Raw genomic sequence first — 142445 nt, forward strand, 5'->3', positions numbered from 1 at the left:
GCTGGCAGACACCTCGCAAATAACCTCAAACTTATTTGCTGGTTACAGTAGCCTAGGTCAATGGATTTGACTGTGTCTATTTCTTGATACTTTTTACAAAATCTAAGCAAGAAAAGGCCAAACAAATAAGATTATTTACACGACAGTCTATGGGATTTGCCATTCTGAGTACCGTTTAGGTCATTCAGACTATTGTTTCGGTGGTGAGCGACAGACACAGGCGGCACCGAGCGTTGGTGGTGAAATACACCGTGATTCAAAGCAACCCGACCCAGAAACATAAAAGGGTCACGACGCCATAGCTACGCCGTGGTTTTGGCGGTGTGAAGACCGCCTAGATGGCTCTCCCATGGCCACATGGTGGATTGAAAGTGAGATTAAGAGGATACCATCTTTCAGACATACACTTGGGCCAGCATCTGATCACACTTTTGATACTCTTGAATAATAAGGAAGATGTGTAGGCTACATGTTAAGGTGTGCATGCAATAAAAAAGTTTGTTGTCACAATTTGATGTCTGATCAATTACTGTGCACTCATATAGTATGTAGTCTAATGTGTTTTTTCTTCATCATGACATCTGAAGGCATCTGAAAAATGGCAACAAATGTAAGTCTAGACGGAAGTCTCACAGAAAACAAATGGAGCCGCTTTGACGTTTTAAAATGGTTGAATAAAAGTCTACAGACTGAATTCAACCAGGTGGAGCAAACATGTTCAGGTATAACCCAAGTTAATGCTCCTTTACATTCTGTCCAAGACAGTGTAAGTATTTCATATAGCCCTTTCAAATTTGATAAAAATTAACTTTTCCATTGTTTTTCCTGCAGGTGCTTGTTATTGCCAGTTGATGCACTGTCTGTTTCCAAAATCCATTGACTTGGAAAAAGTTAAATTTCAAGCAAAAGAAAAAGAGGAGTTTATCCACAACTATCATCTGCTGCAGGATAGCTTTGTAAAGGCTGGTGTCAACAAAGTAAGGGCCTGACTGGCATGTCATTTTTGTACACCGTCACCACTGAATAGACTACCAGTTGTTTTGACATTTTGAATTTCAGAATGAAATTCATGAAACATTAAAGATATCATATCATTGGATAATACTGAATACAATCTGATTTAATGGTGCTTTTTCTGTCCTTCCTCTGTTAAAATAAAGTGTGTTCATACTCCAGATACGCATACACATATGCCACATTAGTCTAGTTACTATGAGAGAAGGAATTATAAAGTAACAATTTCAAAGTTATAATTATGTTTGATTTTGTGTATCTGAGACATGTTAGCATAACTGTCTTATGTTATGGTTACTGGGCAGTAATGTCTAGATTAGTATTGGTGGGACACTATTATAGTTCCATGATGACGTACTTTGAAATTAACAAAGATACATTTGGAAAGTGATTGATAAATGTAATAGTGTTGGTAATTAGACCTGATCACAATCAATTAAGCCCTCTCCCTTAATGAATACAAGGTTGTCTGGTTAGATTCAGTTTTAGTGAAACGTGCCCAGTGTATCTTCCCACTGTGGGAACATAGGATACATGGTATAGGGACCAAAATTATTCCTCAATACTTTCCAGAGTAACAATTATGTTCATCTCGCCCCTAGTAGGGGAAAAGGGTATTGTAATATGTTCCATCCTTTTGTCTGCGTGTGTCCACCTGCTCACATAACTTAGAAATACTGTTTTGATGGATTTCTCATTTTTATACATTTTGATTATCTGGATGGCTCAGAATACAAATGCTAGAATGTGGTTTGACTTCAGTGAATATTGTGTGAGATGGTGAGGGCCTGCAATTGCATGACTGCTCTTTTTATGTCTTTGTAGGCTGTTCCCGTGGAGGATCTCGTTAGAGGAAGATTCAAGGCCACCTTTCATTTCTTAAAATGGTTCAAGAAATTCTTCACTGTCAACAACTCGGGGCAGAAGTACAACCCGATAACAGCACGAAAGGGAGTGGAAATGGTTCTTGCAAGTCCCTATGCCCGTTTTTCACAATCAGATGAACCAGCAGACAGTACTGGTGAGATTCTGGTTTGTCACATTGACTCTATGGAAGTACCTTTTTTCAGAACATGATATAAAATACAAAAATGCAAGGCAAGGTTTTTTATCTTTCAAATGCTTTCTTTGCAGAATCAGTTGTAATTGAATCTGACACAGATGAGGATACGTGTGCTAAGAGAACCTTAAGTGTCTACAATGGTGAGTGGGAGACTACCTTCGATTGGGTGATGCCAAGTAAGCTTGGACAAAATTATGCCCTCTGCAGTATCTGCGACATCAACCTCTGCATCCAGTATTCAGGCGAATTTGACCTTAGACGACACCAGAAATCGAAAACCCATGTTCGAAATCAAAGAAAAATGTCTGGTGGCAACATCACCACTGATGCCACCGTTTCCTCGAGTGTGGCTCTTAAGCAGTTCATCCAGACGCTTGGTGTCTCTGACCTCTTGGGTGATAATGATCAGGTGTCTCACCACAGAACAAAGCTTGTCCTGGGACCACATTATCCAGAGGACATCAAGTCAGTCTGCAGCAAAACCCCTTACTGTGTCTACCTCTATGGACAGTTAGCTGTGGCCGCTGGACAACAGACTTTAGTGGTACTAGTGGGATTTTTTGATGACAAGGCAGCGAAGCACCGTATTCGGTTCTTGGATGCTTTTCAGACTTCGGGCAACAATTCAGAGAAAGCAGTGGTCACTTTCTTGATCGAGACTTTCAAAAAGTTTGAGCTTGCCAGCCAAAACCTGTGTGCTTTTTACATGGATGGGTTGGGGGACCACTCTCAGAAAATAGCCTCTCAGTTGAAGCAACTCAATCCACACATAGTGGCCCTTGGTGGGCTGTACAGTCTACCAGATGCTGCTTGCCAAGCAGGTGTAACTGTGCACTTTCATGAAGCCAAGGAGTTGATTCTCAAAATCCACGCACACTATACCACCTTCTCCTCTGGCGATGACGACCTCAAAGCACTCTTCACTGGAGTTCATGAACTTGATCAGGCTATGTGTCCCCAAACCACACTGTGCCAGGCCTTTACGACTCTTGTTCGAAGGGTTGTTGGAATGTGGCAGAAGCTCGTCTCGTACTTCAGCAGGGATGCCTCTGGAGAGGATAAGAGTATGTTTGAGGAGATTAGCACGCAGCTGAAAAACCCCAAACTCAGGGTCATGTTCATGTTTTTGGACAATGCTTTAGGGCCCCTGCGCTCCTTTCAGGACCGACTAGAGACACGCGGGACTGCCCGCGCCGATCTTGTACAGATCTTGCGTGAAGCCAGCGGCCTTTTGCGTTCTTATGCTTCCAGCTTCCTGAGACCCCATGCTGTGATGCGATTCCTTAAGGAGCGAAATGCCGCCTTCCTCACAGACCCCAAGTTCTACCTCTCCACACCTGAGCATAATCTGGGCGGGACAGCTGTCGAGGACTTCCTGTCAGAACATGAAGAAGACATGGCGGACTTCGTGCAGGCGTTCCAGACAAAGTGTTTGTCCTTCTATGCTACCCTCACAGCAAGCCTTGCGGAGGGCCTTCCCCTGAGTGATGGCGTGCTGAGAAGCATGTCCCAGCTGCTGAGTCCAGAGGGAAGGCTAAAGGTCACCGAGAGCGCGGTCACAGATCTCGCCACGCAGCTCGGACTCACCAGCACTCCGGAAGAATCATTGAAGATTACAGGTGAATTCCTTCAGTACCAGTTTGTGGAAGAACAAAAGGGAAAGACAAAGGCAAGCGGTGGTGAGAATGGCTCTGAGGATGGATGTCTTGGTTCTTCATCAACACTGTCTCTGGAGGAGCACTGGGGCACTTATCTGAAGACCACAGATGCTACATCTACTTTCAGGAAACTGATGTTGAGCCTGCTGGCTCTCCCCTGCCCACCTTTAGAGGCTGAGAAGGTTTTTGCCCAGGTATTGCAATTGAATAGATATGTTTCATGACACATTTTTCATTCTTTTATCTGTAGATTTACACATTTTGCAGTGGTGGTATGTGTTAGTATAATTTTATCAATATCAGTTGGTATTGCTAGCTCCAGATTTAACAATTAAGGTATAAAGTGTCTTTTTGTACTCAAGTTTCCTTGAGTTTAAATAAATCAAACATAACATCCATAGTGTCCCAGTATACCAAGATGTTATGCTTTAATGTCCTGTGTGTTCATTTGCTCCTTTGCATAGGCTGCATCAAGCGTGGATAGTTTCCATTCTGATGACAGTATGGTAAGTGACACTGAGGTCATGAAAGTGGACCTGGTCAGTGATGGCTCTCACTCAGACAGTGTTAGCTCTCCAATCAGGAGTGGAAGGAAAAAGAAATCCCCCAGCAGCAGAAAAGGTAAGCAATCATTAGTCATATACTTGATTAAGTCTGGAAAGACCACTGCATTAGGCAATATAATATAGTTTTCACATTTTTATTTCTCACAAGATTGTTGTTAAGCCATAACACAATTGGTTAAAAAGACGTAGCCTAGGCCTATTCTATTATTGGAAATGTGGGACACTATTTTATCACCTTTCATCACCTTTTCATAACACAATTTCCTTTCATGACTGCACTTTTTCATTTGATTTGGTCTATTTAGTACAGTAGTAGAAGGGAGAATAGAGAGCCAAAGTCACGCCCTTCTACTTCCGGTCCATGGGACCTATCTTTCGAAAAAAATATGAACAGGAGTCAATGGAGAGATAACAATTATGTTTTGGTCCCGTTCGAATTGTGCCATGAATTTCACATATGTGTGTGAATTTAAAAGATATTTTTTTTATGTCAAGAAAGTACTGTTGTTCGATATTAGTTCGATCTTAGTTTTGTGCAAATCCGCTCAGTAAATTTCATCTCTCCTCTCGAACAATGTATCGGAACTCCCCCTATTACCGTCGGTCCCGTATGTCCGCCGTCTTGTGTGTATGTGTCACTTAATATCCATTCTATACAAACCAAGACGGCGGACTCCTAAAGAAACGCAACCACCCACGCCATAGGTGTTTCTAAATTAGCTATGTACCAAAAATGACATACCGTGACTCGGAGAGCTGTAAACAGTGTTATAAAGCTGTGTGTACACAACCGCTTGGAGCTCCAGTGGAATTTTAATTTCCTGACGAGAATTCTCGGTCTAACCGTTCATGTGCCATTGAAACGGCGTAAATAGGCGACCCATCAGGCCAGCACTATAATTCCGAGCGTGGTAAACAAAATCGGATATTTCAGGCAGTAAATGCTCCCGTTAAGAACCAAACCAGATTTTGTTCAAATCTACACACCTATGGCTACTGAAAAATGTAAAGCGGTAGGTAGGATGAATCGTGCAGATCTAATAACTGTGCAAACCAGGTGCCCACACTATGCTCTTTGCTTCGCGCTCGGCACAATAGTGATCACAATAGCTCTGCGCTCGATTGCTCTTCCTTAGCTACCAGCTGTTTTTGTCTTGGTAGACTGAAATTGAATTTCACGTTTTGAAACTGAATTGTGAGAACTGAATGTGAAAATTCCAAGAGCGAAATTTTCAGTCAGGATAATTTATGTATCAGAGCAAATGAGTTCAATTTCAAAATATTATATTCAATTTCAAGTTGACTGGGATTCAGTTCCAATCTAATTAATTTAGTTTCAACATATACTATTCAAATTCGTTTTTCCAATACAATTGCTCAAATTCACATTCAAATTAGGTTTAAGGTGACACAAGTTTTACTCCATACAAGTTTTACTCCATATAACTTCACTAGCGCGACTGATGGGTTTGTAGATCTTTCACAATGTTGTAATTCAATAGTGACGAAACAAACTGCAAATGTCTTTAGATGAAAAAATGCTTTTAAAATGGACAAACATCATAATACAAGGCACAAGTTGATTGGGACCAGAAAATAAATTATCGTTCGCCGTTCATAATTCTTCGAAAGATTCCCAACGGAAGGGGCGTGACTTCGTCTCTGTTTACTGAGCAGCACCGGCAAACCAATCAGAGTTCACGCTGGAGGTAGAACCAAAGATTGTTAAGGCGGACCTCCGCCTTAACAATCTTTGGTAGAACTAGTTTCGGGAAGTGATTGTTTTGGTCTCGTTCCCAGTATTTTTTATGCACACTGCAGGAATGGAGAATGTAATCATATGTGGTAAGAAAATAATAGCGATCTCATTGCAGTAGGCTTATAACCGTAAAATAAATGTATTGGTTTTATAGGATGAAGTCGAGCGGTTAGGAACCACTCGAAGTGATTTCCACTAGAGAGGGTTGATAAAGCTAAAGTATCTTTGTTTCCTCCATTGCAGCTAGCATTTAGCATCGTTAAAGAACACAACTAGCATAACATTAGGATAGACATTAACAAATAGCAATACTCATTAGTGCTAGCCTAACTGCTAAGTCCATGATGTTGTTTTTACTAAGGACGTGTTGTAGCGTTTACGTGAAAGAATCTTCTAATTTACCATGGAATTAAACCTTACTTGTGCATGGTTAGGAGCCAGTTTATATTTGCCAGTACAATGTCCAAGACCATGAGCTGGCTGCTGAAGACTGGAAGAGGTGTCGAATTCCTGTGATCTTACCAAGCGAACAATGACGTTTGCTAAACTGTCACCATGCTAGTTATTTCTCTTTATAATACAGTGTAGGGAAAGAGATTAACCTGTGGGCGAAGTTTCACTGATGCCCGTCTAACCTGTAGCCAAAGTATTGTCAAAGCATTGTCTGGTTAGCTCTCTTACCCAAGTCTTTTATTATAAAACTAAAGGGAATGGCACACTCTTTGGGTTAGGGCAACTTGCCAAAAATGCTTCACACATACATACATTTAATGAATTAACTGAAGTTTGTAAACCCACTCTTATGATGACACTTAAATGCTTTTGTGCACTATGAACCTAGTGTATACTGATAATCGTAAGTCAGTTACGTTGATGTTGTCTTCCAGTGAATGACCTTGCATGCCCATTGAGGCCCTGTGCGGTGCGACTTCAAAGGATAACCAGTAAGAGAAATGAGTGGAAGGGTCCCTTAAATCCAATTTAAGTGGCTTCTGATTACCTCATAACCAGAAATGCTTTACAATCAGAGGCAGCTTTGCAATAAGTGTCAACCTTAAAATTCTTCTTTTCCTTTGAATATTTTATGCAATGTTTAATTATTGGAAATAATTATTGTGTTGTATTCAAGAGTGTATCTGTGTACAGTGTTTTATTTTGGATAACATTCCTATTTATTCTCCTTGCAGACATGGCTGTGACTGAGGGTGATGTGGTGATCGTGGAGGATGATGCCATTTCGCCCAGCACTGAGGTGATTTTTTTTAAAATCCCTACTTACAACATAGAATGATATAAGGGCAATTACTGATATATATAGTAGAATATAGAGAAGGGGGTCGATTTGTCCAGTTATAGCTTTGACAGTTATTATCAGTATTATACTAAATTGTCAAATATCAGTCCTTCTTCATGAACAGTTTTTGGGACATTTGTAATGTGTTCGGAAGCTACTTTTCATTATTGAGTGGACTTATATATATTATAATATATTAGTAGATAAAGTTATGATAATAAACCTGGGACGTGAATAGCAAGAATAATCATAATGTACTTGCTTGCTATTAAAGTCCTTTTAGGTAAGTCCCCCCACTCGGCGGCCATCTTGGTAATGCACTTTGGGCAGTTATCAGACAGCTGTTTTCGTATTCAAGTAAATGGGGAAGCATACGGAAGGGAGGTCATAGGACATAACAAGTACATCGGGTGAATCTGTGTTGTCTCCTCATTAGAAAGTCCCTGTTACTATATATGAAACTCTTTAAATCATATAAAATATCACAATTAAATTATGTTGTCAACCTTAACCAATAGCATGTTTGCCTTATTGTCCAACTCTCAAAGGATAGACATTGTTGAACCTTCAGTCAGTCTTTCTAGAGACTTTTCTAATCATAAAGGGCAAACAGGAAATATAAGGCAGAAACCCTGTGGTTTTTGATTTGGACCTCAGTTGAGGTTGTTGACTGACACACTAAACATAATGGTCATTTCTATTTTCAGTTCAATTTATTCATATATCAAGCTGTATTTTCTAACGTGCAACTGAATTTAGTTGAATATAACACTAAGAACAGTCAGTGTGTGTAGTACCGTAGCAACCACACAAGATGTGGAACTGTGAAAGTAATTTGTTTAATCTTCACCCAAGGCCATTCTGGTTATGGTTAATCCCTCTCATCCTCTTTACTGTCCTTTCTTTGTTTTCCATGGGTTCCAAGGGCTGATTTTGACTGCATAATGACATGCATGTCATCACTGCATTTTTTAAATTAGAATTAAATTAATTAATTTTTGCCTGTTTAAACAGATGTTAAAATTTAAGTTAAATTAGTTGTAGGCGACTAATGATAGGCACCTGCATTGCATCCTCATGCACAATCATAAGACCTTGTTTTCCATGCTGATTTAGCATTACTGCATGCTTGCTTTCAGCTGCGATCAGTGGTGATATATTTGTGGTAACTGTTCATGGTCTTGATGTATTGGTTATGCTGATGCATCATTGAAAGGGGTGCAGCCATCTTGCATGGGAAATGTTGGCCTGTTTTAGTAATTCAATTTGCATGTACAGAACATCTTCCCACCCACTTCAGTCCATTTGCAGACTGGTTTTTCTGCCCAATATTGCATGGAATTAAGCTGGTGACGGAGAACAGTACAACAGTGCATAGATCAGACCCTGTAAGATTGCTACAGGAAAAAATGAAATCATCAAATCTCATAGACCATTCTGCAAATTTTAAGGATATATGTAGGTCAAAGAATAATTTACTCACAGGTAATATGTATCCATAAATCATCAAAATAATATCCTAAAGTGATTTTAGCAGTCAAACCATAATCTCTCCCACAAAGTGTTTTCCGTGGCTGTGACTGTCACTGTCTCATAGCCATCATTTTGATGGAGAGCAAAGGGTGTGTACAAAAACCTTGCCTGGAACAAAGGAAAAACAATGCCTGACCAAATCACAACTTCTGAAAGCTGTCCATTTCTCTGGTGCATGCTCTCTCTTCTCGTCTTCTAACTCTACGTTGTTTTGCTAACCCAAACCTCTTTCAGGCCTGGTTTCCTGCACATGAGTCAAGTCCTAGACTAAAAGTTTCTCAATGGAAAGCTCCAGGACAAAGCTTACTCCATGTACAGAAAACAGGCCCTTAATGTTTAACATTTCTATCATGTTCCCTCCTAATTTCTCGCTTGACTGTTTCTCTCTTTCACTCACCCTTGGGTGGGGTTTGTACTGGGAGATGCCTTGCCTGAGAGCAGGTGTGTGTGTGTGTGTGTGTGTGTGTGTGTGTGTGTGTGTGTGTGTGTGGTCCGTGTGTATGGTCCTCTTTTAGGGCGGTGGTATTAGGGGCTTACACGGGTGGGACAGCAGTTTGCGCCAAAGACCCGCTGTCCGCACAGTCTTTCAGGCAAGCACGGGGACATGGTCTGAGCCAAAGAGTCTAGAGAAGGAGAATAAGGACTCCGGAAAAGCGATGCAGCCCACGCCATCGCCGGTACGTACCCCAGTGGCCTCCCTCATGGGAAAGGAGAAGTCCACTGGGCTGAGGCGGACAATTCTTAACACCTCCTGCTGTGCTGTGCTGTGCTGTGCTGTGCTGTGCTGTGCTGTGCTGTGCTGTGCTGTGTTGTGTTGTGTTGTGTTGTGTTGTGCTGTGCTATGTTGTGTGTTGTCAAGCCTGTCTCTTCTCTTTTCAATGCAATGTTACTTTCAACACCACATTCTAACACCTTTCTTTAACTCATATTCTCTCACTTTTATTGGTACTTTCTTATTCTTTATTGTTTTCAATGGTCTGTTGTTTTGAGATATCAACAACCTTCAGAGGACTTCCCAGAGGAGATTTGCAAAAAAAAAAACATCCTATTTTGTTTTCTAATGTCCTATTTTCCAAAAGTGTGCCTTTATCTTTCCTTATAGTACTTGTCCTGTTATTAGTTGTATATTTCAAAATCAGCTGTGACCAAGACTAATCTATACTAATCTGCTAGAGCTCTGAAGTCAAGCCTGTAAAAGATTAAACAAAAACCTATTAACCAGCAATCAAAGAGAATATGTTGTTTTTATAGTACATTTATAAAATCCAGGAATGGGTAAATTAACAAGAAAAGTAACACACTAAGCAAATTTAATATACTGTATTTCAGGACATAAACATCAATAATTCAAAGTGAACTTAAGACAGTTCACGGCACTGTACGACAGTTACTGTATAAACGTATCATAGAACCTCTTTGCCTTAAATGACAAAAATGTATATCTTGGACTTGAGTAACTGGGGGCGGGGAGTCTTTTCGGCTATTATACACTATCCATGTATTAAAGTGAATTGTGGCTTACATGTGGTTTCATGTTCATGTTAGTTAGTTTGTGTGCAGTTTAGCTGATCCTTGTCTTCGTTATTGCACTTTATGAGTACCTTTTAGTGTTGGACTGTTTTAACACCTTCATCAAATATCTGTGTTGCAGGTAAGAAGTGTGCCACAAGCCACAGCGACAAGCACACCTGTTTCTGCAAGTCCTAGTTCCAGATATGCAAAGAAGGGACAAATGTACCAGGTATGGTATGATGGATGACCGTGCACTGCTGTTGTAGTCATGCAGAGACCTTTCATTTGTCCCCCTGACTGTTCGGTTCACACATCTACATATTTCTCAATGTGTTTATTTTACTCTTCATGTCCCTCTAATTCTCCTGCATCCTGTCCATTCCTACTTCTTTAGTTTAGGTTATCCATCCCTGACCACTCGTCTTTCCGTAGTCTGCACCCTCTCTCTCCATAGCTCTGTCCCTTTCTTGGTTCTCTCTGCCTTTCCCCCTCCACCAACCCACTCTATTTGCCAATATATAACCTGTGTGTGTGTGTGTGTGTGTGTGTGTGTGATGGGGGATGCAGGACGGCCACGGCTTCAGCCTGGGAGAGCTGGTTTGGGGCAAGGGGAAGGACTTCTCCTGGTGGCCCGGCCTAGTGGTGCTCTGGAAAGGCCAGAGGGCACCCGTGGCCATGAGGAGAGTGGAATGGTTCGGAGATGGCATGTTCTCACAGGTGAGGGAAGAGACTAGAAATATTTGCATTTGAAATGAACATGATGGTGTGAAAAGGTGCTGCTCATTTGTGTGCCGTATTGCGGCTGCGTGCGTGCGTTTGTAAGTGCATGTTAGTGTGCACATGGGTCCAGTTGTCTCTCTAAGAAACACACAATGCAGAAGTTTTGAAGGAAGAACAACCTGAATTTCCCGGAATGGAATGTTTCCAAAGAGGCAGTACACTTTAGTAGAATAGACACGGGCATATAGAGTATTGGCAAATCCTCTGGAGAAAAGCATTAGTAGTGCATGTGCTAACCTGCTGTCTGTATGTGATTGCCTCATGGTGCAGAGATGGTACAAAATATTTTGAATATGTGAATTTCAGATCCATACAGGGGAACTACTGCCGTTTGCCGCCTTTGCAAAGTGTTTCTGCACCAACTCCTATGCCAGCTTGCCACTGTATAAACATGCCATTTACCAGGCTCTAGAGGTAAGGTGGAATTATCCTTCATGTGGTAAAGGGAACAACTTACTGAATGAAAAATATTTTTTAATAGTTACACTAAATCATGTAGAATTTCTGCAGAGTTAATTTCTGCAGACTTTATTGTTGGATTAATTAAATTGCTTTGTTTCATTGTTTGATTATTGTGAGCATGCCATAATATTGAATATGTGTGAAATCATGAAGTGGAAAAAAGTGAAAAAAAGTGGTCCTCTTTGGACATGCTACAACTTAGCCCTGGGACACATTGCATATTAACAGGTTGAAGCAGGCTCACTGCCTGTGTGGGATGCAAGTCTCAGATGACACTCATGTCTTTAATGAAATTCAGTGAAAATCAAGACGTTCCGCACACGGAACAATGCACATGAAACACAGGCTGTGTGTCCCAGGGCCTACTGTATGCAGCACCCTGATTTGGATGCTTATGAGGCCTGTGAGTGATACCTGTGCTGCTCTCTGTGGTCCTCAGCTGGCTGGTGAGCGCTGTGGGAAGTCCTTCTCCTCCACCTCAGGGGACAAAGGGGACGAGCTGCAGGTCATGCTGGTGTGGGCCTTCGGGGGCTTTCAGCCCACTGGACCCGATGGGTTCCTCCCGTCCTCTGAAGGTATGAAGTAGGAACCATTCTACAGATAGAACAGGAGTGTGGGATGTACTGTATACTAGTATCCTATTCTGCCGCACTAAGGCAGAAGGTCGTAACTTCGATTTTGGCGAAAATGAGTTTTTGTCATTATTAGGACGATAAATATAAGTTTTATCATGTAGACAAACATCAAGTTCAAAAAGCCTAGGGGAAACTGGCAGAAGGCCATAACCTTAGATACGGCTTTATGCCTTCCTTTCACGCTGCTACTGTACACTAGATTGAAGTTACGGTGCAAAGTTATGGCAAGCTGCCTTCTGACCGACCATCCACGTGAAGGTGTATTGCCGGCTGGCGTGATGTCTAGGCTATGCATTATTCAATTAAATCACCTCAGACACACACTAACTTCAATAAAGTGTATACAGTAGCCTACATGTTTTGCAGTGCTTGCTTTTTGTTTGATTGATGGCTTTGAAACATAGCCTAGCCTAAATGCCAAGATCAAGGAATGATTATGCTGGTGCATTAAAGATAGGCTAATCTTGATAGCCTAGCCTAACTTAAAAGCCTAAACTCAACAACATATTCAGTAACAAGCGGTGCATTAGAGCATGGCTTGTAGCCTAGGATATCTTAATTCACAGCCCGTAATACAAGGCTACATGTCAACTGGAAAAAAATGTTTCTCATATGCTAGCTCTCGCCTGCAAATGATAGTCATTGACTGAAAACTATGCGAGTTTGTTGGAGCCGCAACGACACACCTTGCACACACACACACACCAGCAGCAGGAATGTAGTAATTTAGAGCCTACCTTTTGTTGAACCCTGGTTAAAATCCATACCAAACAACCAACGAGAAAGCAATTACCAAAATGTTTTCCTGATTTCAATATAATAATGCAAATACTGCAAGTAAAATCCCAAGAAATATTAATTCCTATGTTTTCACTGAAACATTTCAGAAGACATTAAGATACTACAATGGGATGATTCTGAAATATTTTTGCTGTTCTAGGCTGGTTATCAAAATAAACAAGCCAATGAATCTAAATTAGTCCCTCATATCCAAACAGAAAAATATGCTTTATATATATTAAAACATCAAAACACTCTCATTCTTAATTCTGACATCTGTCAGAAGTGACTGTCTGTGTGGTAGGCTACTATAAGTATGAAGTACAGAAAGTTTTTTCAAATTTATGATTTTCATATGATGTTGATAAATGTGAAGCCATTTTATCATAGTGAGTCCAATAGGGTTAATATTGCTTACATTTTAAGTGAAAGTTATCATTGTTATCATAACATTGCTATAAAATAGAAGTTAAGGTATTTTGCCTTCGTTTGACCGATTGTCATTTTGTGGGCAATACTAAGGCAGAATACAGTAACTTCCAAAAAAGGGTCAAAGGTCAAATTTGAGTTCAACATTTTTTGTAGATAGATTAATACAGGTAAACACTACAAAATGTGAAAATTACAATAGTATACCTATTACTCAATTGTCAGGACATTAAGATAACGTTAAATTATTTTTTCTCAGATTCACACTCTGGTGTCTTTTGCCTTAGTAGGGCAGAATAGGCCATAGAACAGTGTTTTTCATAGTGTGGTCCGGGGACCACTGGTGGTCTGCAAGCTATCCCAAGTGGTCCATGAGCAAACATGGTAAAATATTAGATGCGTTCTTTGCAATATTGAACCAACTTGTATGTAAATCCAAACAGTTCTGCAACACTGCCTATGTAAGCTACGCCAGTTTAAATCATATGAATCCTCTGACACAATAAGCAAGGCGCAAATACAAAATGCAAGGTGGCTCAGTGAGTAGGCCTACTGTGCAATATTCTGTTAAAATAGGTCTACTGTTTATTTGTATTGGTTGAGTGGTCCTTGGACTGAAAAAGTTTGAGAAACACTGCCATAAAATGACACTGCATTTCTACTCTTTTTCTATTTGTTCATTCTGTGCAATAGGTTTATTTACATCAATGAATCACAATGTGAGGGCAGAATGTGATTTATGTGTTGTAGTTCTTGAAAGGTCTAAACAGGACCCTAATTATACAGCTCACTGAAGAGATATCTGGGAGCCTTTTCAGCTGAGCTACAGGTGAAGTGGAGGTTATGTATTGTTAGCGCATCATTAACATTACTGTGCTCTCTTTCACTGATCATGATCATCCAGATCATGCAGACAACCCAAAGGATTCCGACTCGTCCATGTCTGATTACCAGCCCCCAGCCAAGAGGAAGTACGTCTCCAAGAACAAATCCTATGTTGGGCCAAAGGGGCGAGGTAAGCCTCAGTCTTTTTGAAAACGCACCTGTAGATTTATTTTAACATTTTAACAATTTGAAAAGCACATCTTCTCATAATCTGTCCTACAAAGATTGAATCTTGTGATTTTAACATGTTGTATTTGCTACGGTGGCCCCATGATGTGTTAGTGATCATGCTGAGCGGTTATTATTCCATCTTGTTTCAGAGCATATCCTCCAAGGGGCTAATAAAGGAAAAAAGGTTGAAAGTAAGCAAGCATGTTTGAAAATATCAACATTTATCTTCATGTGTGGATTAAAAAGATGTGTTGGTTAAATTGGGCTTGTCTTTCTGCTTTTAAAGATTGGTGCATATCATGTGGATCAACTGACACGGAGGTTTTGCACCCGCTGTTTGAAGGAAGTCTATGTGAGAAGTGCAAGGTAAACCTTAAACTTCAAATCACAGAACCCCCGTAATTGATTAATGACATAACTCCTCTAATAGATTAGTGTGTGCTTAGGCTAATTGAACTGTGATGGTAATCATTTGTGAAGTCTTTTATTATTCAATCAGTACCCGGTGATGGTGCCAACACCAAGAGCATGGCTTAGTTTGCTGCACTGTATCTTATAAGGTGTAAATAGTAGAATATGTAGCTTTGATATGTTGTGTACTGAGTAGTAGAACATACAGCTCTGTGATATGTTGTGTACTTAGTAGTGCTTGCTGTTGTCCCCTGCAGATAAACTTCATGGAGACGTTGTATAGATACGATGACGATGGTTATCAGTCCTATTGCACAGTGTGCTGCTTTGGCAAAGAGGTGCTACTGTGTAGCAACTCCAAGTGCTGCAGGTGAGAATGCAATCCATGCAAGCCCATCCAATTTTACTCTTCTCAGTCCCTCTTTCTCTATCTTTTGCCGTCTCTTCTTTTCCTTTTTCCTTTGTTCTCCTTCCTTCAGGACTCTCCCATTTTTCTCACCCCTGCCTCCTGACTTGATTCTCTGTTCAACCACTTGCAAATATCAGTAATATAAATAAAAATGGTTCAGTCCATTTTCTTAAAAAATGGTTCAGTCCATTTCCTATTACCCTGTATCACTCTTAAGACGACATCCACACGATTCCGTTTTCATTTTAATGTTTCATTTTAGATACCTTCTCCATCCTCATGCACATTTCTGAAACACTGTTGTAGTGTATAGGTGGAAACGTAACTTGTGTGTGTCGGATTCAATCGAAAAACCGAACAGTGTGGATATTTCCTAAATTTACCTCTCTCCTCAAACCCTTTCCCAATCTCTCTCTGTTTGCAGATGTTTCTGTAGGGAATGCCTGGACTTCTTGGTGGGCCCGGGCACGTTCGAGGAGCTGAAGGAGGTAGAGCCATGGAGCTGCTATATGTGTCGCCCCCCTGAGAAGTTTGGCGCGCTGATGCTGCGGCCCGACTGGAGCGTACGAGTCCAGGAATTCTTCGCTGACAGCGGCTTTTTGCCATTTGTGAGTTAAACCTTCTCTTGGTGTCATTTTTGTGTCACATTTCCTCATCATGGTGGCCCTTCAGCTTGCGTTGTCCGTTGCATGCTTTGTATTGTCTAGCTTTCATGAGCTGTTGCTTTGTGACTCTCTGGGGCTGCATTCAGATTTTTCTTTAATTATGAAGGTTCGTAATGAAGTGAAATGATCTGGAAGCATTTTTGATAAAAGCTCTTCAAATTTTCGAATTGCTTAGGATAGGTGCTTGAATGCTTCCTTTAGAATAGTGTACACTAAAGCATCCTTAAGGAAAGCAGATTGTATCACTCCAGAATTCCTTACACAAGGTAATAATAACCAATCAACGTCAGTTGTCTTTTCTTATGAATTGTTCTTCATATCTTTCTTTGGCCTCATGACATTTTCCATTGAGGTCAAGAAAAGGGGGATGAAGACAAGAGGACAGAAAATGTGAATTCATTCTGTCATTCAGGAATTCAGGAATTATCTTGTGTTCTGGTGTAATTGGTTACCGGTTCTGACGGTTGACTCTTTATGGCATCCTCTAGAAGCCACAGCGTGTTTATCCATCCATCACTGCCCACCTGCGTCGGCCCATCAGAGTCCTGTCTATCTTTGACGGCATTGCCACAGGTCTGTCTGTCCATCATCTGCGTTATTGATAATCCAAGATCAGTGCTAAAGCTTCTCATTTGCCAGTCACTACAATCCCTGGATAAATGTGGGCGTCTAATGGCTAAATTCTTTTAATGCACCATAATAATATTACACCTAGTCAAATAATATTTGATTCCTCCATTTTTGGTCCATCAAGTATCACAGTAGTTGGATTGGATTTCTGCAGACACTTAAGTTGCATCTTAATGACGGTCTGTATTTTTCATAGGCTACCTTGTGCTGAAAGAGCTCGGTTTCAAGATTGACCTTTACTTAGCTGGGGAAATCTGTGATGATGTAATCACTGTGGGTGCCGTCAAACACGACGGAAAGATCGGGTACATCAAGGATGTACGCAGCATCACCCGCAAAAATGTAAGCAATCACACACATACCCACACTAAATCATGTTTACACCCATCAAACACTGCTGAAGTTACAAGTAAAATGTATTTTAAAGCCCATATGATTTTACTTTATAGTTGGCTGAATGGGGCCCCTTCGACCTTCTGATTGGTAGACACCCCTGTAATGATCTGTCTATGGTGAATCCAGCTCGTAAGTAAATAAATCTTTGTAAAACTTGTAAATTGAATCCATTGAAAAGATCAAGGTCAAAGATCAAGAAAAACGATCAAGGTCAAAGGTTTGTGTTTTTTTGATGATTTTTGAATGTCAATTGCGATGATTTTTGAATGTCAATGACTTGATTCAGTTCAATATTCCAAATGTCTCTTGAGTTGTGCTACGTCTGGCTGGGGGGCGAGCCTGATGTGTGGGAGGCATGGCACTCCTGATTGACTGTGAAGCCCACTGGTCAGGGGTTTTATGCTTCTTACGTGCTATGCATGCTCACCGGTCAGAACTAGCACAGTCAGATGGGATGACATGAATATAAAAGTCATAAATGTGACACGATGAACGCAATTATTTGTAGCTTTTGCGATTAGATAATTGCGTTGGTTCATATTGCGATAGATTATTGCGCTAATTGTGCAGCCCTAGTCGTCACATGAAATTGTTATAAGCATTCCTAAGCTTGTTTTACGGAACACTAGATTACTTTAGGAAGTATATAACCTTTGGTTTAGGTCTGGGTTCTATGTAAATTGGGTGTGCTTTACTGCCTCCTACTGGACTAGGGTGTATACTACACAGAGATGAAGCACACCGTGCTTTCTACATTACATAATGTGCTAGTGACTTCCTTGGTGGAGGTCAGGTTTTCGGTGTGATTCCTTTTTGTCGGTGTTGTATAGGCCAAGGAAGAATCCTAAAATGTTATGTTATCTAACTCGCTGGACACCTAAATTTCATGAAACTAAATTCACTTTCTTGTTTTCCTCTTCCGCTTCTCCAGCGGGCATTGGCCAGCTGTTCTTTGAGTACTACCGCATGTTGACCATGATGAGGCCGCGGGACAATGACGACCGCCCATTCTTCTGGCTCTTTGAGAACATGGTGGGCATGAGTGCCAATGACAAGACCGACATCTCCCGCTTCCTGGAGGTATGAAAACTGTTGTGTTTCTGTGGATTTCTTTCTGTAACAGCCTACAATGCCATCAGTTTCCCTTAATTAGTCATCCTACCAATGCAACTGTACTTAATGATGATGATTTATAAAATTATCAGTCCAAACAAACAATGGGCCCTCAACAATGGTTATTGTTATTTTCATGTGAAGTTAGTAGCCTCTAGCTGCTAGAATTATTTAAGGAAGAATATTTCACTGTGCTCAGTGAGTTTCTTTTGTTTTGTTTGTGTGATTCTGCATGCTCCCTCTCTGTGCATGCAGTATGTAAAGCATTTTAGGTGTAGCCTACTGCAATGTCTGTTGTCTAATAATTCACCACATTGTGTTTACAGTCTAACCCCATCATGATAGATGCCGGTAATGCCAGCCCAGCTCACAGAGCTCGATACCATTGGGGAAACCTTCCAGGAATGTCCAGGTGAACACATACAGATGTACACACACCCTCTGTCTAAATTTCTAAATTTCAGAGCCCTCATGCATCTAAAACCTGTCTAAACCTTTCTTCCTCTCAATATGTTTCTCTCTGTCCCTGTCTATGTTGTCTTTTCAGGCCTATGGCTGTTTCTCAAAGTGACAGAGTTAATCTACAGGACTCTCTGGAGATCGGACAGATGGCCAAGGTGAGATGGAACCCTTAATGTTCACCAGAGTGTGGACTGTGGGCTGTAGTACACTTCTGCTCTATAGGAAGATTTTTTTTACACTTTCTCACTTACAGTTGTGCTCATAAGTTTACATACCCTTAGCATATACATGCTAAAGTTGACTAAAAAGAGGAATAAAAAAATAATCTTTTGAAAATTGATCTTAATGTCTTAATAAAAAAAATTAGGAAAATCCAACCTTTAGAGACACCAATTTTCTTTGTGAATGAATTATGTATTGTAAATAAATAAATGTTCTTCCTTAAAATACAAGTGCTCATAAGTATACATAGCCCTATGTTAAATTCCCATAGAGGGAGGCAGATTTTTATTTTTAAAGGCCAGTTGTTTCATGGATACCGGATACTATGCATCCTTATGAAGTTCCCTTGGGCTTTGAAATTAAAATAGCCCCACAGCTTCACATACCCTTCACCATACCTATAGATTGGCTATCATATAGGTGGTTTTCAGGGTTCCCGCGGATCCTTAAAAAGTATTAAATACAACTTTCGGTTTTTAAGGCCTAAAAAAGTCTTAAATTGACTGGAATGTCTTGAATTTTCGAAAAGGAGGTATTCAATTTGTGTATGGGACTGCCAGCGAGTGCGAGAGAGCGAGTGAAATGTCTCCATCTGGTTTCGTGTAATTGTGGCTCTAAGGCTACTGAAGGAAGTGTAGTGGTTGCAGAGTGAAGATGTTTTTCACAGGTGTTGTTAAAGGTGTGAAAATGGTAAGAATATGTAAAAATATGCCTTACGTTTCGTGTTGTAGCCGAGGGCTGAGAGATACGTAGGTAGCCTATGCAAGCGATAGGGTGGCCTACGTTCGGATTTGGGCCGGACAGTTTAAAAGCCCTGTCCAGTGCAGCCTCAAGCCGGACGCTCATTTGTCCTCCTTTTTGGAGTTGCGCTGGGTTTCTAGAATCTTTGCTCGGACGCAGCATCGTTTCACAAATTATGGACGCGAAGACTGCTGGTCAAATTATGCACGGTGCTTCTTTCACTCGTGCTGTGCAATTTATGAAGGAACCACAGACCAACAGAGGAAATACACATTAAGTTGATCTGTTGCATCTCTAACGTGTTTTGCTGGCCTAGCCTATAAGTAAATATCTGTCTAAGTTATAATAGGCCTACCTGTAATATCTGTCTGCATCTTGCTTGCCAGCCTTTCCCAGTAATTCGCAAAAGTTGTGAAATATAACCAGATATTTTTTTAATGTCGGTGACTGGCTACATAAAAAAAACGATCTGTAAATCGTTCATAATATGTGCGTGCTTGAGATGAAACCAGCAGGTTTTACAATGTTTCAGTCAAGCTTTGGTTGGTTTAAATACAACTGGTATGCAAAATGTAAAGAAGTGGATTAACTTTGATTTGCTGTGCTGCATATGGGACAATATATGCCTAGTAAAGTTAGTAGGCTTATTCAAATATTTAAATAGTCTACCTTGAAAAAAAAAATTGAAGGGAGTCCAGTCCAGTACACATGTTTGGCAAGTAGCCTAGGCTACTACAGACACAGGTGAAGAACAGCCTCAGACAGTAGCACAACCAGATATGTACAGCCAGCTTCAAAAGCAAGCAGCCCAGACCCTAAAATTGGGCATTTATAGCTGTGAAGGTAAATACACAATTATTTTTTTTTGCCAAAATATATTTGGTAACGTCTGTAGACATCCAAAATGGGGTGGGTGTTAAAATGAGTAGAAAAAAACTATTGCATAAAACAGTTTTAAGTTGTATCTTTTTTGCCGTGGTATAGTCTTAATTTTTCCATTTAGATGTCTTGAAAAGGTCTTAAAAGTCTTTAAATTTGCACTTGGAAAATGTGCAGATACCCTGGGTTTTATTTCAGTTAGCCTATTAGCTGGTTTGATTTGCATTAAGCTCGATTCAAGTGCACAACAAGTTGCAGATGTAATTTGGAAATATATCTACATTTTATTTGCAGTTCAATAAAGTGAAAACCAACTCCCCCAAGTCCAACTCCTTCAAACAAGGAAAGATGGGACCACTGTCCGCTACAATGAATAGGAAAGAGGACTACCTGTGGTGCAGCGAGTTGGAGAAGTAAGTGACCATCACCTGACCATTTGAATGTACAAAATCGTATGAAAGGTTTACAAATTTAAGGCAAAGCAAGTGTAAAATGTGTGACTGAAAGGTCCAGCCTTTTGAAGCAGTTTCAGTGGCTGATTCCACAATCCGAATCATTGTTAAATGATGGTTAGTGTTCATACTTGGAGTAAATGTTATCGGTCATTAATTCTGTGGTCTGACCCACAGGGTGTTTCCACGTCACTACACGGACGTGGCCAACATGGGCCGGGGACAGCGGCAGAAGCTCCTAGGTCACTCGTGGAGTGTTCCAGTGATACGTAATCTCTTGGCTCCCCTCAAGGACTATTTTGCATGCGAGTAGGAAAAACCTATTGCTGTTGTGCCTTGCTTTTATAGCTCCACAAACAAAACAATACGAAACAAACAAAAACCAGCAAACAGCACCGGAATCAATAATGTAACATTGCCAACATGGCTTTACCAGTGCCAGGGTTCATGAGTTTTAAATGAATTATGAAATGTTGCCATCTCTGGGTGTAGGTGTTAATGTAGTCATCATTCACCTGTCTCTTTTAACTTTTTAACACTTACAATATTCAACATACTGTATATTTCCGTAATTTTAAAGTTGTTTTTAGAGGTGTTTTTAAAGTTTTATATAAGTCTGTGACTTGGTGAAAGTACAGTGAGGGCGGATCAATCAGCAGTGTAAAACCACCATTGGTAGGTTCTGTAAGCTACAATTACATTGATTTGGGGAAAATTAAATATTCTTTGCCTTTGTACATTTCTGTCTTTTTCTGTTGTTGAATCTTGTCTTCAATTATCCATTTTTTTTTTAATTTTGGTGACCAAGTCTTCTTTGGTCCTGTGAATGCACAGCCACTTTTCATTCTTATATTTGAATAACTGAATAAAAAGGCCTAGCCTAAATTAATATTAAAAAAAAAGAGTAAGGCAAAACAAGTAGCCTAATGAAACATATGGATTGATGCAGTAGGCTATCTTTGCAACATTATTAAATTAATCTGTCACCATATGCCTACGTTTGCAAAGAGGAGAACATTTTAATTTTATTCACAATGAAACGTTAACATTTAATTTACATGTTGACAATGAGTAGTTTTGGTTGTTGTTGGTTGCGTTATTGCATCACTTTTATGCCTCCAATGCGAAATTGTTCCCTCACGATTGGAAGCTCCTGTAGCCGCATACGCATTTCAAAACATCGCAACGTTAAATGCCACAAAAAGCCATTTGTGAATAGGTCTTAGTGAGTTAGGAGTCCTCTCGACTTCTTTTAAGCTGTCCCAGACTTAGGTGCTACTTTTAGGTCTAAAATGCTTCGTAAATTACTTTTAGTGAAAAAAATTAGGAGTCCTAAAGTTAGGAGTGACACACCCATTATTTTTAGGAGTTGCTCCTAAATTCGCCACTTAGGAGCTACTTTTAGCCTTAAAATTCTTTGTGAATATGGCCCCAGGTGAAAATCTCATCCACTACCTCAGTATTTTTTGTTTTATTTGACTTGATTTAGGTGAAAAATATTTAGCTATTATTTATGATTGATTTTAATTATTGAAATGTCTATAGTGTTAAGATTTTTAAAAAATAGTCATTTTAAAATTGAATAATTGTATTAATCTTGACAAGGACCATCCTCCAGCTTTCTTTGCTCACAGGGGCTTTGAAAAATCAGGTTGCCCTCCAAGCCACTGCAAATCATTCAAACTTCGACACATTGACACATTGTAGGCCTAATTTACAATGTTAATATCTCCTTGAGCAAGTGCCTAAAAGGATTGTGTCCGTGATCTTTAGTGAGAATATTCAAGGGAAAGTACTATTTCAAAAAGAGAGTGTGAGTCAAAGTAGTGTGTGATCAGAAAGAAAATCAAGCACTATCCCAGTAGTTATAGTTAAGTGAATTGTGCCACATGATTTAATCATGTTCTGTGTACAGGGCTCTGGCCCTGAAACACCAGCAGTTAATGGGTATTGTGTATGATTGTAACTATCTTAAATGACTTGGTGCTATTTCCATAGTTTCTACCGTTTTAAATTAACTTAAATGTCTTGGTGCTACTCGGATATTTTCTACTGTTTTTAGTTATTTACATTTGGTTTGTCTGTGTTTAATTATTTGCAATAGAATGTTAGAACACATAGCTGTGTTTGCCTTTGCCTTGTGTTTGCAAGATGTTGAATAAATATCCTGCACTGTGAATGTTGTCCTGTCTATTAATCATATATGGTATTCTCACTGTATGACACAGTATTACTTTTTCTTTGTTAAATGCCATCATTTCAGACTAATCCAGGTGATGCAACTAGTAGCCTTGCTTACAATATAAAGTTTTATCAAAATGCATCACTCTTGAAAGATATATAGGGTGATATCAGCTAAATTGGGCCACTTTTTGGTAAATCAGTTGGGAAAATAATATAATACTATATATGCCTTTTCCAAGTGTTTTTATGATTACTAATGACTGTTTTTGGTCATTTTGTGTTGAAATTATGTAATAAAATATAATTATTTAGGCCCTACAGTTCTTGAAACGTCAACTGTGCCAACTTTTTTAAGCAGTTTCAGGTAAAATGGGCCAGAATCTAAGGTAAAATTGGCCAGCTGTTTCAGGTAAGCATTCGGCCAGTCAAAATGCAAAGGGAATGGTAATTTATCATCAATTTTAATGTGTTTAAAGAGTGGTTAGTGGTGTTCGTTGATTATTAAAAGCAAATATATCGGCGCAATGTATGATTTCCAGCCGTCTTATTATGACCGCCGCGCAGCGGTCATATAGGTTTAGTCAGATTTTTTTTTTTTTTTTTTTTTTCTTTTTCTTTTTTCTTTTTCGCATGCCCAAATTTCCGTCAATGATTCCCGGGACACTGAAAGACCGGGGTACACGAAACTTGGTGGACATGTAACCCCACATGGATAGCATGGAACCATCGTTTTTCGTTTTGATCTGTAGCCCCCCCGCTGAATTGGACCCCGAAAAGGAGGGTGGGGCAGACACAGTTTTCTGTGAATATCTCGAAAACCGTAGGGTTTAGGAGGACCATTTTTTTTTTTGTATGTTGATCTCAAGGGGCCATGTCAACCCATTCCATAACCACTCATTTCATGTATAGCGCCACCTAGTTAAACACAAAAAAAGTAAAAAAATGAGGTGGTGTAATTGAAGGTATCTGTGACCTAACATAGTCAAAACTGCACGAAATTGGAAGTGTAGGATCATTATGACACCCTCTGTATGCACGCCAAGTTTTGTGGAATTCCGTTCATGGGGGCCACACAATAAATTAATTTATGTTACTATACACCAACTGGCCTGTAGGTGGCCGGAGACAGTTTTCTGTGAATATCTCGAGAACCGTAGGGGCCTAGGAGGTCCACCTTTTTTTTGTATGTTGGTCTTAAGGGGCATGTCAACCCATCCCATTACCACTTATTTTATGTATGGCGCCACCTAGTTAAAAATAAAAAAGCAAAAAATTAGGTGTTTTCATCTCAATATCTCTGGCTGACAAGGTCAAAACTGCACGAAATTAAAAGTGTAGGATCATTATGACACCCTCTGAATGCATGCCAAGTTTTGTGTACTTTCGTTCATGGGGGGCCTTACAATAAAATAATTTATGTGTACATTTAGTGGCGATACACCAACAAGGATTCGGGACACTGAAAGACCGGGGTACACAAAACTTGGTGAGCATGTACCCCACATGGATAGCATGGAACCGTCATTTTTCGTTTTCATCTGCAGCCCCAGTTCTCTGTGCTGGACTGGACCCCATAAAAGGAGGGTATGGCAGACACAGTTCTCTGTGAATCTTTTATGGTATGTTGGTCTCAAGGGCCCACATCAACCTGGCTCATAATCACTCATTTGTGATTTGCCCCCTGCACTCATTTGTGATTTTTTACTGCAGGTACGTTAATCTTGTAATATCAATAAGGACCTAGGTAATGTTACCATTAGCGTTGGTTGAGTGATGGAGGCATTTGATTTATTGCAATTATAGAAAACTATAAATGCGGTTATACCAAGCAAATGTATAGCAGCACTGTTTGTATCTTTCGACTGTCATTTATTGCACGTGCTACAAAATCATTCTGTGCAATGGAAGATTTACCAACGTTACACTGGTCTGATACAGTTTTGCCTATACATGCGTGAGACTGAGACGCCTGTTTATTTTGTTTTAAGTGCGTGCAGGGTGTGAGAGGGGAATCGATGTGCTTTGATTACAGCTTGGTAGTTGTAGTCTGTGAAATTAAAAAGCGATGTGTGTGAAGTATCCAAACAATGACACCTTCATTTCATTATGGCTGCTTTAGCAAAACACCTTAAGCTACTGTGTAGTGGGTCCCATTTAGAAGTGGCTACTTCATTCGCGCTTTCTTTGACTCATGGAGCTGCGTGAATGTTATTACAACTTTTCGCCACGATATGACAGTTTAAGTCCGCTTGATACTGTAAAGGCGTAAGCCATTGGTTTCAAAGGAGATTTTATTTGTGTAGCCAGCATAGCCTATTGACAATTTATGTTGTCAATAGGCCTACCTTATAATCCTACCTGTAGCTTAGGGAAGCTAACAACTTTCTATTAGGATCTAGTTTGTTAGTTACCGTTTTGTCATAACTCCCTGATGCATTTTGCATTTAGAATAGCCAGAGCGTGTATATCTCAATCGGAAAATTAAACAATATCGGTGCCTATGGACTAGGCTGGGTGAACCCAGCCTGATCTGCCCGCTATTTATTTTTGATTTCTTAAAAGATTGAGCTTGGTCTGATGAAAGCCAGACTAGCCATGGACCTCAGTTAAACAATGCAAGGGAACATGAATCAGCCTATATTTGCACTAACAATAACGGACAAAAGCTCTTCAACTTTGGCCCGTTAAAATGTGTATGAACAGTCTAGCGGCGCATTTCATCAAGGCCCATTTGGACATGTCAGTTATTTGCACCACTGGTTAGATGTAAAACAGCATTTTCGTTTCCGACTAGGCTACTGTTACTTAATTTGTGCATTAACAATAACGTTTTCAGACTACTGTTACTTAATTTGTGCATTGACAATAAAGTATTACATGAACTAAAGATGACTAAAATCTTATGTAGAAGAAGAAACATTCACAAAAAAAATCCATCCATCCAAAAATGACCTTTGTTTTTGATAGCTGTTGAAAACGGCATGGAACTGACAGAGATGTTTTTGTTTATAAATACATAAAAAATAAATAAATAAATAACATTATGCTGATACCTTTTGCTTTTCCCAAATACAATGTAGCCGACAGGTGTAAGTGACCTTTCATCAATCCAGTTGCAATGGATGAACTGTGATGAACTGCCCTACTTGTGATTGTTTAGAGATTTTAAAGGTTTTATAACAATTCTACATCTTCTTTGGCTATTCTACAATCTATTCACCTTTTCAGCACCAGTAGGGTACTTTCTGTGCAGCCGCACACACACACTCAGGCATGCCAAACAAGCATACACAAAAGTTTCAAGAGTGGGGGATGGAGTAAAATATGGAGACAAATTGAAGTGTGATTTATTTTCGCGGAACGGATGTACAGGACTGAGCGGCGGTCATATTTTGTACCGCTATGCGGTACATCTAGTTTGCTATTGTGGAACTATTCACAACCGCTCAATATTTGAACATGAAGCCGACTGTGGCGCAGCTATCAACGTGCAATGAGTCTTCCAACAAAAATCAATGGGATTTTACAAAATGCCAAATAAAACACGACAGAAACTGTATTTCGCTACGCTACTTGTTTTTGAACATCAACGAACACCACTAACCACTCGGTGAGTTGCACAGTTTTGAAAACGAACGTTAAGGGTTGTTTTAGGACATGTTTGAGTAGCCTACAGTATGCCCCAGTATACAGTATGAATAGTAGGCCTAGAAATAGTCAGATATGTTTGCACTTGGATACATTGTTCTTAAATATACTGTAAACAAACTCAAAAAACATCTGGAACAGAGCCATGTTGCATAAATTATGAACACGCATCCATGACCTTTTATTGTGTCCTTCAGTTTCCTCTATTATTCTTCGTTATTGAAACAGGGCCACATAGCCTACATGTGGAAGTAATTGTAGATTGATACAGATCTCAAATGCAGAGTTAACTGTCAAGTCAGAAGTCTTTTACTGAACCAGACTAAGATTAAAGGCTTGGGAAAGCTACATTTCTGTATTGTAACATCTTTATTATTTCAGATCTTTGGAAAAACCTTCCCTAGAGGGCACATGGTAAGGAAGACTGTAGGGCACTACATCTCATTTGACTAGGATTTGCTTTCCTTTCCATTGCAAGGGCACTTCATAGTGCTGCTTTTTTCATGTTTTTTTTTTCTTTTTAGAAAGGCACCTGTAGGGAACTTCAAGTATATTCCATTTTAAGGGCATCTACTACATTTTCCACTGCAGGGGCATCCGGAAAATTCCCTAAATTGAAAGTAGGGACACCCTTTAATTCACTGCATCACATTATATTCACTAAAAGAGCACCTGCGTTGGCACTTCTTTCACATGTAGTACGATTTATAGGGCTGCATTCCATTGCATTCTGTACCGGAAATGACACCCTTTGGAACACTGTCATGTAGAGGCAGCATAGACTGTATAGATATACTGTCTATGAGGGGCAGCATAGAGGGCACCACACTCCATAATAGCACCCTCTTCCAATGGAAGGGCACTAGGAAACGGCAATTAGGCCTATATACCATTTAAGGAGCATCTTAGGGTGTTGCATTACGTTTAGCCTACAACACTAGAAGGTTTTATTGTTTGAAGTGCCACTCTAGAGAGCATTGAAATATTTTTTCTCATGTAGCCTAACTGTGCACACCAGTGGCCTAGGCCTAATCTAACTTTTATTTTTTTTTATGTCAAAAGCAGCATCACGCCCATGCCATCTAAACGACTGTTGACAGTTATTCAACAAATGCACAACGCTGGGTTTAAGACAGAAGTGTGAGTCAGCATAGCTATTTGTTTGTTTTTATTCATTTAGCGACATAGAAATGCCTGAATTATCCCTTTCCCATGGTTTTAACCTTCGTGACAATTGTGAGACTGTTGGTGTTTGTTGGCACGGCCTAATATCCAGATTCTCAATGCCTGGGACTTCTTCACCGGCTTGAATCAGGCGGAGAACGTCTGCAAATGACAGACTGTCATTTCCCTCGCTTTGACGGGAACCGAGAAGCGCTTGTTCGTGGTCGGACTGCCCCATGGGTTTAGTGACCTGATTAATGCCCTCCAAATTACAGGATTCAAAGCAAGCTGCGGTGACGGGTTGCGATTTATGACAGCGACTCCATTGTCTGTAACCCTCCAAATCAACAGGCTCGACGAATCTGTATTAAAAAAAAAAAAACAGAAAAGGAAAATAGACATTTCAGCCAGCACACTGTACACACACTGTAAGAGACTGTCCTGCTATCTGAGGACTTTACAAACCTATTATAATAGAACAATTTCAGCTTCAATATATTTTCTGCTCCCTTGTTCTCTTGGATACTTCTTAAACCTTCCTGAAAATTGGTATTGCTCTCGAAGTCATAAGAATTGAATCGGTGGTAGATAGACTCCATTTAATTTGAGTTTTTGCTGCCGAGATGATTGAACGAGTAGCCTAGGCCTACAACACCTAGGTTGAATATTCCAAAGCAAAAACAACTTAAGGTTTGAAAAGCCTACTATGCATGAAACACCAAGGACCTTTATTTTACTCTTCATCCATGGAAACAGTACATGGAAAGGAAAGAACCAAGAACCGAACCAAAACATATCCGCATCCGCATACGTCAGACACAGGCAGCTCAAAACCAAACGGACAGAAAAGATGGTTGTGCCCCCTTGCGAAGAATCGATGCAATGGATCCTATCCCAAATGTACCAAATAGGCCAATATGTTATTTCTGTACATTGTAGACTACGCGTTTAAACTAATAAACAAAGTGGGCAATACTAAATATATATACATCCTCTTTTTTCTATATATAATTCGTTCCACATGCCTTTTTTGAAGCAGTTATAATAACTAATTTAGAAGACTCAGAATTATCCTAGGCTATTGTGCATAATGAGAAAATGGTTAGAATAGAAAACATTGTGAACTCGTAGTCTAGATTGGGTCATTGTGCTGTCAGGGATATTTCATAACAGACTGTATTGCAACAAATATCTCTTAGAACAGGAGCTAATTAACCGTCTCTGACTGCTGTGCTGTGGAGATTTGACTATGTGTTTTTCAATAATTTTAACAGCATTAAACAAACCACCGATATCCAGGAATATTACTAGAATGAATCCAGGAATGCAAACGCACATTGGAAATATCGCGAGACGTCGCAGCTTCTCTCACTACGTAATGTGCCGTGCTGCTTATGGCGGCGCTGGTGACAGTGCTGAAAGCTGTTGGGGTGAGTTTTTGGTGAATTAATCGTTATAAATCGTGTTTTACACGTACTCATGGAAAAGGTCACACTTTGCTTGTCGATTATGTTAGTCTGTTGATATATAATAATGTGAAAATAACTATTTATTTCTCTAAGACGCCGAGGCCTGGGTGGGGGCAGTGTTTCCAGGGTTCCATTTTCCATCATAAATCAAGACGATAGTATTAGTTTTAGCTAAAGGTTGACTATTTGTGTTGGAAGAAATCATCCTCTTTTTTTCTAATATCTGAAGGACGGCGTCGAATATAATTGACTTCATGGTGTCTACACGAGCGACAACGTTAGCTGTCGTGTTGGCTTAGCTTTTCTCTCTACGCTGTGTAGCATGTGAGCACTGTGATTGCTAGCAGGCTAAGTTAACGTTAGCTATCTACTGGATGAACTGATCCCTTTCTTTGAATTCCTTTGTTTGTGGTTCAGGCAGAAATTTGAAGGCTTAAATGTGTTGTTTGTTTCTTTAACAAGCGTGGCAAACAATAGCGTTTTCTTTACCGTCCTATCCCAACTATAAAATCACCTATGACCGTTTGTCACACTTTAATCCCCCTCATTTTAGACAACGTTAGCAGGCTAACGTTAGACTGGGCGCTAGGGGCCCCGCACAACAGTTAGTGAGCTAGCTAGCGTGGTTATACACGTTAGTCGAACATTTAAATGTACCCAACGAAGACTGGAAAGAAACTAGGGTGCGTTTTTAAATCTCATCTACACAGGATGGTTTAGTTTGAAGTGAAATGATTTGATGTCACGATGTTAAGGACTAAACTAACATAGGTCTGTCGTATTTTATAGATGGATCACCCGTTGCTTTGCTCTTGGCCTCAGTGGGGTTCATGAAGCGCAGCACCCTGTAACGTTAGGGTGATGTTGCAACTCTCGCACCTAGTTGTTTGCACACAAGCAAAATATGTACTCGTCTCTACCGAATGTACCAGTAGTTTACAGTGGCTTCCTGCGACAAATCTTGCAATGTTGGCTGCGTCTGCCTTGACATGTGAGTTTATTACTTTTAAGGAATCTTTTAATCCATTGTCAGCACTTAAAACGACCAATCCCGATTCGGTTCCTGTGGGCGGACTCGGTATGCGGCTGTATTTTGACTGCGTCACGGGCAGCTGGAAAACACGCGCTCTGAGGTTCCGACCTGATGCTGTTAGCCAGTATAGCGTATCAACTTTCTCCAATGCTATTGTGTGTTTTTCGTACTGTAGGTTTTGTTATATGTTGTGCATATTGTGTGTGGAAAGTATTGAAATTGAATGTTGTCCAGGGTCTGACGCTGAAGCAAATGTTTACAAATGCCACACAGACCTTTGCCCCACTTCAGTTAACCATTTACCCTTTCCTCATGTTTTCAACGCTGTTGTAAACCTGACTGTTAATTTCTCATTTGTATATTTTCAAATTATATTATTAAATTGGGCCTTGAATATAGGCATCCTTCAAATATTGTAAACATATCTCCGTGTGTTTATCCGAAAGCAACTGTTAGGTGATGTTCGTTGTAGTTTTTTTTAATTATTATTATGTAGACTTTTATGATTAATTAATCCATTTTAATTATGGAAATCATGGCTTGGCTTGATTCTCCTTTAAGACTCCATTCCCTAGCTGTGAGTTTGACCCCATTCCATGGCCTTGTTTTGAATGCGTATGAGCCTTATGCTGTGGTTCTGCTACTAGTTACAAAACTATTCGAGGTGTCATTTGACAGCCTGTTTTCTTTCAAGCTAGTTGAAAGAAAACAGGACTAACTGAAATTGAATAAATGAAGGCTATCAAATAGCAAAGCTCTGTTCAGAACTGTCGTCATACTTTTCAAACACACTTAGCAAGCAAACACACACACACACACACACACACACACACACACACACACGAGGGTGGTGGTGTATCATCAACAGGGTGAAATTAAACAGTGGTCAGCAGTGAGCGGCAGTCCTCCATAAATATCCTCTCACACCGGCTGGTATGCACAGCGACTTGTTGATCTGTGGCCTAGCAGGGAGCATCAAGGCAGCTGGTCCTTCAAAACAGGGGCCTGTGCTCAAGTAGAAGGGGGCAGCTGTACACACTTTATTTTTAGGTGGGGGATTGTGGGTAAAGAACACAAGGGTTCTGTTCACACAATAGATGTGTAATTTTGCTCTGAAGGACCTGTGGGAGTTCTGTTTATATTTGTTCCTCATGTGTCATGTTCTGCCACTCTATATACTTTGTAACCACAGTGGTTATGATCTTTGGTATGTTGTTAATTTGTCACCATCTCCACTAAGTACTAGTTGATGCATCTTCCACTGGCATAATCATGGTGTTATGGTCTTTGAGAAAGTGAAGGTGTGTCTAGACAATTCTGTTTAAGGCTGTCAGCTAATATCTTGGCTTTTGCTTTGTTTTTTTGACAGTATGAAGTGAAACAGAACTGATTTTTGTACCACCTGAAACTGCTACTTCAAGTTCAGATCACACCGAAGTAACAATTCAAGGAAAAAACATCCCAAAAGTTAGTAAATCAACTGGTGCAACGAAACTCCGAAGACTAAGGATAACAACTTCACTTCAATAGAAACGGGGGAAAAACCGACGCAACCAGACTAAGTAACCAAAGATCTGTGAGCCCAACTGAAACAAGAAATTGAAGAAGACAACGAAGACAAAAAAAATAACAACGAACCTAAGCCACAGACGACAACCAACAAAAAGCGACCTGCAAAGACAATACTTGATCTGAGACAAGAAGTTTGTGCCTACTCAACAGCTTTGACAAAGCACACGTCCCAACGCTGCTTCAAGCCCTTCTCATCCTCACCGCACCTCTCTCATCCGGGGTGCGGAGAGGGCTGCTGTCTGCTCGTTTTATCTTTTCGTTACCTCCTCCTGTCCCTTCCTCATCTGTTCTCTCTCTGTACTAGATCTGTTTCTTTTGCTGTGGGAAGCGTAGCGGCTGTCCTCACATTTGGCCTTTTATATATTTTCCTTTTTAATTCCTCAACTTCTTTTTTTGTCTCTTTTTTTTTTTTTGTTGTTGTTGCTTTTGCAACTTTTTTTTGAACACGTGCCAGAAAACTTGACATAAGCGAGTGTGTGTGCGCGTGTGCGTGTTTGTGAACAGAAAGTCTGCAATAGCAGTGCCACGGTTGGTGTCCCAAGACAGAACAACACAACGAGACCTCAAGGTAAGTGTCCCTTTGTTTCAATTTCACTGTCATTAGTCTTGACAGTTGACATGAGTGAGTGAATCATATAAGGTATTACCAACATAGTTGTACTGTATGTTCTCTCTATAACACTCCTAATTTTTGTGTTAAACCAAATGCTGGAGGTCTGTATGGACCTGTGTGCTCTGGTACATGCTTACCAGCCAACCATTTTTTTTTTTTTTTTTTTTTTTAAAATGAATATTTACGGTTTCCCTTCCTCAGCCTAGGAGTATTCCATGCTCCCTTTGGAATATTCCATTTTTGACCCCAGCACAATATTACCAGTGATAGATGATGGGTTATGAAGGCATTCTGCACATAGAACCTTCAAGTGCCATGGTAGATAGACCAGAGCTGGTTGGTTGTGTTATGTGGAAGTGCATCATATACATCCACTGGCCAGCCTTTCTCCAACATTACACTTTAATGTCCCTTGTTCTCAACAGTCACCTTCACACTCATGCTTACTCGGCATGTGATTGTGAGCTTCAAGCAAACCCAAATAAAGTAACCATATAACATACCTATGATAGGAACATAATCATATTCACATGATGTTCCAGGGCATGACCCTGTTGGATTGCCATCCTAGAGTACTTGAGCAGTGCTTGCAGAATAGATGTAACTCAAGATAAAACCGCAAATGTTTTCTGTTAAAGCCATGCATTTTACAAAGATTCAAAGGTTTTTGATTAATTTCAGATCCACTAAATGCATAGAGACCAGGGGTAGGGATCTGGGTTCTAGCACAAAATGAATATCGCTAGTCATATGGTGATGGAGTTTGCTTCAGAATAACTTTGTTCACTATATTGTGAGATGGGCATATATCAGTGGCCAATGGCCAACATATTTTCAAGATGGGTAGTTGTGTCAAGGGACCAGGCATGTATAATACTGTCAGGGGACAACCACAGATGAATTTGGCTTTAATGTGGACGGGAAACAATTAGAGGATGCTTGGAGTTTGGATTGTTAAGTAGATCCAATATGCCTAATATGGAATAATACGGAATGGGACTGCTCTTCCCAGCAGGACTGTTGTAAAGTAACAGTCTATAATGCTTGACTCTCGTTTGACCTCCGTCAAATGCCAACATTTCTGAGAGTTGTCCCCAGACATTGTTAGTTATTTGGACAAATGATGTGCTGTCGAGTATGAATTATGGGTAATTACTGCTTGGATTGATTCAATATATCCTCAGTAGTGTCCCATTGAGGGTTTCATTACACTGTGTTAACTCTAGTGACCTTTTACCTCTGAGTACCCCACAGTCCATTACCATGACTGTTCCGCTTTGCTCAATGGCTGTTCTTGTTGCCTCCCCCCTTCCCCCACCCTTTTATTTGTGCCCCCTCCCCACCCTACCCCTCCCTCTTCACCTTTGCAGAAATCCAGAGGTGTGGCCTTGGCTGGTCAGTTGAAAAAAAAAAAAAAAAAAAAAAAAAAAAACTAACCTATTGAAATTTTTAGAGAAAGAGTGAAAAAAAAAATCACGTCTTGGGGTACCCTTAACGAACAAGCCATCCACTTAAAGCAAAAAAAAAAAAAAAAAAAAAAAAAATCAACTGAAAGGTGGAGAGACCAGAATTTAATGGAACAATATGGGCAGTCCTTGGAAAGGCTTTGTTGAGTTTACCTTGCCTGCGTCTCCACCCACTGCGTTTGTTAGTGCCGACCTGAGCAACTCCCCCGTCGGACTCAGCCTGTCCCCGTATGGCCGATCCGTAAGTTTCACCTCCCACCCGAAACCCCTCCCCTCCAGTCCCCAACCGCCCACTCCCTACCTCTCCACCTGCCTCCTTCTCTTCCTACCTCCCTTCCTCCCTCCTTCCCCATCCTACACTCTGTCACTTTTTCCGCCCTCTTCCCTTCTGCTGCTCTTGTCTGGCCAAACCTCTCCATCCCACTGGGCCCAGAGACTGGCCTCGGCCCTGCCGAAAGCTCAGGATTGGAATGGGTTTAAGGGACGGGAAGGGAAGGATGTGCTAGGACAACCTATAACGGTATCCACACAGCAGTTTATTGTAGTGCCCAGCCAAACATTGAAATATCAACGCCAACACAGCAGTTGGTAAGAATTTGGGGCCTCAAACTTGAGGATGTATTGTTGTACTTTTCATATTTTCAGGTGGGTGCATGTGTGGTCAGCCTTAAATCATTTATTAAAAAAAAAAATGGTTTAAAATAAGTTTGTCCTTAAACCTCAAAATGAAAAACGTTAGATCTCCCAGATTCAGTGGTCAACACCTTATGGACATTCAGTAGTCTTACAGACAGAATCTGTCCTAGGAATTAACAGATATGACTGATATACATTTGCAATTTTGTCAGGGAACTTGGGACAAAATTTTACAGTTAAGTCTCAACTCTATGATTGGAGGTATTCAATTTCAAAAAGCGATTATCTCTGAGGGCACATGGTCGAGGCTGGTCTAGGCCCTTTCACCTAAACACCTCCCCTCTAGTCAGACTTAGTAAACGGCCTCTCCTATCCTCTCTTAACATTGTTGTAGTCCTTAGGCTATAATTTCAGGAATGCCCTTTTTGTGTTCTCTCTATCAGTCATTCTCTCTCAATTTCCCCATGGCCATGTTTGGTTAGCCCTCTTATTCCTCTTGGCCATCCTTGCGAAGGAGAGTGGATCGCTATACTTGTACTTTCGTCTGAGTGGGGTCCAATCAGGCGGTGGGATTTTCTTCTGAGGTTGTACAAGTTGCAGTGAATGCTGTGGTTACTGAAAGATCAGAAGTCTTCTTACTTCAGAAGTTTTCTTACTGTAGTTTGTTACCTTCGGCTGATCAGGAGCTAGGTGTCTCAGTAGAGTAAAGTTGTTGAAATGAAAGATGGGCAAATGGCTTTTTATAAATTAAAGTGTTTGTGGTCTATCCGCAAAACCTTGTACTGTTTGCTTTGCACGTTTTGAATGGGAGCCAACCATTCAGTCAGCTTTTCGCATGTGAAAAAGTATGAGGTCCTGTAAAGTGACCACCTTGACCGTGCCTTCCAGAACTTGCCCCAGTATTGAAGATGGAGCGGGGCTCTTCCGAACCGCCTACATCCCGTTCTTCTGCCCATGCCTCGGCATCCCCCACCACCTCTGCCCCTGCCCCTGCAATGCCCACCACCCCCATGCGCATCCCTCGTTCGGCCTCTATGTCCTGCCATACGCCCCGGGCAGCAGGGGGCAAAAAGCGGCAGCGGACTGCTACGTTCCCAAGATCAGTAAGTGGGCATGAGGTGGAAGGTCTGAAATGCCTCCTAGACACCCTCACGAGTGCCCTTGCTTAACAGTTTGGTTTTCGATTGGTTGCTAACTGCATGAGTTCCACCCAGAGATTTGGATCAATTGGAGCGTAACTGGTCTTTTTGCTGGTCCGTGGTGTGAAGACAAAGCTTTGTGTTTGCAAGTTGTGGTGTTCAATTGAATCTGAAACTTCTGATTGTGACTAGTGTTAATTCTCTTTCTCTTACCAATGCCTTTGAATTGGACTGGTGTTTGGGTTTTGCATGTGTCAACAATTGTTTGCATCATTTTTTGCTAACAGTAATATGCAGCTCTAAAGATAATCCGTGCATGTCAAACAATGGCTGAATTTGTGGTGAACACACTAGAACTGCGTGGTGTGGCATGTTTTGTCGGCTGAAGCCGTATGAGCTGATTCAACATGAAGACGTGTGAAAGGGTAGCCAACTGTGTTTGCATTGTTCATGTGTGGAGCAGGCAGACCACGCTGGAAATCTGTGGCCAAATCTGTTGGCTCTGTGGGTCAGTCAAATAAATGTCCACAAATACAAAACTCCATTTTGTTTGAGCTGATCCTGTGTGCCCTTTTTTGTAATATGGGGGTCCTTGAGAATTGTTGGTGTAGGACCACAGTGTTGTCCAGGGGAACATCCTGAACTTTTTTTTTTTTTTTTTTTTTTTTTCATTAGTTTAAAAATTTTAAAGAGGATCCTCATCTATATTTCCCAGTTTTCATTTGGTCATATCCACTCATACCGTGACCGTATAATACTATTGAATGAAATTGACCAGTGCTTCAACATGCTTCAACACCCATTGTCAAGCATCTCAACCCCTTCCTTTTCCCTCCTTTGAACAGATGAGCTTTGATCCGAGCTTGCTTCACAACAATGGCCACACTGCCTTTGCTAATGGCTCAGGGGTGGGCATGCGGGAGACCGGGGTAGTGGAGAAGCTGTTGACATCCTACGGCTTCATCCAGTGCTCTGAGCGCCAGGCCCGGCTATTCTTCCACTGCTCCCAGTATAACGGCAACCTACAGGAACTTAAGATAGGAGGTGAGGAGTCGGGGGCGGGTGGGGGTTCTTGGTTGAAGTGTGGGTTGTCTTATGTGTTTAAATGTAACTTAACTTTATTTTGTTTTCTCAATATTGATGAAATATGAAGCATCATTTTATTGCTCATAGTTAATAATTAATCATGAGCATATACTGGGTATATTCCAGAATGAATCACATTCCAGGTGTACAGACATTTATGAGTCAAACGAGTATGAGTCGTCTCACCCTCATCTGTTTCTCTCCTTCCTTCTTGCAGATGATGTGGAGTTTGAGGTGTCGCTTGACAAGCGCACCGGCAAGCCCATAGCTGTGAAGTTGGTAAAGATCAAGCCTGAGGTGCTGCCTGAGGAGCGCATCTCTGGGCAGGTGGGGCCTGACTTGCACGCCTCTCCCATTACTAAGCTGCATGGTTATATACATCCAGTTAAGGAACACATTTTACTCTTGGTTCTGTTTTTTGTCCTGTCTGTGTTTTTATGTATGTGGAGTGTGTTTGTGTGGTGGATTGTCTGTTTGGTAGTTTTTTCGGGCTCATTGTAAATCTGATGTCAGACTTACAGTATATGTGAGGCATAATGGCCGCCAATGTGTCCAGATATATGCAATTAATGGACGAGGCGGAGGCAAAGAACATTAATTCCGTATATCCGCACACCTCGAAGGCAGTCATTCTGTTTATCCCCCGGTTGCCTCCATTTCAGGTTAATTAGAAGCCGACTTGTTCAGTTGTAGTACTACTTCCTTTGGATACTGACCGTGATAATGGTGGCTAGTTAGCTTGGTTACAGTTTATTCCATTGTTGAGAAGGTTCCTAGTTCAAATGTTGTTTACTATATTTGTTATTTATTTTGAATTAACCATTCAAAAGAGCACTGCTATGGAATCAGGACTAAACCTACTTCATAGGTGCCCTGATGAATTGAATATAATAGCTCCCTGACAGCCAATCAGAAATAAAGTATTTTTTATCTCCGGGGGATAACTATAGCTTAAAGCTGCATAAGGCTGTTATGCAGACGGGAAGAAAAGCTAATTTATCTACCATGTATTTGCCCCAGCCTAAATTGGGTTTACAATGGGCCTGAGCGTCTTGGACTTTGTGATGTCTTGATGTTCTGTCTCACTTGGGGCTTTGCATGGTTTTGATTTAAGCAAATTCACATGGCATCAAATTGGATATCATTGTGGAGAGTAGACAATCTTATCAAGCTCATCAAGTGGCATTGTTCATGTTGTGTTGCGTTATCAGTTTGTCCTTTTTGTATTTTTCATATTTTTTTTTACATTTATACATCTGTATGTGTGTAGTCTGTGGTGTCTAACCCATGCTTTCCTGTGTGGTGGTTTCTGGTCTGTAGGTAGTCTCAGCCATACCAACTCATCTGGATGGCAAGTCTGCACCAGGTCAGATGCCCACTGGTAGTGTGTGCTATGAGCGAAATGGGGTGAGTAATGGCTTGAGTGGCCAGCGGCCATCTCATGGCCTCCTGTCTGTTTTAAATTGGCACATTGATGTTGATATTGCGCCACATGCTGTCTTACAGGCAGGCTACATCAGGCATTTAACTGAATGCCACAACAAATCTTACACTGTAAACAATGCAAGTGGCTGAACCAGATGTGAAATTTGAAAGTCTTCTAAAATTATTTTTTACGCTTCGCTAACTGAGCGCTTCAGCTGCACACCTGGTGTAGTCCGACTGTAAGATTGCTTGCATAAAGCATTTTTTGTAGATGCATATTTAAGAATTGCCGTCTAAGATCATTTATTTTTATTAGATGGTATTTCACCTGTGAGTGAGCTAATTTTTGGTGCTAATTTGTTTGTGCCTTCACCCTGTAGGAGGTTTTCTACCTGACATACACACCTGACGATGTGGAAGGAAACATACACCTTGACACTGGAGACAAAGTCAGCTTTTACATGGAGACTAATAAACAGTATGTTTGGATTTCATCCATCCACTCTTTCGTCCTTCATTCTTTCACCTCTAGAAATGTCCAGGGAAATATATTAGTTATCTATCAGGCTATCAGTTTGTCAGTCTGTGCGTCAGTTATTCAGTCACCAGTGCTCTCTAATGTCAGTCTGTGGGTCAGTTGTTCAGTCACCAGTGCTCTCTAACCCATCTCCTGTTTTGTGTTGGCAGTACCGGCGCAGTCAGCGCTCGAAACATTGTTCTGGTCAAGAAGAAACAAATGAGGTGCCAGGGAGTGGTCTGTGCTACTAAGGTAAATGCATAGTTTGCGCATTTACATTCATGGAGAAATATGGCACTGCCATATTGTAAACCTGAAAACCTTTTGTTTTGCTATTTTTTTATTTTTTTATTATTGCCATTTTTATGGTTTATTGTATTTTACCATCTTATGCTATGTCCAAATATAGAATAAATGTTCATTTATTTGTTTAAAACACTTTTAAGAGTAAATCATTAGGCCTATGTAGTTCAGAATCTGTCATCATTGATATTGATGTTTCACCCTTCCGTCACTTTTCCAGGAGGCGTTTGGTTTTATCGAGCGTGGAGACGTGGTGAAGGAGATCTTCTTCCACTACAGCGAGTTCAAGGGAGACCTTGAAGCACTGCAAGCTGGGGATGATGTGGAATTTACCATTAAAGAGAGAAATGTATGGGACTACATGTGATCTTTGTGCAGTGAACTTGCCTGCTCCTATACATCTTGCTCCTGCAGCATAGAGTTACACATCAGACATAAAAGCATGAAATTTCTCAAGGAACTTTCAAAAAAGTTCAAACGTATATTCACTTTGCTCTACTAACGCAAATATGAGTAAAGACTAATTATCAATTTATATGGTGTGTCAAAAGTCAAGTAATGTGGCAGGCTGCTTGTAACACTATTTTCGTTAGTATGTTTGTATAGCGGATTTCTTTTTATATTGTCAGCATTTCTCCGCTGAACGCTGAATTCCATTCTGTAATGTTATTACCAGGGCAAGGAGGTGGCCACCGACGTGAGACTGCTCCCTCAGGGAACGGTTATCTTTGAGGACATCAGCATAGAGCACTTTGATGGAACTGTCGCCAAAGTCATACCGAAGGTCCCTACCAAGAATCAGGTGTGGTATTTATTGGCCTGATGAAGCAGAGTGCCATTGGCACATGAGGGGTGTTTGAAACAATTTGTTTATGGCTAGTCAGGCATATTACATTTGCTTTATATTGTAATAGCCATGCATTTATCTTTTTACACATCACTGAAGGTGACTGCTTTAAAGATTTAAGTTAGCAATGCTGTAGGATTTTGATCATTTCGTTTTTTGATTGTATAATTTGTTAATGTGTAGTTATATCCCCATAGTTTGAAAGGCTTTGTCGGTTTCAAAACGGGTAATTTACCAAATGATTGTTATTTGCAATATACACTGTTAAACCCTGCTTGTTAGCCCCAGTAGCCAATAGTCAATATGAGTATATTCAGAATCACCACAACGTCACATTCTGCCTTGTTATGCTCTATTATACCTTTGAAGTATCTAAAATGTCTCAATATATTTCTATTCTGCAGAATGATCCATTGCCTGGACGTATTAGTGCTAGGGTCAACTTCACTGAAAAGGAGCTTCCGTTTGGTGAGAAGGACACCAAGTCCAAGGTGACCCTTCTGGATGGCGATCATGTGCGTTTCAACATCTCTGTGGACCGCAGAGACAAGCTGGAAAGAGCCACCAACATTGAGATCCTCCCCGATACCTTCCATTTTACTAAGGAGTCAAGAGAGATGGTAAGATTCCCCATAATCTTCCATATCTTCTGGATCAAAAATAGTCTCATTTTTTTAGTTTAAAATGGATTGATTCCTGTGTAGATCCGTTTGTTTAAATGGATCGATACCTGTGTAGATCCGTTTTTTTGTCGTTTTCTTACGGAGTTGTAGCTGCTTATTAGTGCCGTGAAAGCTCCTGATGCTAGAGGACTGAGGCTAGTGTGTTTGGTCCCTCACCTTGACCACGCAGGGTGTGATCGCTGCCATGCGGGACGGCTTTGGCTTCATCAAGTGTGTGGACCGGGACGCTCGGATGTTCTTTCACTTCAGCGAGGTGTTGGAAGAGAGCCCGTTGCACATCTCTGACGAAGTGGAGTTCACCGTTGTGCCCGTGAGTCCGCTTGAATGGAACATTGTCCATTGTCCTGCTGGAGATTTACTCTCTTTACTTTAGTGATGTTAGTAGAAATGTCACCTGTTTCAGGTAATGAGTCTCAGGGGCATCTCTTTAAGAGCACGATCCAATACACCTGGCTCTGGGACTAAGGACTTGAGAAGGGACTGATATCTAGAGACAGGGCCAGTGGCAGGGACAGGGTTCTTGTACACACAAAGGGCCTGTGTGGTGCCTGGTTGTCAGGCTGACTACATTCTCACCAGATTGCACCCATTGTAACATAACCCAGTAGTCAGTTAGGCTGGGTGCAGTTACTAAATGACAAATGGGTTTCATCAAGTGTGTTCATGATTGGTTGGAAAAAAAAAAAAAAAAAATGTACAGCCACAGAACGGCACTTGTTTGAACAAGATCCCCTACCTCTGTGTCTGGGATAGACGGTGTTGTGCCCAGAGCTGCTTTTGAAGTGTGTCACCATCACTGTGTGGGGTGCAGACTGATGTGTAGACATGGCAGTGTAGAGGGGCCATTAAGAGCTTAAAGAGCATCCTGGCAGGGGAGATGCTCAAGGTCCTGCCTTCCCAACGACCTGACCAAGAGTGTTTTTCAGATGCCTTTGAACCAGGTGACATGTTTACAGTCTCGTATCTTGACAGGAAGAGGTCAGGCCAGGCAGTGAGGAGCTTGCAGATAAGGTAAGCAGGTCTGTGAGGATATGTGAGATGATGAGAGCTCAAAACCAGGTTTTTCTACTGTAAGACAGGGTGAGTTGGCCAAGCAAGGTAAGAAATAAGGCAGTAAATTACCCAACAGTGTTTTCTCAGTGTCTTCCACCCCATAAAACATCAGCAAAGCAAACTCATGGTAATTCAATGAGTAGTTTGGCATTAGGTTAATGGAAGCATGTAAGGTTAATGTCAGTTTGTGAGGAAAATGAGTTGGCATTAGGTTAATGAAAATAAAGTTTCCATTGCGGGTTCTTGTAGGACATGTTGTCTGCCCAGCGGAACCATGCCGTGCGGATCAAGAAGCTGCCCAAGGGAACCGTGTCCTTTCACGTCCAATCGGAGCAGCGCTTTGTGGGCCAGGTGGAGAAGGAGGCCATGCCGGCCTCATCCGCTGCCAATAAGAACGCCAGCCCCAGCAAGGCTAAGGAGAAGGTGAGGAGGGGGAAGGGTGGGGACATGATGGGGACCCTTCCTCAAGTGTGTCTTTGTTGGTTTTTCATTCTTTTCTTTTTTTTTTTTTGAAGCCCTTGGCTTGTTCACTTTGTATTATCTGTTTGTTGTCTCTCCGTGTCGTGCTGTTGAGGACATCTTTCTGTTAGCTTTTCAGAGGCCTTTCAGCAGAAACTTTTGAAAAAATATATTTTTATGGATTCTTATAATTAAGACAGTGCAGGCGTTTTTCTCTTTTCTATTTCCTTTTTTCTTTTTCTTCACTCCTAATACTTTTTACTTTTTTCCCCTTTCCCTCTTGGGTCTCACTTCTCTCCTCCGTTAGAAAAAAGACAAGGTAGGATGCCTCTCTGTGCATGTTATTACCGCTTCATTGGTCAGGCCTTTCACTGAAATGCCTTTTTTTTTTTTTCTTTCTTTTTTTTTTTTTTTTTTTTTTTTTTACTCTTTCTTTCTTTCCTATAACTAGAAGAGTAGACAGGCTAACCCTCAAACAACAAATTATTTTGTTAAACAGAACCTGCTCACACTGTTTGGTATGAACATAAATTGGTTACCTTCAGTATGTTGTGTGAAAGTTGCCCCTTTGCTACAATATCTATTTCTTCAACCCCATTCACCACTGTAGGGCTATTACAACCAGCCACACTCCAACCCTGTGTGTATACACACACACACACACAGACACACACACGCATGGTCAGTCAGTACAGAGCAGCATTGTTGAAATGCTCAGACCTCTAATTTGCCATCTCTCTGTCTTTGTCTCTGAAGGGTAAAGTAGACAAGGTAATAGACCTGTGAGTGTGTGCACGGCTCATACCTGTGATGCGATCTCTCTCAACAGAGATGGTGGCATGGCATTACATGCACTAATGGGAATGGCCCATGTAGTTGCAAACCACTAGAGAGCGTGTGATTTTGTAAAATGTAACATACTATTAATTACTTTTAAACTAAGACACTGTGCCTTTTTAACACTATTTAACACACAATTGGGATTCGGGCAACTAGAGAATATACAACTCTTAATACTCTACTTGGTGTGTGAATAGATTGTGTGAGTGTGAAAGTGCGACTGCAAACTGCGTTGTGGGGATCCTTCCAAAGCCGCTGGTGTGTTCAGCCTGTCGTGGCTAACCTGTACTTACGGGACACTTTCAGCCGTCAAACACAAGCTGGCTGCTCACCTGCTCTCTCTGGTGTTTACAGACTGTCCAAGACCAAATGTTTGTTTGTGTCCCAACATGCTGACGATTGAAATGAAGTTGTGCTGTTGTTTTGTCAGGATACTGAAGAAGGTATTATCGGTTATGAAGACTGCGGTGTGAAGCTGACCGTAGCATACTTTATCAAAGACCTGGAGGGAGCTGCAATCCCTCAGCAAGGAGACAAGGTAGGAAACTGGGAAGTCCTGGGAAGAATGTGTGTTAGCAGCATGGATGTATTAAACCTGGAGAGAGGGATGTTTCAGCCCTGTTCATTTCAATGACCAGTGCTTGGCTAGATAATTTAGACAAAAATATATGGAGCGGGATGCTGCTATCTTTAAAAATGGTATCCGACGTGGCCAAAATATCCCAAACAAGCTAGTTAGGTGCCACATGACTAAGGGCTTCTACATACCTGACGCACCCGACCGGTAGCGCGACAACGCGACGTCAAAATGACGTAAATCTTGCTGGCGCGCCAGGATTGAAGCCATGTAGCGCGAGGTAGCGCACCACTCATTTTTTTTTTTTCAGACGAGCGCGACAAGGCGGAAACAGGAAGATGGACTAGTTCGAGGGCAAGCGAGAGTTGCAGTGTTTTGTTACAGTCGTGAATTTTTAAAAGTTTGCTGGATAAGTTAACAAAGTTACCAGTGAGAGTTGCAACACATTGAATTAAGAGGAAAGAATAGAAACGATTTATTTTCAAACAAAGGATATATATTAAGGCCTGAACAAAATCTCTTTCCACTTCAGGAAATTACACAAACTCAGCCAGCTGCTAGCTAGCTAGCCAGCTAACTAAACTGTTTAAATTATTCAAATTTCCCTCGGGATGACTAAAGTATATATCCATCTATCTATCTATCTATCTATCTATCTATCTATCTATCTATCTGTCTGTCTGTCTGTCTGTCTGTCTGTCTGTCTGTCTGTCTGTCTGTCTGTCTGTCTGTCTGTCTGTCTGTCTGTCTGTCTGTCTGTCTGTCTGTCTGTCTGTCTGTCTGTCTGTCTGTCTGTCTGTCTGTCTGTGCACACACCTTGGAAACTAGATGATAATGATGATGGTAGTTGTGAATAGTAGCAACCAAAGTCTGAAGTACCATCACAGAGGCTAGCTAGGTAGCTACTAGTGTTTCTTACTGCAGCTTCTTCTGCTGTGTAACGTAGTTAGCGTTAGTCTTTTCACAACAGCGACACCTCTGTTCAGGAGAATATTGCAACTAGTGTCGCGACCACCACGCCCGAGTATAAATGGTTACGGCGCTTCTGTGACGTCACGCTACTGGTCGGGTGCGTCGAGTATGTGGGACGATTAATAGCCGCACATTACTGTATGTCATCTATGTGGTTTGGCTGATCCTGCCAGCAGGAAATATTAAGCGTATCCACCAAATGCATATAAACAACATACATTTGAGTCCACCAGTGATATTGCACCAAATCCTTACCTTCTGGTTAGCAGTGCATTATGTTCTTTCTTTGTTTGATGTCTCTTAAGCGGTGTTTTGGCTGACTGTATCTGATTTGTGGAATTATGTTGCAGGTGGAGTTTAGTATTAGTGAAGTGAAGCGAACTGGTCTGCAAAGCGCCGTCTCCATCAAGATTCTCAACCGCTCGGTCAACTCCAAGAGACTGCTCGGTTACGTCGCCACCCTAAAGGACAACTTCGGCTTCATTGAGACGGCCAATCATGACCAGGAGATTTTCTTTCATTACAGGTACTTAAGCTCATGCACAACTTCACATGGGAAGTTACTAAACATGAACAAGTATTATCTTGGAAAGAAATATAAATCTGTCATATCTAGTATTACTGTTGTAGTGAGGTGAAAGTGGTCATAATGCTAATTTTGTTTGTTTAGTGAGATGTGTGGCGACGTGGATAGCTTGGAACTGGGCGATACGGTGGAATACACACTGTCCAAGGGAAAAGGAAACAAAGTTAGCGCCGAGAAGGTCACCAAAGTGGCTCCTGGTAAGGAGAGCTGAAAGCTCTTTCTGCATTGTCGCTGTCCCAGAATCCCACCTGCCTCACTCACTCAGTCCTTTCTGTTCTTTTCCTCTATAATCTCCCACACAATGTCTAGTGCCTTGTTGACCACTTTATAGCTAGATTGTGATTTTCTTCATAACCTGCAATGTATTTCTGTCTAGTTTTCTTGTTCTGTGTTCATGCCTTTGCTGAGTTCTGGTCTTTCTGCCCTCACAGTTAACAGTATTGGGGAGGACGTGGGGACAACAGTGTTACTGGGTAAAGTGACTCGCCCCTTGCGAAGTGTGGACCCATCTCAGACTGAGTACCAGGGGCTTATTGAGGTCACTGAGGAAGGTAAGGCATCCTACTTCATCTCACTTCAAAACAACTCCTGTAGATTTTGTTTAAGGGCCATTCACACCAAGAACAATAACTGTAGCGATAATGGCAAAAAAATAAATAGCCCTTCAGCCTCAATCAAGTCACAACCCCTGAATTGGTGGTGTTAAATTAGGTTTTCCCATCACTGTGAAGCGCTTTGGCTGTCTTGAAAAAGTGCTATATAAATGCAATGTGTTGCTGTATGACAAAACTTTAGCGGAACTGTGTGTCTCCCAGGCACTAAGGGGCAAAGCTATCCGTTTGGCATCGTTAGCATGACCAGCAAAGCCGACTGCCTGCAGAAAGGGGAGATGGTGAAGTTCCAGCTCTGCACAGTGGCCCAGACCGGGCAGAAGATGGCCTGCCACATCGTTCCTCAGCGCCTAGCTCTAGTGGAGAGTGTTAAAGATCAGGTACCGGAGATCGTTATACTGTCCGAATTCCGCGTGTGTATAAAAGTGTATGAGGCCGCATGTGTGGATCTATGTAATGTGATTACATTGCATCACAATTTTGCATGGTATTATACAGGCTAACAAGTTGCCATATTTATTGTAATAACCCAATTTATTTTGTTCTTTGGTTTGGGGCAGCCGTGGCCTACTGGCTAGCTCTTCGGACTTGTAACCGGAGGGTTGCCGGTTCGAACCCCACCAGTAGGCACGGCTGAAGTGCCCTTGAGCAAGGCACCTAACCCCTCACTGCTCCCTGAGCGCCGCTGTTGTTGCAGGCAGCTCACTGTGCCGGGATTAGTGTGTGCTTCACCTCACTGTGTGCTGAGTGTGTTTCATATTTCATACTAATTCACGGATTGGGATAAATGCAGAGACAAAATTTCCCTCACGGGATCAAAAGAGTATACCGTATTTTCCGGACTATAAGTCGCACTTTTTTCATAGTTTGGCTGGTCCTGCGACTTATAGTCAGGTGCGACTTATATATGAAAAAATATATAATTGAACATGTTTTTAAATGTTAATTTATATTAACTGACATGAACCCTAACGCGAAACATTACGCCTACAGTCAGCGAGAGGGCTCTCAAATGCACAAGTCCTGTGCACTTTCAGTCAGAGATTAGTGCTTGCGCTACGCCTGAAACACACGTGCATACCTAAATCGTCAAATTATGGCAGGGATTCTATTTATAGCCGGGCCTCAGATTTGGACAAATAAAAGCCAGTATAATTTTCAATTTAACTCATAAAAGAGCGCTTCTTAATATTTTGTATTGTTGCCAATGAAAAGTCATTTACACCATGAGTCTCCAACACATTGCCCTCATTGCTCTCAAGCTAGTCACATGCCGCACCCTTCTGAGCTAGAGGCTGAAGCCTACATTTAAACACAATTGTTGCTGCCAGGCATCAGCCTATGAATTTTATAAAAAGTAAGTCATGCATAATTTAAAAATAACTACATTTAGGCTATCTTAGACATCTTTGGCTATAATGGAATAAGGTTTCCCTTGCAGCACAGCACACTAATGAATGAAAGCTGGATACCTTATCTCTTAATAAGTGGATGGCAATAGAAATTCCCGACACTATGAAACTTAATAGTAAGCCATTAAATACCCTACAGATTTCAGTGGTCATCAGTCCCGATATTTAGCAATATAATCAACAGTCCAAACGTAAATTAAATCTCAAATTAAACATCTGCTTTTGATAGCCTACCCATGCCGCTCCAAACTAAAAAAGTAGGCCTATGTCTCACAATAAAACGCAAGAAATAAAGGACTATATTATAGCTGACTCAAATACAAGCCATGGCCAAATAAAGGTGCTGTGCTTTGGCGCAGCCTATTTGAGGATTTACGAAGTCTCCTAAACATTCCTCACCTGTTATCTAGACATGCATGAAAACATTTGAAAACAAAACGCACTGCCATGTAATATTTGATCGCTGTTTTGCTACTAATTATCTTTCACGTAATGAATATGCACAGAAAGTGAAAGTAGGCCTAATGTAGGCCCGCGGTCTGTAGCTGTCTGTTCACGCCTGCAATCGAGCGTCAAATAGAGAAGTCATCCATGTTCTCTACGTTATAGCCTAGGGCGGTCATGCTTCTGTAGCCTATTTGCAAAATTCTGGACGGGTTCCTGATCGCTAAATGTTTGTTTTCCTTTCCTGTCGATAGCGGTTGATGTTGAAGCACCTAGGCTATAATTTGACTTCAGCGGTGACTGATCCTGCTGAGAGAGAGAGAGCAACGAACGAGAGGCACCCCCAAAGTGGTCCTGCGCGCGCGCGCGTGTGTGTCTCTGCATGGGGTTCAATTGAAGTCAGAGTTGGTCCGTCAATACTCCCGCATTCAGGCCTCTCCATTATTATATTAATGTCAGACAGGGTACAGGGTAAAATGTGTGGGAATCTCTCGCATTATGATGGCTAGATTTGCGGGACTTTTATTATTATGCTCAATACTAAGTAATAATTTATTCGCAATACCCGCAATTCCGCGCTGGAATTTAGACCCTTTTAAATGTGCATCTTTTTTTCTCTTGCCCTCTCGGAGGTGTCCAGCCAAGCAATTGTTCTGCTGCATGCCAGCCTGTGCCAATATATCGTACAAAATGATTGATTGCATTTCATTCTCCACATTTTTAGCTAAATTTTCATGTACCACATCAGCATTTGAGTCCAGTGTTTTTTTTTTTTTTGTTTTTTTTTTGTAAATTGCTATACAATTAGTGTCGGGCCTTGTCAGCAGCCTACGGCTTGCCTCTTGCCACTATTCACTCCTTCATTAACATTCCCTGTAGAATTCTCAATATTTTTGGCCTCAATGTGTAGTTTCTGTCTGTCTGTTCTTAGTTTTGGATTTTGTGAAATACATTTCTAAATATCACCTGCTTGCTGCAGCTTCGGTCTGCACGTCAATTTAAACCCACATCTTTTTCTCTCTCGAGCATTTAATCTGCTGCCAGCTTGTATCTCCACATCGTCCAAAATGCTTGATTGCATTGCATTCTCCACAGATTTAGCTACATTTTCATGTACCAGATCAGCATTTTTGTTCAGTGAATCTTTTGTAAATTGCTTTACAATTACCGTCGGGCCTATAGGCCTATCGTTTCGGTCACGTCTTAAACTGCATCTTTTTCTCTCATGAGCATTTAATCTGCTGCCAGCTTGTGACTCCACATCGCCCAAAATGCTTGATTGCATTGTATTCTCCACATTTTAGATACATTTTGGTGCACCTCATGGCATTTTCTTTCAGTGAATTTTTTGCTTTGCAATTACCTTCCTGCCCTCTTCTTGGCTGCCTTCACTCCTTCATCTTCATTAATCTTTTTTGGCCTCAATAATCCAGTTACATAGTCTCTGTTTTTTGGTTTTGATTTTTGTGAAATACATTTCTAAATAAATGCGACTTATAGTCCGGTGCAACTTATGTTTTTTTCCTGCTCATGACGCATTTTTTGACTGATGCGGCTTATACTCAGGAGCGACTTATAGTCCGGAAAATACGGTATATACATATATATATATAATATCCCTATAAGAATTCTTCACATTAGCCATCTTTACATGGACACTGTTGCCTACTTTTCCTTGAAGATACAGCAGGCAATCCAATTGACCGTTTACATGGCTGTTCAATCGAAATAGGAACGGACTACACCACCTCTTTCATTCCGATTGTACAGTTATTCCGCTTCTAATCGAATTAAGTGTCCATGTAAATGTGGCTAGTTCCTGCCGTTTTGCCCAAGGAAGCTAATGTGACTTTTTCTGATGTTATGTTGGCTCTGTTGCAGTTTGGCTTCATCACGTATGAGGTCGGCGAGAGCAAGAAGCTCTTCTTCCACGTGAAGGAGGTGCAAGACGGCCTTGAGCTGCAGGCGGGAGACGAGGTGGAGTTCTCGGTCATCCTCAACCAGCGCACCGGCAAGTGTAGTGCCTGCAACGTGCGCAGAGTCAGGTGAGGGAGGCTGGAAAAAAGGTTCCTCCAGGTCTGTCTGTCTGTCTTTATTTATTTATTTATTTATTTATTTATTTATTCTCCTCGATCATGGTAATTTAATGTTTAATCAAGATTTGTCATGTCTTGTCTTTTTAAGTGTTATGAGGTTTTGGTCCTACAGCTGTAGTATAATCAGTCCTTGAGGCTTTAGCAGTATAGTTTTGCCATCAGTATAAAGGTTAAAATTGGTACAATGCCATGCTTTACTATTAGTTAGTTGTTAAGTGGACTTACAGATGGATTGATTTAATAAATGCATGACTAGATGGTTGTATGGATTTGACTGTTGGTTGGTGCTTGTGTTGATATTTGGTCTGTCTACACCCACACAGTGAGGGCCCCAAACCAGTGGCCACGCCCCGCCCTGAGCGCCTGGTAAACCGCCTGAAGAGCATCACTCTGGACGACACCAGTGCCCCACGTTTAGTCATCGTTAGGCAACCCCGTGGACCTGACAATTCAAAGGTAACATTTACTCGTGCAAAAACGTGTGACAAGGCACAGCCTCTCGGAGTGTATACACGGCATACACCGTTTTTAGTTGATTGTGGATGGTGTAACTAAGCTAATTAAAAAAATACAGGCAAAATGTATGTGATCATTTAATGCCATGAGCAAGATCCTAAGCACAAACACTGGTGGGTCAATTCGATGTTTCCACACGCTACATCATAGCTTTCATTTATGCATGAGACCATTTGCTCGTTGCTTGACTTAGCACTTTGCCTGTCATTTGTATTTGGCACCCTGTGAGAGCAAAGGCTCTTACACGTGTACTTCTGCTTGTTTCCCATCAGGGCTTCAGTGTTGAGAGGAAGCCACGTCAGCCTGGTGTCATCGACTGAGGACTGTTTTCCCCGCCCCTACTTACCTTTTCCAACCAATATCATTGGAGAGGAGCAATCGGGCTAAGGACAGGGTTTGGGTTGGCAGTCATTTATATATAGTGTCTGTGTGCATATACCCTCTCTCTTTCTCACACTCACACATGCACATGCAGACTTCCATACACACATGCACACCAGCCTGACATTTTGCAGACACACACTACAGATGCTTGGCATATTGGCATGCATAACACCTGTCCCTGTCCAGTCATTGGAGCTCAGTCCTCTCCATCCCCCCCCCTCAAAATTCTTTAGCCTTCCCTCTCTTATGTGTGGTCTACTAGCAAACTGCAGAGCTTATTACTGTGCTCTAATGGAGATTCAGTTTCATGTGTGTATGTATATGTGTGTGTGTGTGTGTGTGTGCGTGTGTGTGTGTGTGTGTGTGTGTGTGTGCGCGCGCGCACGTGTGTTTGAGTGTTTTTGGGTGTGAGTGTGTCTGTGTGAGTGAATTGTGGACATGGTGTTTTAGAAATGTTAATGAGAGGGGTGAGAAATGTGAATGGAGACCTGTCTCGTGAGATGAACGAACGAACAAACAAACTAAACGAAAGCAAGACAAACTGCTCTGCCTGGGGTTTTGCTCCCTCTGTGATTTCTGGGTGATGTAGTCTCCTCTGGTGATGTGTTCTTCTCAACCTAAACTCATCTGATTCCATGTGTGGAAATCTGCACCTGCTTAAACCTGTCAGTTTTATGTGCGTGTGTATGTGTTTGATAAAGATAAAGAATCATCCTTTTTCTCTTTCTCTTTTTTTTTTCTATACATTTTTTTTTTCACCTGTAACTAATATCCCATATTTGGGTGTTTTTCATAGATCAATCAAAGCAAAGCGATTGTGCGTGAGATTCTATGCATAGGAAGCCGCGTTCTCCCTGCTCAGTTTTTAGAGCAGTTTTTAACACCCCCTTGACCCTCGTCAACTTTGACCCCTGACCTGGAAGCACTGTGTCATGAGGTCAATGCTCATGTTTGTTGTTTTGTAAACAATGTGAATGATTTTGATTTATTATTATTATTATTATTATTATATTTTTCCGATCGTCTCATTTCAGTTTGGTTTTGAGTTTCTGATTTTGGTTGGATTTCTGGAACATTCTGATGCCTTTAGGTGTTCCCAGGTTCTCCTATCCAGACCTTCCTTTCCCAGGTGCAGAATTCCAAATGGCATCTTTTATTCATCAGTACTTTTATACAATGTACTTTTTTTTTTTTTTCTTTGCACATCTTCTGCTTTCTCTGTTCTATTTAAACTCAAAATGTCTGCTTATAAAATAACTAAAGTAAGAATAAGGTGCCTAAAATGATAAACGAAACAACAACAAAAAAATTAGATATATCCTCAAACTCCAGCCAACCGCAAAAAAATAATAAAACAAAACAAAACAAAAAAACAATCATAGGATGGCTTCTGTTTCCAGTAGAAATAACACAAGTATGCACTCTGGTTGGTGAAAAATATACTGTATGTAATGTGTGCTTTCGCTTAGTGGGAAATGTAAACATCACAACATGACTTTGATAATGAGGAATAACAAAGGAATGGGTGGCTGAAGATCATATAGAAAATACACCAAAATCATAAGGATTTCAATAAGTGTGGTTAAAGAGGCATTGGTGGGGATTTGCTGTGCTTCAGAAGACACATGGAGCTGTCTGTCAGTTGAATTTAAGCTGGAGAATGTTGAGCTCCAGTTTAACTGCATATGGGGTCTCCCCTATATACTTTTGTTAATGGTCTTGAATGAAAAAAAATTGAAATAAACGTTTTATGAAAAGAATGAAGGTGTTGTCGCCAGTGCTTTTGATATCTGGTCTGCCAAATGGTTCCTACAGAGGTTTGTGTTTCAGTTATACTTATTTTATTTCTTATCAGATTTTATTTAAAATGTCACATGGCATTTACACTGGTGATAAACTTGTGCATTTGGAAAAATAACAAATTTTGTCAATTAAGTTTGTAAATGTATGTTTATGACTTGAAAATGATGCGGGACCCATGTATGACAGAACAGATTTGTTTAACATGCAGAGGTGTGGTACACTGATGAGGAAAACCAATTAAGTTTTACAGATTCATATAAGCATTTTTTTCCCAAGAGGTTGACGTGTTCCTTTAAAAGTGCAATAGGCAGCACTGCTTCAAACAAGTACCAAAAGTATTGAGCAGGACACCATGACATGTCTTCAGCAGCGGAGTTTTAAAAATTCTTTCAAAGATTCCATTCCATAACAATTTAAGGTTCTAAAGTTCCATGTTGAATTCAATGAACCCAGATATTTCTCATTACACCAGTGTGACTACCTGCTGAAGGGCTAACCTGCTGCACAATCATGATTCACTGGTATGACTCCGGTTACACTATGGTATGCCACAGGTCACACCAGGGATATCTACTGTGTATTATTGGAATAAATGTAAGTATACTTTCAATGTTTTAAAAGTTGTGCTACCTATTTTTTTTATTTATTTATTTATTTTTTTTTTTTTTATAGTTTTTTTTATTTCTTAAAGGTGTAGTCAGGTTTTAGTTTACAGGCAATAGGCGAATCCATACATACCCTTCTCTAAGCGAGTATTTCATAAGATGTCCCGAGCAAAGCGTGTTCTGTACCTAAACTTGAGCTGTACAACATCTGTGTGTCCATGAACACCTGCCCCTCACACCCGGGTGCTGTTAAGTTGTATGGTGATCTCTGAGCGATGGAAGGCTTTGGGTTTTGTCCCTGCTGTGGATCCCTGACCAGCGGACCATCTTGCCCACCACTCCCTGAGCTGGCTCCTCTCGCTCATCCTAGAGTCTGTAGCTTGAACCGGGGCGACAAAGACACGAGGAGGCTTTGTGGCCACTGGCGGCCCCTCTGACTTTTCCACATTCTGTTTTGGACAAGTGTGCTCACCAATTTCTGTGTTGCGCACAGCATGTTGTACTGTAGAGTGGCTGGTGTGACTGTTTGGTCTTTCTGTTGCACCGTCTTGCTTTGGACAAACCTCACTTTGTGGGAAAAGGTTTGCCAGACTGGAGCTGAGGTCGAGCCCCTCAAGCTTGCGTTGGTATTCCTGGAGCTTGGCCTTGCACTCGGCTGCCGCCTTCTTCAGCTCCAGAAACTGCTGCAGTAGATCCCTCTCGAACACCACCTCGGCCTTCAGCTCATTCTCCCAGAAGTCCAGCTGCTCGGCTTCCTCCTCAAGCAGACATAGCTGGGCCTCTGCGCTCTGCTGGGCAGCATATTCCTCTGCCTGCTGCTCCTCCAGCTCACTGATCTGACCATCTGTTGTGTCTACCTGCGTCTGGAGCTCCAGGAGACTGGACTGCTGGCGAAGGATAAGCTTCCTCAGCTCCTCTTTCTCATCCTCGACCTCCTGGTTGGCCTTGATGTGCAATTCCTCCACTCTCAGGAAAGGCAGGTTGGCCTGCAGTCCTTTCTTCTTGCTCTTCTGTGCCTTGGCCTCTGCTCCTCTCTTCTTGTCAGCCACCTGATCCTCACTGCTTTGAGTCCCAAGGCAACTAATGACTTTTGGCAACTCATACGCCTGGCCTCTCTCCCTCCTATTCCTCCCTTGTGGCAAAGGCAGAGGGGGAATTACCTGGGCTGTCGGGTCAAAGATGCTTTGAGAGAGTCGGTTCCCCCTGTCGCTGCTAGTGCCACCACAGCTATTGTCATCTCTGCCTTTGGCCTTATCTCTGAGCCCTGACTGCTGTTTACCACTGCGGCCCAGGCTCTCCAGCCATCCCCGGGCTTCCTCCATTAGTGTTAGGGACTTCCTCTTCGGCTTCTTGGGCTCTTCAGCTGCCGAATCAGAGTGGAACCTCAGGCGGGACAGGGGTGGGAGGCTCTGGCGGTTCAGGCTTCTCCCCTCACTGGCCCGGTGCCCGTGGCCTATGTGGGCTCGCCTCAGTTGGGCACCACCCCCACTTTGGTAGCGGCCACCCCTCAGTTGGACTGTGTTGACACCAGGGCCTGCTTCACCCAGAGAGGGCCCGTTGTGGTGGAGCGTGAGTTGAACCTCGCGCACCTGCTCGCCATATTTCCTTAATGACTCCAGAAGACGCTCTTCTGGTGTTACATTGCGTTCATACTCCTTGAACTTTTCCTTCAGTGTGTAGCGGCCAGTGCGTCCTAAGAGAAATTGCATGGTTGACCCGGGTTAGAATCTTTAAACCAAAAGGCTGAGGAAAGTGGAACCATCAAATATCAGTGCTTACCTAGAGCTTGAGCCAAAGCTATAACAACTTCCTGACATGTTGTTTGCTCTGTGATCCCGCAGACTACACGCGGAATTCCGTCCACTGACACTTTTATTTCCATTCTGAAAGGGAAAAAATATGATTTTTGGGGGTTTTCCTTGAAGTGGCTTTAGACATCCAAGCTACAAGTGTTCATTAACGGCTAACAAAGTATCATTTAAAGTAGAATAATTTTGTGTGAGAACTCAACTTCTGCTTCTCTCAATTAAAGTTTTTTTTTTTACCAATCATCCTAGAATACTCTTGGTGGTCTAGTTCTTCTTATCTCCTTAAGTTAAGTGACTAAATGTTGTTGCTTAAACTTATTTTCCAGGACATTTAGGTCACTGTGGCCTGAGGGAATACTGTTATCTACACTGAGAGGGAAATGCTTGAGACAAATTTCCCTCATTTAAGTGTAATTAGTTTTATCAGATTGTACATTGGGCCAGGCTTGCTTGATTAAAATAGTATGCAACATTCATTTAGTTATATTGTATAATATTACATTGCAAACAGGCTATGAGTAGACCGCAACTTATTAGGTCTGCTTTAAACTGTGAAGCTGAAATTAATAACTTAACGAATTATAAGGTTATTGCGATAAAATCACAATAGTGATGTATGTCACAATTGTATTGTAATGTCAAATTGTCTTGAATGGGGCTGTGTCTGCATAGGCAAATTGCCTAATGGGCCTGTTATAATAGGAAATTTTACTTTTAAGGCCAATGCAACAACTTAATCACTTAAAAGTTCTTATTTCAGTTAGATTGCTGGTAGTATTATCCTACTATCCACTGTGATTGTATATAATAATATATTATTTAGGCTACTTTAAAATGTCCCCAACATCACAATGACTGCTCTTATTGCTGCACCAAAAAGAAAGACGTAGCCTACCTTGCTGTTGCGAGCGCGCTCTTCTGCAGTAGAGACAGTTTCCTAATGAACGGGTCGACTTTTCAATCCCTCAGAGCATGTCGCCAATATTTATTTAAAGTGTGGGTGTTTTCGCATTTCTTCCTCAGAGGACATGATTGCTATCGGAGCGGAACGTAGTTTACAAATTTGCATCCATAGCGTCACACAGACACTTAGCTTACTTTGGCTGCACTACATAGGCCTACTTAACTTAAAGTCTATGTAAGGCCAGAATGTCTAAACGGGCTCTTGTTAGGCTATTACAACAGCAACAAGTCTAAGCAGTATTGCAGACAATGTCTTTATTACTTTTATTACTTACTGGGGGTTGTTTAGGGAACACAATAAAAGCATGTTATCTTTTCGTGTATAAGTACAAGGGTAAAGTCAACGACGAGACAAACTTATTCATTTATTGTGAGGTGTGACGTGTTGTGTCAGAGCTGACGCTGATGACCTAACCTGGGTGTGTCTGCCTGAACCAGCCAGGAAGTTAAACGAAACAAGTCAAAAGTGACAGACTGTCCTGGTTAGCTAACGAAGCGATGGCTACTGTGCTCGCGGGGAAAATATAAATATTTTAATTAAGGTTACTCGGGGGTTCTCGTGTACTTCATTTGCGTTTCTTTATCGGTTTGCTAATATACATGATTTGTTGTCGTGGAATCACGGCTTGGCTCTGTCTCGCTCACCACTTGTATCCAGCTAATTTGTATCTAGCTAGTTAGCTAGCTTGCTAGTTACGTCGAAGACGGACGACGAGGTGAGTTTCCGTCCCCGCTCCGCACCCGACTGGTGTGTTCTTACAAAAGTAATTTATTTCAGTATTTAAGCACCATTTAATAGGATTGGTGTTGTTTCTATAACCTGCAGTCAGTACTTAAACCACACGTAATCATTACTTAATGTGGTACCGAGGTAACGTTAAGCCCTAAATAATTAACCCTGACCGGGTACTTAGTCCCTTCAGTTTACGTTAGCAGTTGGATTATGCGAACCCAGCTGACTGCATTCGCAAACCAACTTGTCGACTGTACGAAATTGTGTGGTCGAATTATCTGGCACATTATGTCTCTGGGACACGTGTTTTGGGAAAATGGCAGTTGTTAGCTTAGATGACCATGCATCTAACATTATTTGCACTCGATGTAGAGTTCAACTCAAAATGACAAAACGATTAGTCCAGCAAACCTCATAACCAATGCTCTCTTTGAATGGCTTCACTGCATTTACTACACACCAGCAAAGGACGTGCTAGTGTCAATTGTGTTAAGTTGCACAACATGCAAACGTTTACTGGCAAGTCATATTAAAACGTTCACTTTATCTGATGTACGAATGACCATGGCATGACCTGTGCTCAGATTTTTGTTAGCTACCAGAGTTGATACAAAGTTAACGAGCGTAATTTAGAAGCGAATATGTCACGTTTTCACCATCAGTTGGAACCGTATCGGTTTTTAAGGAGGTCCACGAGGGGGTGCAAAAATCATGTACTTTAGGCAGAGATAGGCTCGCTTTTCCATGGACAAAACGGAGAAATTTCGAGGTTGGAAAAAATCCGATGTCCCTTGTTAATTAATATCTTAGTTTATTTCTCACGATAAGTTTGAAAGGTCATTAGACTTCATAACCGAGTACTAACAGATGGCAAAACTACGTGATGAAGTCATTGCCTCATGATTGAAATAATTTCAAATCAATGAAACCAGACCAATTTCAGTGTCCAGGTGTCCGGCCTTATTGATGTTAAGGATAACCTTAATTGGCAGGGTAAAACGTCTTCCTGTTTCTGTCTTTCCTGTGGACTTTTCTTTTGCTGTCAATGGGACAGTGCTCTTCCACAGGAAGTTGATTTACACAGCGGCCCCATCTTGTGAAATGGGCTAATTGTAAGTAATTGGTTAAAATCTCATACCACTTAATAGTGGTAATCCTACATCACAGAAGGGAAGCAATTACATTTTATAGGTTCTATTAGGCTATTCCTTCAATATCAACCCTTTCAGTTGAGAAAAACCAGCTGGTTTTGAGTCACGCCAGTTTATTTAGCACACAGTGTTGTGAGGCAACAGTGAGACAGCTTTTAAAACTGTTACTGTGTGATTTATTACTGAAAGCTAATCCAAGAACCAGAGACTTGGATATGAGGGGTTGGGGAGACCCTTGGCATGTCCCCTCTACTGTGGTGGTGGACATCCCACCCCCCACCTCAAGCACCCAGGGGCCACATGGAACACTTTTGGTGCATATGTACCTGCAGACATCACAGTGTGGATCTGTGGATGTATTCATTAATTTGCATTTTTACTTTCTACCACCACGTATTTGCACAGGCGTTCTCTTCAAGACTATAATAAAATAATAGGCTGTACATCTTTGAATATCACCATGGTACGAAATCCATCTTTGAAGCTGCTCATCTAAAGGACAGAAATATTTTCCCTCAAAAAATGACAATGACAATAAAAAGTGTCATTCAGCATGGTTTATACCACCTGTTTTTAAAGCAGCTACATGATATGTTATTGCAGTGATATGAAAGAGTTGTTGATAGGCACTGTCCTCAGTGCATTCTAATATGTATACACCCTAGAGCTAACAATTTCACAAAATGTCCATATTCTTTCAGCAGTACTGTAAATTGAAACTGCACCGTGTGCTTATTGCCGTGCCAAGCTGCAGCCTCCTTACTCATCTCTTTTACTCCATCTCTCTTACGTGTTGTCCTCTGGGAACACCTTTGACATTTAAGATGGCATTCCACAAATGTGCTTGGCACATAATATCCACTCAAGCATTTGCATAACTGTCAGAAAGCCCAAGAGCAATTCAAGACATTTTGAACACAGACTTGTCTGTTCTTGTAACCAGTCAAATTTTATCAGGACTTTTTTTAAATTACATTGGTCACATAGATAAGTCTTTTAGGCAACATCTACATAGTAAGCAGATCCAAAGTCTGCCATGTTGAGCCACCATTTTTCAACAGTCCAAAATGGGCAAACCAAAAATACTGGCTCTAGAGAGAGGGCCTTTATAGAGTTGTTCTGGGAATTGACGGCCAACATAGATTGTCCTGCAATGTTGGAAAGGGAGGGGTATTCCGCTGGTTGCAATTTGGCAACCTCACACCTAGATGTTACTAAATCCTACACATGTCACCTTTAAAGCCAGAGAATAAATGATCCCATACAAATAATTTTTTCTCTCTCTTGAAGACAAACCAAGAAGTTAAAGATGACTGAGTACAAGTTGGTGGTGGTCGGTGCCGGCGGCGTTGGTAAGAGTGCACTCACCATCCAGCTCATCCAGAACCACTTTGTGGATGAATACGATCCGACCATAGAGGTAAAGCAGCGTCACACAAAACGAAAATGCACTGAAGTCCAACAGACAGCACATTTGCATTTGTTGGTTAACGCGACTGTTTTTTGTTGGTCAGTAGGATTCGTACAGGAAGCAGGTGGTGATTGACGGCGAGACATGTCTGCTGGACATTCTGGACACAGCAGGACAGGAGGAGTACAGTGCCATGAGGGACCAGTACATGAGGACTGGGGAAGGTTTTCTCTGTGTCTTTGCTATCAACAACAGCAAGTCTTTTGCTGATGTGCATCTGTACAGGTAGGGAACCACAATGAGTCAGTGTGTTTGCTATTAATAAGCTCTTCTATGCCTTCTTTAGACTTACACCTCATCAACTGAAAGTATTAGTCAGAGGAAGAGTTTAACTTATTTTACCATCGAGGCCACAGAAGTGTGTAGGTGTGTCTTAATCTGCTCAGTGTCCAGCCTTGTGGATGTGTCTTATCAATGATACCTGACCGTTTGAGTGAATCAAACAAGTGATAAAAACAACTGTGTGGGATTGGGAACAGGTGGATTGACCCTTTTTGTAATTAAATGGTTTGTCTCCATCATTTGCTTGCAGTAGTGGGGTCAGTTCTTGCCCTTTGGCTGCTGGAATTTTCTGCATATGCCAAGTAGTGAGCCAGCATCAACATTTTAATTAACCCTTAAAGGTGTAGGTTTTTGAACATTCTAAGTTCCGCAACAATTGAAGGTTCTAAAATTCTATGTTGAATTCAATGAACCCAGATATTCTTTAGAACGTTCATTTCCCAACATTCCCGTCACACCGGTGTGACGGTACTCCTTTAAGGGTTAATCTTTTCCATTCATTAGGGATGCACGATATATCGGCGGCCGATATATTATTAGCCGATAAGTGAAAAAATGAAAATATTATTATCGGTCCGATAACATAATTCTGGCCGATAATTTGCGCCGATATTTTTTAAAGACCTAATTTAGGCCTACGTAAGGTCCGTCTGGCTACACTGAGCTACTTGAGCTTGGTTAGCTATACTTTTTCCTCAATATAATGTCAGCGGTGTGAATGTATTTCACCACTCTAACAAAATCTGTGGAAATGCGTTCATTTGGGAATCTGTGGATCTCAAAATCCTCTCGTGAATGATCCCCCATTTAACCTTAACAAAGCGGAGCTCTGCCGTCTTGTGCTGGTGTGTTTGCACTTTACCGCGCTGGTCGGGGAAACAAATAAACAAACTCGTTAGTGGGAGTATTTGCATTACTTTAGCTTGGGTTTTGTATTATTACCTAGACATATGCTAACCATTCGTGCTTCAGTTCCAGACAGGTCATCATAATAAGTTATTAAAACCTTCGGGGCTAACTCCTTTCATTTCTGCTGCAGCAGGTTGTAGTAACAGAGTAGATGGACATAAGATACAGTCTGAGGAGTTGCAGCTTTATTCAGTTACCGCAGTTGAAACTAAACCTAAGTTTCCCTCACAAACTCTGATTTGGTCGCTATACTGTAGCTTATTCCAAGCTGAGCCGTTTATGGCGTTTAGTCCTAAATGAAAATGATTCAAACTCTCTAGCCACTCTTTCGCAATTCACTGGACGTCAGGTTCACTTAAAGGAGCCACACATACTGTAGGGCTAGGCTACTGTTATGGTGTTGACTGCCGTACTATTGAGGACTATTATGAGTTCTGTCCATCATTTGGTGGTAGATAAAATTATGCTTATTAAATGCTTTCCCCAAATCACTTTTCACAATTTTTTTTCAAGAGTAATATTATCGGTTATCGTATCGGTATTGGCCACAACAAACCAATAAATATCGGTTATCATTATCGGCCCTAAAATTCCATATCGGTGCATTTCTACGATTCATATTAGAGATGTATGTAATGGAAGTGCACTGCACTGTCTGTGACATAACCAGCACATTCAGTAGCTGCTTTCAGATACATCCTCTGCAGTACATGCGGAGCTTCGTCAAATGGAGTTCTGACCCTTCGGGTGATTCAGACATGACGCTAACCTGCGGACCTTATGCTGACGTGTGAACGACACACACGCACATGAACAGAATCTCCATGTAGTTGACCAGGTTGAACACGCACATGAACAGAATCTCCATGTAGTTGACCAGGTTGAACACGCACATGAACAGAATCTCCATGTAGTTGACCAGGTTGAACACGCACATGAACAGAATCTCCATGTAGTTGACCAGGTTGAACACGCACATGAACAGAATCTCTGCATGTTCTCCGCTTCGTTCAGACACAAACTCATTTACATAATGTCCGTCGGAAATACTAGAAGGGGAGCAGTAGAACAGGCGGCTAAGTTCGGACTTCCAAATGACCGGTGATGTTGTTCAGATATACGGCCCAATCGTTTGACATCCGCAGAACCTCCAGTCTGACACGTAGATCTGAAAGCATCTAGTAATTCAGTGCAAAGTTCATTGGGTTGTTCATGGTTAGCGTTCCTACCTGAATGATATCCTTATTCTGTAATGCTGCATAATTGGCCTATAGTGAATTCTGTGACCCCCCTCTTTTTTGTAGAGAACAAATCAAGAGGGTTAAGGACTCTGATGATGTCCCGATGGTACTTGTGGGTAATAAATGTGATCTGGCTAGAACTGTAGACACAAAGCAAGCACAGGAGCTTGCCAGAAGCTATGGCATCGAGTTTGTTGAAACCTCAGCCAAGACAAGACAGGTAAGTTGATCTCACAACTCAAGCTGTGCCACAGTACTTGAGCTATTAGAACATGTTCCCTGACACTGCAAGGTCAAGGGTTAAAATCGAATGTGTATCAAATATTCTTTAGAACATCATCAACTGTCTCTGAATGGATGTTGACTTTGAATGCAGTTTATTTCAATGGCGACAAAGAACAACATTGAATCTCTCTCTCTCTCCCTCTCCCTCTCTCTCTCTCCCTCCCCTCCCTCCACCTCCAGGGAGTGGAGGACGCCTTCTACACACTGGTTCGAGAAATCCGCCACTACCGCATGAAGAAACTCAACAGCAGAGAGGACCGCAAACAGGGCTGTCTGGGCGTCTCCTGTGCCGTCATGTGATCAGGACCAACCAATCAGACTTTTTTCGTGGCATATCGAGCAGGGCATTTGTCAGGTGGTCTGAGAGACCTGGCACTTTTCTTTTTAGTTTGTGTGTGAGTGGAGGCCTTTCCACACACAACTTGGACTTGGCTGTCTCTTAAGGAGCAAAAGGTTTTTACAGTGAGGCCCCCTGCTGCTCTGCCTTGGGCATTGCAGAGTTTGTGTGATCGTTGCCTTTGCTTCCTTGGAAAGGGGATCGGACGTGCTGACAAAACAGTTTGGTCCTGCGGCTTTTACTGAATGTGTGTGAGGGGATTCAAAATTCTCTTTCACCTATGGGATTTTGTGTTAAAGCTCAGGAATCAACTCGCCGTATGTGTGTGTGCGTGCGTGCTGCTAGAGGCAGTGTGTTCCATCTCAAACCTCACTGTTTCTCAATGTGTCCTTTGCCACCAAAAAGCTCTTGTTTTCTGCTTCACCTCCTGGAGCCAGAAGCATTTTAGACTCGACTGGGAGGGAGGGAATTAGTAGACACAATGATTAAAAAGAAAACACCAGTGTTTTTTTCAGATGGAACAGAGATGAAGAAACAGCATTGGATGCTGGCTGGGCCCTCGTGTGCCTTTTCCTGTGGCCTTGTGCTGATTGGACAGTCTTCGTCTTTTCTTCACCTTATCTGGATTTCGTCCTGTTGTACTGTGTGGTTAATGGAGGCAGTTTGAAGGGGTTATCGGAAGCGGGATCATCTGTCACAACTAATATATCCAGGAAAAATGATAGTCATCAGTACTTTATAATATGCCCACAGGGAAATTGGAAGCTTCAAGTTCACAATAGTGTAAAATACAGCATTTCTCCAGCATTTCAGTGCAGCCTCCAATGGCATAGCACTACATGTGATTAAAAAAAACCTGTTGTACTGTTTCATCAAAATCTTTCAACAAAAACCCAGCGGAATGATCAAAATATCCAACATTTCCTATGCTAGTGCTGTGAGTTCCAGACATGATGCACACGTCAGGTGACTATTTGTTAAAGAGAAGTCTTTTCAATCATGACAGTCGTTTTAGTTTGAGATTTTTTTTTTTAATTGAGCATTATTACTCTTGTGTTATTATTCTATGAGATGAGAGAAGCCAGAATGTTGCCATACGGTCAAGGGGTCAGTATTCCAATTCCACACATGGACACAAAAAGCATGTAGCTATGCTGAGGTGCTGAAACCGATGACTGTATATTTGACTTTTTATACAGTCCATGGCTGAAACTGGTCTGCCTGTGCCTTTGCATTGGGTGGGAAATGATTGCATCCTGTCAACTTGATTTTGTAAAAATGAGTCATGGATATAATGCGCCTTTTGTTTTCAGTAAATTAATTCTAAGAAATGTTTTGTACAGTGTGTTATTTGCAACAATTGGTTATTGGATAAGCCAGCTAACTTGAAGAGGTGAAAACACTGTGAAATGTATGGACAGGAGACGTCCATATATGTAGTGTATTCTCATGCATGGAGGTCTCATATCTCTCTTGATATTATGTAAAACAGATACTTTTTGATCACAATAGAGTATGACTAAATATTTAAAATGTGTTTGTATTTCACATAGTGAGTGTTATGCAATTTTCTCTGGCAGTCCTTTTCCTTGGCAATAGTGCTTGTGAGTGGGGAGCCTGGGCATGGCAGGCCCCAGACTTAAAAATAGCATTGTGGTCACAAGGATCTCCTGGCCATGGGGATCATATCCAGTGAGGTGGTGCGTGTCTCTGGTTACCCCGGGCAGGGCCATGCTTCATATTGCCCCCGAACGATGCCATGCGCCACACTTTCCCGCTGTCTCGACTCCGTGCCTGACCAGCAGTGCACTAACTCCCAGTCCTCAGGCAGAGTGTGCGTGATAGGGAACCGCTGTCATGTCCAAGTTAATGCCAGGTGAGTCCACCGCCTGCGTTTGTGGCTCGTCCACTCCATGGCCAAGCAGACTCCATTGTAAGAGTTGAGTTGATTTAAAGACTGTGCACTGTGCATGTTGGCATGTTCAGTTGCTGAACATGCTGATTATTCATGGAAGGTAGCCTGCTATAACTAAGGAGCTTGCAACGAGAAGTTAGGAACGAAGTCTGGAAATGCAGGATATGGCATTTGTCTAATGACCGTGTTCACATAGGTTATGTCACTCCTAAACAGGGTTTATCCATTTCTTCAGTTTTGCCCCTCTACTTATTTGACAAGACATTGTTCGTTTTTTTAATGCCCAGTGGCAATGTGCTGTTGCAAACTCTTGCAGCTTTACTGACAAGACCAACTGGTATGATGCACTAGGGTCATTAAACCACCATCCAGTCAGCTAGGGACTCAATGGCTTCTCATTACATGAAAATAAACCCGTGGCTTTATCCAGTAGACCTTGCTGTAACACCTGCTGTTATATCCTATTGTAAGTAATATCAACCCAAAGGATTTTACTTGCCTCTTAATGTTACATATGAGGCAATTCAGGTTGAGCCTTGACTGTGAAACTGAAGCATATTTTTTACTTGGCTCAACTTGCAAATCACCTATAACTATTCATAGATTGTCTTAGCCCCACCCTCATGAACAAAGTTTGAACTGTTTGTCTGCCTAGATAGATAGATACTTTATTGATCCCCAGGGGAAATTCAGGAACCTGAAGCTGAGATCACAAATATTAGCTTCTTTTTTGAGTGATTTGGTCTGCCTTGTGACTGAAGAGGCAGCATTTAAAAAAAAGATGTGTGTGTGTGTATTTAAGAGAGAGTATTTGTGAGGGTGTGATCTTCACACAAGACCATGACCAAAACCCTGATAGGTTACTCGTGTGCCATGTTTTACCACAGTGCCCATCACAGCTGATGCCCAGAACAGCTGTGCTGAAATTAAAAGGTTGACCATGACATATGACTGATTCCACCTGTCTGTGTGTGGAGCGAAACCAGAGCAGAGGGGATTAAGTTGGGCCAGCCAGCCCAGTGCCCACCATGAGGCAAGCCCCCACGAGTCTTTGGCCTGGCAGCTCAGATGCTGATGACAGGATATATATACAGATATATAGGGACCTCATAATATTTCTTCTTCTTCTAGAGCGTATGTGATATGTGTTATAACCAAAGATATTTCGGGAGGGGGGTGGTACTTTATTAGAGGTGTGATATTATTCTTTTCATAGTGGACTGTTACATGATCTCAGCTCTGCATTCGTGTTTCCCATTGAAAAATACAAGTCCTTCTTTCCTTAGTCTATGACAGTGAACGAAAAGGTGCAAGGATGAAAAGGCTCTTCATATTTCCAACACAAACATTGATTTGTATCAACTCATCTCCTAGTGCCATAGTCTACGACTGTCGATGAAAGGAAGCCCTCATCATAATTGCTCAGCACTTCTGAGAAGTTATCACATTGGAGACCGTTGGAGACCTTTTCTTCTGCCCCGAGGGGTAAAAATAGAAGCCCTATCTGTTAGAGTGGAAAACCTAGGCACCTACTGAATGTCATGGGGTGAGGGTGAAGGATAGATAGAGAGAGGGTGCAAAGAGACAGGACACTGGTGGTGGCGAAACGGTGTAAAATAATATTTCAGGCAGCTTGTAAACACATGAATGGCTTTTGGAGGCTGTCCATTACAACCATGAAATCTGATACACTTTATTAAGGTTTATTAAGGTCAGAGTTAATTGAATCAGTGTCCCTGTGGCTTTTCTAACAAACCAAAGACTTACAGTCTTGGAAATGTAACTGGCGTCAGTGTTAATGGCTCCTTATAACTTCCTCCTCAACTAAAAAAACAATTACTATGTAGCATGAACGTACATGGCGAGAAAAGACTTTCTACCGAGGTGTTCCAACATATTGTTTTGTTGTCCTCTGTACTCGGAATTCTGCCCCCCACAACACTGTGGGCCTTCCAACCCAACAGGAGAAGAAGGAAAGGTACCAAGTAAGTATTCAGGGGCCTGGCATCATCGTCATCCTCATCGTCGAGGCGTTGGGTTGGAGCTATGCTTGTCATGGGGATGGGAGTCACCGTCCATTATACTCCCATTCCCTGCATTCTATCCAATGGATGGAATAAGTGCTATTTATTTCTCGTGGCACAGTTGACCTGGCACACTGTAGAAATGCTATGACCCCCAGCTCGAGTATTGTAGTAGAGTTACCAACACATCACACTGTGTGTGTTGGTAACTCTACTACAATAAGTAGTATGTCTACTACAAAAGTGTGTGTATGTGCATTTGGAGAATAGAGGTACACATTTATTGTTCACATCAATTTTGCTTTTCATGTTTGAGTGCATGTATTTATAATCATGGTTTCTTTCCTGTCCAAAATGCCATCATCCTATGTTATGGCTCTGATACAGGGTCAAGCCTTGGCTGAGGCTAACAGTAGTGCATTTGGAAGAGTGAACAGATAAATGAATAAATGCCTTTCTGTGCGCGCCATGGACCACGAGAAGCCAGTGATCTACATTTTTTCCACAAACAAGATGCTCTTTGTGTCCACATCTGTCTTGTTTGATCCCTCAAAGAATGTCTGTTTAGTTTGACCATATTGTCAGAGAATCATGTGGGAACTCAGCTCTGCATGACTATCTCTCTTCACCTGCCATCCTGTCTTCCCACCTACCTATCTATCCATCCCCCCCTCCCCCCTTGTGTATCCTAACTTATCTAAGATGACTCATTTCTTCCCCTTCACACCCATATCTTCTTATGAATTCATGACATTTAATTAACAGTTTTTGCTAGCATTTATTGTAAATAGACAAATGTGAAATGTAATGTTAAATGTAAAACATATTTTTATTTTTCCACAATTGATATGGAATCCTACGGAGCCCCTAAGGGGACATGAGCAAAAAAAAAATCGAAAGTTTAGTTTCATGTGCTCACGCGAAACTTTCATGTGCTCACCTGAAACTTTCATGTGTGCACGTGAAACTTTCAGGTGCGGACATGAAAGTTTCACGTGATGAACGTTTTGTGTGCGCACACAAAACCTTTTCACATGAAACTTTCATGTGCGCACAAGAAAGTTTCACGTGAGCACATGAACGTTTGTGCGCACACAAAACCTTTTCACATGAAACTTTCATGTGCGCACATGAAAGTTTTGCGTGCGCACATGAAAGTTTCACGTGAGCACATCCCCTTAGGGGCTCCGTAGAATCCTAAGAATAGATCCTCATTAATTGCTCATTAATGTTCATTAATTGTTAATAATGTCAATTAATAATCCATAAATCCATCACCCACTGTCTTTAACCCATTAATCCAATGCCTAACATCCTTGTCTCTTTATTTGCTCTGTTTCGGGGATCCTCCACTTTTTCTCTTGGGACTTGATATTCAGATAAGAGTAAGTACGACCTTCGGCAACAGACTGCAATGTTTAAGATTCTGTCCAGTTTAGAAAGCACTGCTTCAATCTGAAAACATGGAACATGTTTGGGAAAACAAATACAATGCTTTTATTTGTTGTCCCATGAGTGTGTGAGTTGTTGACGAATAAATAGATAAATCTTTAGATAGAACTGCATGAATTTGTGAATATAAATAGGAGTTGTTGATCTTTAGATGACTAGTTTGGTGTTTTGTTTGGCTTAGTGACATATGTTCATCATGCTCATTTGTGTGTGCATTGCTGCAGGTCAGTGCAAGCCATGTGTCCCTCCTGTTAGTCTTGTACGTCCCTGCATGTTTTCCTTATGGAGAGTGGTGAGATGACATCACTATGCACAGCCATAAAGGACCAATGCACCTTGTCTACAAAGCATGCACTAGATTACTTTGGTACTCTGTGTGCATATTCATACAGTGATGCATACATATTGGACATTATTTATTATTATCACCCGGAGAGAAGAAATACTCTTTTCTGATTGGCTGGTGGGGTGGCTATTAATTCTTAATAACAGGACACCGTTCCATATCAATGCTTATGAATGGTAACTATAACAACCATAATAGGACTACGGTTGCAGGCTTCGCAACAATGGAATCAACTGTAAACAAGCTACCACTAACTGTCCATGCTATCGATGGCCAATGGAAGGTGAACAACAAGCTGAACTTGAGCTTCTTTTTAAACGAAACCGCATGTGGGGTGTACAACGAATCTCGATTAGTGGGTTAGCGAGGTATGTTGCGCTCAAAGCTAGGGTATGCTGTGACACGAAAGTGGATTTGTTTTAGTGTCGCTATATCACCATGGCATCTTATGCTGTCAACCAAACCTGGTCGGGAGGAGGTTATGTGCTAAATTATAGCTCAAATCGTGTAATCTACTAGCCTGGCGAGCCAGACCCACATTAAAATGTAGGGTCTGGGCACTCACCGTTCGCAGTGCTCAGTTCGAGGGGCGGGATAATCAGTTGTCTTTCAAATTCCCTATATAGGACACAATAGGATATTTGTTTTCAAGTAGCTTCTAGCAGGGAATTCAAGCCAAACCGTTGCAACTCTGCCGTCAATCATTATGTTAAGCCCACCAAACGACTCTATACACGATTTCAATGCCCAGATTAAGTTTCGATTTCTGGAGCTCACAAGCCAATGGAGAGTTGCTAGACTAGCCCTGGCAGCTGCCGCTAGGGGCGCGACTAGATTTCTAGGCTAGTAATCTACCGCCCACTGACCAATCAATTGTCTTAAAAACGAAGTTATCCCATGTGTATGATTCTGTCATATATCTTACAGGTGGAGCTCCGCCTCTACTAACATTTTGGATCTCGAATGCGCTTTAATAGTGCTGTGCGTGCAAATATCCCACTGTGGACGTGCATACCATACAACAACTGATGACAATTGATTTATTTGATGTTATAGGTTAGACACAAAAAATTACAGCAGTGTAGATTAAAGGGGTGGTTCAGGATTTTGGACATAGGACCTCACTTGCGCTAGCCTAGCACCTGCAAACTCTGCAATTAGAACGACTGGATGAAACGTGTTGAAAACGGTCTCCACTGATAAATGTCACACTTGCTTACTTGGAAATGAGGTCCTATGTCCAAAATCCTGAACCACTCCTTTAAGCTATCGCTCATGAATCGCTAATTATTTTTAAATAGAGGCGGTCTTGTGCGTCTCAACGTTTCACGATTGGCCAACGTCATCCCAACACCGAGAATGCGCACAGATCTGAGCTGAAAGCCTAGTTTGACAAATATATCACATAACTGCTATCGTAGTATCACTTAACGTATACCCCTGAGTCAAGGCTTTGTCAAGCCTCGATATGTCTACATAGCCTAGATATGTCTAACGTGCTTCGTAGTATACCCCACGCGTGTTTCCTTTGCTTTACAGTGGCAACCGGGTGATAAGCGGGATAACGGCCTTCGAGGTGTGTCCAGTTATACGGAATGAATGGACTCGGGCGGAGGCAACTCCCCTCCGCTGCGCATCTGGGAGTTTTTTGCCACTCGCCCTCGTCCATTAATTCCGGATGAGGACACCTCGGCGGCCGTTATCCCTTAGCCTACGTATTATTATGATTATTATTTGTAATGTATTTTTATTTAAATAATACATTTAAATAAATTATGTATCCTTTCAGTTGTATTAGCAAACTATCTTAAATAATGAATATAGATAGAGTTTGGGACTAGGGATAGGCTTGGGTTTTGGGTTTTTGAAATACAATATGTATTTCATTGTTAATTTAGTTATCCTTATACTGTTATGGAATAATTGTAGAGAACTTTGAAAGGTAAATAACTCCGTCAGCACATTGCTTGTTTAGTGCACTTCCAATATTTGTTTACTGGCAGCTGAACTAAGAATATGTATGTGTAAAATATGAGCTGGAGCCTCCTAAGCTCTTATTTCAAATTCTGTGTCAGCTTTCATCGTCTTGCTATTTTTAAAGGGAAAATGTCTGTCCCCCTGTGTTGTGCCTGCAGCACAGTTTGACCAGTGTTTTGAGTCGGCTTGTCATGACCTAGTTATTGTTCTTTTGTGGTTCCCAGAGACGGATGATAGCATGCGTGCCTTTGCCGAAAAGGTGTTCGCATGTGACTCCAAGGATGAGACCATTCGTGATGAGGTCTCTCTGTTTGACGTGGCGGACGATTGCCCCATCCTCCACCAGGAGCACTCCAAGCATCTGCAACGTGATGACAACATTGAAAAGAGGTGAAGACCAATAAGTTAACAAACAAAACAGATGTGAATATATGTATCAATAAAATGTTACCGCTGAAAATATATAAAGTACATGCAAGCATTTTTGCCTCTATAGGGCTACCAGTCATATATTTCTAGGATCAAGTTTAGCCACCATATATATCACCATGTTATATTACATCCTATCTGTGCATTCTTTTCCATTAAGTTTCCCATGGGTTTCCCTGCCAATGCGTCATAACTCTGTTGTTTTCCCAGGAAGAAGATGATGTCCCGTGCCCGTGATGTTCTCTTGGAGGACAAGCCAACCTACTTGGAGGTGCCTGACTTCCAGAGGGTTGCCATCATAGGAGACTTTGCCACTGGGGTGAGTTGTGACCCCCCCCCCAAAACTATCATCTCCCTCCAACCCTCTCCACACACAGGGTTCCCTATCTTTATATTTCTGTATGTCAATCACTCTACATTCCTCTTTCTATCTAATTATAACTCTCTTACTCTCTCTCAAACCGGCACATACATACAAATCAGATACACACAAACATATACACATACCACAACTCATACATAAACAATCAAACATGCATACCTGTTCAAACACAAATACACACACACACACACACACACAGTAGGCCTGTCTTTCTCAATCATGGGACATTGATCGGAATGGACAGAGTACACGAGAATAGATCAGTCAGAGCCTCAAGTAAGAATCCAGCTGGGGTTGGTCCTGGCTTAAGTTTCAGGGATGAGTCTGTGACATTTAAAAGCGAACATGGTGAAATGACTGCACAGCGGCATGTCACACAAGTAAAATACATTACATTTTCCATAAATCCTCAGAAAATGTTTTCTTAGATTCTAGTGATTTCCATTATTTTGGTTTTATTCCACCCTTGGTTGGATTAAACGTGAGGCCCGTTTGTTCCATTAACGCAATTGTATGCATTCTTATATAATTCTGTAATTCACATCGGCTTTTTCTATGGAGTACAGCTAGACAGGCAGACTTAAGGTTTAATTCATGATTCTGACACCATACACATTTTCTTCAGTGAATAGCTCTTCACTGTATTCTGACTGTATTCACTCTGGAACTCTGGTGTTTGTACACAGCCCTGGCTTTTATTTATTTATTTTTTTAAATGGGAAACAAACATTGGCTGAGCAATGAACAATCCCAGCTTCAGGAGCATGGCAATTAAGGGATGCAATTTGATCATCTACATCACCCTTTCAACCAAAACCAAATCGTGGACTCTTTTTATGCTTTATGCTCCTTTAATGCTTCAGTGAAGTGGGTATACAGTATATATATATATATATATATATATATATTTTTTTTAGCTTCCACAAAAGCTTTATCCACGGCATCTGCTTGTTACAGGTAACCATGGATGATTTTGAGCTGTCTTGCAAAGGCCTGTACCGTGCCCTGTCCATCAGAGAGAAGTACATGAGGCTTGCCTTCCAGCGCTTCCCCTTCACTGTCTCTGATTACCTGTGTCGTATTGAAGGCAAGACTTGGAAGCCTGAGGACCAGGTGCACCCAGGTATAACTCTGCATTAATTTGGTCTTCAGTGTATCAGTGCTCAGAGACTCCTTGAACAAAAACAATAAAGTGCTTAGTCCAAGCAGGATGATAAGAAATACTGCCTCTTTGGAAATGTATGTAATGTACTGTTTCTGTTTGAAACTCTGTCTGTTTCACATTGGGTGTGAAGCGGTAAAGCGCAGAAATCGCTGAAAGCACTCAAATCAATTTAATTTAAATTTACAACTATTGATCTCTGTGATAAAAAAAAAGGACTTTTTCTTAAATATGTTGCTGTCATTGTAACCTATGTAGCAAACTGTCACCATTGTGCTGATCAAAATTTTTGCTGATGCACTATAAGACTGAAATGATCTCTGATGTCTGTTTCAGTGTTCACTGCTCCACCCAAGGCTGGAGAAGATCCATTCGAGACAAAGTCCTTTCCCGAGGACCTGAACTACGTGGCACGCATGCGGGATGGTGTCGTCTGCGTCTACAAAGACGCCCAGGCCTCCGGCAAGAACGAGTCCATTGGCCTGCCGTTTCCTGACCTCGCCACCTTTATTGACGATATGAACTTTCTCATCGCTCTCATCGCTCAAGGTCCAACGTAAGGTTTTCTTGAACTTTCTTGCGCAGTACAAATACAATCTGAGGAAGAAAAGGTTTTCTGATTCTTTCATGAAAGGCAGAAATCCAATACAGAACCTGATGGAACAGTTCCTCAGGATGGAAATGGTTTCATGCTAGATCTGACAGCAAAGAAGTAATCAGAAGGATAAACCACAGGCGAATCATCAAACCCTTTGGCTATAGATTATGCCTGCAATCAGAATTAGTATGTGTTATAATGGTGGTACAGTACACCAAAATACATTTTCCAATATGCAAAGGGCATGGTGTCTTGCATTAATGCCTAATGGATCAATTTGCAATTCTTGGAACTTAAAGGTTATTTTACCACTATAAAGTTACACAATATACCCTTTTTAAATGTTGCCATTGGATATTGTGCAGTAAGACATACACTCACCGTCGTCTGAAGTTCCTGATGTCCAAGTTCAACGTGCATGAGATGCTGAATGAGATGGAGGAGCTGAAGGAGCTGAAGAACAACCCCCACAGAGACTTCTACAACACCAGAAAGGTGCGCAGTTCATGCAGTGTCATCTGTATCATTTCACATTTACATTTATAGTTGGTCTTTTAGCTGATGCTTTTATACAAAGTACACAGTAAAGATGTTAAATTCCTTTTGTTATTTGGGGGCAACAAGCAAGCTAAATTAATACTATATGACACATGACACAGAATACAACAGCATTCATTGTCTGCAGCCAATAAAAGACTTAGATTAATTGCTGGATAGGGTACAGGATACCAGCAAGATACAGATGAAGGTGACACCTTTTTCTTCTGTGTTTCCCATTTGGCTTTGTCCTTTTATCCATTGGGCAGGTTGACACCCACATCCACGCAGCTGCCTGCATGAACCAGAAGCATCTGCTTCGCTTCATAAAGAAGTCTTACCGTGAAGACTGTGACCGTGTGGTGCACAAGCTGAAGGGCAAAGAAGTCACCTTGAAGGAGCTGTTTGATCACCTCAAAATGCATCCTTATGACCTGACTGTGGACTCACTGGATGTGCATGCTGTAAGTCTGCACAGTTGCAACAGTGTCCATGTGTATGTCTATGTGGAAGTGTGTGTGTGTGAGAGAGAGAGAGAGAGAGAGAGTAAATGAGAGCCATTTTACAGGCATACAGTATTTATTCCATTCTATAACTATTATTACATTGATCATGTTTACATGCACATCAGTAATGATGTTTATTACCCTGTTATGAGGCTTATACCGGGATTGATCATATTTGGAATTGCCATTTACATGAAACAGAGAAACCTAGTTATTTATTTACCCACATACGTGACAAATGCTTGTGTCCCAGTGAGTGATTACTGCTCTCATTTACTGCGTTCTTGTCAGGAACTATCAGAATTCGGGATGGGGTGTGCACACACAACACACAACAACGGGATCCTGAGCCGCTGTCTACTCTTTCCTTCTTAGGGCAGACAAACTTTCCAGCGCTTTGACAAGTTCAATGCAAAGTACAACCCCGTGGGAGCCAGTGAGCTGCGTGATCTCTACATGAAGACTGAGAATCATATTAGTGGAGAGTACTTCGCTACCATTATCAAGGTAATGCATACTCGAGCATCCGTCACTTTGCTCGAGCTGAAGCTGAACCACATCATCAACTTTGACCTCTCCAACTTAGGAAGTGGCTAGTGACCTTGAAGATGCCAAGTACCAGTATGCCGAGCCCCGTCTGTCCATCTATGGCTGCAAAGCTGATGAGTGGACCAAGCTCGCCAGTTGGTTCAACAAGCACAGAGTGTTCTCCCCCAACCTCAAGTGGATGATTCAAGTGCCTAGAATCTAGTATGTTGTTTTTGTCCTCTAATGCATCACTGATGACTTGTTGATCATTTCAGTAATTTCTGGTCAAGTACTGAAATGATACTGGTGTAATTTCATTGTTTGTTAATCCATTTCATTTCACAATCTGGATTTACATTTAGTTTTATTGATGATAACTGTGGGTTGTATGGTGTTTTAGTGATGTTTTCAGAGCAAGGGACTTTGTACCTCACTTTGGAAAATGTCTGGAGAATATTTTCCTGCCTGTCATTGAGGCTACCTTAAGACCCCATGCTAACCCAGAACTCAGTGTCTTCCTTAAACACGTGAGTCATTACATCATATTATTTGTCATTTCATGACATTACATCTCTGTCAGTGTACAACACTCTTCATGAGAGAAGAAAGAACACTGTCCACTATCCAGAAAAGCTTTTGAAAGGTTTCTGAACACTGAAGGAAGAGGAAGGAAGTCTTCCTTGCTAGCAAACATTACTGATGAGTATGCAGGACATGACACTGTCCAGTTGTATCCATTCCCTAACTCTCTCTGCAGGTTACAGCCTTTGACAGTGTGGATGATGAGTCCAAGCACAGTGGACACATGTTCTCCACCAAGAGCCCCAAGCCTGATGAGTGGGAAATTGTGAAAAACCCATCCTATACTTACTACATTTACTACATGTATGCCAACATTGCGTACATCAACCAACTGCGCAAGTGAGTATCCCACACCCTGATATTACAGTTTGCAGTTTGATTCACACATGAATTATACATTATACTTAAACACATCAGCTTAGATATTCTTAGCTGAAATTAAATGTATAAGCCTATGTGTTTAATAAAGTTGACATTATGTTACTGTATGTTGTGCATGTTATTTTGTCGCTGGTGTCTAGATTTGTTGGGTAAGATTTAGAGATGCCAGTGTGAATATAACACATGGTGTATGTGTGCTTTGCAGGGAGAGGGGAATGAACACATTCCAGTTCAGGCCCCACTGTGGAGAGGCTGGAGCTGTTACTCACTTGCTCGCCTGCTTCATGACTGCTGACAATATCTCTCACGGCCTCAACCTGAAGAAGGTCAGTAAGCACAGGCACACGCTCACACACAACACACACACACACACACACGTTCCCCCACACACACACACATACACACACACACACACTCTCAAGGGGGCAGTTGTACACACATATGCACACACATTGCATCGCATGCCTAACAGATTTCCAGTGGTGTCAACCAGTCAAATACACACTTATATATCTGTCATGGTCCCAGACAAAGGAATTCCTGTGCCAATGCACTGGACATTCACCCACATGCACAAAGACAACATACAATTCTCAAGTCACGGCCTTGACAGCATGGCTTCACACACCCTTAGGACGTGCCCACATACAGACACATTTGTTTGTGTATAGAGTGCTATAGACACATATATACTTTACATAAACACATGCTTTACAGGCTCACACAGCCGATGACCCTTTATGTTTAATCTTCCTGTTGTCTCTCTTGCAGAGTCCAGTGCTGCAGTACCTGTACTTCCTGGCTCAGATCCCTATTGCCATGTCTCCTTTGAGCAACAACAGCCTGTTCCTCGAGTATGCCAAAAACCCACTGCTGGAGTTCCTCAAGAAGGGCCTGATGATTTCGCTGTCCACTGATGACCCCATGCAGTTCCACTACACTAAGGTTGGGCCTTGCTATTGTCTCATTCAGAATGCATGGATGTGTAAAGTTGTATGGATTTCTTTTTCAATGTAATTTGAGCATACATTGAGTATCGAATATGAGATGTTGAGTGATGTAAAATCACTCAGTGCATGTAAACGTGCATTTTCCTACATAAAATGATCTAAATGACCTATTACAGCGGCATCTCTATAACAGCGACACTTATTATTTTGCAGATTTAGTATATATCAGTAATTATTTGTCAAATAAGGCTTAGTTGAGTTGTATGGGGGAAAACCCTAAATTGTGTTACTTTGTGGCTTTAGGAGCCCCTGATGGAGGAGTATGCCATCGCTGCTCAGGTGTTCAAACTCAGCACCTGCGACATGTGTGAGATCGCCAGGAACAGTGTGATTCAGAGTGGCCTGTCCTTACAGGTGGGGCATCCTCCTGTGAACTCTTATGCAAAAAACACAACATACAGGATTTCACCTGAGAAGCAGTATGACCAGAGCTTATTTAATATTCACGACTAAACTCCAAACATACTAGAATTTCTTTGATGCCAAGACATTTTGAGATACTGATGGAACTATGAAAGATCTCTCAGCTGAGAGACTAGACTAGACCATAGACTATGGCACTAAATGCTTTTCACTTTGTTACTGCACATACACACTACACACTAATGCAATGTTATGACTCAAGTTGTACAGTGCTGCCTGAGAAGAATTTGTAGCATTGACATAGGATGTATAAAGCCTCAGCTGGATTGGTGTCTTAGCACTCATCGCCTTTCATGCATCTTTTTCATCAGGAGAAGAAACACTTCCTTGGTGAAAACTTCTTTAAGGAAGGTCCTGAAGGCAACGACATTCGCAAAACAAACGTGGCCCAGATCAGGATGGCGTACCGCTATGAGACACTGACATACGAGCTCAACCTAATCCAGGAGTGCCTGAAGGGTGACTAAATGGCCCACACAGTGATGACAATTTGGTCTCCTTTCACTGGTCTTCTTTGTTACATACATACAGGTACTAAAGTAATAACAAATTTACTGCTGAACAAAACTCAGAGACATGAAATTAGCTCAAATGAAAATAAAGAAATGTGGTACAAAAGTGATTTCATGTGTGTGCTGAATCTTCCTTTCACAAGAAAGAAAAAAAGAGAAATTCCTGGACCTTCGGTTATGCTTAACCAATTAAAAATGGTCCTTCTTGTCATCTATAAAGCCTCTAGTCTTGTACACCACTCACTCTTACTAGGCTTTAGGCCATTATTAAGAGGGAATGCAGGGGTAGTCTAAGCTTGGTTCTTGCCAATGTAGAATTTTTACAAAGCATTTTAAAAAAGGGTACAAGATGGAATGCACAATTTGTCAGTCATAGTGATCAATCTAGTCAACTTGTTTGATCCAAAATCGCCTATTTCTTTAACGCGCATAACAGGCAAACACAAACATGAAAAGCAATTTGTGTGAAATAGAATTGTTAAATAAATCTTGCTTAGTAACTACAAAACATTCCGTGATACAGGCTTTTTTGCCCAACTTTATCAGACGTAGATGGCGTCACACTTTTATTGCACGTTGTCGCAAACCGCTCCTCCAGACATCGCCAGGGTTTTTTTTTTTTTTTTTTTTTTTTTTGTCAATAACTTTTTTTTTATTATTAGAAGTATGTCCAGGGTACAATCAGATAAAGACACATAAACACAGTGACGAGTAAGACAATACAAAAGAATAGTCAACATAAGTAAAAATAATAAAATGAAAATGAAAATAAATTAAACAAAACTTAATCTAAAAGGTGGAAAGAGCCCAGGAGTGCAGTCTTTATGGCTTTGGGGTTGGTTGAAAAAACTAAGGAGTTGTATATTCTTAACTCATTCAGAAAAACGGATAGAAGAGGCTTAATGAATACCAACTCTTGTGGGGGTATGAATTTTCTTGATTTTATGTCTCTAAACAATACTTTTAAGATAAACTGGCTTCGTCAATTCATGAATAATCCATCTTCTATTTGGAACTTTATTCCACAACATAGGCTATATTCTCTAAAGTGGGTGGCCTCAAATTCCTCTTAATGTGCAACTATAATGTTGAGAAGATTCCCATTAAAATAGCTAATTGCCATAAACAAGTTCTCCTTGCCTGGTCGTTGGCCTACAAACATAATTTTTCCCCTCACAAATACTTAATATGGAATAACAAAGACATACTTTTTAAAAACAAACCTCTCTATCTGGATAATTGGGTAAGCCATGACATTCTTCTGGTGTCTCAACTAATAAACAACAATGGTTTTCTCATCAATTATTCAGAATTTCTTTCTAAGTTTAGCCTTCCTGTCACCCCTAAGGAATTCGCTACAGTCATTGGTGGCATACCTGATGGAGTAGTAATGTTATTAAGAAGTCAGCAAACCTCTGCTGTTTTGCCAAGTCAGGCAGATCTTGACCCTATGACCTCTGCTGTGGGACAGGTTTGCTTTCACGAAAGAAAAAAAATAACAGAGAGATACGAGCATTATTCCAAAATGATATTGTTTCAACACCATATGTCATTTCCTACTGGGCCGGGTAAATTCCTTGGAAAAAAGGTTGGACATTACCTCCAAAATATCTTCTCACAAATAAAGTGCGTGAAATCTCATACAAACTTATTCATCGATATTATCCCTCTAAGAGTTTTATTGTGAGAATGAAAAAGGACTTGGATGATTACATGTACTTTCTGTGAAGGATCCCCAGAAACAAATGCACATTTATTTTGGTTATGTAATTTTTTGCTAAATTCTGGAAAGACCTGTTGTCATTATTACGTGCAAATATCTGTACAAACCTTGAATTTTCTTTTAAACATGTTTTATTTGGTTTCCATGAGTTTAGTAGAGAGGACAGTAGCATGTTTTACATCATAAATCTTATTTTTCTACTTGCTAAATACTTTATACACAAATGTAAATACAGACATCGCCAGGGTGGGAAATTGACAGCAGGAGATGATGACGTCTTCGCTCGCTGGATCAATGCTGAGACAAAAACCCTCTTCACTGGACGAAAACTTAAGCCATCAAGGCTGCACCGGAATGCCGACGGCTGAAAAGGAACTTTATTCAAGTGTAAATAACTTCGAAGCCGAGTGGATTTAATCTGCCGAGACTCAAAGGATCGTTCTGAAACAAGTATGGATTTATCTAACAAAGTTACATTATAGTGTGTGCAAGTTAGCTAGCTAACAGTTAGTTGGCTAGGCGGCTAGCTTTTTGGCCAGATAGCCTAGAACTACCACACGGATTTTTTGCGGAACAGTTTTGACTAAACTGTTATCCATTGGAGAACAAAGTAAGCGGTGGAGAGACACTGGCGTGTTTTAGTCCGTGAAAAGTGGTAACCAGTTAGCTATTAACAACTTCCCGTTTTTTGGAAATATAGTCTACCGGTTGCGCGATATCTAAGTTTTTAACGATAACGTTACTGATGTGCCTAAGACAGAACCAAGTTGCTGGTGCTGGATGACTGGATGAATGAGGTATGTTAATGTACATTTTAGGTGTGGGGAAACTTTTTGATGCTTTTACTATGGAGTACTTTGAAGTCACTCTAATTTGTGCAGGTTGGTTTTCTTTCATCACTGCTATATTAATCTATGTAATCTATAGGCTTCTCCATTTATCGTTGCTAGTGTAATACCAGTAAGCCTTCTACCATTCGTTTCCTAGAGTGTCAGTCACTGTTACATCCATATATTTATATATGATTACATCAGTTCTAGTGTGTCTGCAGCTAATGTGCTTTAAAAAATATATTATTATGATTTTTTTTTTTTAAAAACAGTGACGTCCCGAGTTTCCCAGAAAGTCTCTTAACGTTATCCCCACTCTTTCACCAGTTTCACCACCCCACCCATGGGCATGTTCTGTCATGCTACAATCACCGGAGCGAGTGTCTCATGTAATTTAAAAGGTGCTATTAGGTTTTATTTATGTGATCGTGGGGTGTCATTTAGGGGGTTCTGTAATCCCTACTGTCTGGTTTATGCTGCCAAAATTCTTGGGGGAAAAGTTTATGATCTTCCATGAGGAGGGATAATTACTCTGGGGTGACAAGGCCAATGTTACCATGAGTCACCTGAGGATGGGGGTCCTGGGAAGAGTATGCTGTTTCAGATTGGCAGCTGCAGGGGAAACAGATGGGAGACCAGTGTTTAGAAGTGAATGTGTACAGCCCAGGTTAGTTTGACAGAGGAAGACTCAGTGTAACCAACCTGATGTGCTGGTTAATGATTGGATATGGGCCTGCCTTGTATTTCTTTTGTTTCAAAATGACCATGTGAACGCAATTAGGCTTTATGAGATTCCAGCAATTAAGGATTGGAATGTACCATTTTTACTCTTCAAATACCCCTAACCATCATTGTGGTCATTCTGCTGATCTTGTCTTCCTGAGAATCAGGAAACACAGCCCTGGCTTTCCTGCAACACACACACAGACACACACACAGACACACACACACACACAGACACAGACGCAGACTGACTCAGATACACACACACACACACACACAGTCGCTCAGGCACAGACACAGGCAGACACTCACCTAGATACAGACACTATAAGTTCACACAGGCTCGCAAATATTCAGTGAAATCGAAACACACGCAGAGCATTTATTTAGTTAAATGCAAAGTGTCATACATTGCCTGTGTACAGAGATGCATACTCACTCGTCTGCCCTGTTCACAAATAAAACAAGTGGGTCATTTGGAGTGTGGCTCCGTACGTTATGAGTCCTGGCTCAGATGGAGAGGGATTCTATCGTACGTCTGAGATGTAGGTCAGACAGAACAAAGGCATCATTTGCTAGTCTGACTGACTGAGTGTTTTGGATCAGATTTATTCATTAGCCCCCTACCCTCTTTTGCATCCTCTCTCACCCTCAAACACTAACACCCCCAACCATTCCTCAAATGGGCTGCTTTGGAATGTGGCACACAGAATTATTACCATCACTGCCAGTGTATGCACAGTAGTGAGGAATTTCACCACGTCTCTCTTTTAAACAGTTTCAGCGCTCTCGTCATAACTGTGCGCAACGTGTTCAACATACTTTGGCCCAGGTCCGCAGGCCACTGTAGCCTATAACTTCCAGACGCATGCAACAGCAACCAGCTGGCATGGGAACTACTGGCCAGAAGACCCCATTTTTTGTCTGTATTGTGGCTTTCAAAAACATAACAGTGGTTGGCTGACTTCTTTACTGTATCAGAGCATAGACTGTTCTATATATACAGTCTATGTATCAGAGTAAAAGCCTAATCACAGTATTATAGCCTAGAACCAGATTATTTATTTATTTATTTATTGTTTATGATTATTGTGGGCAGCTGTGGCCCACTGGTTAGCACTCTGGACTTGTAACCGGATGGTTGCCGGTTCGAGCCCCGACCAGTGGGCCACGGCTGAAGTGCCCTTGAGCAAGACACCTAACCCCTCACTGCTCCCCGAGCGCCGCTGTTGTAGCAGGCAGCTCACGGGATTAGTGTGTGCTTCACCTTGCTGTGTGTGTTTCACTAGTTGATTGGGTTAAATGCAGAGGGATCAAAAGAGTATATATACTTATACTTATATATTTGGCAAAAATTTTGGGCACATTATTTTGTGTATGAAATATTAATCTGATGTCTTGGGCAATGAATTAACTAACCTTGTGGCCCTTACCCAGAGCAGTAAAAGTGCAAGAGACAATGGCTGACCTAGTCCCCTAACACTGATCATTAGTTCATGTTTTACCCATTTTTATGTAGAGTGGTTAATCCTACATTGAGGCCATGCCCTCTTGGCAATGCATGATATAGGGTGCCTATTCAACCATCAAGGGTATTTAAATTCTTGGATGTCTTTGCATTGTGTACTTTCATCTGTGTGAGTGCTGCACAGGATTTACGTGTTAAAAAGATTCCCTCCTCTCCTAAATGGGATCCAAATTGAATGCAAAAAGGGAAAAAAAAGAAAGAACTCTAGATTCCCGTTCCTTTCGTGTTTGCGTGAAAGAGCTCTTTGAGTGGAGGGAAATTAGATTACCTTACGGCCGGGGCGGTTTAATGCGTCGTGGCATTTGTGACGGACCAGATGTACTCGGAGACGGATAAATCGTCCTGGAGAGATGTTCTTCGGGTGAGACTGGACACCCCCATAATAAAGGTCCAGCACTTTGTTCTCATCCTGCGTTCCTCTCTTCCTCCGGTTTATTTTTGTGCATTGACCTTGAGAGGGACCATCCTCCCTGGTTTCCTCCCTTTATGTCTGTCCGTCAGGGTCACAACCCCTGTAACGTTCGCTGTCTGTTACGTTGAGAGGGTCGTTTTGAACCTCATTACTTTTTATACGTTTTGTTTTTGCCAGAGAGGCTGTATGTCTGTGAGTAGCTTGATGACTTGTGTTTGCCCCTTACAGTGAGTACGACTTGGAAAACCCCCATAATTTCTGTTTGCCCCTTACAGTGAGTGAGACTTGGAAAAACCCCATGATTTCTGTTTGTCTGTAACTTTACAGGATTCACCGGTGAAAGAAGAAGAGGATAGCGTAACTCGTGGAAGGGGAAGTCGAAACCACCTAAAAGCGGAAAGAGGCTCTTTTCGAAACCTCCCCGCTATCATCACACAACCGGTTGGGAGTCTTCACTCTGGACAGACCTCAGAGGGGACGGACTTCCAGCCCTCCGCTCTGATCCAGGACTTCCACAGACGGGGGCAGTGGTCAGGATGTTTCCCCCAGGGATGGTTGCGCTTTGAGGCACAAAGTGCTTTAGTGGGCCCCTTGCCATGCTGGCCCTGGGGATGGAGCATGGACATGGAGGTAGGAGAGGGCTGGGAGGAGAGAGCAGGGGCACCACTGCTGGTAAGGGGGCTGCCACTGCTGGGTCGCCTTGGCAACCCGCGGCATCGGGGCGGCCTCTTCCACGGGGAGCAGCCCTCAACATCCGGCAGAAGATCTCGCAGTGGGAGGGGCTCAGTCAGTCAGAGGAGAGCCCATCGGTCGGGGTGAAAGGTCAGGGAGCAGGAGCAGGAGGAGCAGTGTTTAGGCGGGGGCTGTCCGGTGAAACTCTGGGAAATGGGTTTAACAGCAACAACCACCAGGTTGGCGAGCCATCCCGTGGCAAAGACAGCCTGGCCAAAGCCAAGAGCCTGGGCTTAGACTTCAGGGAAGACGCCACGCCTGTCTGTGGCTCTGCAGTCGGACGCAAGATTGAGACCCAGCTCATCCGCAGCCCTGACCGCCGCAGCCCTGACCGCTGTAGCCCTGACCGCAGCCATGCGTGTCTGAGCAAAACGACCAGCTGCACTCCTGCACTTACACCCACACCAGCCCTTGCACTCAAGGCTCCCTCAGTCAAGCCTCCTATCGCCGAAGCCTCATCAACCAACGGGGGGAAGAAACCGTGGACGGCCACCCCAGACCGCGACCTCTCACCTCTACCTCCGCTGGCGGACACCCCTGAGGACAGCCTGCCACCTGGAAACTTCTACACCTCGAGGGGCTTCTGGAAGCAACTGGAGGCCAGCGACTCGCTGTGGGATAGACCGAGAGATGGCCCAGCCGCTGGCACGGCTGGCCTCTCAAGGAACTTCCCATTTGCCGACGACAGCCCGGCTCCACCCAAACCGCAGCGCACGTTCCAGTACAGGGGTACTAGCCGCACCCCGGGGAACTGGGGCCCATGGGAGAACCAGGCCATGTCTCCCACAAGAACTAGAACTAGAACCAAACCCTCAGGGCCCCCTTCCTGCCCACCTCCTCCATGTCCTGTTAGCCAAGGCAACGGCTTTTCAAGACACAGGAAAAACAGGTGAGAAATCAATCAATCAACCACTCAATCAATCAATCAGTCAGTCGCTTAGGCCTACTCATTCAATGTTTGTGTCTTTCATTCCGTCTTTCTTCGGCTTTTTCTGTTTGTACCACTCTCACATGGTGGGCTGTTTATTTCCACTACTCTCTTACCCTGGTTCTGTTTAATCATGGTACCAAAGTTTGACTTCGAAATGACTGTGTAAAATATCTGGATTTCAAAGCAAATACTGACTTGGAGCAGGACGTCTCTTTCAGACGGACAAGCTCTCGCAGAGAGTGGAACTATTCATGTGTGGTGCCAAGAAGTCTGGAATAATGAAATCTATTTTAACACAATTAGAGCTGTACACAGTCAAGCTGCTTACTGTCTCTCTGCCCAGTGCTCCTTGTGTGACACACGGCTTCTCCTTAGCCTCAACACCACATGGGCTATTCCGTGTCAACTCAACCAATTTGTGTAAATTTCCACACCGTGTATTTTGAGGAAAATTTGAGGTGGGAACCCCTGGGTTGAGTTGACATGGAATGACCCACACATTGTTTGGTTTTGACTCCTTACTGGCGAGCACATGGTCAGGAAACTAACCAGTCACGCCGGCATGGCTCATGCACGCAGCAGTTAAGGAAAGATTCCACACAGCCAGATCCTCTATCTCTGCAACAACTCTGCTTTATAGCCCTGGCTGTTGCATAGTGTTGTCCTCATATCCCCAATGCTCTATTATCTGTGTGCGGAGCCTACCACTGACACGTTGTGAGCAGAGTCCACACAGTGTGTGGATTTCTTCGTCGGCAGCATGTGTGAAGAGAGAGAGGCAGGGAGGTGTTGGGGAGGGGATAACGGAGTGCAGGGAAGCGCCTCGCTGCTGGCCGGGCTCCAGCTCTGATGTCAGGCCGTCTTTGGCAGCGGCGCGGCCCATTGTCTGGACGTGGCCTACTTATCTCACAGCCAAAGGTCTTCGGGTCACATTTGGCCGTTTTTACACAAACAGAACAACAGAGTGACACACACACACACACACACACAGTCTCACACTCTCACACACACACACACCCTATCTTTGTTTGTTTTTCCGGAATGCAGTAGATGTGAACTTGTTCCTTATTAGCAGTTATGCTCACCACTCCCACTGTGCTGCCAACATAGAGATCAAGATGTATATTTCATATTATATTTTATTTATCAGACTAGCTTTCCCATCTTTGGTTATCTCTGTGTTTTTTCCCTGACTCCCTCACAAAGTCTACGTGCACGTTTAAACAATACCGGCACAAGCAAACACAATCCCCAGTGTGCATGCAAGCCCTCTTTGAGCATCAGATATGAGCCCCGTCTCTCTCTGTGCAGGAAGTCGTTTGAGTTTGAGGATGTGGCGCGACTGGCAGCCCAGCAGGGACTGGTGGGGAATGGCTCCCGGCGCTCAGGCCTGTACCACGCTCGGTCTGAGGACAGCATCTACGAGGACATCATCTGTGAGTTGTTCAAATGCCACCCAGCTGCTCCTTAACACCAAGTGTGTGTGTGTATGTGTTTATGTGTGGTTGTGTATGTTTACCTTAGAAATTTCCTCGGGCTATTATGCATGACCAAGGTCCCACCTTTGAAGGTTTTAAAATATCTTACTAGCATAGATTTTAAAAAGCATATTTAAGTTTCTTACACACAATGCTTTGGCCATTAAATAGCCTTAGTTGCTGAAATGGCCTTAAATTAAACAAACAAACGTTCTGCATGACCTGGGGGGTATTCCAGAAAGGAGGTTTAACAAACACTGAGATAAAACTTAACCTCTGGGTTGTCTGAACTTGTGGCTACTAAACCAGAGCTGTCGGTTCCAAAACACCGATTACCAGTTAGTTCAATCAACCCTGTGTTAGATAACCTAGAGTTGTGCGCGTTCACGGTGAACTTATAAAGGCATCATCTATTGAGAGTCGAAACCACGAGTGAAACCGGCGAAACGAAGAGCACCGTATTTTTCAGAGGCGGAGTAACAAGTTCTCCTCGAGGCTTACGAGGAGGAGAGAACTGTAATGTCAATAAAAGAGCAATACTTGAGCGTCTGCCAAGGAACGAGACCTTGCTTGGCAGAGAATAGCCTAACTGACCGTGTAAATGCGTACGTTTAGGATAGCCTATTTAATGTCAAAAGCACAATTAAATAATTCAGTGGACATTACGTATTGTATTGACTGCTTTGAATGATGCTTTCTTAAACTAGCCTACCTTGTCACAGATTCAGTGGGCCATAGACTCCTTGAGAATTCCAAATGTAATTTTCTATTTTAATGCAGGTTCTACAGCTGTGGGCCAAGTTAAACCTTTGCGCTCCAGCATCGGAAGGGTGATGAATGTCGGAAGGCATGGGTAGCCTATCCTCTATCCCCCAGTAGCATACCCATCAAGTTCTCCTGTAATTGCACATGTAACATTAAGTTACAGCCTACACATTAATTAGTCTGTAGTGGATCTGATAATATTCTAGTAAGGTGTAGCCTGCCCATCTGGTGATTATTAAAATAAAAATGTGTTTTAAACACCAACACCATTGGGAGAGCATCCGAAAATAGAAGTGGCCTATGACCTATCCATTCGACCTTAAGGACATTCTGAAAAAGCCAAAGCCTGTTAATTCAAGCTCACCAGCTAAGACAGCCTATCGTCGGTGCACATTTGGAAAACTTAATAAGTGATGCTGACCTGCCAGTTGGTGAATCTAAACTTTAATGATCCTCTTGGGTTTGTGTCCAGGAAAACGAATGAAGTTGTGCAGGAACTGCTTTAGCATAAAGGCAAACTTTACGCACCGACCGACAGCTTGCCGATATGCTCTCGTCTCCAACACTACAAAACTCCCAGTCGGAAAGCGTGTGTAGCCTATTAAAAAAACATTTTATCCCAAATGCCATCAGCATCGGCTGAGCTGTTATGTAGTCTATATTTAAACTTATTTATTAATTGTCTATATGTTTTCCTTTTTTTGTACTGTACTTGTTTTAATTATAGGCATATCTTCAATGTGTCTGGCTCACCAGACAGTTGGACAAACAACATCTCAAAGACAAATGTCCACTGTTGTGTAGGCTAACTAGCCTACATTAAAGATTTATTTTATTCTATTCTAATTCACCATGCGTAATGTAGCCGGATGGAGAATGCTTTTCAAGTAGCCTATATTTAGGATTCAGCTGAAAAACTACCGCTCTTGAAAAACTCATTTGGAAAAGAATGGATAGGCTATCATGTGATGTCTTGGTCTTATCGCCCTCTCACAGTGAATTGCACGGATGAATATTACATGATTTTGTGCGTCTTTGTCAATCGGACCTTCGTCAAAATGAAAAGCCATTGTGTGACAAGTGTAAAAATAGCGGCCTGGTTGAACAGACACTGACATAACCTGGTAGGGGGTAGGTTTTGTTCAGAGTTCAGAGCCTATGTTACCATAGTTACTTACATAGCCTGATCATATTTGAGCGTTCTGGAACTGAAATCCCAGGTTTACCGCTAACTCTGGGTTAACATACCCAGTTAAGCCAGTAAACCTGCTTTCTGGAATACCCCCCTGGTGTATGTGTGTGTTTGTGTGCATGGAGAGGGTGAGGAGGGCTGCTGTGATTTTCTGTGTATTGTGTGTGTTTTGGGTAAACACTGAGAAGTTAGCCTACTCTACAGATCTATTTTTAGCCTATCATGACAATGGCCTAATAGCTTTCCCCCATTCCATTGTGTGTCCTGCCCTGTGCTTCGCAGCGGATGTGTCCAGGGAGAATCCTTACGAGGACGTCAAGTTGTCTCCCATGTGTCTTCCCATCGGTCGCCCTCGGCCCTGGACCATGGCCCAGAGACAGAGGCTCCCACAAACTCCAAAGGTGGGTCCCTCTTCCAGCCCTATTCAAACAACCAAACGGACAGCACTGTCTATAAACATCGAGTGTTATATTTGGCTTCTTAACAACTTTACGTCCGGGTCTCTTATATGCGATTCCGCTCACAGCCGGAGGCTATTCATTGTCTGTAAACGACTGTAAATCGAGGGAACTTGTGGAAAGCAATGAGAAAAGGGCAAAGAATAGTGAGTGTTTGGCAGACACTCACTATTCAGGCTGATGGAAGCACATACTGTAGGGGTGAAAAGCTGTTTTGGATTGAGTCATGAGTCACAAGGGAGGGGTGTAACTTCATGATGCTGAAACACAGAGTGGTTTTGGAACTGCACTCACGTGCATGTTTCTTTGCATGCAAGAGTCTGCGTGCAAAACAAATAACTACAAAATGTTAAGCAAATAGTTAATGTTGATGTCAACTTAACAGGCTCCACCACATAAGCTAGTTTTTCAGGCCAATGACCACTGATTGATAGGGACATGTTGAGGGGCCCCTATTACATATTTTGTAAAATTTGTTGATTATTATGACTGACCAATAATGTAGGGCAGCCTGTAGTGTCATGTATAAAAGTTTTTTTGGTCGAGTAGATGTTTCTGATTTCGGAAGTCAGTGTTTTTGTTGATGCAATGTAGAGGTAGGCATGGTTGACCTTGTTTCCTCTTTTTGTGGTGGGAAGTCTCTGGCTCTCTGTTCTACTGCTTTTGTGTGTGTGTGTGTGTGTGTGTCTGTGTGTGTGTGCAGGGTGCGATTTGTGGTCTTGATACCCCCCCCTCCTTAATTATTTTTATATACAACATTTATCCCCCTCATTTTGATTAATGTTACTTCATATAAGTAAAGCGCTGCAACGTGAGGACAGTCTAGTAAATAATAATCTGACATCAGAAACGCACTGCCACTGTCAGTGCTCATGCTGCTGACACAGTGGCTACATGATGACTGGTTCATCACTACCTTGATCATGCAGGACATTTCAGAATACCGACTGTAACCAATCATAAATCGCTAGTTTCAATGGAAAAGTTAGCAGGACAAATGAAAGAAAACAAGAAGGATTAAGTGCAACATATAGTCATATTTTAGAACCCTCAAAATCTGATAACTGATGCAACTGAGCTGGTATAGATGGAGGACAACTCCACGTAGAGTAGAACGAAAAAGCGTTACATATTAGAATTTTGCTTGTCATCGCTTATTCAGTGGCTCTCTACCAAACTATGTGTAGTTTGTGGAGGAGTCGGACGAAAGACAAATCACTCGTTTGATAAATCAGCCAGTAGGCCAAGTGGACAAATAACTTTAAGAAATAATCTGTACTGCAAAAATTAATGTTGGTGGCTATTTAAACTATCTAGTGGCTGTTTTAACAGCTGCAAGAAATAGAGGCTTCATGGTCATGGCCCATGTTCTGGTTCGTAAATAATTTTTTTATAAAACTCCCAAGTTGCCCTATCATAACTTCACTCTCCAAACTTTATGCAGAAGTATTACACACTTGGCTATGGAACGCAAATCTCTGCAGGAGAGAGAGTGCACGCACGCAGCGATTACAAAATGTGTAGGCTATTTGGTTACTAACAAACAATGTTAGCCAATTCACTAACTCAAGACTTCAAGGCCATCATATACAATGTTTTTTAAACAACAAAAACAGAAAGGATGGGGGCAGCAAAGATAGAGGAGTCATTTTAGATGGGCAAGAACAAGGTAAATTGATATGCTTGTCAACACGCAAGCATTAGAGGAGCTGATTATCACACTGAATTAAGCACAATGCTTACTGATGTTAACAGAGCACACTCGCTGTTTAAAGTTTTACACAACAACAGTAAACTAAAACTAAACTAAAGGTAAATGTTACAAAGGTGGCAAAATTAATATAGGCTATTGTTAGACATGAAATTACTAGACTATGGGGGGGGGGTTACAAACAAAAGCATCCCCCTTTTCACAAATCACACCCCTCGTGCGTGTGTGCGTGCGCGCATATGCATGCTGTGTGTGGTTTTATGGCTGACTATGTGTCTGCCAATGCATGCCCATGTTTGAACATGTGCTTATGTTTTTGAATATCTATGTGCTTGGGTTCTTGTGTGTGTGTGTGTGTTTGCTGTACTGTGTGTGTGTGTGTGTGTGTGTGTGTGTGTGAGAGAGAGAGAGAAGGACTAACTCATTTGAGTTCATCCACACGTCCATGTTTCTCTGCATGTGCAGCTGCCCCCCAAGCCGCTCACGCTGCGAGTGTTTGCTGAGAAGACTGAGAAGGGGCTGTCCAGAGGCCCCCCCACCACCGCGACCCCCCACCCTGCTGGACCCAAGCGAAGCGCCGGGAGTCGCGTGTGCAGGCTGCCTCAGGTAAACATGCTGAAGGATCTCACTGTAGATGAAAAGAGTTCATTACATTACATTTGGCTGACGCATTTCTCATGAGTTCAGTACGTGTTTACAGAAAAATGAACCTGTTGGGCCTCTTTTTGATTACTCTCCTTAGAGAACCATTGATTGTTGTTCTTAGAATTCTAAGAGCATGATGATAAAAGTCATTTCAGGTTAAAAGAAGGTTCCTTTGAAGTCATATATGTATGTTCGTAGGAGCGTTTATGGTCGCTTTTCCTGTATTTGATTCCACCGCCCACATGTGATTGGTGATGGGCCATAAATAGGTGTGGGTGCTATCTGCGTTTGGTTGCTTTTGGCCCCATTGGTTAATTTAGTGTGGGTGTGCATGGTAAACAGTGAGTTTGTCTCTTACTGTAAGAGTGTCAGAGGGATTTCTACGTAAGAGGGACCAAAATAGAAGGAAAGAGACATGCTCATTGCAGAAGGCTCAAAAAGAGGAAGAGATGAGGGGAGAAGGAGGGAGGAGAGACTGAAGGAGAAAGGCCGGCTGAAGGGAATGGTTGGATGGTAGTGGGTGAGTGAGTGAGTGGGTGGGTTAGAGGAGAGGCTGTTGGGGATAAGTAAGCACGAGTGTGGGATGAGTTCTGCGTCAGGGCTGGCCACGGGTCTTTATCACCACACCACTCCAGGCGCACACACCAGAGCACTGTCATATGGCATAACAGACCAGTACTGACCTCTCAGTAACTGTGCTGCTGTGTGTGTGTCTCTGCCTGTGTGTACTGCCCGACTGGTCTTGTCTCTGCTTAGCTATGAGTCTGGTCAGGCCGGCCACAGTCCCTGGCTCCAGGCTCTTGGGTACCCCTGTGGGCCTTCTCCACAGCCACGCTGAGGTGGGGGCAGGTGTGCGTGTGCGGTGCAGAGGTGTGGGGCAGGTTCTTGTACAAAGCAGAACGATTGAGCTGGGCCACATCTCTTTGGACAGGAGGAAACCACGGGAGGTGAGTGGGACAGAAACAAAATTTCAGATGGACACTGGCAGTCTCATGTCCATAAGTGTTGTGTGTTAGGATATGTAGTCCTGGCGTAATGAAAGCTTGTGTTTGTGTGGGGAGGGGTGTTAGTGTTGTGGTCATGGGGATGCGTTAGAAACAGATGTGTTGGCTATATTGACAGGATTGACGAGAGACAAGGAGATAATTAGAGATTTCTTTTTTCAGGATGAGATATGTCTGCCTAAGAAACATCTAAGGTTGTCAGGGATCAACTGAGTTTTGAATTGAACAGGTTTATGTTTAAGTGTTTATTGACTAATGATTGTAGTATTTAGTCAATCTTCAGTCAATCTTATTTTTTTCCAAATGGAGCTTTTTGTATCACAAGGATTTGAGATTTTGAGTGGGAAGATGGTAATTGTTGTGGTTGACTAATCAGCTAGTCACTTGACACAACAGTGGGTTATACCCTTGTGTCTTGTTTTTTCCATCGTGATTAAGCTTGATCATTTTTCCATAGTTGACATACAACAGTATCATCTCTCTTGTAGCTATCTTTATTTTGTTATTTTTATTCTTGTATCAGAGGTATTAGATATTAGGCTAGATGACCCATTAACACATTAACTGTGTTTATTGTTTTTATAGCAAATAAACTAATGATGCTGCTATATCTATCGTGCTGCCTTTGTGTTTGTTGTGTTTACTGGTTAGTGTAATGGCTGCACATTTTAAAATGTCGATTTAGGAAAGATGTAGAACATTGAGATGACATCCTCCTTTAATAACCTCTTAGTCAACTGCCTTTTTTTTCTTGCATTTTACATTCAGCATGACTTTAATATCCCTACTCAAGCATCCTAATAATACGGTGGCAGATGTAGCCTGTTTGAGTCATGCGAGGAGGACATGAGCATGAGTGAGAAGTGTTATCAGACGAGGGGCAGAGCAGTGGCCAGTTTCCGCTGGGAAGTGGGGGTTTGTCTGTCTGAGGCGCATCGAGCCGCACTGAGGTCCTCCAGACGAGGGGAGGCCAGAGCCCTGTGGATGTGACAAGCAGAGTTGTGCTGTCTCATTTCCCCCTCCCTTACCGGCCTAGTTTAGTTCATGTTCACATGTTAGTACATGTTTCATCCCTCTAGAGTCAGACAACTGGGTTGGCAGATTTGTTATTGTTCATATAGTCTTCTCAATGCTTTCAATTCTTAAAGGTTGTATCAGCGATTTCAGGCCCAAAAAAGGCCCAAACATAAATGATCACATTCATCTAATCTTTCCTAACGATCCGCTAGCTGTCTGCCCCATAAGCAGGCCGTCAAAAAAACGTGTCTCTGTAGACAGCCTAGGCTCCGAGATCTGTACACAAAAACAATTGCTACCAACAAGGGTTGGTAACCCACTCAAAGGCAAAATAAAGTGTTTTCAACCAATAACCGACGAGATGCGCGTTTAGGAGAGTTTTAATTGCACGGGAGGGAGGGGGAGGGAGTAGCGAGCTAACTCTCTGTTTTGTTTGAACATCAACAGAAGTGATGTATCCCCGCTATTGCTGATACAACCTTTATTGTGCTGCCATTTCTTTGTTTTTAGTATGTGCTGAAAGTCCATGAAATCTTCCAGACCAAGAGAGGCTGGAAGAGAGTGAAGAGCCAAGGAGGCACAGCCAGAGGTATGGCCCTTATCCTGACTCCATTAAAAACAGACCCACATCTCAACCCATTACATTTCTCTAGCGCTAGGAATTTAACATCTTGCCTGTATATATTTAAAACTTTGGGTTAGCCTTGCTTCAAGCTGCTATTTCAGATCAAATCATATAAAGTTGTGGTTTTAATGTTAAGGCTGTACAACACAAATAGGTGTTATTGTTTTGGATAATACCTGAGTGAGTGAATGTAAATGTTCTCTGTCTGAGTAGATGAGGCTAGTGGAACGGAGAGTGACCCAGAGGACAGCAGTAAAGGTCAGTCACCCTGCCTTCAGTCATAAATGCCTTTTGCTAAGACCTCATGTAGGTGGTTAATCATTGCTTCGACTAGCATTTGCCCTTGCTTGTTTCATGAATCACTGTTAGATGTATGGTACCAAGTAGACTTGGTATATTTTACAGAAAGCCACAGGTATGAAATAAATGTCTTGCTTTGTTCAAGTATTCTCTTCATGCATTGTTGTAAGCTGTGAAAGAATCGGATAATAAAAAAAAATATCAGTAAAATGAAGCTGCAGAAGTTATTAGAGATTATGTGAAACGTCAAGCTCATTTCAAGATGCCTTTGAATAACAGTTTTTGGCTTCAAATGTTAAATGTTAAATGTGCAAATGTCCTTTTTTAACATGCTTCCATACTGTACATGCGTTAAATACTGTAATGAAGGTTGTTGTGATTTTCTTAACACAAGTGTGCACACACATTAATCCAACATACTGTTTCGTGTTGGAAGTGACTTTACACCATAACGCCAATTGGATCTACAATGATGTAAATTGGCCTTGTTTGTCAGATGGCTCAAGACTGGTTTATGTCCAGTCCACGCTGAGGCGAAAGCCGGGCTATCGCACCTTGGAGAAGGACCTCATTCAGCTACAGCAGCAGCAGCTCTTTCAGCTGTTTGTGGTGGTGTCACTGAGAAAAGGTTCCCCCGGAAACACGTACACCCCAGTGATCACTCAGCAGTTCCCTACCAAGGTAGAGTGGTCAATAAGCTGCTTTTTGTTTTGTATTGTGGCCTGTTACATGGCTTGCTTTGTGAATACAGTGTGAGATCTGTTCTGCGCTTCTGTAGCATTGTAGAGTATTGTATTGTATTCTGTGGTATTGTACATACACATGTATGTATACAATCATAACAACGCAGCACAGGACATGAAAACTACTTTATATATATATATATATATATATATATATATATATATATATATATATATATATATATATATATATATATATATATATATATATATATATATATATATATATATATATATATATAAACGGATAAACAATATTTATGGTTTAAACTGTGATGGAGAAGTCCACTACATGACTCTATCTATTGTGTGCAGTTTGAAAAGTCATCCCGATTGTCCCGGGAAGCAGAGGACCGCTTGAAGGTCATCCCCCTGTTCTGCTTTCCGGACTCCCAAGACTGGAAACCATCAGCCGACATGAGCAAGTGAGCGTCAGAGGCCCTCCTGGTTTTATGTGACCAGTAGACCCCGAGCCTTACCTCTGAGTACTGGTCGACATTAATATGTCAGTGAAACGTTATTCAGTGAAATTGTTTGGTGTTGGCTCCTCAGTTCTGGTAATGAACAGTTCCCCATGAACATCTGCCTAGCAGAATTGTGGTTCGCTTTTTGAAAGATTATATTTCCCTTTTTTGCAGTGACACCTTCTCTTTTGTTCTCACGGGAGAAGATGGTAGTCGCTGGTTCGGGTACTGTCGCAAGATCCTGGTAAGTCTCTGTATGTATAAGTGTTTAGACTTGTGCAAACTCGTGTGTGTGTGTGTGTGTGTGTGTGTGTGTGTGTGTTGCAAAGGCACACTCATGAGTGTCTGATTGAGTCTCTTGATGACAGGAGTGAGTAAGTTAAGTAAGTAAGACGGATGAAGTCTACGTCTGCAAAGTCTTTTACACTGAAAATCTCCCATTAGTCATGGAGAGGTATGAAAATTGGAATGAAAAAGACAGCAGAAAGTATGAGCTCTTCATTTTATAGGAAGTTTACTGTTGAAGAAATCCTGTGGACACTTTATCCCATGTCAAATCTATATCCACATGTATTTCCATTTATTTGTAGTCATAGCATTGTGAAATAAGGCATGTTGTTGGCTTTACTGTGTTCTGACGCAAGTCTATACCTGTGCTACTATTTATGATCAGCATACCATCTAACTTGCTATGGATAAAAAAACCTTTGCCAGCTGAGTAAAAGCCACATTAGTAAGAGTATTTGCTAGTCTCATCTCGTGTTTGTGTCCTCAGCCCATTGGGAAGGGAAAGAGGCTGCCTGAGGTCCACTGTATGGTCAGCAGACTTGGCTGCTTCAACCTCTTTGCCAAGGTAAGAGACTCGACTTGGCTAAGTGCAGAGCTCTGCGTGCCAAACGGAAACTGGCCATCAAGAGCCAATCCCATGTATGTGAATTAGCTACCCATAAATCACCACTGGTCTGTCGAGGTTGTCTAGTCGCAGTGTCTGACTGCAGACAAATCCTGAGGAAATAGGAAGCAGGCTCTCCTAAGACTCTCCATTACCCATTGCTTTAGTTGTTGTTCCTCATAGCTGTCATAACATCACTTTGCTTGGAATGATGTTAGATACTATCTTTGGATTACGTCTGACGTTTGTAGCATGTTGCTTACAAAACCAAAGCTAAAGGATAGTTTTACTTTGAAGTACAGGAAACCCAGGATAACAGTATGTGCTGGGTGTGAATATATCTAAAACTGCCACCCGAAGTGTCCTGCTGCTGACCAGAGACTGTGGGTCTCCCCTCTTCTCATCCCCACAGATCCTGGTAGAGGTGGAGAGGAGGAGGGAGATCTCTCCCGCCCTGGTCAACCCTTTCATGCGCAGCGTCATGGAGGCTCCCTTTCCCGCCCCGGGCCGGACCATCACGGTCAAGAGCTTTCTGCCCGGCTCAGGGAACGAGGTGCCACTTTTCTCCTCTTCTCCGATCATCAGCATGAGAGTTTGTTTACACACTGCCAACTAGTTGGAAGAGTCTAACATTTAAAAAAAAAAGACAAAGGAAAACAAAAAAAAAACACTGTCCATATATCAAGAGGGGTCTGGTATTATAGCCTGGTAAGCCAAACTCAGTCACAAGTGAATAGAGTCTGGTCACTAGCGATTGGGAATCGTTTACAACGCTAGCATGGTGACGGGCATAAAAATAGAATTAACTTTGAAGTCATTGGTCCAACCTACCTATCACATTGATCAGGGATTCCTGACGTTACTTCCTACTTCGCCTAAACTTTACAAACTGACAAAAAAAACAGCAACAGCAATCTATGTGAGCAACAACAATCTATGTTGCCGACCTGGGGAAACGCTAGTGAACTGTTATGTTCCAGACTAGTATTTCCCTGAAAGGAGATCTAGAGGGCATGGCCAGGCTACTGGTATTGTACCATTCAGAACACTGCAATGTTCCCACATTTTAATTTCACTCACCAATTTCACCCTAACAACTTGAATACTGTCAGTGGTTATGTGCACAATTGAAGTAAATAACATTGGATGCTATTTGGAGAGCTTATTATCATGGTGTTAGGAGTCCCAGCTGACCCAGTGACTTGTGCTGTGCTCTAGGTGTTGACCCTGTTTCGGCCGGTGGACTCGCGGCTGGAGCACGTGGACTTCGACAGTCTGCTGGAGTGCCTGAGCGTGGGCCACCTGCTCCAGGTGTTCGCCTCGCTCTTGCTGGAGAGACGAGTCATCTTCATTGCCGACAAACTCGGGTAAGAAAACAGCATGCACACACGCTACAGCGGGTGATTATTCCATTAAGAAAATACAGAGCGGCCTGGAACACCACACTCAGTAAGGTGGAGATATAGATTTTTTTCTTCGATTTTGCGTGTTTTGAGATTTTTGGTATTCACAGTTTTTACTTTGTGTTGTTGACTCTGAGCTTTTGTTTTGTACAATACCTCATTAGTCTGTTTTCACTGTAACACACTGCTTATACTGAGAGGCTAACTGATATGCAACTCCGACCAGAATCAATTTCCATATCCACGTTGCCAATTACATAGACCGAAATCTATCCAATAGTAGAACTTCTGGATAATAAAAGCATCTTTCTCCAGCCTAATGCTGTGTTTTAGATTTTTTTTGACTTGCTTGTAAAGCGACTTTGAGTATCCAGGAAAGCACTCTATAAAAAAATAATTTTTATTTATAATGTCTCAATAAATACAAAGGAATATAGAGATCATTAAATATCATATCAGATCAGAATATCCTTTATTGTCTCCAAATGAAGAAATTGTTTTGGGTGGAGACAGCCTCTCTGTCAAATTAAAAATGTTGATTGTTGTGTAGAATATGGAAGCTGTACAATTCATATCAGGATTCTGCTTGTAGTGAGGTTAGGATGTGTGGCTGGACAGAAATGAACAGGGTGGCCTTTGTGTTTGGTACTGTGTTTACTGTCCTATGCAGTGTGGCCGTAATGAAGACAGATGTTCGAGAATAGCCCCCATCTCTACAAATGTGGTATTTTGAGATTCTGCTCATAAATTGAAGTCATGCTGCATGTCGTTGAAACACACATGCAGAGGATTTCCAAAAATGCATTGAGGGTAGAGGATGCTCTAATCAGGAATCTGCTGTGGAATTCCATACATCACTCCATTTTCAAAACAAGTAGAATGCTGCAAAAATCATTAAAATGTCAGTGGTTATGACAGTTTTATCCGTCTTCTCCCCCTGATACCTTTTCCCTCTTTTTTTTTTTCTTTCTTTCCCTCTTTGTCTGCCTACCTCTTGTCAACACCCTGGCAGCACGCTGTCTCGCTGTGCCCACTCGGCGTTGGCGCTGCTCTACCCGTTCACCTGGCAGCACACCTTTGTGCCCGTACTGCCCGCCAGCATGCTGGACATCAGCTGCTCTCCCACGCCCTTCCTCATGGGGGCGCTCTCCCCGTCCCTGCCCCAGGTGCTGGAGCTGCCCATTGAGGAGGTCAGACTTCACCTCATCTCTCTTCTACTGCACTCCTGGTTGTGGAAATACCACAGCAACCAAATGAATGTAGCCCATGCCAAATCAATGCAATTGGATTAGCAGTCGTCATGGTCTCAGTAGGACTCAGTTCCAAAACAGTTTTGAGAGTTCCCCCCAACATTTCAAGGCCACAAGAACTTGAATTCGGTTGACTCATGCAAGCTGAGGTCATAATTCAACATTACCCTGGGGTCATATTTGGAAGTGTTTTGTCATGTTTTTAATTCAGAGTGCCGCACCCATCTATTAAGGTGCCATCTGGTGGCTGTTGTGTTTTTTTTTTTTTTTATATTGTTATTTTTTATATTGTTATTATTATTATTATTTTGTAAATTATTTATTCAACTGAGAAAGTCCCTTGCTGAAATATAAGCAAAACGTTACTTTGATTTTTACAGCAGTTGAAAGAAGTAGTGAGTGATATGTACCAAGGGGCAAAAAAAGACCTCTCAAAAACTGATTGAGATGCTTGACAGATCTGCACAAAGAGGGCCTTCATCAGGTTGTAATGAGTTTGCTCATGGTAAATAATTGTCTAATTTGCAATGACAAAAACAAGTGATGAAAGGTTTTAAAGTAATATCATGACCTGATAATGTGATTACTAGGCTCAGTAAACCAAAACCATGACTAAAACTGAATTCTGAACTCGAAACCTGATGCTGGTTTGACTTTTGCTTGGAACAACATTCCAATGGAAGGAACGTTAATTACCAGGGCCAAAAGACAGCCAGAAGTCTGAAGAGTTATCCACCCATGTACAAATGAATCAGACCTCTCACATATTCCCCTGTTTCTGCCTGCCTTCTAGGTGCTCATTGTGGATTTATGCACCGACAAGTTCGTTCGTCAGGTATGTGAGCTGATCAGGCTTCGGTATGGCTGCAATCTTGGGTGTGCATGATGTGGGGTGGGTGTGCCACCACCTTGAGACCTGTTAGATTTGCAGCCAGGTTTGCATAACACTGAGGTAGAGGAGTTGTAAAGATGACAGGATTTACCTGTCTGGGCAGCAACTAGGCAGAATTGAAAGCTGGAACACTGTATCTGTGGGAAATTACGCTAATACATCTGAATGGTTAGGCCAAGGCCAAGCTCATCCCTTCATCCTAATTAATTCCTCAGAGCTGTTTTAACCAGACGGTTTAAACCACAAGGTTGTTATGCACAGTTAGCTTTAAGCATACCTTCTCCTTCCACTGAATGTAATTAATAGTGCAGCAATTTAAGCACTGTAGGGATCTCAACCTCTTTCATCACTTTGAGATTAATAATGGCCATGCTGTCTTTTACCCAAATCCTTTGCCTGTCTCAGCTGGGTGATGAGGACTGCATCTTACCCAGCAAGCTCCAGGCGGCTCTCCATGAAATCCTGGAGAACCGAGAACAGATCCTGACTCAGGATGACACAGACCGGAACAGTGGTGAGTACAGTAGTGCGCCTCCTTGTGGCGACTGCATGGACAATTCTGCTGTAAGTGCATGTTGTGTGTTATGTCTGTATGCTACTGAGACCCTTGAATTTCCCCTTGAGGATCAATAAAGTATCTATCTATCTATCTATCTATCTATCTATCTATCTATCATTCCGTAAATCCTCAAATTGTGACCGGGCTCTTTTATTTACTTAGGCTGCGCAAAGCACAGGTCTTTATTTGCAGCAGGCTTATATTCGAGGCAGGCCTTTATTTGTTATTAGGCTTCTTTTGTAGAATTTTATTTTTAGAAATTCTTCATGAAAAATAATAAATTAGCGTAGATAATCGACCACGACCCGGCTATTGTCAGAGGCCCAGCTATAAATAGAATCCCGGCCATAATTTGAAGATTTACGGTACTCATGTTTAGGAAAGCCATGTCTTGACTGTTGACACAGAGGGCGGGTCTGTAAGGAGAGGAGAGTGAGTGACTTAAGAGGTGGCTCTCTACCTTTGGGTTAATCTTTCTCTTACCTTGTCCTGGCTTGTGGATTTTTTTTATCAAAACAGGTTTCACCGCACACTCCCTGAGGCAAGAAAATGATTTGCCAGTCGACAGGGAGTCTTGCCACAGCGTATGACATAATGTGGCCTTAACTCACTCACTTACTCACTCACTCACTCACTCAAACAGTTACTCTTTCGCACAGACACACACACCCACAGCCACAAGGCATGTAAAGCTTCTCTGAAAAGTAACATCCTGTCTTATTGTATGAACTTCAAGTGTTCATGTACCCGAATTACCCATTCATTATTGAACATAGTGATTGAGTTTCTACTCTCCTTGAGAGGCAGTTCTAAAGGTTTTGGACACAAAAGATCACATAAATACCCCAGATGCTTGGTCATTCATCTGTCTCCAGAGAATACATGGTGTCACCTTGTGTCTGCCAGCACAGGTGTTGTCCTGCCACACACCCTAAACAGCAAGCTCCTGCAAGAGTTGGCCGCATGAAAGAAAACTATGTAGGCAGAAAGCCAGTTATTGTCAGAAACAAAAGCACATGTCATGTCATCGCTTTCACAACTCACTCTCTCCCACACACTGTGTGTCTGTGTCTCTGTGTGTGTTTGTATTTGTGTGTATTTGTGTGTAAAGGGGAGGAGTGTGACCTGAGTGCCCTCATCTCAGAGGCGTTTGTGCGCTTCTTCGTGGAGCTGGTCGGCCACTACCCCCTGCACATGGGCGAGGGAGGGCCAGGGGGCGCCAGAGAGCTGCAGAGGGACAGCTTCCGAAAGTCGCACCCATCCCGCGGAGTCAGGCAGTTCCTGCAGCTCTTCATGGACACACAGATGTTTGCCGGCTTCATCCAGGACCGAGAGCTACGCAAAGGTGGAGTCAAAGGTAAGAGGCACATCACTAATTTTTCATCACTCAGTTTTCTGAGAGGAGGGATGCACTAATCTCCTATGGATACAGGATGTTAATTAGCACATACAGTATGTTTTCAGAAAGCCACACTGAAATGAAGAGTAATCTTTGGATTACAGCAATAATAGTGATTTTTACAGCATTGGTGGCACTCGAGATGTTAATCCATATGCTTGCCAAATTCGGGCACAGACATAATATATGGTGGGTTTCAGAGGATATTAAGCCTGTAGATATAGTTGTATAAGTAATGGTTTTCGATACCTTTCTTGTCCTGAATTTTAAGGAACAGTCTCCACAGAAGGCCTAAATCACATCTTCTCTTCCAATTACAAGCTATGTCTTTTAGAATACCTATTTGTTACAAGAATAATGCATTGGTCACCATGTGACGCACAATTCAAATTCTCATGTGTAGGAAATAAAAAGTTGGAATCAGTGCATTTTCAAGGAGTCGAGAGAAAGGGTCTTTCCACACATGATATGTTATGCAACCTAAAGTATGAAGTGGTACCGATAAACATTCACAGGTGTTTCTCTTCCTCTTTAACAGGGCTGTTTGAAGTTAGAGCAGCCGAATACTTGGACTCCCAGCCTGAGCCAGAACCCAGTGGGGTCAACAAATTCCTCAAGGGCCTTGGTAAGAAACCTCTTAAATCTCACACATACATAGCATCGAAAATGAGAGCAGAATTGCATTTGGTTATTGACATCATGTGTGATTGTCTCGATGCAGGCAGCAAAATGAAATTTCTCCAGAAGAAGTGAGGACCAACCAGCAGGAGGTGTCATGGCTGTTTCCATGACAACAGACAAGAGTTCCATAGAAATTTCTTTGAATGAATAAAATATTGCCTGAAACTGGAAGATGGCACACTTTGGCATGACTACGTTGGGCAGAAGGCTACTCTAGAGTCCTGTAAGAAAAGAAGAGCACAAGAGTGGGAACAGATCAGGGCTCAACAATTCCCAGGTTCCTATGGAAGAGAGAGTGAGGGAGATAATACATTAACTCCATGTAGGAGTCTCTGTGCAATTGGAATAAAACTGGAAGTGGATTTTATTTTTAAACGGTGAGCAGTGGTGTGGCTGTATGTAATTGCAAGGGTGGAAGCTACCGCTAAGACCATGGTTTAATTAAAGAACTATTTATACCTGTTTCACTAACCTGCTCTGTTCATCTCTGTACATAAATTTCTATTTTGTAACTTTTAAAAATGTTTTATATATAATAATGTAAAGGACTGGAAATAGGTGGACATGGTTCGTGTTTCAAAATAAACCAATTTGAGAAGGTTTAAAAAAAAAAAAAAAAAATCTGTTTCCTTTCAAGGTATTTATTTATAATGGCTGACCTCAATTGAATTTGCAAGTATGTAGTTGGGTACATGCCATTTGCCATCAAGACATGTAATTAAACCCAAGTGTTTTGTCTAACAACATTTCAATGCAAAATTTGTACAGTTTTTAAGAAGTACCGTGTTGCCATTACCATTTGCTTGTAAATCTTTCCAAATAAATCCGCTAATGCAACACTACACAACTGGTTATTGGATCATCATGTTGAACTTTAAGAAAATCAATATTATTAATATCATTTTTTCTTGCTCTGAGTCCTTGTTGATTCTTCATTTTTTAATTTTGAGTGTTATCATTCCTATTGGAATGTGGGGGATATTGCTGAAAAAATATAGGGAGAGTATGATTATATTTACAGATGCGTCCAAAAGAACTGACAGTAGGGTGGGGGTGGCTATAGCTAAAAGGCTAACAGATGGCTTGGCCGTTTATACATGAGAACTAATAGCTATATGGTTTGCCCTGCAATGGGCAGAAAGCTGTGGGTGCAACAGACATGCAGTTATAGCATCTGATTCCAGCTCTGCTCTTTTAAGCTTACAGTATACCTACTCAGCATCAAGGAAAGACGTTTTATTAGAGATATTACAACTGGCTAGTGGAATGCAAAAAGCAGGTTTTAAGTTTTCTTTCTTGTGGGTCCCAGCGCATAAGGGGGTGGAGGGGAATGAGTTGGTACATCTGGGAGAATGGAACCGCTGGGAGGCATCTTTATTACCTCCAACCTAACGTGAGGAAAGACATGAGCAGACATGATGATCCAGACATGAAGAAGTGGTGCTGACTAGGCTGAGGCTTGGTCACACTTAAAGAGGCCCTATGCAACAAGTTTAGCAAAAATTACCTTAATTATGCAGGTTGAGAGTCGTTCTGATGGTTCTACGACACTTTTTGGGTCGTTTGGTGGGTGCTTCGTCTCCCCCTAGTGCTTCTCCGCGGAAAAAACGAATATGAAACTTTCTGGTCCCGGACCGAAGAAATCCGGATGTGACTCGGCGGAAGGCCTCGAAAATGTAGTAAGAATGTAGTTTCTAAGACGATTGCAAAACGGACTCCGACTTGGCTTTGTTGCTGCTGAAATTGTAAGTAGCCTACCCTTGGGTGAACTTCGTTTTTGTAATGTGGTTTGATAGTCTCTTGAACAGTGTGTTTGCTCGACCGTTTTATTTTGAGCCCTATATGTGTTTAGCTTGGTTTCTTGATGGCTAGCTCGCTAGCTAGTGGGGGTTGGCGCATGGTTTAGCCAAAGATCCTTAATATAGCAGTCACTTGCTACCGAAGCTGCAGGGGGAGCTATGTCGTGAAAAATGCGAGCCAAAATCAGGCGAAAACCCAGAAACAGCGAAGGAATAACCAGACTTGCATAGGGCTTCTTTAAATAACACCCTGTTTATGAATAAACATGTAGATGGTATATGTGAGCAGTGCACAAGGCACAATGTCAAAAGTACCATGTAGAGAGGCAAAGATTTATTGCTCAGGTAGAGGCCAATAAAGTTGTTTTTGAACTTAGAAATATCTTACAGAGAAATACAGGAAATATTTTTCTTTTCTTTGTTTTCTTTTTTAAGGGATACAGGACTCTTAAAAAGAGTCTAATTTAAAGGTAATCAGCAACTCCTGTTCCACAGTCCAGTCCAGCGGTGGCGGTAATACACCAAGCAGTTGTCAACCGCCAATAAAAATAGAAGAAGAAGAAGAAGACGAAGAAGAAGAAGGAATTGCGCATGCGTGCTGAAATATTTAGTTAGTGTTGAAAAATGGCCGGAACTTTTGCGGTGGCCGGAGAGGTCTTTGTAGACGCTTTACCTTATTTTGATCAGGGATACGATGGTGCAGGTATCAGAGAGGCGGTAAGTATTAATCAGATGCTTTGTCCCACTTCCATTTTCTTCGATAAATGAGCCATAAAGTTCCGAAAGAATCAATGAAAATGTCCATGCGTTAGTTAGCATCCCTCTGAGCCTGATCCGTGCTGATTTGTTAGTTTGTTAATACCTGTATTTGAGTATATGCGTATTTCTATATGAAGGTGTATGTGTCTGTTGTTGCCTGGCAGTGTTAATTTTAGTGTTTGCTTACGTATCTTCTCAAGCGTGTTAATTATCATTGTCTTACGTTCCTTAGCAAACCGTTAGCTTTCGTTGCATGTCTGTGCAAGCACGAAGTGGAGACTTTTTTTTTTTAAGGACTGTGGCCTAAGTTAATTGGGCGATCGTATTGGCAATGCTACAGGGAGGTTAAGTAACGAGCATCTTTCTGTTAACGTTAGGCTGCTGCGTTGGTGGAAGAGGAGACAAGAAGATACCGACCTACCAAAAACTACTTGAGTTACCTTCCGACGCCTGATTTTTCTGCTTTCGAAGTAAGTTACGCTTTGCTAAATGCAAAAGTTCTACAACATGGTGCAAATACCTGACTTACTTATGCCCATCTTATCATTATCAATGCAATCTTTATTCAATTCTTTCTTGTGCAGACGGAGATCATGCGCAATGAGTTTGAGAGACTTGCAGCTCGTCAGCCTATGGAACTTCTGAGCATGAAAAGGTAACGTTAGCTGAGGAAAAGCACATCGCAGTATCGACAGTGAATATCAATTTGATTCCGGTTATTTCTATTATAAACACAGCATTGTATTCTACGGAGCCCCTATGTGCGCACGTGGAAGTTTCATGTGAAAAGGTTTTGGGTGCGCACACGAAACTTTCATGTGCTCACGTGAAACTTTCATGCACACATGAAAGTTTCACGTACGCACATGAAAGTTTCAGGTGAGCACATGAAACTAAACTTTAGATTTGTTTTGCTCATGTCCCCTTAGGGGCTCCGTAGTATTCTGTATTGACTTTTTTTTTTTTGCATCCATTTGTGCACTTTCACAGATATGAACTTCCAGCTCCTTCATCTGGACAGAAGAATGACATCACTGCTTGGCAGGAATGTGTCAATAACTCCATGGCCCAGCTAGAGCATCAGGCTGTTCGTATTGAGAACCTAGACCTCATGGGACAGTATGGAACAAATGGCTGGAAGGCTTATAATGAGTGAGTGCCTTGCCGTTGATCTACACATCCCTTCTCTTGAAATATCCTTTATATTTTTGTTACACCACTAACATTAGATGTTATCCAGTGTAATCTGTATAGAATGCAACCTGATTTGTCTCTGGATTGTTCCTTGAGCTGCGAAAGACTGTGTTACATCTCCCATCTTATTTATAATTTACAGCAACCTGGCCTTTATGATTGAATCTGCTCAGAAGGAGTTACAGAAATTAAGGTAAAAAAAAAAAAAAAAAAAAAACATAAAATTCTTGTTTTCCCCTGTCCAAGAGCTCCCAACATACTTTTGGATATACCTTATACACAAAACTACCAGTCACCTGTTTTCAAAAACTTTTGGATATGTTTAGTACAGCACAATTAATTTGTATTTCTAATCACCCCAGAAAACAGATACAGGATCTCAATTGGCAAAGGAAGAATGACCAGCTTGCTGGAGGAGCTAAACTCAGAGAACTGGAGTCAAAGTGAGTGCTCCTTATGAAACATATACTGTACACAAAACAAAGTCATGTTAAGGGAAGGTCACACCAAGAATGATCACGGTAAAAAATTATCGCTCTAACTTATATGAATGACAACATCCAGACACAAACTATAACAATGACAACATGACGAATGATATCATTGGGGATCACTTTCAGAGTGATTCTGAGAATGATGACTGACAGCCAGTCAGAATCCATCGAAATTTAGCCATCACATTCTTCAACTCAGGGAGAGACTTTCCTTATCGTTGGTCAGTGTGGCCGCTTTTATTATGACCGGCGCGCAGGTTTAGTCAGATTTTTTTTCTTTTTTCGCATGCCCAAATTTCTGTCAATGATTCCAGGGACACTGAAAGACCGGGGTACACGAAACTTGGTGGGCATGTAACCCCACATGGATAGCATGGAACCATCGTTTTTCGTTTTGATCTGTAGCCCCCGAAAGGAGGTAGGGCGAACACAGTTTACAGTTTTCTGTGAATATCTGAAAACCGTAGGGTTTAGGAGGACCAATTTTTTGTATGTTGATCTCAAGGGGCCATGTCAACCCATTCCATAACCACTCATTTCATGTATAGCGCCACCTAGTTAAACACAAAAAGTAAAATGAGGTGTTGTAATTGAAGGTATCTGTGACCTAACATAGTCAAAACTGCACGAAATTGGAAGTGTAGGATCATTATGACACCCTCTGTATGCACGCCAAGTTTTGTGGAATTCTCTTCATGGGGGGCCACACAATAAATTAATTTGTTACTATACACCAACTGGCCTGTAGGTGGCCGGAGACAGTTTTCTGTGAATATCTCGAGAACTGTAGGGCCTAGGAGGTCCACCTTTTTTATGTATGTTGGTCTTAAGGGGGCATGTCAACCCATCCCATTACCACTTATTTTTATGTATGGCCACCTAGTAAAAAATTAGGTGTTTTTCATCACAATATCTCTGGCTGACAAGGTCAAAACTGCACGAAATTAAAAGTGTAGGATCATTGACACCCTCCGAATGCTCCACCCTCCAAGTTTTGTGTACTTTCGTTCATGGGGGGCCTTATAATAAAATAATTTATGTGTACATTTAGTGACGTACACAAACAAGGATTCCCGGGACACTGAAAGACCGGGGTACACAAAACTTGGTGGGCATGTACCCCCACATGCATAGCATGGAACCGCCATTTTTCGTTTTGATCTGTAGCCCCCCTGCTGGACTGGACCCCCCGAAAGGAGGGTAGGGCAGACACAGTTCTCTGTGAATATCTTGAGAACTGTAGGGCCTAGGATGACCATTTTTTCCATTATGTTTTGCCTCCAGGGTCATGTTAACCCATTTCATGTATGTGCACAAACAGGCACACACACACACATACATTCACAGTAATCATACGTATGACACATACTCACACAGTAGACATATGTACGCTTGCATGCACAGGCACATACGCAGGCACACACACACACACTCTCACACACACCTACACACAACATAAACATAACACAATCAAGAATTTCTCAGAATTATGAACAGGCAAGATGGAGGTGGGGTTGTATAAAATTAATTTTACATGTTAAATCTATGAACTAATCATGTTTTGGTACTTGTTGTCTAGCAGATACCAGTGAGAATTGAGTGTGGATAATGCAATTTAGTGAGACAGTTAGAATCGTATAGGCCTTTCAGCGTGATTTATTTTTGTGGAAAAAATGTGCTGGACTGGGCGGCGGTCATATTTTGTACCGCTCTGCGCTACATCTAGTTGTTGTTATTGCACCTGTTAAACTCGCATGGACGAAGAAGTCTGGGATGCAGATGTTCTGCTCTTCACACTTTTGTCCTCTGCCTTCGAGTGGGTACCCCAGAGCTAACTTGCAGTGCAACTTGCCATAGATAGCTTCCAGATCTTCTTATATGGGCAAAGAGGGCAGCTTTGGGTAATTTTTGTAGGTAAGCTTCAGAGGTCTGTTGGTATCAATGGCCTCCTTGCCAGACTGACTTGCAGAGCAAATTCAAATTTGCTAACTGGTTCGTCTGGGTTATCCCAGGCTAAATGGGTTGAACTGTACACTCACTTTGCCCTGTGAAGAATTGCAACCTGAACAGTTAAACTGCATTTTCATTTGATATACTGACCATTTTTTGCTGAAACTAAACCCATTTGTACAAACAGACGAAACCACAACAAAAAGAAGTACAGCCTTGATTAATAATGTGCATTCAAAAAGTCCCTGCCAAATGATTAAATGTGTTGTCTTCATCACACAGTTGGGTGTCTTTGGTGAGTAAAAACTATGAGATCGAGCGGGCCATCGTGCAGCTGGAGAACGAGTTGGGGCAGCTAAAACAACAGCAGGGAGATGAAAACAAGGAGAACATTCGGCAGGATTACTAAACCATCCGGGGAGTATGGAGGATCTAGAGACTCGCATATTCACTGGGATGGCCATCAGCAAACTCATACCTATTTAAGCACAGGAAGGACTAAGATGTACCTTTTGTAAAGGTCACTGAACTTGGCCAAGGCCGGTTTTTCATTGAGCTTTTGTAAGGTATGACTGCCCAGTTGTACAATTTTGTTGTCTACTGAAGACCATACTGATTATCCAGAGGTTTCAAGACACAAATATGAAGTTAATTTGTGGATATAATGATTAACTGTAAAAGTCAGACTGGTTTTGGTCTTGTAAAAAAAGTTATTTCTTCCTTTCTTTTCTTTTAAGTATGTGTAATGGTTTAATTTTTTACATATTTACAATAAAAGTATGATGCTCAATTGATCCGACTTGACCCTGACCCTTTCATTTTAACACATGAGGGACTGCTGTTTTATTTTAAAATCTGCTTAATTATTATAGAGAAACTTCTTCCTTTTTTTTTTTATGACTGTCTGTCGTTAACATGTCCTTATGGAAAGATAACTTGACAAGAGTGGTGATTTATTGTGATATCACGGGAGAGGGAAAGATTGGGATATATTCATTCATTCATTCATTCAACCTTTATTTATTTGAGGTTCATTGAAGGGTAGTCCATTTTTATTGAAGCTGAGATTAAAGTAACAAAGAAAGAACAAAAGAAATAGTATCATAAAAATATAGGCCTACAAATAAAATAAAATTAATGATATACATACACAAAGAATTGTAGAGGAGGAAGGACAAATTAAAATACATAAAATAATACTAATAAAATAAAATGGCATTTAATTATAACCGGTACAAATTGACATAGGAAGGTTTGTGATTACAGATCTGAATTGACCATAGGAAAGTAGAGTTCATTTTTACAATACATTGTATTCAATAATATGTTCCCTTGGGTCTTGTCATTGACTGAGTTTTTTGTTTTATATATAATTCATATAACGATGAAAAACAAAAATATATCTTACACTTCAAATGAATCAATATTGACACACTCTAGCTTTCCTTGTTCCTAACTTCCATGAATTTCTCTCTGATGGTTTGTCCATCTTGAGCAACCAACTATCAACAATTCTTGAGAACACCGTCTTTGCAACCTGCCATTCATATGGGCGCGTTTACACGTATCTAGATATTTGTATAAACGCATACTTGTGGCTCTTTCGTTTACACGTAAACGGAGATTTATCTCCTTCAAACGCATACTTTTACAAACGCACTCCAAAGTGAAGATTAATAAGCTGCTTTCAGACACGTCCTCTGCGGTATATTTCGGGTGATTCAGATATGATGCTAATATGCGGACATTAGCCACTTTCCCACCAAGTAGTTACAGGAACGTACCGGTAGTTATTATAGGAACAGTCCACTTCTAAAGAGTTCTAACTACTCTCCCCCAAAACCGTAGCCTAGAAATCTAGACGCGCCCCTAGCGGCAGCCAGGGCTAGTCTAGCAACTCTCCGTTGGCTTGTGAGCTCCAGAAATCGAAACTTAATCAGGCCAATGAAATTGTGTATAGAGTCGTTAGGTGGGCTTAACATAATGATTGATGGCAGAGTTGCAACAGTTTGACTTGAATTCCCTGCTACTTGAAAACAAATAAGATGGATGTTGCTGTTAGCGAACAGTGTGACACGAGTTAAGCTTTTATTAAGTTGGCAAACGTTTGAACTAGCCAACTAGCTCCGCTAGTGGGAAACGCATGGGACTCATAGCGCTGCCGCTGTCCTATTGCGTGCAGAGGGAATTTGAAAGACAACTGATTATCCTGCCCCTCGGACTGAGCACTGCGAACGGTGAGTGCCCAGACCCTACATTTTATTGTGGGTCTGGCTCATCAGGCTACCAAAACCGTTTTTGCCATTTGCATTCACACTGGCCAAGTGGCCATGGGAACTGGTTGCCTATTCGAATTCAAATTGCCCATTCAACTTAGGTTGACAGCGGGCGTGATTTATAAATTGGACCAATAAACGTAGACCTAGGTCACATAGTGTTCCTATAGGGAGGGAAAGTAATCTCATCGCCATCTAGTGGTTGCGTTCCTAGAGTTTAGCGGAGTGGATGGGATTTTTTTTTTTAGAAAAAATATATCTCGGTGTAGCCTGACGAGCCAGACCCACATTAAAATGTAGGGTCTGGGCACTCACCGTTCGCAGTGCTCAGTCCGAGGGGCGGGATAATCAGTTGTCTTTCAAATTCCCTCTGCACGCAATAGGACAGCGGCAGCGCTATGAGTCCCATGCGTTTCCCACCAGCGGAGCTAGTTGGCTAGTTCAAACGTTTGCCTACTTAATAAAAGTTTAACTCGTGTCACACTGTTCGCCAGCAGCAACATCCATCTTATTTGTTTTCAAGTAGCAGGGAATTCAAGCCAAACCGTTGCAACTCTGCCATCAATCATTATGTTAAGCCCACCTAACGACTCTATACACGATTTCATTGGCCTGATTAAGTTTAGATTTCTGGAGCTCACAAGCCAACGGAGAGCTGCTCGACTAGCCCTGGCAGCAAATGTATTTTGCGGCCGCTAGGGGCGCGTCTAGATTTCTAGGCTCGGTGCACATTGGGATCTTAATTTAATGCCTTCCATATGTTAGGCACTGGGGTCACCTCTATTGCTTCGAGTGGTAATACCTTATTTTTAGGATCAGTTGAATTGTTTTGAGTTTTTGTTGTAACATGGTGATAAGGAACTACAGCTGCATGTGACATCATATGTTTGGGCGCTTAATCTCTAACTGATCAATACGCAATTTGCTTAACTGCCTTAACATATTTTTGTAATAACGGAACGTGATGTAAACCGCGTGGTGATAACCTTTATGTCAGGATAACTGGTGTTGTGCTTCTACTCGCATGAAGAGCTAGCTGTAAGTGTTAAGTGTCAATGCTAACCAGGCTAATAAACAAACTATGCTACCGTGAGTAACGTTGAAGGCAGTGTTGCCAGATGCCAGCAAGGTTTTCCAGCCCAAAACCTCGTCAAAAACCGCGAGAATGCACAAAATACCGCCCAAATTTGCTTTTGCTCGTTTCTCATTTAAACACATTGAAATCATTAACAAGCTTTAAAATGACCCATTTTTCGACTTAGCCTATCCAATTTCAGAAACAATATTCAATCAAATGAACGCAAAAGTAGGCTACACGGACGTCAGACTATTATTCTATAAGCTTATGTTACGGAAAATAATGTATAGGCTAAACATAGACTATTAATCTGTCTGTTTTGTGTCAATAGACGCTTGGAACAAAAGCATTCAGTAGGCTAGCCTAACATAAAAACATTGAGTGGATATATGAACATACAAAATAGCCTAATGCACAACATTTCAATTATTTATAATAGCAACATGACACATGCATATTCATGTATAACATAGATGAAAATCGCATTGATTATAGAACAGGGGTGTCGACTCTTTGCAGAGGCAGTGCGTTCATAACTGGTGGGCCAACTGGCTACACAAAAAATATTTTCATAGGCCTACCCCAAATGTCGGCTAAAGGCTTGAGTTAAACTTGAGTCTGACACCTGTGATTTAGAACAATTAATTAATAGCCTACCTAGGCGCTATATATTCCCTGAGACAGGCAGTTAGGCCTAGAGTTTTCATGAAAATCGCGCTGAATAGCCTATTTAGGACAGTGTCAGTGCGCTCTTTGCAGAAGCAGTGCGTCCATGCATGGCAACTACACGCAAAAAATATTTTCATACGCCAGATATAGGCTAAAGGCAAACTTGAGTTTGACACCTGTAATTTAGAACAATTAGTAGGCCTACCTGACAGGCAGTTAATCCTAGTTTTCATGAAAGTCGCGTTGAACGAACAGGGGTGTCAGTGCGCTCTTTGCAGAAGCAGAACGTTCATGCATGGGCCATCTCTACACAAAAAACATAGGCCTATGGCCCTAGGCCCTTCGTGAAAATCGCTTTGAGCAATTGTTATTAGGCCTAAAAATAATTAAAAAGTTCTAGTAGGCCTAGGCTTTGTCAAACTTCCTCAACAACTGTCGGGCTGGACGGAACGTGGGCCGTAGTCCTATGTCAAGCCATTCGCGCAAGACCTGCGCACATCCATCAACCCTGAAAGAAGGGGTAAGTCCATCCTGTCTCGTAGGTAATCTTTCAGCAGTGTGCACACTCATGAAGAGATTGACTGTAATGACAAAATGCTCTTTGCCCACTTTGGCATATTGACATTGTCAGTCAGCTAGCTAAGTTTGAAAACCCCGCGAGCTGTGTGTTTGAATGGCGGTCTGCGCCAGAGTAGGGGAGAACCGGACTGAAACACTTTTTAATTAAACGTAATTTACAAAGACATCGTAAAACACTGAAAGCTAATATTTTGTCACAAGCAAACTACATCGGTCCTCTGTCAAATACAGTTGCATTTTCAGCTCTGAACAAAACCATTCAGGATTTATTTAAGGAGAAATCGAACATGCGTTTTGTTTCATTCGTCCCTCCAGACCGGGATAAATGAAACGACATGGGGGACGAAAGAAACATACAGCTTAAACTTCCCACAACTTCAATATTTGACAACATCATGAATGGTACTTGAAATATGTGTTGATTTGGATAAATTACTGCTGGGCTTTACTGTCTGCTGTGAATATCTAACAACTAATTGCGGTCATTGTGAAGCGCATATCTCGCGGTTATGGAAATACCATGCACTATGCCATTTATATGGTTAGAATGCATGTTTCGATACATAAGGTGACGTGAGCTGAGAGTGTCTGTTGTGAGTTTAGGGGGGCACGTCAGCCAGAGGGTGAGTGAGTGAGAGACTGCTGCCTGCTGACCAGAGACGGTCGCTGGAAGAAGGGTCTGAAGTGCTTTGTTTCGGCTACAAAAACCCGCCGAACTGATCCGAAACCAGCCCAATTTTTATACACCCGCCCAAACCCATTTTTGCCCGCAAAATAGATTGCAAAACCGCCCAATCTGGCAACCCTGAAGGGTAAAGTCACGTGACTTCTTTTGTAGTTCGTTTATGAAACAAAAGGAGCAATTTCGATTTTCTTAAATAAGGCAAAATAGGGTCTGGCATTTTCACAGTTAGAATATTATTACTGTATATACACTGAAAAATATTTTTGGTGGATAACATCGCTGATTTGGCTTCACAATATTTTTTTTAAAATAGGTCTATGGGACTTAACATTGGAGCTGCTCTTCGATAGGAACACAACCACTTGGGGCGCAGGTTTTCACTTTCCCTCCCTATGCGGAAAAGGAAAAATACCCTGCCCTGAAGTAGGCTATAGCTGAAAGAGTTAAAGGAACTGAGGTCAAAGGAACTTAACAATCGCCAAATTGGTCCTGTCGGAACACAAGAAAAAAAGGGTAGGAACGTTATGTTCTAGGAACTTCAAAAATCCCTCTGGTGGGAAAGGGACTTATGTGTGAATGACACCGACACACATTAACAAAATTTTGGTGGTTGAACAAGTTGGACGTGGTTGAACACACACATGAACAGAGTCTCTGCATATTCTTCGCTTCCTTCAGACATGAGCTCATTTAGCCCACAAGTTAATCTAAATTGGGTTGGAAAAACGATAGACGCGGAGTAGCCTAGTGTGACAGCCGCTAAGTTCGGAGTTCCAACTGTCCGGTTATGTTGTTCAGATGGCCCAACCGCTTGACATCCGCAGAACATTTTTTTCGGAGGTCGGGATTTTTAAAGTCAGGTCCTCCGAGTTTACGAACGGCATGAATGTAGTATAAGCTCCCACTTCAAAGCCGAAGTTCCCAGTTCAGGTGTGACGTACCTGGCCTAAATAGAATTCTCCCACTTCCCAGGTGCTCATGAACGCATCATCAGGAACACAAAACCCGTTGCCATTGACAGTGGTAGCCTAATTATGTTTCAGCATTAAATTATTTTACCGTAGAACATTGGGAAATCCCATTCAAGTCAATGGAGTCTTCTACTAGCATTGTGAAGAGCCGTATTCATTTTCTGTGAGTAAGAAGAACAAGTAAAGAAGCAGCAGCATTTCTATATCACATCACCATGGTCTAGAATGGACATAAAAACTGCTTCAACAACTTTCTGGTATTGATTCTGTAGAAGAAACCAACTTTTTGTGTTTGTTTTTTTTACCAGGTTGAATATGGAGATTAAGTTTCTCATCCAGCCAGATGCCAAAATATTTGTATTCAGAGACTATCAATGTTGGAACCATTTACAGTGGTTATTTCGACACCATTTACCTCAATGTTCCTTGATCTGGTAAATAATTATTTAAATATATTCAATATTAATTTAAGATTAATGAGAGCTACTTGGAGAACATTAAATGAAAGTTTGAAGAAATAAATTCTCAATGGCAAGTTGAACAGAGTCAGCAATACAATAAAAATAGTGTCATCAGCTAAAGGGGACTTGACAACCATTTAAGATAGATAGATAGATAGATAGATAGATAGATACTTTATTGATCCCCAGGGGAAATTCAAGGTCTCAGTAGCATACAGACAACACACACACATTTACTAACAGCAGAAAAAGTAATTAAAAGTATATAATATAAGAACACAACTAAGCAGTAAGGACAGTAGAAGATAAAGAATATACTAAATAAAATACAAATTATACTAACTAACACTTAATCTAAATCAATTCTAAAAGCAGTATCCACATAGTGGTGATTAATCAATCAAGAGGCGCTTGCAATGACTGAGGCAGGGACTGAGCCTGTGAATCTCTGTGCATAGTAAGGTAAGGTACAGTAAGGTGAGTGAGTGAGTGTCACGGTGATAGTGCAATGGTGATAGTGCAAATTAGCAAGTCCAACAGTGCAAGAATAAGTCTAAATATCTATATATCTATATATATATAACTATTTTAAGAAAAGGTATAAGTGTGGCCACCGTTCGGCTGTGGCGTGGAGGGAGGGGTTATGCATATGTGCTAATGTGCTAATATAGCACGCAAACAGTGAGGCAGAAAGACAGTGGTAAAAAGTGGCTAGTGGACAGACAGTATCCAAACATGGAGGGGGTGAAGAGGCAGACAGACTATGCAGAGAAGTCTCTCCTCTTCCCTTAAGTGAAGCATTGAACAGTTCAATGGCCCTGGGGACAAATTACTTCCTCAGTCTGTCTGTTGTGCAAGGCAGTGAGCGAAGTCTCCAGCTGATCAGGCTCTTCTGCTTAACAATAGTGCTGTGGAGTGGGTGACATTCATTGTCCAAGATGTTGATCAGTTTGTTCAGGGTCCTTTTGTCAGATATTGAAGTGATGTACTCCAGTTCAGCTCCCACTACAGAGCCAGCTTTCCTTACCAGCATGTCAATTCGCCCTGCATCCTTCTTCTTTGTGCTTCCTCCCCAGCATACCACTGCATTTAAAGAAGAGACAATATCATTAATATAGATGGTGAAGAGAACTGAACCCAAAATGGACCCTTGTAACACCCTTTTTAATTAAACTCTGACCCCCCCCCCCAACAACTTTATAAAACACCTGCTCTCAGAGCTGTAGTCAAGACCACTTTTTCAGAGTCCAAGACCAGCACTAATCGAGACTAAGTCAAGACCGAGTCAAAGGAGGTTCGAGTCCAAGTGGTCCAAGTCTGGGGCAGTGGTAGCGTACTGGCTAAGGAGCTGGGCTAGAATGCACTAACCTGAAAAGTTGTGGGTTCAATTCCTGACATGTTGTGCCCTTGAGCAAGGCACTTAACCCTGAGTTGCTCTGGACAATGGCAATATAATTCACATAAGTCGCTTAGGATAAAAGTGTCTGCTAAATGTATAAATGTTGGTTAATAGGAGGTCAATGTCAATTCCCAGCCATTATGGATTTTGAACAAATTAAACATTTCTTTTGTCTGAACATGGTCCATTGTGACCAAAAGGACCATTGTTGAGGCCTAATAAACACAAATTCAGAACTATGCCACAGTGAAAAGTTACAGTATATTAGGCTTTTCACCATGTTAAGGATCAATATTATAGTTTAGTCAAATAACACAAAAAAAAAACAATTCATACTTAAACCATAGACTTTCTAATGAGGAGACACAGCACTCAAAATCCTCCATAGAAATGCAAGAGCTTAGTTTGTAACAGCAATATGGCAGTTGTCTACGCAAATCACACCCCTTCCGCGGCAAAATGTTGACATGTGAATACCCAATCATGTGCTGTGTTGTGAATACATTGAGCCAATAATGTGGTGTGTTGTGAAGACATCGTGCCAATCATGTGTTGTGATCTCACCGCTGGAGCAAGATTGGTGTAGTGAAGCATCTCAGAGCTGTGGATTGGATTTGGATCAGGGAAGGCATATGAAGATATTCCAATCCACCACATCTCAGAAATGCTGTGCACTTCAAAAATGCCAAGCACTGCCCCTCTTCCACGCGTTCACATGATGTGACGTTGTATCAGCAATGTATGGAATTGGCAAAAAAACTGCATGGAACGCGTGGGTAGCTTACCCAGAAGTCACCGACACCCTCATTCTGATCACCCAAGACCCAACCAGCCATACACTGGAATCAGTGCACATGCAAGTTCTCAAATGCTGGACTGTACTCATGTATAGTAAGAACTGCGGTGTCGAGTCAGTCAATGAAACCCAGAAGCTTCTTTTCAGTCATGGCCTCAAGTCCCTGGATTCAATCCCCCCGACCCATCATGCCTTATTCCAGCATGGAAAGCGTGCCCTGCTCCCTCTCCCAGTCCCTCTCCAAAACTCCAGAGATTCCAGACCCCAGTGAGTGGGGTTGGGAATGGAATGACAGAACCAAAGTCTGGGTGCTGGACAGACCTGGAAGATGCCAGCAAGGGATGCTCACTCCTCCTCAACTGTGGTTGTGTGGTTGCCTCTATGGGCAACTGTAAGTGCCACTGAGCTGGACTTTGCTGTACCACATTGTGCAATTGTGAGGGAGGCTGTACTAATAATGATGAAGAGTGAAACCAAAAATCTTTGAATAAATACATGATGTTTAAGTATGAATTGTGTTTTTGTGTTATTTGACTAAAATGTAATATTGATCCTTAGCATGGTGAAAAGCCTAATATAACTTTTCACTTTTCTGTTTATTAAAGGCCTCAACAATGGTCCTTTTGATCACAACATGTGATTTTTGACACTATAGTGATAGTGACCTGTCCAATCAACAAAGAAAATCATACCTTGGAGGTAAAAATATGGGTCTAAGGACCGGAGTATTTTAATGTGACTTTTTCAGAGATATTGACAGTTTATGAGCTAAATATGACTATAATACATGGAAATGGACTTAAAATATGAAGAACATATCAAAATTGGATTCCTTGTATCAAACAAAGTAGAAAATACATTATACAACAATTTAAGACTAAAGGAAGCTGAGATATAACCTTTTCTCTTTTCGGCGGGGGCCATTTTGGATTTTATGGATAACTGCCACTAGGGGGGCCACCCCAACTTGTATCCATGGATTTTGAGAAAACTTTAGGCCTATACCTAACACCCCGCCAAAAATCAAAAACTTATCCAGAAGTGCCCAATTTTCATTAATTGCATCCTAGCCAGGAAATGTGTTAGTCAAGGTGGTAGGTCGTAGGTCCGTGGGGGTGATTCAGGTGTATCGGTTGACAACAAATTGTGCAAATGTGATCAGTCACTACTTATGGCAGAGCTGACAACTAGCATTGTTAAGCCATCCTCCTTGGCTTTAAAAAGATCATTTCAAGGGCCCTTTGGTAATTGCACTGTTATACTATTGGACCATTAATGCTTATCTTCATGGAGGCTGTCAGACTGTTGACCTGCAGCCTGTTCCGCAAGTCTGTCCTGATCTATACACCGAGAGTGAATGAAGTTTAGATCATTTTATAGTTTTGTGTAATATGGATGGAATTTGAGCGCCTTTTTTTTTAATTTAGAGGCGGAGTGGCCGCTCTGTTCCGGCTCCCATACCGCTCACACCACGAGTCTGAGGCATGCCCACTAATAAAACCAAGACCGTTAAATTTCAAAGATATTGGCCATATAGCCTAAATTCGTTGATGGTGATGGAGTTAGCTAAATAATTTAGAAAGCATACGCGTAGGCACGGATGGGCCTGGACGGGCCTAGGCCCGTCTCAGTCTTGCGCGTCCGATTAGACGCACAAGTCAACACTGTGCTGAGAGCAGGTGGCTGTTAACTCGGCCGCTTCTCCAGTCAAATTCGCGTCAGGTCAATTTAGCTCCCCGGTACCAAAGAACTAAGAGCAATGGCAATATATTTCACTCAGAACATTTATTTTAAAAGACTGCAACACTGATACTGCAACAACAAACAAGCTTGGCAACGTTAACTAAAGGGATCAGTCGGGATTAATTGCCAAAAGAACGAAAATGACAAATCACGCAGTCGGCTAAATATTTTAAACTGATGAACCCAGCATCGGTGCGTCGCATAAATTAAAACACAAATTGAAGCAACAACTTGATCATTGGACAACCCTACCACTAAACCTTTCCATAGGCCTGCAACGTTTATGACATAAAAAGTGGAATATGAACGCATTTCATCACACCTGACAATTTAACGTAGCTGTGCTGTTCGCGATTTGACTGATTCTTGAGTAGGAGCGAGGAGAGATTTGCACCGCTCAGCTCCGCTCACTAGCTCTGATTCGGAGGCATATCACATATGTAAAGATTATAAAATCTGATTATTTTCCGATTCATGACACGTTTCTTCTTATTTTTTAATGCGTTCTGCGGAGACTGGAGATTGGCGTTGGTCACGGTTTGGAATGAAAGGGAGAAAACAGGACAAAGTAACACGATTTTTTTTTTTTTTTTTTGACGACGTAGTTAAGGCAGGCGGCCGCCTTGACTGCAAAGTGCTGCAGGAAACCCTGCTAGCTATAAGTGTCCCTTCATGCTTTAGATAATTACACGTGGTAGATATTTTACGAACACTTCTCAAGTCTCCTCCTTTGACTCAAGGTTTTCATTATCCCCAGAGGGCCCATTTATAACCAGACTGTGGTCTGAACAATAATTAAACAAAAACTAAAAAAAAAAATGAACGTAAGGAAGGAAGTAAAGCAACAACAAAAAATAACAGTTGATTCAACTAACACTACGAAACGTGATGTACTCAAATTCGCCCTAAATTACCCCTGAAAACAAAACCACTTAATTTATATTAAGTCACCCTTAATTTGTAAAATAGGCCCTTAATTTTACCTCAAATGTCATTTTAAGGTGTGACCACTCAACCTTCATTTAAGGTGTCAAGCCAGGGGTTCCCTTTATTTGTTGTGATTAAGGGGTAATTAAGGACAATTTAAGTAGTCTATATCTTAAATTTATTTTAAGGTGTTAATTCAGGGATTGATTAAGGGAGGAAATTAAGGGGGAAATTCAGTAGGCTTTTCTCCTAAATCAACCTTAATCTATGCACCTTTCTACTTAAAAACGTATTAATTATAGAAGGGTTTTAAAGGGGAACTATGCAGGGTTTTTTTATAGCTTAATTCACCTTAACTCAACAGCTTTGGAGTCATTGGAATGGTTATATGACTTTTTCTGGGGTGAATGGTGGCCGTCTCGCCGAGTCTGTGAGCGGAAATACCATGCCTTGCAACTTTAGGCCGGCCTCAGAGACAGAAAGTCTCGGGGTCTCGTGATGTAACGAATTGATTGCTTTACTGCACTAGACACATACAAACCAGGCAACGGCTAGAACAAGGTAGTGATGGAGTTTCTCAGACATTCGTCATGGCATCGCCAGGGAAAAGAAGCATAAAGCGAGTAAACCATTGTCGGAGGAAAAGGGAAAGAGGAAACGGCATGCAGACTGACCGATTGAGGAGTGTCATATACTCTAATGCTGTAGGGGGTGCTCTGCACAGAAACCTGCGAGCAAAAAGCGATTTATAAGGGGTGAAACTAAGGGGGTTTTGTTTCTTAGTGTAATAAACCAATAGCAAGCTTAAACAATACAGGAGCCATATGCAAATAACAAGTGAATACTGAATGAAGTGCATTTTGGGGTTAACTGCAACTGCAAAAATAGTGATTTCAGCTATGTAAAGCTGTTTCAGAGGATAGGCCTACCAGCTACATGAATAATGATTGTAGTTCATTCCATTCATTCAGTAGGCCTAGTCCTATTTTGTGTGCGGCTTAATGCAGTAGGCTAGTGTTTTTGTATTTTAGGTGAAAACTGATAACATAGACTAAGTCTTCTTGAGGCTATTTCCTGAAATGAGAATTTTCTGAATTGGATTGTGTATATCTCATGACTGGAGGGAGTTATAATTTTCATAATGCTGTCCACTGAGAAAAAATACTTGGGAAAAACTGCTAGTTTATGGAAATGCTAGCAGTTTGATCTAATTTTACCTCTGACCACTAGGGGCAGTCATTTTGACGCCAGTTGCGTCGTGACGTCAGTCCCACAGAGGTTTGAGAGTGCGTTCAACGTCAACCGGTTCAAAGAGGAAGGAAGATGGCGGATAACAAAGGCGAAGGGGATACGGAGAACGACACTGCCATGGAGGTAGTGGCACAGGGAGAAGACAGTGGATCCACAACAGCTAAAGATACCGATGGCGTGATTGTCATAGAACCTGTATCAAAGGAAGAGGCGGACGGGCCATCCCAAGATAATGTTTCCCAGGTGTCGACACCCACAGACACCAACGGGAGCAACGTTAACGTTAGCAGTGACGGAGGAGGTGGAGAAGGCAGCAGCAGGACTAGCCCAAATGGCAACTCCAGTTCTGTGTCCACGGTACCACCAGCTTCTGGTGAAAACACCGGGAATTCGCCCGCAGTTTCAACCGAAACGTCGCCCTCTCCATCAACCAACGCTAACGTTACAGCTGCAGCCACCCCTGCAGCCCCGTTAAACCTACTGGATACGTGCGCTGTGTGTAAACAAAGTCTACAGAATCGAGACTGTGAACCTAAACTCTTACCATGTCTGCATTCGTTTTGTTTAAAATGTATTCCTCAACCCGACAGACAAATAACGGTTCCAGTCAACGGACCACATGGACAGGACACACACATTGGTGAGTAAAATATCCCAAGAGGAAATATCTGAATCGGAGTGGTTCTGAGGAGAATTCTCCAGAAATTGCCAGCCTTCTCTGGCTAACATTTAACAGTTACCCATCTAGCAGCTAGTTAAGAACCATAACGTTAGCTGGTTAGTCAGCCCACTACGGTCAGCTTGGAGCAACCAACATGATTCGTTTTATTAGTGGGAAGCTGCTTACTACGTAGTTGATACCTGCCCGCGCTTTGAACCGTAAAGCTAGCAATATGGATCTTGAAACTAGCTGATTGGTTAACTAGCGTGTTCGTACTCTAGCCATTAGGCAGGCTTGGCAGGTGTTGATGGGTTGAAAAGCCAAGTCAAGTAGTTGTCAGCATAGTTTTTCTTACGCTGTACATTCTAAACATTGGATGCTAGCTTCTACCTTTACCGTTATGAGCTATGGTGTGGCTAAGTGTGTGGTGGTAACATCATTTGCTTTAATGAACTGTCAGAAATGTTACTTGGCGATCACGAGTTTGGTTACGTTGGGCTAATGATGGCTAATTTAGTTAGCAGAGTGGCAGCAATGTATGATGGTAACCAATGTCAGATAACACTAGGTACACTTAAGCTACTACGCTTAAGACTTTGGTACTATTTGGGTTCGGGTCTTGGAGTCTTTGAATTTTAACCTTAGTATTTCACGTATTGCCGGAAATAAGTTGTCATCATGTGAACGATGCGAAATGTGCCATCATTAGCAGTCAATCAGTCTTGCATTATTTTTCACATCAGTTAGCCACGAGTCTTCAATGACAACTCGAATGTTGGACTCGTGAATTCTTAAACAGACAGACTCGTGTTTTTTTTTTTTGGTGCTCATACTCAAATGAAATCATCGAGATCCTTCACAACCCACTGGCTTTGCTATGCAATCATATGCACAAGACATCTGTGGAGCGAATTACAGTAACAGAAGGGGAAAATAACCTTTCCTTTCCTCATAATCATAGTATCATCAATAGTATCTGATAAAGGTATTCTTTTTCATATATATTTTTTGAGAAAATATCTGATTATACCTGCTTGCTACCTCGATATTTTAAGTGGGTTGCACCAAACTTTAAACCTAGTTTAAAAATAATCAGGTTACTGTCATGTTCCTCATCATAAAACGCCATAGATGCCCTCTTGTGTGGGATTCAATTTTCTTCAATCAATCAATATATGCAGCCATTTCAGAAATTTAAACCACCTCAGCAGCAGGTTTAAAATGAATCTCTAACTGACATTTAAATGAGTTTAAAGCAGTTGAGCAACAGGATTACAATTAATCCAGGTGTATGTGAACATTTAGTGAGGCGTCACGTTTACATGGACAGTGTTTTTTTTTTTTGTCATTCGGATTAAACTATTCCGATTAAATTTTTTTTAATTAAACGGGAGTAGATATGCTGACCAAAGCTTACCATGCCATTAGGTAGTTGTCCAATCTGCCCCACTATTTGAGTTATGATTAGTTTATTTCCAATATGGATAGACGAGACTGCCCCAAATTTGATAGAATTAAGTCACTCTGTCTTGACATTTGACTTTTATTGCATCCAGCATGTCATTCCAATATTGGGTTTCTGCCGCACACACTTAGCTCACATGGACTACATTGAATTAGTAGACAACAATACTGTGCAGTTATACAGAAGCCCTCGAATAATTCTGTGCACCATTATGTGTTAACTAGGCTATATTAAATTGGAGTTTATGAAGCCCTGGTAAATGAGGACACATCTGTGACCACCCCCCTTTGTTATGCTGCCTGGGAGATTTAGTTTACATGGCTGGTATTACATGGTATTGTTGCTAGGCCTATGCACCATTGGAAAGTAGGAATGGACTGATCTAGGCTAACACTTTCTCCCAGTACTGGTACCAATACTTGGGCTGTGGGTATTGGCAAATGAGTAGAAGCTATATAACTTGTGGGTGTAGAAATCATAACATTCTGCTCACTCTCTATGCTTTAGCTCCCTTCTTGCTAAGTTAGGCCTAGCCCATTGCTGATTGCATACAGTAGGTTAGAATAGCTTACATGTAGATGTTAACAACGTAGAATGGCAGAATTGAGTTGAAAAGATCGCCCTTCCCTGATCCAGCTCTTTATCTAATATCAGTATTGGATTGGTGTATTCCTATTGAAAAGATTGTTGTTGTTGTTGTTGTTGACATAAGGTAATCCTCATTACTGATCCATTTTTGTACTGGTAGTAGTTAATGCTGCAAATGATTTATATCAGCAAAAATTATGATGTCGTAGAAGATATTGTTGCAGATGTTAAGACATTAGACCTAATGAAAAGGGTAGTGAATGCATTTGATGCTAGGCGCTTACCTCGGTGGTAAAGGCCTGTATGACTTGGATGTGGCATCCCGGTCTGCTGGCTAGGTTTATATCTCAGGTGAATAAATAAACACCAAGTATTGCAGGTCATGTTATACACAAGAGAGATTGAAGGCATCCTGTGTCAGTGTGTGGATGAGCTGTGCTCACAGACAGTGTTCCTTTGATGACATTTCTACTGTGTGCATTTGAAGATGACCAGCCATTTACTCTTTTTGTGTACTACATTCCAGATGTGCTCAGTTATAGTTTTAATTGAATGAGTGTCCCGGGCCTAGCCTGCATCTACAGGCCTTGATAGCAGAGCCAACGTCTTCTTGCACCTGTGGTTCTTTAGACTAGAGTGTGTGAATCCATCACTCAGCATAGCCCAAAACTGACATGATAGGATCTCGGATAAATCGGAAGTATTTCCAACATATTTATTTTCCCATTTTCCTGACTTAAGTTTCCCATTCCTGACTTTAAAGTAGGAACTCTGACTTGGCTTGACGCTCTTGATTTCTGAGTTGGTCTGTAACACAGATTGAGTGCTGATGTCATCAGTAGCATGTGTTTGTTATAGCCTAACTGGACAAAGTCTAGAAATGCAAGATCATGAGATTTTCACCTACATATTTCTTTCTGTGTGTGATGATGATTTTAGTTCTGGTCCCAACCTTACTTTAGCAGATTAGGAGCCAACGGTAGGCACCATGTGCCTATAGCCTGTCCTATATTAAAAATAAATTACTAGTACAATATTTTGTTATGCCTTGTTTCTTCTCAGTTTTCTATTGTAGAAACATGTCTTCTGACTAGATGACAACACCCCAAATGTTCCTGATTTGTCCATATTGTCCGAAAGAAACAGGTCTGCGATTTACGGGACTCAGTAAAGCTCTTTCTAACTGTGTGCACAGCATAAGTTAGTCTATCTTGACACAGCAGTTAGAAACCCACTGCCAGGTCCATATCATTCAATGCATTCTTGGGAAGCTTCACCACAGACTCTGCCTGCTGAGAGCAGAGATAGCCGTGATCACAGCTGCCAGTAAAATGAGTGCTAACTGTTTCCACTGATAGCGAGAGTGAGTGACAGGGTGCATGGAAATTACGTCCATGCAAAGCAGAATAAAAGAAATCAAATTGTGTCCCATTGGCATAAATCTAATGGAGGCTCAGAGTTTTCCATACAGAGCATTGTTATTGCTTCTTTTTTTGTTGTTTGTTTGTTCATAATGAAGTTTTGAATTGCAATAAAAACAGGGCTAGGTTTCTCACTGATGGTGTAGGCTAATTTATAAGTTATCATGAACTTCTTTTCATAATATAGCTAATGCATGATGTAGGGAAAGTTATTACTTTTCCATAAACGTATCAATGTTTAGATTACAATACTTGAGGCATGCAAGGTTGTAGCTGGAAGATGATTGTTAACTTGCTAAAAGCATGTACAGGCTTTGAGGGAAAAATGCCAACCAGGCGTGAAACGATCAGTGCTCGGTGTACGCTGATAAACATGTTAAGGCAACCTGTCCATATGTAAACAGAGCACCTGGTCAGAAACATTAACCTGCTACTGTGAAATTTGAAGCAAACCCAGATCTTTCCCTGCTGGTCTATGGTGTCATGTAGAAATGTTATGAGCAACATCAAGTCTTGTGCATGGGACTCAAGTTCTATTGCTCTCAATTCTCATAGTTGCACATGAAGAGCAATACCTGTTATCTTTGAAAATGATGACTGGTAGAAAAATTACGCAATTGCAGAATCACATGTGACTTTTGTTGCTCATTCAAAATGAAGCTTTTCAGCTCAGATAAATAGATAATAGTGCAGTGCTCTTGCCACATTTATCTCCTTCCCTGGCATAATACTGCTGACAATGAGAGTGATTTTCAGAGCGTGGTCACTGTTGACTTCTTCCATGTGTGGGCTGAAAGTTGGATTTTGTTCCTGATTAGAGACGTCAGTCAGCTTCCTAAGAAAAGTACATGGTCGATCAATCGAAAATTGAAATCAGTGGTCCTGTTTAATGAATGTGGACTCCCATGTGAGGTCTTCTCAAACTGATGATACAATAAGTATAGCAATAAGTCCAATATGCTGTTTTTGTCGGGTTCTGTAATCGAGTGCTTTGATGTATATTTCATCACTTTCTTGACCAGTAAAGTGCTTTGTGTAACCAGATATAGGAAGAGGCTACATCATTGAAGTGTTTCTTTTATGTTGGTATGAGGCTGTATTATTTTGTTAAAAAGTGGTAGGCTGCATCATAGTCTGATCAAGCCAAATAATCTACATGGGGATGTCTTACAGTTGTATACCGTAGAAAAAAAAGATTCCCTTGAATTTGACTATGTCACAGTGATCTTGTTGCAGAGCCATGAACTTCAGACAACCCTGAACTCTGTGACTACATACATGGGGGATAAGTATGCTACCACTTCTGCGTTGAAGGTTCTTCTCATTGTGTCTCTTAGATGTCCGCCTTTGGACAGATGATGCCTATGTTTTTGGTCAGTGCACTTACTCATTGCATATAAGTTCAGTGTTTCCCAGAGAATTTAATTCCATTTGCGGTGGTTGGTTTGCAGAATTAACTTGAATGCAACAATTTTTAAAAAATTAGCACAGCGTGGCTATGATGCTAACCAGATTTAAGCACAATTTAGTACAACCTGGAAAATCATTGTGTGGTGGTAAATGTTGATATTGTGGTGGGCTGCCACAAATAAGTCAATGTATGGGAAATACTGTAAGTTAGTCTACATTACTATTATTAATAGTCATAAACAGAGACAGATGGGGAAGAAACGACTTTGTTTTGAGAAAATTTAGCTTTTGCGGTCAAATTCTACACATTTACTCAAAATTCCTGATGACCACCTGAGAACCACTGTTGGAAAGCTTTGCTCGTCACTGAAAAGATAGCCCACCATTTTAAGTCGAGGTGTACTCGTAAGGTCCCTTATGAGACCAGTGGCAAAGCTGTAGCGCAGCCCTCCTCTCTTCTCCTTTGACTGCTGAGAGGGACCTGAGATACCGCCACCACTACCACCACTGCAGTTAAGCCATGGCGCATCAGCTGCATGGAGGTGATCCACTGAGTCCGATGTTTGTGTTTGTGTCTGTGGGTCTCATCAGGTCGAAAGGCTCATGCGAGCTCTGTAAATGCTCTCTGGGAATTAATGGGTCTCATTTTGCAACTCATGCAGGCTCCGTTAAGTGTTTTATGATTTGTTGTGCTTCATAATAACGCAGTCTTGGGACTGACTGAGTGTTTAGGGGGGGGAGGGGTCTGTCAGAAGTTTTTCATTAGGAGTGGGCTGGCTCAGTGCAGAAAAAAAAGTGTGTTGGTGAAAGAGAGAGGGAGCACCGCGTGTGTGTGAGTGACAAAGCATGTGTGCATGATAAGTGGGATAGAAGTGTAGAGTATGAGAGAGTGAGTTAGATAGCTTATGTATGAGAGAGAGAGAGAGAGAGAGAGAAAGGACTGAAATGCCACAACACTGGATGACACAGCTGCACTGCATTGCACTCACACAGCCCAGGGCCAGCCACAACACTCTCCCTCTCCAGCTGCTCTCACGGCCAATCAGCGGACGCCTGGTGCAGCTGGGGGCTGAGAGGAACCGGCTGTGAGCAGCTGAAGCCAGTGCAATCCGGCTCAAACTGGATTGCACCGGTTCCTGCAGCAGCCAGTGAGGCGCCAGCCTGTGAGGAATTGATGATCTTTCCAGGAGATAAGCGGGTGTGGAAGTGTGAGGGTGTTGGGGGTGTGGTAGGGGGAGGGGTCTATGTGTGGCTGGGGAGGTTTGGGGGATGGGAATGTGTGTGTTTGTGTGGGGTGAATACTTTAATATCTGAAAATTTCCAGTGTTTTTTTCTGAACTGAACACACTGTTCATGAGCTCCCTGTCCCTATGCTTACAAATCCTACTCATTACAATGCAGAATAATGCAGTAACCCTTAGCAGACCACTGTAGCAGTAACCAAACCCCTATCAAATGTAGGGCTGCACTTAACAATTATTTTCATTGTCGATTAATCTGCTGATTATTTTATTTGTTGTTTCATTGATAAAATGCCAGGAAATGGGGACTTGTTTTGTCCACACACAAATATATTTATTTCTCTGTCATAGAGGAGTAAGTAAAGCTGAAAATATTTAAGTTTAAGAAGCTGCAATCAGAGAATGCTGATGTATTTTCCTTACAAAATAACACAAACCGATTAATCGATAATCATTAAGCTTAATTTAATAGTCGACAACTAATCGATTAGTCGTTGTAGCGCTCAGATGTATTTCCTATGAAGAGATCGTCTCTAGAATTGAACAAGATGCAGTGTGTGCACAGGCCATGCCTATGTTGTGTGAGCTGTTAGCAGAGATCACACCACACTGTATGTTTTCCCATTTGAACATCCTTTCAAAAATGTTTGTGGAGTTTGTGAAATGTAGGCCCAGGCTATATTGCCTCTCTGATTCACTGAACTAGCATCTCCCGTATATACAAATTGAATTGGTTCTCTTTGCCAGTGATTCCAATGGCAAACTGTGTTTGAGTATGTGAAGATAGGCCTATGTATTTGGGCACACAAAGTTTTTTCAGTGGAGCCTGAATAATATGCATGTATAATCTGTGTGTTGGGGAGGTCTTATTTCTCAGAGCATGTAAAGTTTATATTGTAGACCAAGATGTGCATTTTCTTCCTTATGACTTTTGTTTGTGAACTATTAATTTCAGTGAAGCATACTCACTCTAAAACAAAAACAATGATATGAAGGATTGGCTGAAATACAACACTATCTGTACGATATAGGCCAAGCGGTGGAATTTGTTCTGATATCCCTATTTCGACCACACTTGGCTTGTAGGCCTACTCGTTGGTTTGTCTAATACCTTATCCAGGTCCTTGATAATCCTTGATAATCTGGCCATTTGCCTATATGACCTAAATCTGAATGTATGATGTATGTTTGTGCAGTTGGTTGCATTCTTGGTTCTTATTTTAAACTAGGACCACTGACCTTCCTAACTATAACTGAAGTATAACCAAACACAATGTATTAACCAGGCCTTAGACCCTGTACTCTTTTTAAGCAATGCTTATGTAGAAATGATAGTGGGGAGATCTCGTGAGACAATAGACTTATGAAGTGTTTGTTTTTGTCCCCACCTGCAGTGAATGTGATGCGATGTGCGGTGTGCCACCAGGAATACAAACAGATAGACATCGTTGATAACTACTTTGTCAAGGATACCTCCGAAGCCTCTAACACATCAGTCGAAAACTCAATGCAGGTAAACAAACATGCCTGTCTCTGTCTGTCTTGTCTGTCTTTCAGTGTCCTTCTGTTGGTGTCTTGCCCGTGACCTCTCAACATTTCTGTCAAGTAGAGCTTAAACAATTAACTGTGGTCTCTAGGGGTTCAGATGAGGATGTTTACACTAATGGCCTTTTCCACAGGCTTTGGTGGTCTGGGTATAGATTGTTCCTGTTTGTAGTGAATGATTCAGGTTCTTGTCTGTATGATATTTGACTTGGGTGAATGGCGAACCGATGGTTCTTCTCATGTTCCCATTCTCTAGCCTAATTGTTGGCTGTGTCTCAGTTCCATATGTCACTTTATTCCAGGTGTCAAGGCGACAACAGGGTGTGGACATTTTGCACCCTGATACAAGTGCCATTTGGCTGCCACAGATATAATGTCTGATCAAAACATACACTTCAGACTGAATTATCTGCCGTTCTAGAGTTTTTAAAACTGCTATCCTTCAGTTCTCTCAGTAGAGTGATCAGCCGAAAAACCACGTTGTCATTCTAATATGGTTATTTAGTTTGGGACTGTCTTATCGGATAGTTGCTGTTGCAGTAGCAAATGTGATGTGTGAAAACAGGCAATAACTGGTGTCGTTTCAGTGTGACTGTATCCAGTTCTAATGAAATCAGAGTAGCACTAGCTCTCAGCAAAATTTTCAGGTGAACAGCATACAATTTTAGTTAGGCTGTGTGTTGTTTATCAGGTGCATTCCATAAGTGTGAGCAGGTCCTATATTTACACGGTTGACTGCTGGGCCAGCCATCATCTCATCAGGCTCCATGAGCACAGGTGCACTCTGGATGCCCAGGTTTTGCAGCTCGGCATATGTAGCCAGAGCATTAGTTTCTATTCCCATTTTGTTTTTAGCACAGAAAAGAGGAAATTACCTCTGCAGTACTAAATCTTTGAGGAGAAAATCGGGATATATGTAGTCTTGTATTTTTGCCTTGTATGCACTTCCTCAGTTGACCAACTAAACTTTTTATAGATTGATGCTTGATATATTGTTACTATCAGTCAACAACACAGTTAAGGCAATGGATTGTAAAGTGTGGATGGATTGTATATTACATAGAAGAATATAGAAAAAGCCAGCCCTTCATTTTTGATATGCATGTTCATTCATCTTACAATCTGTGAGCAGTAGTTATTGCACCTCTCAAACCTTTAAGAATCTGATACCTTAGTAAGCATGCATGCCAAGCCACTGGTGTAGGTTAGCTCGTCCCCTGCCTGTTATCAGCAGCACAGGAATGCATACGAGTCTGAAATGGATAGTTGCAGAGCCTGAAAACGAGTATGTGTGTCTAAGGCAGATTCTGGAAAGCAGCAGTGATACTGGAGCACATGCAGGCAGCACCATACCGTCCTGGTCATGATCATGCTACTGATTACATTACTTTGTACAGAATAATTTTAATAGCAGACGTTGCACCTTTTCTTTTCTTTTTTTTGGCTGGGCACAGCAGTCTTGTCTCTGCAGTTTGACCACATGTTAGTAAATGTTTAGCCTCATAGAAGGGTTCACAGTGCACTGAAGTGAAAGGAGCTAGCACACAGTAGGATACTGATGGATGTTGGAGTTTTCATGTTGTACAGGGGAGATTTTAAAGTGCTTTGCCCTTATTCCTCTAGGTGTGCACGAGTTGTGAGGACAATGCAAGTGCAGTGGGCTTCTGTGTAGAATGTGGAGAGTGGCTTTGCAAGACCTGCATTGAGGCGCACCAGAGGGTCAAGTTCACCAAGGACCATAAGATACGCAAAAAAGAAGACCTGTCCACAGGTAGGATACTCACACCACACACATGTATGAGTGAATGACTCCATAAAACATTCATCTTATGTTTGTATCGGCTATCTAACAGCAGTATGCGTGCACACTCTCTCGGTGCACCACTGTATTGAGCTACACGTGAAGAATACCAAGCCAAGTGGAACTTGCACACAACGTGTGATCCATCAGAGGCATAGTTGCTTTTATCCACCATCTTCAATTTTTTGCCTGATTGTGAAGATGTAGGTGGTGGTGGTGCTGATGGTGCCGGTCTGTCTTGGCACTTCAGCGGTAGACCCCAAGTGCTTGTTGCCATAGCAACTGCAGAGACCGTTCAGATGCAGTCAGTGTTTCTTTCTACTACTGTATTCATGAAGCTGAACTTGTCCATATGCTATGCTTGTTCTCTCTCTCTCTCTCCCTCTTTCTCTCTCTCCCTCCCCCTCCATCTTTCTCTCTCTCTCTCTCTCTCCCTCTCTTTCTCTCTCCCACTCTCTCTCACTCTTTCTGTCTCTTGATTGAGCTTGACGGCGTTGAGCACACGAATGCTGCTGATTAGGCCAGTCGGTTCTTTGTTCCTACTTCCAATCTGACCTAGTCAGTCACCCCTCCCCCCAGCAGGCAATCATTGAAAGCTACATTGCCAATCCCTCCCACTGGCCAGCTGAAAGCCCTCCAGTGTGTGGGTCTGAGCGGGGCAGCTGGCCAGTCAGGAGTGGATGTGTGGCGCTCGGTGGGACTGTTCATGTGTGACGGGGGACCCTGAGTGCGGGCTAAATCACGGCAGCACCAGGGAGTTGCCGTGTGTTTCAGTTTATGTACAAATATAAAGATTTTAATTTGTATGTTTCTTCTCTGTCTTTCCTTGTATTCCCTGTTCTCTTTTCATACCCTGTTCTCTTTTCACACCTTTATGTACCTGCTTCCTCCCTCTCTCCTTCTCTTCTCTCACACACACACATCCTTTCTTTTTCTCACCTCCCTTTCATCCACCCTCCTTTCCTCTGTCACACCTCCAATCTCACCCCCCTCTCCCTTTTCTCTCTTTCTCTTTCCTCACTCACAGAGGCAGTGGGGGCGTCGGGGCAGCGACCCGTCTTCTGTCCCGTACACAAACAGGAACCGCTGAAGCTCTTCTGTGAGACGTGTGACACACTAACCTGCCGAGACTGTCAGCTACTAGAACACAAAGAGCACAGGTCAGTACTGCATTGAAGCTCTAGAACACAAAGAGCACAGGTCAGTACTGCATTGAATCTTCTGAAACACAAAATGGCACAAGTGAATATGGCACTGGAGGTGATAGAAAACTAAGAGTGCTTCAGCAATATGGCATGAGTAAGAGCAGCAGTGATGTCATGTCGTCATGGCTGTGCAAAATGCGGAGTGATTGCTGGCTAAAAATCCAAAAGGGGAAATCCTGAGATATTGCTGGAGCAGAAATAGCACAGGTCGGTGCTGTACTGAAGCTTAAAGAACACAAAGAACTTGGGTAATACATAGGCGTACACACTCACACACCATTACATCACACCCCCCAAACACACACACCATACCCACACACCTCATTACTCCTCCCCACACACCTCATTACTCCCCCCACACACACACACACACACACACACACCAACCACCACACCCCACCCATACACACACACCATTTCATCACCCCCCACCCCCAACCAAACACACAACATACCCCTCCACCCACACACAGGTAAGCCCCATTTCATCATCAATTTTCACCATTTCATCATCCCCCATTTCATCAGCAGCCCCCCAATCACCATCCCCCACACACACACACACACACACACACACACACACACACACACACACACACACACACACACACACACACACACCATCCCTTCCCCATACACACACAATGTACCTTTTTAATTACTACTACTGATTTACTTAATAGTAGTAATTAAATTACTTATTCCTTTTATGTGTACATGACAATAAAATACTTGAACTTGACAGTCCTGTTTTTGAAGTTAACAAAGTGATTCTGCTGCGCTTCTGCGCTTCTTTGGTGCCTCTCATGAGTGGGGCAAACACGCATAGATATAAAATCAAAAAAGAGATTACTGAAGCGCACAAATGTTAGATTCTTTTATTTAAGGTGTATACCCTATATGCCCTTGCCATGTTTGCACCATAAATAAAACAATTCACCGATTGGAGTACTCTAGCAATCATCTTGTATGTTATGAGAAAATGTTATGAGAAAAAAATAGTTTGCACATGATTACATAAGGGATAATGGATGACACAGCATTCTGATATCAGAAAGTTAATGCACATTTGAGGTGGTAAGGGAGCTATGACGCAAACCAAAGTTTGCAATTCTGTTGCAACATGACAGTTCATTAGAACTTCACAAGGAGTTTGGCAAATGTGTTTCAAATACAGGTACAAGGTGTGCAAATGTGTTTTTCAAATACAGTAATTAACGTTCTAAAGAGCGCATCGCAATAGGAAATTCAACCAAGCAGTGGTATAGATACTGAATAACCCTTTCCATGCAGTTTTGGTTGACCATGTCAGTACTTCAGTTCTATGTGGTTGATTTCACACGTTACAGCGTGGCTGTTGACACAGTAACAGGAAGTGTGACCAGAGAGTGCCCAGTTTTGTGTCCGGTCATCACATTTTGCCCTGGTTTGGATTGGTTAGGTCACTGGCCACAGGTCATCGCTGATAGCGGTGTGTATATTTGGCCTCTAGCATTGTCTGCAGTTATATTTGATTTGTCTGTCTGTGCCCTTTGTCAGGTACCAGTTCTTAGACGAAGCCTTTCAGAACCAGAAGGGCATCATTGAGACCTTTATGGCAAAACTCCAGGAGAAGAGGAACTTTGTCCATTTCTCTGCCAGTCAGGTGCAAAGCAGGTATGAGATCATTTTGTGTGTCTGTTAAGGACAATTCACACCAAAGATTAGCGACGAGATGAAACCGGTTTGAATTAATGTTGTATGTTGTTGTTCATCATGTCATATCGCACCTGCAAGGTTTTAGAACACTTTTACCTCACAGCATTTGTGATGTGTTATCACTCAATCAGTCCAGCAAAGTTGACAGGTCAGAGTTTTTGCCATAGGATAGGCAGAGATATACTTATTAACTCGGCTTTGAAGAAGACCGGCGTCTATGCAACATCAGTCGAAACGGGAGTGCTATAAAAACAAACGGGTAAGTTACAAAAACAAATGCTTATCAGATAGTAACTAGCCAGCTAGCTAGTTCATATCCAGCTACAACGAATGGTGTAACAAAGGCGTTGTTATGGAAACGTTGGTGCTGTTTGTGTTGCACTGGTGTGAATTCCATGTGTGCCGCATCAATGTTGCAGCTCAACTCGTAGGGAATCTTTGGTGTAAATTAGCCTTTACTTCACTGAAATTACACTCTTCTATTCTATTCTGGATTGCAGCTGATAGCGGTGCCTAGCAACAAACATCATCATATGTTCTGATCTGATCTGATTTCACTCTCTCTATGTCTCTCTCTCTCTCTTTCTTTCTCTCTCCCTCCCTCTCCTCAGGCTTAAAGAGGTTACCGAGACGCACAAGAAGGTTGAACATGAGATTAAGATCGCAGTGTTCACCCTCATCAATGAGATTAACAAGAAGGGAAAGTCTCTTCTCCAGCAGCTGGAGGTGAGTAGGCTGGAGCTGGTAACAGACTGGTTTCAGGTCCCTAACAACTGTTAAGGATGAACTCGGAGGACCAGCAAACCCAGAGCCGTAAAGCAAGACATTGAAAGAAAGACGCAAGATGCTTGAAAATTGTTAACTTTTGGCAGAGAAAAGCAGATTGAATTTCCCGTGTGGAGGAGGAGGAGACATCTAATTTTTTGTGATTTGTCAGTTCAAAGCTAAAAATGTTTAAAACGCCAATAAAGTAGGCTATTGCTCTGTCTTCAAATAGGCCTAAGTATTAAAGGATAATTCCGGTATTTAGCACTTTGAGTCCCTTTTCTGATTTGTTTTGTATGAACTAGAGTGGTGGACACCGAAATTTTGACGATGGGTCCTGTCTCGACTTTCTGACTTGTTTTGAATCACCTTTGACTGTTTCAGAGTGGCTGGCTGTGGGCATGCACAAACATGTCCTTAAAACAACCCTTAACGTTTGTTTTTAAAACTGTGCAACTCACCGAGTGGTTTGTGATGTTCGTTGATGTTCAAAAACAAGTAACGTAGCGAAATACAGTTTCTGTCGTGTTTTATTTGCCATTTTGTAAAATCCCATTGATTTCTGTTGGAAGACTCATTACTCGTTGATATTACTGTGCTACCGGAAACGGAAAGGGGGTCTGTTTACATTTGGTTTCGCAAGACCTTCTTTTACTGTCTAATAGTGTCTATGCTTCAGACTCAAATATTGAGCGGAAGTTTATACACGGTTGTGAGGTATCTGAAAAAATAGTTCCACAATAGCAAATAACACGGATTGAAATCATACATTGCGCTAAAATATTTGTTTTTAATAATCAACGAACACCACTAACCACTCGTTGCACAGTTAAGAGTTGTTTTAAGGACATGTTTGTGCATGCCCATAGCCAGCAGTCAAAGGCTATTCAAAACGAGCCAGAAAGTCGAGACAGGACCCATTGTCAAAATTTCGGTGTCCACCACTCTTAGTTCAGCCAAAACAAACCAGAAAAGGGACTCCAAGTGCTAAATACTGAAATTATCCTTTAATAGGCTAGACATTTGGATATAAAGCATGCATTATGAAGTTATGCCACAAATGCTCAAGAAGAAAAACTTTAATTATGTAGGCTAGGTAAAATAGGGTAGTAACGTTAACAATGTGTTTTATCATATTTCTCAGCATATCATTTCTATAAGAGACTTATGATCCATGATAACGAAGGCTATTGTTAGCCTACATTTCACGCAAATGACAAGATGCAGGGTAGCCTAAAGTTGACACTGAGTAGACATGGCCTTGCAAGTAACATTATTGCATACTATGTAGCCTATCTTGGGTAATCCTTCATGTATCTATAGGCTACTTTCCTGTCAATTAACATCCAGCACAATGCATTTTGTGCATTGTATTTCAGTCAGTGGTTTAATGTGTGGCCAGTGGCATTTATCAAAGTAATTATCCTCTGACCTCTGGGGGAAATGATTGCCCACCCCTGCCATTATGTAGCCTTTGAGTAGGTAATGTTTTCACTTTAATCTAAATCTAAAATAGTTTTTTGTGCAGTCGAAGCCCTAACCATAACCTAACTTCACATTGACTGGCCAAATGTTTAGCCTACCTTCCGTAGAACATCCGTTTCATAGGTAACCCGCTACACCTCTAGATGAAAACAATCCAGACTTGGCTACATTGAAATATTTAGGCAATATGCTTTTATTCTTCATCTTATATCAAGTTCAGCCAGCTTGCTTTCTATGCATTGTCCGTGTAAACAAACTAGTGCTTGTCCTCCTAGTTTGTTTTTGACTACGGTTGTTAGGGACCTGAAACCGGTTTATAGGAGCTGCGTGGAGCAGAGATGGATCCATTTTCTAACGGAGTTGCTGATGAAATAAAACATCTATTTCATCTTTAAATATTTAACAAATATCCCCTTTTTGATGGAAAAATAGAAAACTTTTCCAAAATGAATTACAAGGAATTATTTAGGTGGTTAAAGTTTCATGAATGTTGTGTTTAGCAGAACCCGTCCTGCAGATACTTCAAAAACCCTAATAAGGATTAATGGTAGTACGTCAGTACAAACTCACATCACTCGTACGTTTTGTGAAAGAAAGAGTGATCCCGCTTTAAAAATGTAGTAGTCTGCAGAGGCATTCTGGTTCCAACTAACTGGTTACTAGGCATTCCTCCAGGCCCTTCTTTGATGTTCCATCCTTGGGCGAATTCTGTTGCTGACTAGACATTCTCTGTCTAAATCTCTGCCCTTTTTTTCCTTTCGTTCTTTCTTTTTTTCTTTCTTTCTTTCTCCACCCCCCCCCCCAACCTGTCTCCCAGAGTGTGACTAAGGAGCGCAGCATACGGCTGCTCAGCCAGCAGAAGGACATCAGCAGTCTTGGCCAGCAGATCCTCCACGTGCTCAACTTCACACAGTGGGCGCTCACCAATGGCAGCAGCACCGCGCTGCTCTACAGCAAGAGGCTGGTAAGACTCACATGGGCCCAGGCAGGAGGGTCTCCAGTGGCCATTTCTTATTAACCAACCGCTGGCAGTCAAACCACATGATTCCATATCAGTGGTTTGAAGTCAGTGTTGGCACAGAAAAATATAAGTGAAGTTAAAGGTACTGCGATGTTGGGTAACTTTGCTTATGTTGATGTTCAGCTAGCTCGCTACTCCCCATGCAATTAAAACTCTCTTAAATGCGCATCTCGTCAGTAATTGGCTGGAAGAGTTTGTTTTTATGGTCCAGGCTGGACTAAGTTGTTTATATGTATATATATTAAAAATCTGATTGGGATATTTTATTAATGATAATAACAAGTGTCATTAACATCATTGAGAGTTTCAGTGCTTCTTTGGCAAAGTCCCAATCTTAACTTGTTAACTCAACACTGCCGTGAGGGATGCAGGGATATGATCCGGTCCATTTTGTCCATTACAGATCACCTTCCAGCTACGGTACATTTTGAAGGCCCGTCTGGACCCAGCGCCTCAGGCCAATGGTGCCGTGCGTTTCTTCTGTGACCCCACCTTCTGGGCCAAGAATGTGGTCAACCTTGGTATGTGCACGCATATGGCCTGTACTTTTACATAGGGCTGCAACTGATAATTATTATGACCGCCGCGCAGCGAAGTGGCGGTCATATAGGTTTAGTCAGATTTGTTCTTTTTTTTTTTTTCTTTTTCGCATGTCCAAATTTCCGTCAAGGATTCCCGGGACACTGAAAGACTGGGGTAAACGAAACTTGGTGGGCATGTAACCCCATATGGATAGCATGGAACCATCATTTTTCGTTTTGATCTGTAGTCCCCCCGCTGGACTGCACCCCCGAAAGGACCATTTTTTTTTTTGTATGTTGATCTCAAGGGGCCATGTCAACCCATCCCATTACCACTTATTTCATGTATAGCGCCACCTAGTTAAAAATTAAAAAGCAAAAAATTAGGTGTTTTCATCACAATAAACAGATACACACGCACACACATACATTCACAGTAATCATACGTATGACACATACTCACACAGTAGACATATGTACGCATGCATGCACACACACACACACACACACACACACACACACACACACACACACACACACACACACACACACATAAACATAAACATAAACAAGTACATGCACACAATTCAAGAATTTCTCAGAATTATGAACAGGCAAGATGGGGGTGGGGTTGTATAAAATGAATTTTACATGTGAAATCTATGAACTAATCATGTTTTGGTACTTGTTGTCTAGCAGATACCAGTGAGAATTGAGTGTGGATAATGCAATTTAGTGAGACAGTTAGAATCATATAGGCCTTTCAGCGTGATTTATTTTTGTGGAAAAAATGTGCTGGACTGGGCGGCGGTCATATTTTGTACCACTCTGCGGTACATCTAGTTCATAGTTGATTAATCTGTTGATCATTCTCTTGATTAATGGACTAGTTGTTTGATAGATACAATGTCAGAAAAGGGTAAAAAATATGTAGATCAGTGTTTTCCCAAGCCCATATGTCTTCATATGCCTTTTTGTGTCAACACACCAAAGATATTTAGTTTACCGTCACAGAGGATTAAGTGAAGCAGAACATTTTATGAATTGGCAATCTGACAATTTTGAAGTATTTTCCTTAAAAATGACACAAACTGATCAATTTATTACCAAGATATTTGGAGATTAATTTAGTATTTGACAACTATTCGGTTAAAGGTGAATTCCGTTGTGATATTGACCTAAAGTGTGTTGAAACATGATACCGAGTGTGAACGTATGTCTCATAGCTCATCTCGGCTTGTCCCCTGCATTCCGAAATCTGGCACTAGTTAGCCGATGCTACCAACAGGTTTTCAAAGGGGGTGCCTCGGACATCGGCCTAGCCATGCAAATAAATCACTGTTTTACACCATTTACGAGGCTCAAAGTAGCTTCACACACTTCCGAGGGCCCTGACATTTAAAACAATACATTGAGAACTTTGAAAAAGCACTGGTAGTTTATTTTATTATAGGACGATTTATACAGACAGTAGCTTCAGGAAGTTTACCGTTCGCCGCCATCTTGAATTTAGTCATGATAAGTCGAGTGACGAGTACGAATTAACCTGTTGACAACCTGTTGGTAGCATCGGCTAAGTAGTGCCAGATTTCAGAGTGCAGGGGACAAGCCGAGATGAGCTATGAGACATACGTTCACACTCGGTATCATGTTTCAACACACTTTAGGTCAGTATCACAACGGAATTCTCCTTTAATGGACTTATGGTTGCAGGCCCACATACACACCTCCTGACAGGTGATGCATGCTTTTATACAGCATGTTTTTATCCATTCCTTCATTCTCTAATGTATTCATTGCATCTCTTACTCCAGTCATTACCCTGAATGGATAATTGACATGACATTCACAACTAGCATAGTGGTTTACCATAGATTACACAATTTTCATATGGCTGTTGAACTGCCTGATGGCCCTAGATAAGGCATGGCTGATTCATTGTAGCCAGTACAGTCTGGATTGTGTCATTAACATGGACATCATGCAATGTTAGATGGTCCTTTTTTAAATTTTAGGACAAAAAAATGTGTCCTTCGTCCTTACAAAGGTGTATGATTTGTATAAGTAATGCAAAAGATATCGGTAAAATAAGCATACATTGGCTTTCTCCGTTCCAGTGTAGCCACTCCCCCTCTCACACAGCATAGTGCAGGGCCAGAGACGGGGTACGTTTTGGCAGCACTGAATCAGGGCACAGCGCAGGTCAAGATGCAAGATGCTTGTAGGCTACCAGAGACTGTTTGAGTCACATCGTTGCAAATTTCATATGATGATGCATCATTCCTCAAAATGGTTTGTCTTCTATATCATCAAGTTATTCAATAAGCCAAACATATAGCCTTTGCTCAAAACATGTTAGGCTTATGTCATTTTGATCTGTTAACAATGTCCCATGCAGCTTAAATTCTGCTCACTGCACATTTATTATAATGTGTTATAATATTCAGTATTCATTATTGAATGCTTAGCTGGAATGATGTTTCCCCCCCATCATCCTGTTTTTAAAGCAGGCCTACCTGCGGGCATGTAATTCGGCTACGGATTTTCTACAGGAATAGCATGTGTGAACGGGCACTGCACCAGTCCCTTTAAATACCGCTAGTGGCATTTGTTAGACAAATATATGCAAAGTTTCCTGAAACTCTATATTCTGTGCACTGTTTCGCCTTCATACTCACAGCAGATTGAAAAGGAACGAGTATTTTCATGATGAACACATGGCCAACGGAGTTCCTGTAGTGTGACGGAACTGCACTGTGGTTGCGATCTTGTGCTGAATCCAACAACCTGTTTGCAGCCTCAGTGTTGAAATGTTCCTTTGAGTAGGTTTACTGGTACTGTGGTATATTGTGGTATTATACATCAGTTAGGTCCGGTCAAACTATTTTATTGATTAGCATAAACACTGTCCTGCGGTTTTTACACAATGCGGCTATTACACAGGAAATTACTGTACAAATTGCTCCATCTAAATAATTTTAACATGGCCCTGCACATCTTGAATGTCCTGCACCAACAAATCTCTTGCTTTGCTCTTCAGGCAACCTGGTGATTGAGAAGGTGGCTCCGGCCCCGCATCCACCCAACATGATGGGCCAGATGGCACCGGGCCACAACCACCACGGCAAGTACCCAGGCCAGATCAACCTGGCCCAGCTGAGGCTGCAGCACATGCAGCAGCAGGCCGTCCTGGCCCAGAAGCAACAGCACCAACAACACCAACAGCAGCAGCAACACCAGCAACACCAACAGCACCAGCAACAGCAGCTCCAGCAGCACCAACAGCAGCTCCAGCAGCACCAGCAGCAGCAGATCCAGCAGCAGCATCAGCAGCAGATCCAGCAGCAGATGCGCATCGCCTCGCAGTTGTCCCAGATGCCCCGGCAAGGAGGGCCTGGGATGGTCCAGCAGCAGGTACAGTGGAGCCAGCCATCCTGAGTGTTGTTGCCAAGGCTCTAGGTGAGGAGACCTAGTGAGATGTATGGCCAATTGTGGATGAGAGGGTTTATGGAGGAGGGTTATGCCCGTCCCCTGGGGCAGCCCTATTGAGGTGGACATTTTTAAAAATGCCCATGCTATGGAATTTATTAGCATAAAAACATTGTGATCCAGGTGGATGTTTTGGTAGATGATGAAATGAAAATTTCAATTATTGTATGATTCAGTGAATTGTATGTGATTAGATTACCAGCAAACAATGTTTTTATGAGGGGGGCAATTGCTACATCAGGGAGTATGATGTAGTAACAGTTATGAAGGGGCAGAGAAAACTATCTAGACATCTAAAAATAACCGCCTTTGCTGTAGAAAGGATTTGAGATATTATTATGATTCGCTTCGCGTGGCGGTCATATAGGTTTAGTCAGATTTTTTTTTTTTTTTTTTTTCGCATGTCCAAATTTCCGTCAAGGATTCCCGGGACACTGAAAGACCGGGGTAGACGAAACTTGGTGGGCATGTAACCCCATATGGATAGCATGGAACCATCATTTTTTGTTTTGATCTGTAGCCCCCGCTGGACTGGACCCCAAAGGAGGGTAGGGCAGACACAGTTTTCTGTGAATATCTTGAGAACCGTAGGAACTAGGATGACCAATTTGTTCCGTACGTTTTCCTCCAGGGGTCATGTTAACCCATTCCATGTGCACAGATACGCACACACATACATTCACAGTAATCATACGTATGACACATACTCACACAGTAGACATATGTACGCATGCATGCACATGCACAAGCACACAAGCACGCACACACACACACACACACACACACACACACATAAACATAAACAAAAACAAATACATGCACACAATTCAAGAATTTCTCAGAATTATGAACAGGCAAGATGGGGGTGGGGTTGTATAAAATGAATTTTACATGTGAAATCTATGAACTAATCATGTTTTGGTACTTGTTGTCTAGCAGATACCAGTGAGAATTGAGTGTGGATAATGCAATTTAGTGAGACAGTTAGAATCATATAGGCCTTTCGGCGTGATTTATTTTTGTGGAAAAAATGTGCTGGACTGGGTGGCGGTCATATTTTGTACCGCTCTGCGGTACATCTAGTTTCAAAACTATAATGAGGTGATTGAGTTTGTGCGGTGGGTGGTGGATGTGTTCGCAGCAGCAAAACTTGCGTGCACTGGAAACACCAGTGCGCAGGTCCGCATCGGTTTTGCACGCACCCTTGAGTGAGCAGGAAGAATTGCCAGCCTTGAGTGAGTTGGCTGAAAACTGGTTGCTGTCTCACCTGCCGCAGCAGTGAGCCAGGGAGTTGGTAGCTTGAATCTTCTGTATGACCTGCCTTCACAAGTGTGTGTGTGTGTGTGTGTGTGTGTGTGTGTGTGTGTGTGTGTGTGTGTGTGTGTGTGTTTGGACAGTTGAAGTGAGTGGCTCGATTTTGCTGATGTAGCTGGACTGGTTATCAAGTGGCTCGGTAAGTAGACAGGATGTGGTCAGTTTTGAGTGGTCAGCTAGTCAGAGTGGCTAGGTTTTGTTGAGAGGTCGGTTTAAGTAGAGCAGTTGCGAGTGGCTAAGTTTGTGGTTAAGTGAAGGGGGATGGAATATGGCTTATTATAGACAGGGAAGAAGCAGCAGCGTATTGAGCTGCCCCTTGAGGTACAATTGGACAGTCTGTGAGTGTTATATAGTGTATATATACTCTATACACACTCTGTTAGAATTAACTGGGTGGACCATCCACTAATGTCATCCAT

At 41.8% G+C, this 142445-nt stretch overlaps 8 protein-coding genes and 1 long non-coding RNA gene across 25 annotated transcripts in view; 7 read left to right on the forward strand and 2 right to left on the reverse strand.

The window, feature by feature from the left end:
- Positions 1–419: 419 nt before the first annotated feature.
- Positions 420–21658, forward strand: dnmt3ba (DNA (cytosine-5-)-methyltransferase 3 beta, duplicate a). The gene is made up of 26 exons (XM_048240882.1): positions 420–477; positions 588–722; positions 832–977; positions 1840–2035; positions 2149–3929; positions 4200–4356; positions 6948–7004; positions 7248–7312; positions 9403–9564; positions 10539–10628; positions 10967–11116; positions 11486–11593; positions 12081–12216; positions 14390–14500; positions 14691–14732; positions 14828–14907; positions 15210–15322; positions 15786–15969; positions 16515–16599; positions 16853–16998; positions 17106–17181; positions 17984–18132; positions 18492–18577; positions 18713–18782; positions 20764–20882; positions 21099–21658. Exons 2-26 carry the CDS (start codon positions 599–601, stop codon positions 21232–21234), a joined length of 4569 nt encoding a protein of 1522 aa, XP_048096839.1. The 5' UTR covers positions 420–477; positions 588–598; the 3' UTR covers positions 21235–21658.
- A 6234-nt stretch (positions 21659–27892) lies between these two features.
- On the reverse strand, positions 27893–28721 carry LOC125292946. Its single transcript, XR_007193303.1, has 2 exons — positions 28383–28721; positions 27893–28279 (listed from the first exon to the last, which is right to left on the reverse strand). It is a non-coding gene; the product is annotated as an uncharacterized LOC125292946 (long non-coding RNA).
- Positions 28722–29254: 533 nt separating this feature from the next.
- csde1 (cold shock domain containing E1, RNA-binding) lies at positions 29255–52416 on the forward strand. 11 transcript variants are annotated; one of them, XM_048240519.1, is made up of 24 exons: positions 29255–29347; positions 31789–32559; positions 35595–35809; positions 36691–36889; positions 37149–37315; positions 38252–38338; positions 38737–38834; positions 39044–39125; positions 39397–39525; positions 39853–39978; positions 40428–40643; positions 40876–41016; positions 41679–41717; positions 42009–42182; positions 42526–42537; positions 42975–42989; positions 43489–43596; positions 44958–45133; positions 45278–45390; positions 45625–45744; positions 46009–46184; positions 49542–49705; positions 50080–50212; positions 50545–52416. In XM_048240519.1, the coding sequence occupies exons 3-24, from the start codon at positions 35615–35617 to the stop codon at positions 50590–50592; spliced, it is 2718 nt and encodes a 905-aa protein (XP_048096476.1). In that variant the 5' UTR covers positions 29255–29347; positions 31789–32559; positions 35595–35614; the 3' UTR covers positions 50593–52416. The 11 variants fall into 11 exon arrangements, with proteins under 11 accessions (XP_048096476.1, XP_048096481.1, XP_048096478.1 ...); XM_048240524.1 differs by having other exon boundaries at positions 37149–37258; XM_048240520.1 differs by lacking the exon at positions 29255–29347 and adding an exon at positions 30358–30377.
- A 705-nt stretch (positions 52417–53121) lies between these two features.
- rassf11 (Ras association domain family member 11) lies at positions 53122–55825 on the reverse strand. The gene is made up of 3 exons (XM_048240530.1): positions 55768–55825; positions 54844–54947; positions 53122–54757 (listed from the first exon to the last, which is right to left on the reverse strand). Exons 2-3 carry the CDS (start codon positions 54944–54946, stop codon positions 53298–53300), a joined length of 1563 nt encoding a protein of 520 aa, XP_048096487.1. The 5' UTR covers position 54947; positions 55768–55825; the 3' UTR covers positions 53122–53297.
- A 455-nt stretch (positions 55826–56280) lies between these two features.
- Positions 56281–63575, forward strand: nras (NRAS proto-oncogene, GTPase). The gene is made up of 5 exons (XM_048241554.1): positions 56281–56551; positions 59010–59139; positions 59237–59415; positions 61686–61842; positions 62088–63575. Exons 2-5 carry the CDS (start codon positions 59029–59031, stop codon positions 62205–62207), a joined length of 567 nt encoding a protein of 188 aa, XP_048097511.1. The 5' UTR covers positions 56281–56551; positions 59010–59028; the 3' UTR covers positions 62208–63575.
- A 403-nt stretch (positions 63576–63978) lies between these two features.
- ampd1 lies at positions 63979–77118 on the forward strand. Of its 3 annotated transcripts, XM_048240488.1 has the most exons (16): positions 63979–64120; positions 67563–67568; positions 70183–70348; positions 70598–70706; positions 71727–71892; positions 72268–72487; positions 72895–73024; positions 73336–73530; positions 73948–74079; positions 74159–74322; positions 74501–74627; positions 74858–75021; positions 75269–75389; positions 75835–76008; positions 76317–76427; positions 76808–77118. In XM_048240488.1, the coding sequence occupies exons 1-16, from the start codon at positions 64102–64104 to the stop codon at positions 76961–76963; spliced, it is 2160 nt and encodes a 719-aa protein (XP_048096445.1). In that variant the 5' UTR covers positions 63979–64101; the 3' UTR covers positions 76964–77118. The 3 variants fall into 3 exon arrangements, with proteins under 3 accessions (XP_048096445.1, XP_048096446.1, XP_048096447.1); XM_048240489.1 differs by lacking the exon at positions 67563–67568 and having other exon boundaries at positions 63994–64120; XM_048240490.1 differs by lacking the exons at positions 63979–64120; positions 67563–67568 and adding an exon at positions 68230–68264.
- Positions 77119–78961: 1843 nt separating this feature from the next.
- Positions 78962–102201, forward strand: dennd2c (DENN/MADD domain containing 2C). 2 transcript variants are annotated; one of them, XM_048240492.1, is made up of 19 exons: positions 78962–79528; positions 82552–83845; positions 85199–85323; positions 87605–87723; positions 89957–90097; positions 92668–92746; positions 92996–93040; positions 93579–93763; positions 94141–94250; positions 94464–94533; positions 95065–95142; positions 95594–95734; positions 96400–96548; positions 97597–97774; positions 98628–98669; positions 99132–99240; positions 100397–100642; positions 101223–101309; positions 101406–102201. In XM_048240492.1, exons 2-19 carry the CDS (start codon positions 82821–82823, stop codon positions 101435–101437), a joined length of 2961 nt encoding a protein of 986 aa, XP_048096449.1. In that variant the 5' UTR covers positions 78962–79528; positions 82552–82820; the 3' UTR covers positions 101438–102201. The 2 variants fall into 2 exon arrangements, with proteins under 2 accessions (XP_048096449.1, XP_048096450.1); XM_048240493.1 differs by having other exon boundaries at positions 78962–79181.
- An 829-nt stretch (positions 102202–103030) lies between these two features.
- bcas2 (BCAS2 pre-mRNA processing factor) lies at positions 103031–108355 on the forward strand. The gene is made up of 8 exons (XM_048240494.1): positions 103031–103110; positions 103600–103881; positions 104301–104393; positions 104508–104578; positions 104914–105075; positions 105260–105310; positions 105480–105560; positions 107844–108355. Exons 2-8 carry the CDS (start codon positions 103789–103791, stop codon positions 107968–107970), a joined length of 678 nt encoding a protein of 225 aa, XP_048096451.1. The 5' UTR covers positions 103031–103110; positions 103600–103788; the 3' UTR covers positions 107971–108355.
- Positions 108356–120447: 12092 nt separating this feature from the next.
- trim33 (tripartite motif containing 33) overlaps positions 120448–142445 on the forward strand; it is a 32806-nt gene continuing 10808 nt past the window's right edge. For all 4 annotated transcript variants that reach the window (XM_048240698.1, XM_048240700.1, XM_048240699.1 and 1 more), the window contains exons 1-9: positions 120448–121036; positions 128577–128695; positions 130351–130498; positions 131556–131688; positions 133273–133389; positions 134043–134157; positions 136499–136645; positions 137106–137223; positions 140264–140637. In XM_048240698.1, the coding sequence (XP_048096655.1) occupies positions 120469–121036; positions 128577–128695; positions 130351–130498; positions 131556–131688; positions 133273–133389; positions 134043–134157; positions 136499–136645; positions 137106–137223; positions 140264–140637 (1839 nt within the window). In that variant the 5' untranslated portion in view covers positions 120448–120468. The remainder of the gene's footprint in view (positions 121037–128576; positions 128696–130350; positions 130499–131555; positions 131689–133272; positions 133390–134042; positions 134158–136498; positions 136646–137105; positions 137224–140263; positions 140638–142445) is intronic.

This window comes from Alosa alosa, chromosome 4 (assembly GCF_017589495.1).
Source record: "Alosa alosa isolate M-15738 ecotype Scorff River chromosome 4, AALO_Geno_1.1, whole genome shotgun sequence".
NCBI lineage: Eukaryota > Metazoa > Chordata > Actinopteri > Clupeiformes > Clupeidae > Alosa > Alosa alosa.

Bases quoted from the DNA above. Each gene is read 5' to 3' on its own strand.
- dnmt3ba (XM_048240882.1), top strand. From the start codon at position 599: ATGGCAACAAATGTAAGTCTAGACGGAAGTCTCACAGAAAACAAATGG. The intron at 3,930-4,199 runs GTATTGCAATTG...TCCTTTGCATAG, and splicing joins CTGAGAAGGTTTTTGCCCAG to GCTGCATCAAGCGTGGATAG. The intron at 11,117-11,485 runs GTGAGGGAAGAG...TGTGAATTTCAG, and splicing joins GAGATGGCATGTTCTCACAG to ATCCATACAGGGGAACTACT.
- csde1 (XM_048240519.1), top strand. From the start codon at position 35,615: ATGGAGCGGGGCTCTTCCGAACCGCCTACATCCCGTTCTTCTGCCCAT. The intron at 41,017-41,678 runs GTGAGTCCGCTT...GTATCTTGACAG, and splicing joins TGGAGTTCACCGTTGTGCCC to GAAGAGGTCAGGCCAGGCAG. The intron at 45,134-45,277 runs GTACTTAAGCTC...TTGTTTGTTTAG, and splicing joins GAGATTTTCTTTCATTACAG to TGAGATGTGTGGCGACGTGG.
- rassf11 (XM_048240530.1), bottom strand. From the start codon at position 54,946: ATGGAAATAAAAGTGTCAGTGGACGGAATTCCGCGTGTAGTCTGCGGG. The intron at 54,758-54,843 runs GTAAGCACTGAT...AATTTCTCTTAG, and splicing joins AGCTTTGGCTCAAGCTCTAG to GACGCACTGGCCGCTACACA.
- nras (XM_048241554.1), top strand. From the start codon at position 59,029: ATGACTGAGTACAAGTTGGTGGTGGTCGGTGCCGGCGGCGTTGGTAAG. The intron at 59,140-59,236 runs GTAAAGCAGCGT...GTTGGTCAGTAG, and splicing joins AATACGATCCGACCATAGAG to GATTCGTACAGGAAGCAGGT. The intron at 61,843-62,087 runs GTAAGTTGATCT...CTCCACCTCCAG, and splicing joins CCTCAGCCAAGACAAGACAG to GGAGTGGAGGACGCCTTCTA.
- ampd1 (XM_048240488.1), top strand. The intron at 70,707-71,726 runs GTGAGTTGTGAC...TGCTTGTTACAG, and splicing joins TAGGAGACTTTGCCACTGGG to GTAACCATGGATGATTTTGA. The intron at 74,323-74,500 runs GTATGTTGTTTT...ATGGTGTTTTAG, and splicing joins ATTCAAGTGCCTAGAATCTA to TGATGTTTTCAGAGCAAGGG.
- dennd2c (XM_048240492.1), top strand. From the start codon at position 82,821: ATGCTGGCCCTGGGGATGGAGCATGGACATGGAGGTAGGAGAGGGCTG. The intron at 83,846-85,198 runs GTGAGAAATCAA...CTCTCTGTGCAG, and splicing joins TCAAGACACAGGAAAAACAG to GAAGTCGTTTGAGTTTGAGG. The intron at 96,549-97,596 runs GTAAGAAAACAG...ACACCCTGGCAG, and splicing joins TTCATTGCCGACAAACTCGG to CACGCTGTCTCGCTGTGCCC.
- bcas2 (XM_048240494.1), top strand. From the start codon at position 103,789: ATGGCCGGAACTTTTGCGGTGGCCGGAGAGGTCTTTGTAGACGCTTTA. The intron at 104,579-104,913 runs GTAACGTTAGCT...GCACTTTCACAG, and splicing joins GAACTTCTGAGCATGAAAAG to ATATGAACTTCCAGCTCCTT. The intron at 105,561-107,843 runs GTGAGTGCTCCT...TTCATCACACAG, and splicing joins CTCAGAGAACTGGAGTCAAA to TTGGGTGTCTTTGGTGAGTA.